At 36.4% G+C, this 144179-nt stretch overlaps 2 protein-coding genes across 12 annotated transcripts; both read left to right on the top strand.

Annotated features, from left to right (window-relative positions):
- The first annotated feature begins 30658 nt into the window (after positions 1-30658).
- Positions 30659-34812, top strand: LOC113510053 (uncharacterized). Its single transcript, XM_026893471.3, has 2 exons — positions 30659-31119; positions 33215-34812. The coding sequence occupies exons 1-2, from the start codon at positions 30700-30702 to the stop codon at positions 33566-33568; spliced, it is 774 nt and encodes a 257-aa protein (XP_026749272.2). The 5' UTR covers positions 30659-30699; the 3' UTR covers positions 33569-34812.
- Positions 34813-75916: 41104 nt separating this feature from the next.
- LOC113510054 (protein jim lovell) lies at positions 75917-143370 on the top strand. Of its 11 annotated transcripts, none has more exons than XM_052901380.1 (19): positions 75917-76044; positions 76504-76535; positions 76624-76783; positions 122792-123171; positions 127879-127990; positions 128608-128761; positions 129383-129485; positions 130636-130854; positions 131774-131846; positions 132625-132702; positions 133690-133732; positions 135023-135179; positions 136851-136958; positions 137609-137727; positions 138368-138492; positions 139698-139852; positions 141431-141576; positions 141990-142113; positions 142910-143369. In XM_052901380.1, the coding sequence occupies exons 4-19, from the start codon at positions 123084-123086 to the stop codon at positions 143095-143097; spliced, it is 1992 nt and encodes a 663-aa protein (XP_052757340.1). In that variant the 5' UTR covers positions 75917-76044; positions 76504-76535; positions 76624-76783; positions 122792-123083; the 3' UTR covers positions 143098-143369. The 11 variants fall into 11 exon arrangements, with proteins under 11 accessions (XP_052757340.1, XP_052757338.1, XP_052757339.1 ...); XM_052901379.1 differs by having other exon boundaries at positions 75924-76044; positions 76448-76535; XM_052901378.1 differs by having other exon boundaries at positions 76504-76783.
- The last annotated feature ends 809 nt before the right edge of the window (positions 143371-144179 follow it).

The following is a 144179-nucleotide window of genomic DNA, read 5'->3' as shown; positions in this document are numbered from 1 at the left end:
AAAGAAAATTAATGTTATACATAATTTTGGTTAGTACATACGAGTATATGTGATTTTTTTGGTGTTTACAGGTATTTTAGTAAATAGAGTGTATTTTTTATAAGTACATAAAATAATTTTGACCACTATAATCTGGGTATACATCTATAAACGTTGGGACACTTGATACGACACGAAAATCTTATGAATATTATAATAGAAGGTAAGATAGAAGGATGGAGGGGAAGAGAGTGACCAAGGCATAGTTACATCAGGCAGATCAAGGAAGGAGTTGGTGTCGTGTCGTATCAAGAGGTGAAGAGGCTCGCTGAAAATCGTAGTGAGTGGCAAGAGCTCCACCGGCAAGAGCGAAGCTCTTAAATAGGATAGATAATGTGTGACAATTAAATGGTAATCCCGCCTGCGCTTTCAGTATACGCTGGCAGGGGACCATTGAAGGATGATAGGTGATGATGAAAAGGCAGGTCAGTAAGTCCATCGTGACGAATACCACTAGAATGACAACGGTTTCCAGGCTTATGTCCAACAGTGGACAGTTAAGGGCTAAAATAATATTATAATATCACGCATTTAAAAAAAAGATAGGTAGATAGATAGATACACTTTATTGTTTCCTCCAAAAGATTACAATAGTAAACTTATTATAAATACAAACAATTACAAGAAATAATCACAGTGAGAAACAATGGGCGACATTATCGCTAAGAGCGATCTCTTCCAGCCAACCTTTGGATGGAGAGGAGTAATTATAAACAATTTAGTAGGAGGCACGATGAAAAGTTTTGTCAGTTCTAAATATGGGAGATGTGATACATATAATAATATAAATATTATCCCTACTCATTATTATATATATATATATATATATATATATATATATATATATATATATATATATATATATATATATATATATATATATATATATATATATATATATATATATATATATATATACACACACGCAATCCTTTTAGAAACCATTGTGATTGATTCTTGTACCTACAACTTGTACCAACTGAGCTGCTTCGTCCTCGCCTATCATCTTTCACTGGTGTCTCGCCAGCCTATACCGATAGCGCGGGCGGGGAAACATTCCATTTGTTAACTATTAAATGTATCTAATGATATTTTGGAATGTTAATAAATAAATAAATTTGTCACATAGACTACTGACAAGTTATAAATATTTATTGTAATGTCACATTTATTTAAATTAACATATACTTAACGCACGTGTGGGTAAAACCGTATGAATAGTGTTTATCACAAATTTGGTCACGCCCATAGCAACACGATAACTTACAAGTTTAATTTACAAAGTTCAATGAACCGCAGTGTAAATGATAGATTAAAAACTCTCGAAATTATTTTTTATTTAATTCGTTTACTAATTACATACAATTAAATAAGGGAGGGTGACTTTGTACAAAAGTCGTTTGCTTCAGCACCTCTGTCCCATTCGTGTTTCTACCGTGAAGCAGTTGTGTTTGCATGGCTGTGTTTCAGTTTGAAGGGTGGGATATGGCAGTGAATTTACTGGGTACAGAGGAATAACACCCGAGTCCTCAGGAATGGCAACGCATAGGGGGTATCATGGGCGAAACAGTACACTCTGTTATGTCCATGTTACTGCTCATGTCTATAAGCGACGGTTACCACTTTCCATCAGGTGGGCCGTCAGTTTGTTTGCCATTCTAAGTTGTATTAAAAAAAAAACATAAGAGTACATAAACATAAATAGATTAAGATAAATCATAAACATCAAGGCAAATTAGAGAGATAGGTAATGAGATTTTACCTGCGTTCTTGAACGAGGCAAGAGATTGCGCTGATCTAATGGAAAAAGCTTTACGCTTCTCCTGCTGGTTACCCTCTACGAGTCATAGATTACTAATTGCTCTTCTATTGCAGTTGTTTTATTTGATTGTTTTATATAGAAATATTTTATGTATTTATTTATATACTAGCGGCCCGTCCCGGCGTCGCACGGATGGACATTTTTAACATTTCCCTTCACTGCTCTGCTCCTATTGATCGTAGCGTGATGAAAAGTATACTATAACCTGCCCAGGAGTATGAAGAATAATTGTACCAAGATTCGTTAAAATCCGTCGTATAGTTTTTGTTTCTATAACGAACATACAGACAGACAGACAGACAAAAATTTTACTGATTGCATTTTTGTCATCAGTATCGATCACTAATCACCCGCTGATAGTTATTTTGGAAATATATTTCATGTACAGAATTGACCTCTTTACAGATTTATTATAAGTATAGATGTACGTATTTATTGTATTTATTTATTAAATATATTATGTGTATGTTTATATTATATGAATTTATCAAATATTACTTTATTTTTTTCTCTATTCAATAATGCACCGGCTACGTATTTCTCTACGTATTTCTCTGTTCGCCCAATGGTCGACTGGTAGAGAACACCGTCCGGTGTTAAGTCCGCCAAATGTACACAGAATTTTACTGTGCGTTAAAGTTTAAATAAAATAAATAAATAAAAAGGTAAGGAGTTCCAGAGACGGGTAGTTTGGATAGTGAAAGAATAGGAATAGAAATTAGAAGAATGAATAGGCGTTACTAAACGAAGGGATCTCGCGCTGCGCTATGTACGACTCTGAGAAACGACATGAAACTCTAAGCACATTTTGAGGTAATCGAGTTTTTTTTTTGATAGTTGATAATCGAATGGTAACCCTGCCCGCGCTATCAATATACACTGGCGGGCCAGTCAATGATAAATGATCTCCATTACTAACAATCCCTTCTTCCCCCCGGTAATCGGGAGTTAAAGGATGGAAAAGAATAGTGTAAGGAAGAGATAGGATGTGCCAGTTCCTGCGAAGGCGAGTTTGTTTTTTTACTTCACTAAGTATATGTATAGTAAATTTCATAGTGATATTAGTCAAGCCGTTAAGGCTCTAAGATGTAATAAACAAACAAACATATATAATACTATTAATGACTAACAGTAAGGACTGATAAGAACTTTAATATCCTTTTTTTTATACAACTTAGAATGGCAAACAAGCTGACGGCCCACCTGATGGAAAGTGGTAACCGTCGCCTTTAGACATGAGCAGTACCATGCACATAACAGAGTATACTGTTTCGCCCATGATACCTCCCATGCGTTGCCATTCCTGAGGACTCAGGTGTTATTCCTCTGTACCCTGTAAATTCACGCCATATCCCACCCTTCAAACGGAAACAGTCATGCAAACACAATTGCTTCACGGTAGAAACACGAATGGGACAGAGGTACCCAAGAAATCGACTTTTGTACAAAGTCTCCCTCTAGATAGAGTGTCTCCATACAAGTTTCATACAATTTTACGTGATAAATAGTTATGAGTGATTCCTTTGTAAATTCTATATTTATTTTGTCTTATAATTTCTGCATCTTTTTAATGCGTAAACACTCATTTTATTTATTAAACAATACGTCAAGATACATTTTATACGTAAGTATATAGAACACTGATAAAAAAAAACGCGTCAGCTAACTTGACAATTAGCTGACAAAAACTTGACTCCGTTTTTGAGGCTCGATGCTCTATCTATATAATTTAGAGAGTCTTTATTAAGAACAAAAGAAGTGAAAACGACAATTATTAGAAATTTTGTCCATCTATCTGAACGTTTGTTCTGGTATTACGCAAAAATTACTGTACCATTTCTTATAATAACTCCCATGTGGGGGGAAAAGGGATTGTTAGTAATGGAGACTGAGAATCCCATTGCTAGCAATATATCCAACCAGGTCGACCTCCTCGCAGTTCCGCTTGGAAACTATCATGATTAATTCCTGATGAATTCATCATGATGGGCTAACTGGCCTGTTTTCATCCTCATCGATCACCCTTCACTGGTGCTCCGCCAGCGTATCCCGTTAGCGCAGGCAGGGTTACCACTCCATTTTCATACAATAAAAAAAAAACTCCCATGTATATATCGTCAATGTACAATTTTATCATCCATCCAAAAGCTATTCTATTTTCATAGTGGTAACCCTAATTATTTTGATTTTAAAACTAAACTACTGAGGGCGGATTCGACCAAACGAGAATAAATTTTATTCTTAGATTAAAATGCTATTTATGCGAGAATAAATTAATTTTACGTTTTACCATTTACAATTCTAAGATCAATAACGATCTTATTCGGGAATAGCTACTATACTACTTTTTTTGCGCGGTATAACAGAGATATTTCAAGAATAGTAAAATAAAATGGCGTCCCAGGACTATATCATCACCTCTATGGTAAACTTACGAAACTGAAAAAGATGCATTTTACAGGGGAACGTTTTGAAACATTAGAATGCAAATAACTTTTGATAGAAGACTACTGTAAAAGATCATGCTAACATTTTAGTTTTAAAATCCTCTTTTTTATTGACTGCGCTTAATTAATTATTATAATATTACAAGTATCAGAAATAAATGCATATTCGTTACTTTGCACCTTCATACATGAGAGCTCCTAGGTATTGAGTTATACAAGTTCCTAGGTATTGAGCAAATCTACGAAAGTGGCAGTTTCGTAAGTTGCCAAAGAAAATAATTTATTTTAATATCTGGCAAACTAACGAAAGTGCCACTTTCGTAAATATACCAAGGTATAAAGCACGTGTTTTGGAGAGAACTTCAGTTTAAATAACAACGTTATAGCTATCATTCATGTAAAATAACTAAATTAGGATTGAAAAATTGACAAAATAATTATTGTAATTTTCAAATTGAAGTGTTTATTATAGAAAATACTATAAAAATATGCTAATTAAGTTTACTTTGGGTATATCACAAAAATATGGAGATTCGAGCTACTCGATTTCTTTAACCGTTAGAGATAGAAATTTGAAAATAAGCCACAATAAGTAGTATGATGCAAAATGTAGATTTTTAAAGAAATGTCAAATTTGAAAAAACTGCAGATTCGTAAATTTGTCATAGAGGTGACGATATGATCTAAGATTCATAAGCTGTCAAATGCGTATGGTAATTTGTATACGTAGGTACAATTAAGTACTGGTAATCTTATATTATAGTGGGCCTCCACTAAACTTAACAGTAACTCTCTATCCGATTGTAACCAATTTGGACCACGTTTCCGTTTATCTTCAGCCATTTTCTTGCAAAATAAGTAGAAAAAACAAACACTACACTAAAATAACTAATAAAATGCAACAAATGTACATATATCACGTGGTTGTCAGTTGACATTGACAAAGTGACAGCATTTTTTTTTTCATTCGCTACAACACAACAAAAGTAAGTTGATATAACATAAGCTTTTATGTCGTCTCCTTGTAGAACAACGTTAATTTGTCGGATATCATTTTCGATCACCGTTTACTTTACTAGTCACGAGTAGTTATTCCAAGTATAGTTATACGTTAGATTGTATGGATAAATGACTTTTGATTTATTCTAGATTAAGATCATGGAATAGTCATTCGAGTATAAATTAAAGTTTGGTCGAATCCACCTTGAGTTGATTTCGATAACAATTCTATGTTACCAAGCTGTAAATATTGTAGATTGGAAATTTGCTTTGCAGAATGCTCTTACTTTTAAAAATCTATGAAAATGTATTTGTGGATATGGTGCAAATGATTTTCGGATAAAGAAAAAGTATTTCTAAATACGATTTCTAACTGGCAGTGTTATGACATAAAAAAAAACGAAAAAGTAATTCAACCGAATCAAGAACTTTATTCTTTTTGAAGTCATTTAAAAATGAGTTCGTCGACCTTACATTTATAGCCTCATATTAAAGTGATTAACATTTGAATTTTTAATTTTTCTAATATGAACCATAACTTATTTCAAAATGCATCAGCAGCGTAATAAAGAGGAAATGTTACTCAAAAATGTTTCGAATTAAAAAGTAGATCTATTAAAATGTAACTGTTAAATATTAAAAAATCACATAAATATTGCTTTATTGTTAATATAAGTATGGAATTATGACTCATTTACATACATTATGTATGCATAGTGAATTTAGAAACCGATTTGTAACGCGGTATTTGTCTAATTCTTTTTTTTTTTTAATTGAGTGACGGACAGATCATGTACCTAATTTAAAATAGTGGAGGGGAAGGGATTGTTAGTAATGCGGACTACCAGTCCCATTGCTAGCAATATACCCTATTGGGTCGACCTTCACGCGCTCCCCTCCCCCCATTGTGTTGAATTCCAGATGTATTCATCACGATGGGCTAACTGACCTGCTTTTCCATCCCATTGCTGTCAGGTCGACCTCCATGCGGTTTCCCCTGGAAACCATCGTGCTGAATTCCAGGTGTATTCATTACAATGGGCTAACTGATCTGCCTTTTCACTCTCACCTATCATCCCTCACTGGTGCCCCGCCAGCGTATACCGTTAGCGCAGGCGGGGTTACCATACCATTATCATTCATAAAAAAACGTAAAATAGTAATACAAAGGTTACGGAAGTGTACTTAGGTTTAATCTAAGAACACAAAAATGTTTGTTTTTTTTTAAATGATGCTTGCGCTATCGGTTTACGCTGGTGGGGCACCAGTGAGGGATGACAAGTGAGGATGAAAAGCGGGTCAGCTAGCCCATCGTGATGGATACACCTGGGATTCAGCACGATGGTTTCCAGGGTGGCCACGTGGAGGTCTATCTGACAGGGTATGAGACTGGTAGTCCGCATTACCAAGAATCCCTTTCCCCCCACACCTCGTGTGTAGCCATCCCTGAGGATTATGGTGTGCAAGGCAAAAGAAAGAGTGAGACAGAGGTACCCACCTCTAATTTTATTAGCTATTTGTTTTTCTACACTGTCATTTTGATTAAAAGAGATGCCAAGATTGTTTACAGATTGTGCCAAATACGTATGAGAAAAATCCCACAAACATAAACTAAATATATATATATATATATATATATATATATATATATATATATATATATATATATAATAAATCTGTAGAGAGGTCAATTCTGTACATGAAATATATTTCCAAAATAACTATCAGGGGGTGATTAGTGATCGATACTGATGCCAAAAATGCAATCAGTAAAATTTTTATCTGTCTGTCTGTATGTTCGTTATAGAAACAAAAACTACTCGACGGATTTTAACGAAACTTGATACAGTTATTTTTCATACTCCTGAGCAAGTTACAGTATACTTTTCATCACGCTACGATCAATAGGAGCAGAGCAATGAGGGGAAATGTTAAAAATGTCCACCCGTGCGACGCCGGGACGGGCTGCTAGTAATAAATAAATAATAACAAAGTATACAAGTTAATCATAAATTGTTATAATTCTTTACAAGAAACAAATTTAGAAACAAATCATAAAACATCATCTGTATACACACACACACACACTTAAAAGTAATAAAACTATGCAAATTAAATTTAATTTATTAATACGATAAAACAATTGGAAACAACGAAATATCCACCAATGTGCGATGTATCCCGCAAGGAACGCACATTAGGCTCCGACCTTTGAGTTTCCTTTAAAAAAAAAACGCTATCTTTTCCAAATTCGCGTAAGATAGGTATTTTTGTTATTACTTTTTTGTTTTTGGCAAAATATTCTAATAGTAATTTATTCTACTCAGGGAAAGGCAAAGGTACTAAGTCATACAGCCTAAAAATATCCTAATATCAGGGTGAATGCCATTAAAGAAGAAGAAAAAACAAACATTACGTTATTTAAGAATTGGCACTGCCTTTATATTAATGAAACTAGAAAATTAATCTATGCAACCACTAAGACATATCAACATAATGGATTGTAAATAAATTAATGAATATTCATAGTGCGGTACAATTTATAATATACGTCTGTCCAAAATATCGATCGATTAGGTATCATAAAATTTATAGCTATTTTTTGTGTGCAAATTTCAATTTCAATGAACTAGTTGTATAGATTTCATACAAAAGTTTTTTGTTACTGACTTGTTAGTACATGGATAAATATTCGAGAAAAAAAAAATAGAATTACTTTTTATTTTAAATGTTATTGGATAGGTTAAGAGAAGAAGCGAGTGACTGAATTAAAAGATTTATTTGTTATTTATGTAAAACCATATTGGTTTAATCTTTGGCTATAACTTGTTTTTTATTTGTATTTTATGCATAACTATTAATTGACTCTTCAAAAGACTTGTACAAATAAAAATGTATAATAATAATAATATTTTATTGTTTCGTAAGTTCCGGGTCATCATTGAATTTTTTTTTCTTAGAAATAGTTAATTTTATATACTTTTCACATTATTGTAGATACGTATATAAATCTCTATATGTACCTATTTAAAAACGTACAGTTTCGTGTATCCAGCCAATTTTTTTATACAACTTACAATGGTAAACAAGCTGACGGCCCACCTGATGGAAAGTGGTAACCGTTGCCTATAGACATGAGCAGCACCATGGACATAACAGAGTATACTGTTTCGTCAATGATACCCCCCATGCGTTGCCATTCCTAAGGTCTCACATGTTATTCCTCTGTACCCTGTCGTTTGTTTGGCTGCCTCTGTCCTATTCGTGTTTCTATCGTGAAGCAATTGTATTTGCATGGCTGTGTTTCGATTTGAAGAGTGGGATATGGCAGTGAATTTACAGGGTACAGAGGAATAACTGCTGAGTCCTCAGGAATGACAACGCGGTGGGTATCATGGGCGAAACAGTACACTCTGTTATGTCCATGTTACTTCTCATGTCTATAGGCGACGGTTACCACTTTCCATCAGGTGGGTTATCGGCTTGTTTGCCACTCTAAGCAAAAAAAGTCATAAAAACACAGATTATATTGTGTCACAGATACTATAGATAGTACACAGATATAATCTGCGAAACAAGTATTTATCTAGGAGGCATAGTTTTGGCATATTCTTGGAAAAACATGCGTAAGGTCGTTCAACCGCCAAAATATTTCATTCTGTTCATAAAACGTCCATGTTAAACCTGTTTTGTTAATGTTAAGAAAAAATCGCCCAAGAGAATATCGCTATCCACTGGAAGGGTTCTGTATCAGAAATTAATACAAGATTGTATTCCTAAAAATATCGAATTAAATTATGGCAAAAACAAATTATTTTGAATGTAATACTAAATTGTCGAACCGATTTTGATAAAATTTCCATGTAACTAATGTATAAGTTTATTATTTTAGATAAAAAAGAATTTTTCAAATCGATTTATAATCGAATTGAGAACCATCTTAACTTTGAAGTCGATTGAAAATTAATTTCTGTTATCTGGTTATTTGATTAGAATAATTTTGTTTAATTGCACTACCATTAGTATGCCACTATTATTATTACAAGAAGGTCCACAACCTTTCATATCAGCCAACAAGCTCCGACTGCTATTTTGTTCACGCACGTTTTGCAACACGTGATTCACCTCTAAACAAGGCATCTTTAGGCCTAATAATTATTTTAGGCATATTTTTCTGTTCAGTGGCGAGTGCCAAAACGCATGGAAATTAATGCGTTAAGAATAAAATAGGGCTTGGGCACCACACCACGTTTTAGTACGGATGATTCAAAATTAGATGCCTTTTTTTTCAACCCACATTCCTTCGATGAAAATGTACAAATACTGTTGACGGTTTTCATTTCGGTATGTATGTTATTATTACGCCGTATGGTATTGGCATAGAATGAGTTACACTTTCTTTACCTGTAAATGTCGTAAGATGCGAATAAGGGAACTTAGTGGTCTAGGAATGGGCAACAGCGTCTCTCTTAAAATATCATCATAGCGTAGCTGTTGCGAACTCGCCTGCCAAGCGTGCCAATTACTGGCAAAACTTCCTTTATGCGAAAGGCTTACTATCATCAGTGGCCACTTAAGAGCCGATACAAATCGTCATAGTCGTAGAATACTGACGGTTCTGACAAAGATTACATAAAAAGATCCGTCAGTATTCTACGACTATGACGAAATTATTATTACATGCTAGACGATTTACTCAATTTGGTGTCACCAACGATGCGATCTACTAAAAGTAATCTAAAGTGGCGACTCTCATACATAATTGCTTACTTTAATTTTTAAGCAGTTGTGTTTGAATGGCTGTGTTTCGGTTTGAAGGGTGGGATATGGCAGCGAATTTACAAGGTACAGAGGAATAACACCCGAGTCATCAGGAATGGCAACGCAAAGCAGTATACTCTGTTATGTCCATGGTACTGCTCATGTTTATAAGTGACGGTTACCGCTTTTCATCACGTGAACCGTGCTTGTTTGCCACCTCAGTGGTATAAAAAAAAATTAAACCCGTGTTTCGTATTGACGTACGGACCTCTAAAACATTTGTTATTCATAACATCTCTCGTAGCTAATAGTTAAATATCAATTGCAAATGAGTTCCAAAGATTTTTTGTTTGTTAAAAAAAATAAAGTCTATTTATGTATATTTTCTACTAAAATAATATTTATTGGCCTAATATTATACAGTTTTTTTTTAATGGACGATAATGGATTGGTAACCCCGTCTGCGCTATCGGTATACGCTGGCGGGGCACCAGTGAGGGATGATAGGTGACGATGAAAGCAGGTCAGTTAGCCCATCGTGGCGAATTCCACTAGAATTAACCACGATGGTTTCCAGGGGGAACCGCGTGGAGGTCGACCTGATAGGGTGTATTGCTAGCAATGGGTTCATTAGACCCCCATTATTAACAATCCCTTTCCCCCCAATATTATTCAGTTAAGTCATTACTTAATAAATACACTGCTAGATAAAGGTCTGCTTCATAAGGAGAGTTTTGCCAGTAGTCGCCATGCTTGGCAAGTGAAATGGCAATCACAGTTATGCTTTTGGTAATATTTTAAGTGAGACACTGCTGTTTCCCTCGACCCTCGATAATTAAGTTCCCTAGGGGGAAAGGGTTCGTTAGTAATGCGGACTACCAATCCCATTGCTAGCAATATACCCCGTCAGGTCGACCTCCACGTAGTCCTCCCTGGAAACCATAGTTTTTTTTTTATATAACTTAGAATGGCAAACAAGCTGACGGCCCACCTGATGGAAAGTGGTAACCGTCGCCTATAGACATGAGCAGTACCATGGACATAACAGAATATACTGTTTCGTTTTAAGTCGACTAATTTTATGTTTCAACTATATGTTAAAGTCCGAGGAAGGTTTCCTTAAAAGAAAAAATTGGAAAAATTACTCGAAATAATGAACCCGCTTTTCATTTTTCCATACTGAGAACTAGTTTTGTTCCTGGCTGCCAATTGAAACGTTTCGACAGAATGACACATCTATTGAGTCAAAATACATAAATAAATAAAGAAATAGACACTTTTTTTTTATTTCTTTCATAAGATTACAATAACAAACTTATTATAAATACAAACAATTGCAAAAAACTGTATAACGATATTGTAAAAACCAAGCCTGAACTTGATATTCACAACGATAGTCACTCTGTGTTCATGGCTAAATTAAAATGTTGATGTACCTCGCCATTGCATTATATTTATTTATAAATTAAACTAATTTAATTACAATTTCCATTATTTATATTATGTTATAATTCATATTGTTAATATTCTTACTTATTTAATGACATTTAATAATTTAATTCTATTTTAATGTTTATCAAACTCAAGGCATGCTGTGGTCGCCTATAAATGTAAGAACAGTTAGATCTAATCTACCAGTGTGTTGTATTGAAATGTTTCGCTGTATCTTATGTTGGTAATCCTATAAATAAATAAATAAATAAAATATTACATTGAGAAAACTATAGGCAACCTTATCGCTAAGAGCGGTCTCTTCCAGGCGACCTCTGGATGAAGAAGATTAGTAAATAAACAGATAAAAAAATACAGGAGAATTGGGAATTACCACCTTTTCTTTGCCGTACCGTAATCAATCATTAAAAAAAAAAAAAAACTCCTATTTCATACAGTCGTTTTAAAATTAGATTAAGAAAAAAAAAATACGACGTCTATTTGAGACGAGGTCACACAAATTGAAGGTCGAATATGTTTTTTGACGTTGCTTTTTTCAAATCTAGTATCTAATGTGTTTTTTATGTAGTTTTCGAAACGGATACAGACAAGTCAAGAAATCGTTATTGGATTATTGGAATGCACATTTTTTTTTTCTCTCTGTTTGTTCTATTAGCATAGTTTTAAATAAGTTGTCGTGTCTAGACATAAACTAGGTATAAAAACTTTTTTATTCTGAACAGAAATAGTACAATATGGTGGCTTTTAAACAAAAAAAAAAAACTTTAAAGTACAATATACGGGCATATTTATTATGTGACAGATATGTATGTATGTGTGTATGTATTTATTAATGAAATTGCTTTTTTTTTTAATAATTATACACATATTTACTTTTAAATCAAAACCTAATTAAATAAAAAAAAATATTAAAATGGCGCCCATTTTTAATGATTTTAAAATGAGAACATATTTGACGTTTATACTTGGATATGAATGAAAGTAATCAGTAAATATAAGCATAATCACAAATAATAATAAATAATAGTAATTATTCAAGTAAATTTAAACTATTTCCCAAAGAGGGTTGACGTCAGGCAGGTGGCAGGTCGTAAAACTATGTTAAAAACCAAATCTTTTTGTAATATGGATAAAATCATATTACGCCGACCCCAAATGATTGGGATAAGGGTAGGAGGATGATGATGATTCAAGTAAACTTAATAATAAGCATTTTTAAATAGTCATTTTTTTAATCTACCGCCCAGTTTTGGATGGCAATTTCAGCTGAGAAGAACGATAAATAAATAGTAGAAACTACGGTAAAAACAATACTAACGGATTTTCGTTAATTTAACAAGTTCATCAATAGTAATATAGCATAGAAATTAGATCCGTTATTATATGAACAAGTAAATTAATTAATTGGATAATTAATTAATTTAATGAATTAATTTTTAATTAATGCACCACAAACATAAAAATGCACAATGTCAACCAGACATCACAAGGGGGGAAAGGGATTATTAGTAATGCGGATTATCAGTCCCATTGCTAACAATATACCCTTACAGGTCGACCTCCCCATGGTCTCCCCTGGAGGCCATCATGCTGAATTCTAAGTGTATTTATCACGGTGGGCTGACTGGCCTGTCTTTTCATCCTCACCTGTCATCCCTCATTGGTGCCCCGCCAGCGTGTACCGTTAGCGCCGGCGGGGTTACCATTTCATTATTATTCATAAAAAATCATCATTATCAGACATCACAAGTGAGATACAGCTGGATAAAGTACAGTTTACAATTTTTACAATTTATATTGAAAGAGAAAAAATCTGCATTACCGTCGTTCCCCAAAGAAGGCCAGACCTGTATATAGGAGAGAACGGGCAAGAAACACAGCTGTTGCTTTTTTAAAATATTTTTTTTTATTTTTTATTTAATTTACCAATAAATTCATTTACGCATTGTTTATCTTGTTCTTTCAAATATATTCTTAATAAGTTTTCGTCGTTTTATTTTTTAATTTAACCTTAAAATGTTATTTCTCCCATATATTGAGTGATAAATGTACATTATGGCAACCCTATTCACGCACACATGGATAAATCGTGTTTTTACTCTGTTAGGGATTTTATGTCGGATTGATAGGGTGGAGATTTGTACGTATTATCGTTATATTTGTGACATATTCTACTTCTTGACTTCTTTATTTTTATTAGTACGTCTCATTTTTATTGCTGACCATCTGATATCCAATTGTTATTTATTTTTACTATTTAAACTAGTCGGCTGAATAAATTAAATTGTATTGTATTCCTTAATATTTTAATTATAGTTATTTTATTATTATACTAGCTGACCCCGTAAACGTTGTTTTACCACTTATTGCGAAATATAAAAATCGCGATTAAATAATAATAATAATAATAATAAATTTATTTGCTTTAAATAGGGTAGGTATCGGTGGTCTTACATTACATAAAGTTTCGTGCCTATTTAGCCATTACAGAATAGCGTGCAAATGTCACATTTTGACAGAAATTGATTAATTTAATTTATGCATCGACAACTATATTAGATATTTATCTATTCTTTCTTGAAAAATTCGTCAACAGAGTAAAAACTTTTGTTAAGTAACCATTTACGTAACACAATTTTAAATTTATTTAATGGAAGTTCCTTTATATCCGTAGGTATATTATTAAAGATTTTCAAACACATCATATAGGAATTTCTTAATAAACGACTAGTTTTAGGAATTGTATTGGTTACTAGTTTTTTAGGGTATCTTGCGCTTCTTTGTATTTGCTCTTTTGCTTCTGTAAACATGTGCTTATTCAATTTAACAAATATACCTGCTTCAAGTATATACAGACTGGGAACAGGTAATATATTTAGAGACTTAAAATAAGGCCTACAAGAAACATCAGGTGCAATATTACATATAGCACGTATACAACTTTTTTGCGCGACTAGAATTTTCCCAACATCAACGCCATTACCCCAAAGTAGCAATCCATATCTAATCATGGATTCAACATATGAAAAATATGCTGTAATAGCAGTATTTTTATTGGCTATCTTGGTTAATTTGTAGAGTGCAAAAGGGAATCTTTTAATCTTTGCACATACCTTTTCTATTTGTTCTTTCCATGTCAATTTAGAATTTATTGTTAATCCTAGAAATGTCACACAATTTGCATTATTTATAATTTGTTCATTTATATGTATATTAATTGAAGTATTTTTAAAGTTATTAAAATTCATCATTTTTGTCTTTCCTACATTTATTAGAAAATTGTTTTCTTGTGTCCATTTTATAATAAATGTCAATGTATTTGTAATGTCCATTTTATGTTGCAATATTGAACATTCTTTATCTGTAGAGACAATAACTGAAATGTCATCTGCGAAAAGTATTGTTTTATTATTTATTATGTCAGCAAGATCATTTATATATACTAGAAATAATAGCGGTCCAAGTACGCTTCCTTGAGGGACTCCGTAACTATTGTGTTCATATTCAGATTTAAACATTTGTACCGTTGATTTAGAGTCTAGTTGTTGTATTTCCACACATTGTTTTCTGTTTTCCAGGTAAGATTGTAACCAACTTTTTGCAAGTCCTCTAATACCATTAGATTCCAATTTTAACAATAATTTATCATGGGACACAAGGTCACATGCTTTAGACATATCAATAAATAACACAGTTGTATAATTTCCTTTATTAACATTTTGTAAAGCCTCATTTACAAGTTTGAAAGCTGCAAGAGTTGTGGAGCCATTTTTCCGAAAGCCATGTTGATTAGGTTTAATAATATTAAATTTGTTAAAAAATTCATTTAATTGATCATGCATCACCTTTTCAAATATTTTTGCAAATATTGTTATTAATGTGATAGGTCGATAATTTCCCAAATCAGTACTATCTCCTTTCTTGAATATTGGTTTGACAACTGATATTTTTAGCTTTTCTGGGAATATTCCACACTCTAAAGAGAGATTAATTAAATGTGTTAGTATTTTAACTAGCTCTTCCTTGCATCTTTTTATTACGTTAGTGCAAACACAGTCATATCCTTCCGATTTTGTATTTTTTAAGGACATAATTTTTTTACTAATATATGATTCGTTTACTGGTTTTAAGTAGATAGTATTTGATAAATTATTCTTGACGCTTGTAAGTGATTTTCTTAAGGTATTGTTGGTACTAAGGTTTGTAAAGTATTTGTTGAATGTAGTAGCGATATCTATGGGATTAGTCTTATATTCATCTTTGTTTATAATTTTGCTGATATATTTTTTTGTCTGTGCATTATTTGTTTCTTTTTTAATTATATTCCATGTGGCCTTACACATATTTTTACTATTTGCTATATGTTTTATATTCGTTATTCTCTTAGAACAATTTGTACATTTTTTTAAAAGTCTATCATAGTTTAAGTATTTTCTACGATTTATTTCAGTTTTGTCTTTGTAATATTTATAACGAAGTGTTCTTTTAGTTATATAGCTTTTTCTAAGACCTTTGGATACCCAAGGAAGTTTACCTGTAGAGTTAATTTTTATTCTAATCTTAGGAAGACATAGGTTGTACAGGAGACAAAATAGATCATGAAATTCATTGAAAGCATCATTTACATCTGTTTTTTGGTATGCCTCTGAAAATGATACACTCTTTAAATGTTGTCTAAATCTTTCAATATTTTCATCCGAATAGCATCTCTTGTGTATATAAATAAACTTAGGGATTTCTTTTTTAATGTTACTATTAAATTTGAGTATCTGTGCTGTATTGTGGTCTGATAGACAAAGGGGAAGTACATATCCTGATGCCTTGTTTATATTACTTATTATTAAGTCTAAGCAAGAGTTTTGTCTTGTAGGATCATTTATATTTAAAGACATGTTATATTTATTAAGAATATCAAATAATTTGATGGTATTTTTATTAGTTTTTTCAATCATATTGATATTAAAATCATCAGTTATAATAATTTTCTTTTTCGAGTACTTTTTAATGCATATGTGTAATAATAAGTCAATCCTTTCAAAAAAATAGTTAATATGTCGTTGCGTCCTAGATGGTATTCTGTATATGCAAATGATGATCATATTATTTGAAACTAAGCTTGTCGCACAACATTCGAAATGATATATTGTTTTAAGGTCATCAAAACAAGTTATGGTTTTATATTCTAATCCTTTCCTAATTAATATACAAGAACCACCCCTTTTATTTGGCCTAGTATAAGTTGCACTGAGTTCATAATTATTTATGTTTATGTTGGCTTCCTCACCAGTTTTTATAAATGTTTCTGTAAAGCACAGGATATCAGGATTCACATCTCTGTTTATATTTAAAAGAGTAATTTCTATTAATTCCTTTTTCGTGCGAAGTCCATGTATGTTTTGGTGTAAAATTGTGAAATGTCTGTCAGTTTTGGGATCGAAAAAATGATATATTATTCTCTTTTAGTGATGTCTCTAAGGTATTTAATGACGTATTTGGTTTATTATTATTTCGAGTTGTAATATCCTTAGAATTCTTATCACATATTTTCTTAAAATAATATGGTATTGTTCCTCGTTTTTGGACAGAATTTATTTTTTGAATGATATTTTTATGACATGTTTTCTTAAAATAACATGGTATTGTTCCTCGTTTTTGAACAGAATTTAGTTTTTTAATGGTATTTTTAGAAGTGTCGTATCTATTTATAAACTCTTTAATGCTATTTGGTGATAAAAATTGTAATTTATAATCAATGTAATCGATGCATAAATTAATCTTCCAACACATATAATTAATATAATTTCTATTTTCATTGCAATATACATCCGTGTCAATAATAGTACAATTTTTAAAATGTCTAGTCCATAGTTTTAAATTATAATTTAATGTATTTTTATTTAAGTAAGAATTATTATTTACTGGGATAATCAATATAGAAGCCTTATTTAATTTATTTATAGCTATGCATATGTTTGAGTGTAATTTATATATATCTTTATCATTATTTCCAATTCCTAGTATTACTGTATCTTCACTAGACAACCTGTTCGAAATATAGTCACAATGGGTCAGCAATTCTGTACTAGTGGCTCCAGATATTATAAACGAACAGGGCTTGTACACGTCGTTCCATTTCCCATGTCTCGACTTCAAAAGTGCGGTCGATAGTCCTCGAACATATTCATCACCAAGAATGTAAATATTTTTCTTCGATCTATGACTAGTAGCACCATCTATATTTGTATTGAGAGTACAATCTTTGTTTCGGTTAGTGTGTAGATTTTCATTATTTAAACTAGTTTCCATAACGCGTAATGTTAATGTGCTTATGGCTTCTCTATTATGGGGTTTGCATTGGGGTTCACTTTCCTTTATTTTACAGTCATTTTTTGATAAGTCAAGCTGGGTACTCAAAATGCTATTACGTTTCTTATTGATCGTTTTTTTAGGAGTAGACTTACATATCAGGGACAGTTGTTTAACTTTTAATTGGTATTCAGAAACTTTTTTCTTTAGGGTGAAATTTTCTGATGATAGATTTTCAATCTCATTTTCCGCAATTTCAAGTTTTCCTTCTAATTCAATAATTTTTTCTTGTAGCTCCTCCAAATTCACTAAGTTAGGTCGTAATTCTGAGAAACTTCTATTTTTGTTGCCCATTGGAGTTGATGTCAGCGAGGAATATTCATCATCAGATAATCCTTCAAATGAATTTTCAGTCGATATGTTGATCTTGTGTCTATTTCGGTGATTAACATAATTTTGCTCCTGATATGAACCATTGCTTGGTGTCGACATATTTATGATTGAGGTGCAGGTTTCCGTTTTGGATGAACAAGTAAGGCATTTAAAAGCTTTTTTATCGTCTTCTGTCATTATGCGGAAGCGTTTAAAAGTAATCTTTGTGCAATTCAAGTTATTATCACATACATTGCATATTATTATCACATACATTGCATACTAAGAACTGTTTATTAGAGATGATTTTTGTACAGTGTTTACAAATGAAAGTCATTTTGTAGCTGTATTCTGTACTAATTCATACAACAATGTCCAAAGAAATCAACTACAGTAGGAATCGGTCAAGCAAATTTCTTTTTATATATAGATCACGATAAGTAGTATATTGTTATATTGAGCTCATAAATAATTTTATCGTCACAAAAAGTCCACAGCTAGGATTAGATCGTACGACCACTCAGAATCAATCCCAATCTACTTTGAATATGCTAATAGATAGTTCAATAAATGTGCGAATTTTTGAATCTTTATCATATCATGTAAAACGGTTCTTAATGTAAACGTTAAAATCTATGAATCATCAACTTTTGTAATTTGTATACTTTATTAATGTACCCTCATTGTTAACATAATATGAACTTTAAACTTGTATTATATGAAATCCAGTATTAATTATTTGATATTACTATCTAACAGTTTTTATTTTCACCATACTAATAGGTACACGTACTAATGCTAATATTAATTTATATTATTTTCTCTTGTAATCATCAGATATCGTTGTTGCTTATAGTTTAGAGATATGGTATTGTACATTACCACATATTTCTGTAGTGGTCCAGTTTATAAAGATCCAGTTAATAAAAACTCCCACAAACACTCACACATAATATTCACAGTTTCCTTTTTCAATTGAAATATATTTCAGAACTATTTCTTGTAAAATACTATTTTATTGAAATTAAAAGTACAGAGCCAATGTTTACGTTATGTTGACGTCTGTCAATAGTATAGAAATACAGGGGTTGATCATAAATAACATGTTATAACATAATAAATAACATAAACATACAGGGGTTGATCGTAAAACGACGAAAATTTAAAGTTGTGTGTATTTTTCAATGCTAAATCATAATAGAATATAAATGGAAAAGTTTGTCAAAAAAATTAAAAAAAAATTTTTTGGGGAGGGCCACCCGTATCATTGAGGGGTATGAAAAATAGATGTTGGCCGATTCTCAGACCTACCCAATATGCACAAAAAATTTCATAAAAATCGGTTATGTCGTTTCAGAGGAGTTTGGTAACTAACACCGCGACACGAGAATTTTATATATTAGATAATTTCGTAGTGTTTAAATGTTACAAATTTTTTTAAAATTAAATCATTTTAATTTTTGTTTTCAATATTTGCACGCTTGAGCCTAAGTAGATTTTAATTTACTTAGGTACTTAAAGGTACTTTTAATTTATAGAATCAAATGTTTTATACCCAAAATCATTGCAAATAAAGTTATTATTATTATTATTATTAAAAAAGTTGACCAGATTTTGGTGAAGATATGTAAGTCTAAGTCCTTCACCACGACAATGCTTCGTCGCACACCGCAACACCGCCAGGCAAACGATCGATTATTTGGCGACCTCGGACGTAGAACTACTGGGTCATCCGCCTTATAGCCCCGACCTCGTACCTTGCGATTTTTATTTATTCCGAAAAATAAAAAAAAAAAACTTCCAGGAAAACGTTTTATGGACGCCGAGGAAGCTGTGGCTACGTTTCAGAAGGCCGTCGAAGAGATCCCTAAGGACGAGTGGGCAAGGTGCTTTTCTCAGTTCTATCGGATACAGCGATGTATTGACGTGAATGGACACTATTTTGAAAAGATAAAATAAAAGTAAAAACTTGCTAATTTAATCGGTTTTTGATTTTCTAACGACCATCAGTTTGACCTTCGTATGTTTTGTTGTCTTATGCTCTTGAGTAGAGCATTTTTAGTTCTAAATGCTGAGCATCTCATCAGATATAAATACATGTTTATTTTTTATATGCTTTATATATTTAAATAAAGATTTACTCATATTTTCTATGATTTTTATTGCTAGAAATGTCTAAGTATAAATTTATTACACTAACTCCTCGATCTAGAATAAAAAGCTCTTTAAAGTTCCGAAACAGTATCGTCGATAAATTGAGCGATTATTATGTAGCTTCCATTTTGAAATGTCGAATCATTAACGTACAGAGTTTCCTATTTGTGACAATTTCCTATTTGTCTTTTAGTCTCTCTAATCTGTAATTTTTAATTAAGGAATTTTTTAATCGTCTAATTGTTTTTTGTGGCTATCTCACACGATTACCTCGCCAACGATTGAAGATGTCATTTTTTTGGAACAAAAAACTGTTTATTTCGAAACAAATAATTCCGCGTTCTGAATTCAAATATTTTCAATGTAATGTTTCTACGAAAGACATCGTTAGTATTTTTATTTGTGTGTGCGTATGAGTGTGTGCGAGTGTGTGTTTGTGTGCGTGCGCTTGTGTATGTGTATGCTCTAACATTAATTTAAGTGATTTATACCGTCAGTTCCTATTTTCCTATTGCACAATGCAAAGAATAAAAGGAACATTTTCAATAAGTGCGGCCTTATCGTTAAAAGCGATCTCTAACAGACTATCAAATAAGTAAATTTTTTTTATGACTACAGTTACAAAGGAATAACTACACACGCTGCACAATTAAAGCCCCAACCTGTCCCAAAAAGTGGAAAGGGACTGTTAGTAATGGGGAAATTAGTAAGTATCTATTGCTAGCAATGCACCCCGTCAGGTCAAACTCCATGCGATTTCCCTGGAAACCATCGTGGTTAATTCTTGTTGAATTCATCACTATGGGCCAACTGACCGGCTTTCATCGTCACCTATCATCCTTCACTGGTGCCACGCCAGTGTAAACCGATAGCGCAGATAGGGTTACCATTTCATTGTCACTTTAAAAAAAAAACCTTATCTTGAAAATAATAATAACTAATAATTAAATCATCCAAAGGTTGTTTGAAAGAGATCGCTTTTAGCGATAAGGTCGCCAATTGTTTTCTCTTTGTGATTATTTGTTGTCATTGTTTATATTTATAATAAGTTTACTATTGTAATCTTTTGGAGGAAACAATAAAGAGTATCTATCTATCTATATCTATCTATCGCACTAAACGGCAAAAAACAGTTATATGTGCACACTTAAACGACATATCGGAAATAATGCTCCAAAGAAATTGCCCCGAGCGATCTCATTAACGATGTTACGTTGCCGTCCGACCACATGATAATGAACTCAATCTAAAAATAGCACCAAAATATGTAATCGGCTATTTTTAGACGCGGTAGTGGCCAACGGTACTAAACGGACGGTATGTTGGTGTCTCACAAAAAGTGAGCCAGTCGTGTTTTTTACCAGCGAATACATTTGATTCTAATGTAGGTGGGCATTAGTGAGGCTTTACACTGTAATATGTACAGATAATACTATTGTGTCGGTTTGTTTTTAAATATATTTTTTACAACAACAAATATATATATATATATAATAAGGATATCTATGGCAATCCAACGCGGAAATGCCGCACAGACAGACAGATTATTAATTTTTCTTTTGTAAATTAAAACTATTGTATTTCAAAAGAATCTACATTTTATATAAGTATATAATAACATTATAAAATATATATTTCATATAATATACATATCTTAATTAAAGTAATTTATTAGTACAATAAAAAAGAAAATTATAACAAATCGATTGGCCGTTATGGTAAAAGTAGGTAGTAGGTAGTAACCTACGCCCAGTAGAGGGACGTTCACGGGTTGTCTAATGATGGTCATGACATGAAATACGTTAAAAATAACCATAGCTGGTATCAGTATTAGTCCAAAATCTATATATTGGGTTCTTCTGGACATTGATGGCGAAAATAGTACATTACTGCAGTGGCCAGCAACTGAGGCATTGATGGACGAACGTGCAAATGTGGGCCGAGGCGCAACCGAGGCACACATACGTGAGTCCATCAATGCCTAGTTGTGGCCAAGGCTTGTATAGTACTTTTCTCAAACAATGCGCGGAAATAAAAAACACAAATTTACTTTTTAAGTTCAATGTCGAATAACGAACAATAATATTTTTTCACGCGCCATAATGTTCCTTTGTTTTTTTTTCAATAAACAGCTTTCTATTTGCAAACCAGTTCGAAATTTAAATAAAACCTTTTATTAGTTACCTCCTTGGTAGCCATGTTTCGAAGTAAAAGGTCATTCCATTTTTAAATTACAGGACAGATATGAGTTTACATAGTAATTTATCTGACCGCAAAACACGATAGATATGGATTTTTATACAGCTTTGGCCAGATACTTTTCGCATGTATCTGGACAGTACGGCAATTTTGATTTATCACGAAGAAGACTGTGAAAATAATGCTCACATGTCCAAGTATGTTTGAGAAAAGGTCATTATCCATTTTGATATCTCCCATACCAGTGAAATCTTTATATTCATTTCAATCTGGTTGTTCATTATGGCATTACATATTGGTTTACCGACATTAACCGATATATCTGTTATTGGGCTAATATATAGATATTGTATCTACGATATATAGATATTGCTACATATTAAGTATTCCTAATTAAAAGAATTTATTTATTTATAGGATTACCAACATAAGATACAGCGAAACATTTCAATACAACACACTGGTAGATTAGATCTAACTGTTCTTACATTTATAGGCAACCACAGCATGCCTTGTGTTTGATAAACATTAAAATATAATTAAATTATTAAATGTCATTAAATGAGTAAAAATATTTACAATATGAATAATAACATAATATAAATAATGGAAATTGTAATTAAATTAGTTTAATTTATAAATAAATATAAAACAATGGCGAGGTACATCAACATTTTAATTTAGCCATAAACACAGAACAAAGACATTTCATCACACAATTGTGAGATGAGATGTCTAACTGCACTGGTGATTTGTAACACAGGCTCTTCAAAACCTACTGCAAGCACCAGTCTCTCACAAATTTGGTCTTCGCATCAAATTGTACCTCAAGTTGTCATTTTATACTACCTTTTGTGAAGAGAAAATAAACCATTCATTCATTCATTCTTACTTGCCTTAAAATATTGCAAAGCTAACGACACATTTAATGGGGGGAAAGGGATTGTTAGTAATAAAGACTGAGAATCCCATTGCTAGCAATATACCCAACCAGGTCGATCTGCCCGCGGTTCTTCCTGGAAACTATCATGGTTAATTCCTGATGAATTCATCATGATGGGCTAACTGGCCTGTTTTCATTCTCATCTACAACCCTTCACTAGTGCTCCGCACTCAGCCCGTTAGCTCAGGCGGGGTTACCATACCATTTTCACCCATAAAAAAAAACACACACATTTAATTAACAAATCAAAACTAATGTCCATCCCGCGGTACCGGTCCTGCTTAATTCCTGGTACGTTAATCATAACGGATCAACTTTCATCCTCACCTTTCATTTCTCACTAACTCCCCGCCAGCATATTTCGATAGCGTAGACGAGGCTATAATTTTTTTTAGTACGTTTGTTCCGTTATGAAACAGGCTAAGGTCGGAGACCATGCTGCCTAGTTTTCAGTATGATAATTTGTCTGGAATCAAGGCTATCCTTAACACTCACATAAAAAAATTAAGGTGACGTTATTTTTTTTTATACTACGAAGGTGGCAAACAGGACGGTACTGTAGTCTATAGACACCTGAGATACTACGGGTGTCACGTGCGCTTTATTTTTTTAATGGATGATAATGGAATGGCAACCCCACCCGCGCTATCGGTATACACCGGCAGGGCACTAGTGAAGGATGATAGGTGAGGATGAAGTAGGTCAGTTAGCCTATCGTGACGAATTCAACAAGAATTGTTCACGATGGTTTCCAGGGGAACCACGTGGAGGTCGACCTAATAAGGCATATTACTAGCAATGGGGTTATCAAACTCCATTACTAACAATCCCTTTCCCCCCGTCACGTGCGCGTTGCCGACCCTAAAGAAATCTTAATATACCTTTTTTGAAAAACCCCATATTGTAATCTCTAGGTAAAACCTCGGTAGGGAACTCAAAAATACTACAAACACGAATCGTCATCGACAGATCATATTTGAGACATGTAATAATATAAAAAAATGAAGTTAACTGCCCGTAGATAGACTTGTTCAATTCGAAACACTTTTTCATTGCCTAATTATATACAGGCTTAATTTTACATCAAACAACATTTGAATAAATCAATTTGGATTTTTTTTATGGCCTTCACATATTTTTGGAATGCGTGTAACATCCAAAATTATTTAAATTATCTGTACCTAAATAATTAAGACGTTAATTGGGTATTGGCTTGTGGCTTTGACGCGCAGTAATGTGTGGGAAACACTTTAATGCATAATTTGAAAAAATGCCTTCTCAGTGGATGCTTTTCTTTTGTACAACACAGGGGGCAAACGAGCATGCGTCTCACCTGATGGTAAGTGACTACCGCCGCCTATGATCACCCACAACACCAGCGGCATTGCAGGTGTTCTGCCGGCCTTTTAAAAAGGAATATACACTTTTCTTGAAGGTTATGTTGTGATGATGCTTACGTTATAATAAATATATGTTTCTTCTATATTACATTGACATCAGTCAGGGAGTACAAACGATATTTACGCACGCATCCACGCACGCACGCACGCACGCACGCACGCACGCATGCACGCACGCAAAACTAAAGTGACCCATAGTTCGAGCAAACATTAGCAACCTATAGGGAAGAAAAGTTCTAGAGTTTTTTTTAATGGGTGATAACGGAATGGTAACTCCGCCTGTGCTACCGGTATACGCTGGCGGGGCACCAGTGAGAGGTGATAGGTGACGATGAAAGCAGGACAGTTAGCCCATCATGACAAATTCCACTAGAATTAATCACGATGGTTTCCAGAAGTATGGGGGTCCATCTGATAGGGTATATTGCTAGCAATGAGTTCATTAGACCCATTACTAACAACCCCTTTTCCCCGAGTTTTTTTTTTATACAACTTAGAATGGCAAACAAGCTGACGGTTCACCTGATGGAAAGTGATAACTGTCGCCTATAGACATGAGCAGTACCATGGACATAACAGAGTATACTGTTTCGCCCATGATACCCCCCATGCGTTGCCATTCCAGAGGACTCAGGTATTATTCCTCTGTACCCAGTAAATTCACGCCATATCCCACCTTTCAAACTGAAACACAGCCATGCAAACACAACTTCTTCACGGTTGAAACACGAATGAGACAGAGGTACCCAAGCACTTTACCAAACAGTTTTTTACTGGGTATTATTTAGTTTATCTTTAATTGTATGGTTATTACCCTTATACATTCTACAGTTTTCTTTCAGCTTCTCAAAGGTTGACTGTAAGAGATCCCTTTATAGGACAAGTCCTCCATTGTATTGTTAAATCATTTATAAGTATTCAATTTGAATTATGTACAATAAAGATTTTACAGTATAATATTTATTGAAAATAAATAACAAACCATAGAAGAAACAAAAAAAACAAATAATTTTATCTATGACTCTAATATAAGACTATTTGTTGATGTATTGGAATATCAGTATATCCAGTAAAAAAAAAGTAGATACGTACGTGAAGTTAAATAAATAAATAATGTTATCAAAACTATGTTACCTTTTCATTTAATTCTATTGATTATTCTACAGTGTATGAGGAAAACGAGTGTACATACCGCTTAAAATATAATCGCATAACTTTTTTTTTTTAATGTATCTGTAACACTTAGCTTTGAGAGCGGGTTATCCCGTCTGTAAATTCTAGTTGTAAAAATTAAAAAATATTCCACTAATACTTGTTTTAATTTATTGTGAGCTCAATAACTAGATTAGTACGCGCTGCTTAGCATGATCAAATTTGTCAAATTGACTATGTTTTTAAAGATTTATACGTTACGAGGTAAAAATTCTTTAAAATACTGTATTGAGGCAGCAATTTTGCGAATATAAAATTCTTTTTTTTTTTATACAACTTAGAATGGTAAACAAGCTGACGGCCCACCTGATGGAAAGTGGTAACCGTCGCCTATAGACATGAGCAGTACCATGGACATAACAGAGTATACTGTTTTACGTTGCCATTCCTGACGACTCAGGTGTTATTCCTCTGTACCCAGTAAATTTGGAAAACATTGACGCTTACAAAATTAGATGCTTACACCCTGTTTGCAGGCATCCATAGACTATAGGTAGTGACCGTTTACCGCCAATCGGGCTGAATGCTTGATTGCCACTTTCGCGGCATAAAAAAAAAATTATTACACGCACTTTTCTTGTTTTTATCAAAAATATTTTCTGTTTATCGCGTATTCTTAATAAATAGTATTATTATATAAAAATACTATTATATCTTAGTTTTTTACTTATTTATTTAAATAACTTTATTGATCAAGAGAATATACGAATGGTACAAAAGGTGGACTTAATGTTAGTAGCAATCTCTACACTCAAATAACAATACTATTTTTTTTATAATTTACTAATAATCACAACAATATATTAATCTCGTGGTGAATTTCTCTACATTCTTGCAATTTAAAAAAAAAACTGCAATTTATATCAGCGGGTCTTTTTAAAAATTATCGTACAAACCTGTCAGGTACATAGATCAACAGATTTTTTTTTAATTTAGAATGGTTTAACTAGATGTCCTTAAGGTAAGGGCATAGATAAAACTATAATTGTCTTGTTGACGTTCTATTTTTTTTATATATATATATATCTCGACCTTATTAATGAACGATAGTGACTACGCCATCGGTATATGGTGTTTTTTAAAAGACTATCTCTGGTATTTTCTATTTTGTACCATTGAAATAGTGATCATCAATCATAATAACAAGATTGAAGGTAATTGATAAAAAAAATCATTTAATTTAAGCCCATTGACAGATCCATTGATAATGTCAATTGATCGTTTCGTTTTAATATTGACAATCACTTCGGTCATTGCACTGTGAGACCAAAGGTAATATGATTGATTCATAGACTATAGAAATCATAGAAAGATTATGAATTGTGCTTTTTTTGTATTTATTTATTCTTTATTGACTATATTACAGAAACAAAATGTCTGGTAAAAAAGAAGGACTAATGCTATATAGCATTCTCTTTCAATAAACCTTTGACAAAACAGAAATGCAATTTTCAAATTCTAAGAACTGTTAAAAATATGAACTAAATGCATAGATTTATACAAAATTTTTTTGCACGAAGTGACACGGGTCTGGTGCTGTCCATAATTTACAATAATCGTTTTGTCTATGGACAAATAATTTCACCTAATAAATACTGGCCATCAATAACATTGACTGTCATTGACGGCCAGTACGCGCGTCAATGTTTTCGCGAGAGCGAGACATAACTTAGGAAGTCTGTACACGATCGATTTATGAGTTAATTAGTTTTCACTCGCGACTTCTTTCACGTGACTAGGATTTGATTGACAGGATATAAAGTAGCCTATACCCATTTTTATCTCAAATAACACTCCATACATAATATTAATACTTCAATATTAATAACAATTTGTAAAGTAGTTAATACGCCGAAGAATGAATAAATAAACTCAATTTAATATAATAATAATATTTAATAGGATAATTCCCACGATGCAAAATTTTTTTTATCACGTAGTTTATAAATAAGATTTATTGTACATAATTAAACAAATGTTTATGTAAGTACCATATATGAATTTTAATTAATAGACAAAATGAGTATTTTTTACAGTCACATATTTCATAATTACAATGTGGAGCTCTAAAATAATGTAATACTTTTAAATGTAATTTTTACCTAATGTTTAAATGGCAACAACATGTGACACTACAGACAGTAATGAAATTGAAACCCGGCCAAACATAGTTTTATTTATTTGGACAGTTTTATTTAGGTGGACATTTTTACATTTTAAAAAGTGGCCTTAATGGCCTAGTAAATTAGATGAGAATGGAAACAGGCCAGTTAGCCCATCATGATGAATTCATCAGGAATTAACCATGATAGTTTCCAGGGGGAACCGCGAGGAGGTCGACCCGATTGGGTATATTGCTAGCAATGGGATTCTCAGTCTCCATTACTAATAATCCCTTTCCCCCCTATGACTATTTGCTTATTATATACTAGCGGCCCGTCCCGGCGTCGCACGGGTGGACATTTTTACATTTTAAAAAGTGGCCATTAAGGCTGCACACGCGACGGAAGCTTAAAAATGGAGTAACTTCTCCCGTTTTCCCAAAATTTCCGTTCACTGCTCTGCTCCTATTGATCGTAGCGTGATGAAAAGTATACTACAACCTGCCTAGGAGTATAAACAATAATTGTACCAAGTTTCGTTAAAATCCGTCGAGTAGTTTTTGTTACTATAACGAACATACAGACAGACAAAAATTTTACTGATTGTATTTTGGTCATCAGTATCGATCACTATTCACCCGCTGATAGTTATTTTGCAAATATATTTCATGTACAGAATTGACCTCTCTACAGATTTATTATAAGTATAGATTACAAGCGAACAGCCCCGGCTTCACACGGGCAGATTGATAGGCAAAAAGCTTTAATTAGCAAATGAATAATACTTGGGATTAGGTTATTGTAATTTTCATAACAACATAATTTTCATTTCATTTCAGCCGTTAACTGTCTGTTTCTGAACATAACTTTTCCTCATAAGGGGAGTTTCGCCAGTAAGTGCCACACTTGGCAAGCGGGTTGGCAGTGTTGAGGGATGGGATAAACTCATCTACAGCGGTGGCAGACAACAGGCAAGACTCATTATGGGTGCCCTAACTGGACATATGCCAATAAGGCATATACTACACAAGATGGGTCTATCTTCAGACACACTGTGCAGACTGTGCGGGGAGAAGTCGGAATCCATGGAACACTTGATGTGCAACTGCGATTCGTATGGGTCTATTGGGAACGGCTTATCCAGAGCCAGGGGACTACAGATATCTTAAACCGCGGGATATCGTTAAGGTAACACATAGGATCTATGAAATGATGGTATAAGGCAGGGGGAAGCACAAAAGATCCCGATGGGTCGACGTGCAACAGCTTGGCTGACCCCATATTCAAATATAAGATAAGATAAGCGGGTTGGCAACCGCAGTTAGGCTTTTAGAGATGTTTTAAGAGGGATTCTACTGCCCATCCCTTTACCATTAAGTTTCTTTTGTCGCCTCTTATGATACTTACAGGAATGGAAGGGATGGCCTATCCTATGCTGGAATCACACGGCGTAGAATAGGCCACCACATCTTTATAATTATTATTTCAGTTCTTAACTGTCCACTGCTGGACATAAGCCTTCCCCATTAGGGGAGTTTTGCCAGTAGTTGCCACGCTTGGCAGCCGGGTTGACAATCGCAGTTAGATAGATAGATAGATAGATAATTTATTTGCATTACTTACAGTACACAAATTACAACATACATATACAAAAAAATAGCAATACAAAATGGCCACAACTCAGTTTAATGCTTCGCCCTCAAAAGAGCAAAGCACTAATATTAGACTTTTAGAGATGTTTTAAGAGGGACGCTGCGGCCCATCCCTCGCGCTCCCTTAGTCGCCTCTTACGTCACCCACGGAAAAAAAGGGGTGGCCAATTCTATGTCGGGGCATACACATCTTTATAATATTAAGTACAAATATATTTAATATTTTTTTGTTATAATAGCACGACATATGATTACAACATCCTGGGCGAACACAAGCATAATACGGTCCAAGAATGAGACCATTTTATTTAATTGCATTTAATATTAAATAAATACGTACATTAAATTCATTAGAAAGCTGAAATAGAATGCCATAAATCCAGATGCCTTTTTTTTATACAACTTAGAATGGCAAACAAGCTGACGGCCCACCTGATGGAAAGTGGTAACCGTCGCCTATACACATGAGCAGTACCATGGACATAACAGAGTATACTGTTTCGCCCATGATACCCCCCATGCGTTGCCATTCCTGAGGACTCGGGTGTTATTCCTCTGTACCCAGTAAATTCACACCATATCCCACCCTTCAAACCGAAACACAGCCGTGCAAACACAACTGCTTCACGGTTGAAACACGGACAGAGGTACCCAAGCAATCGACTTTTGTGCAAAGTCTCCCTCTGGTTCTTTGGACATTGCGCAATTTTAAACTTTTATTGAGCAATGTGAACGTGTATTGTCCGCCTATTGTGGCGGCTGGAGCGTTGATTGCGCAATATTTTTAGTCGACTTCTCGAAGCAGTGCTGTACACGTGTCGCTCGCTCACCTACTTACAATGGAAAAGATAGTGGATGATAAAAACGCTCTTAGGAGCAAAGAAAGAGAGTTCATTGTTGACTGTATCCATTTATACCGCGAATTACCGGCATTGTGGAATGTAAAAAGTAAAATATACCACGATCGTTTACAAAAAACTAAAGCTTACGATTTGCTTTTAGCGAAATACAAAGAAATGTATCCCGACGCGAAGAAAGAGGACGTGAAAAGGAAATTTAATATTCTGAGAACGAATTATAGGAAGGAATTAAAAAAATACATTCATTCTATGAAACATGGTGGTTCTACATACAAACCATCGCTGTGGTACTTCGATGAAATGAATTTCTTGCACAATCAAGACGTTTCGTTGGACTCGGCACCTAAGAATGTAGAAGAAAAGTCGAGAACAAATGGCCTGGACGAAGAACCGAAAGTTGTAAGTTTTCAATTTGGTTTTCAACGATATTATACTAAAAGGAAACCTGGATTCTATTTCTGCCTACCCCAATGGGAGATAGACGTGACAGATATAAAAAAAAAATCTGGGCATGAGACAGAATTAGTGCCAATATAAAATTTGCGTACATTTCTGTGCAAATTACGAGCACTAGTCATCTTTATGCTTATTTTTTATACCACTAAGGTGACAAACAAGCATACGGCCCACCTGATGGTAAACAATGACCGTAGCATATGAACGCCTGCAATACCAGGGACATAATATAATGCGCGCGTCGCCGACCCTAAAGAAACCTCTTTACCTCTTTTTTGAAGAACCCCATGCTGTAGTCTCTTGGTAAAATTTCGAAAAATATAATATCAGCGAGAGACCAACTGAGTAAGCAATTTTTTCATTCATAGCCTGTTTGAATACGTATTGTATGGATGTAGAAGGCCACATTTTAATTAAATATTTACATTTAATTTTCATTTTGTATTTCATTCAATAATTATAATTTTTTCTTCCTATTTCCTTTTATTTGTTTATATATTTTTTTTTGTTAATTCCTGTTTTTAATTTTTTTTTTATTTATAAATTACTCACCACACTTGCAGTATTCCAAAACGTGTAATGAGCCATGGATTTATTTTACAAACTTATTTATTTTTATTTTATTACTTTGTGTATAGTACTTCAAATATGAATCCGGCTCGAAGGACCACTTATTATGTTTATAAAATATGTGCTGGTTCTAGTATATAAATATATAATAATATAATTAAATACTAGATCCAGCACATATAGTCTTTCTCATGTGACTCATCGTTGGATCTATTTCTAATGTACATCTCTTATCTTTATTCCCGTGTTTATCTTATATATTTATCACTGTTTTATATATTATTCTTAATATATTTATACATTACATCTTTTGCACACGTGTGTCCGTGAGTTACATATTAATCAGGGCCTACTGAAAATCAGTGTCGTAGCTTCAGATTTGAAACTGCGACATATGACGAGTTAGGTCCTTTGCACAAACACTGCTACGTTCGTTTTGTTTTTTATATGTTTTTCTTTTTATTCTAAATTCAAAGTAAAATAGTAATGTCATTATATAATTGTGTGATCTTCATTATTATGTTGTTTTGTCAGATGTAACATGTATAATTTATATTATTTTTCTTAAGAACAATTGTATTTAACTAATGACATTATATTATATTATATATAGAGTCTTCTATTTGTACTGTTGCTATTTACCAGAGGGAGACTTTGTACAAAAGTCGATTGCTTGGGTACCTCTGTCCCATTCGTGTTTCAACCGTGAAGCAGTTGTGTTTGCATGGCTGTGTTTCGGTTTGAAGAGTGGGATATGGCGTGAATTTACTGGGTACAGAGGAATAACACCTGAGTCCTCAGGAATGGCAACGCATGGGAGGTATCATGGGCGAAACAGTCCTGTCCTGTCTCTGTTATGTCCATGGTTACAGCTCATGTCTATAGGCGACGGTTACCACTTTCCATCAGGTGGGCCGTCAGATTGTTTGCCATTCTAAGTTGTATAAAATATATATATATATATATATATATATATATATATATATATATATATATATATATATATATATATATATATATATATATATATATATATATATTTGTGGAGACCTATTAGTGACCTGAGTGCCTATCATGAAATGTTTTCCGAAATTTCGGAGCCAAACGAAACAGAAATTTGATGTTAAAATTACATAATAATGCCGTTTGGAAATATTAAAAATGTTAAAATATTGTTTCTTTGCACTTTTACGATAGGATGTATGACGAACGAAATGTTAAACTCCATTTATTGGTCCGATTTTGGTATAAACAAAAACACGAAATTGTGTCCGAAATTTCGGAATTTCATTTCATGGTAGACCCGTTGGTTTGTGATTCTAAACTATATCTATTTGCTCTGATGTAGTCCTTGTTTTCCTGTATATAAATAAATAAATAAACGCTATTTACAACTTACCTGATCGATATTATAATATTAAAAATAATAAAACAAAAAAAAAAGATTTAATTTCTTTTTCATTTACAGAAACAGTGTCTTACCGTCATAAATCAAAATGAGAGTCGGGACACGACTCATACAGCTATGTGTGCACAGAGTAAAAAAGCAAGGCAAGATGATCGTATGAATTTAACATACGAGAGATTAAACGAAGATAAGGACGAATACTACCATTGGGCCATGGCGTGTGCTGCCGACCTTCGGAAGATGGAGAACACCCAGCGGCTGTATGCAAAGAGGGCGATTGCTGAAGTAATAATGGAGGGCCAGTTAGGGTTGCTACACCGTCACTCTGTAAAAGTGAACGCAGCCACCCCTAGCACTGTTTCTGAACCATTAAAGTCTGTTTATAGATTAGACAATAATGTATCGAATGAATGAAACCTTATTGTTGTAAATTGAAGGTAGATATAAATATAAGGCAAAATCTGTACATATAAGATACATAAAAAAATCAGGTAGCAATAATTCGTCATATTGACGTCATTTTCAGTCACTGACCCCATATAGATTAAAAACTGACGTCTCATTTGAGTCGTAGACCTCTCCTTGCTATCTGGGTATAAGGGGTTTTAGTAGGAGTTATAGAGGGGAAGGGATTGTTAGTAATGGGGAGGCTAGTCCCTATTGCTATCAATACACCCTATCAGGCCGACCTCCACGCGGTTCCCCCTGGAAACTGTCGCGACTAATTTACCGTTGAATTAGTCACGATGGGCTAACTGACCTGTCTTTTCGTCCTCACCAATCATCCCTCACTGGTGCCCCGCCAGTGTGTACTGATAGCGCAGGCGGAGTTACTATTTCGTTTTCATCCATTAAAAAAAAAATAGGAGTTATTGAAAGCGGGGATGCCGACTCCGTAGGTGATCAGGGGCTCCAGCACCCACAAGAGGTAAATAGTGAGTGCAGAGGGGGGAAAGGGATTGTTAGTAATGGAGACTGAGAATCCCATTGCTAGCAATATATCCAACCAGGTCGACCTCCATGCGGTTCCCCCTGGAAACTATCATGGTTAATTCCTGATGAATTCATCATGATGGGCTAACTGGCCTGTTTTCATTCTCATCTATCACCCTTCACTGGTGCTCCACCAGCGTATCCCGTTAGCGCAGGCGGGGTTACCATACTACTTTCACCTATCAAAAAAAAAAATAGTGAGTGCAGAGTACCTTTGATGCTAGACATCATAATTAAAATAATCTTCATGTCAGTATGTGTGTTGAACTATTGAGGACAGAAGGGGAAAAATGTTAGGACACTTGATACGACACGACAAACTTATGAACATTATAATAGAAGGAAGGAGGGGGAGAGGGAGACCGAGACATAGTTACATCAGGCAGATCAAGGAAGGAGTTGGTGTCGTGTCGTATCAAGAGGTGAAGAGACTCGCTGAAAATCGTAGTGAGTGGCAAGAGCTCCACCGACAAGAGCGCAGCTCTTAAATAGGATAGAGATAGAGTCAGTATGTGTTATTTAGGTCGCGTGTGCTTATCCAGCAAGTAATGGTATACTTAGTAAGGTAATGTACCTAGTTATCAATAGAGCATGAGAACTCACAAGGTTTTCTAGAAACCGGCACCCCAATATACAATTAAAAAAATAAATGTTTTGTTATTTTTTTTAAATCAGTTTTATTTATTTATTCATTAGTATATGTACATGGCGGACTTAATGCTAAAAGCATTCTCTCCCAGTCAACCGTAGGGAAATGTCAGAATACTCGAATGCGGTACTAGTAATTATTGATATACATACATACTAAAATTACATATATATATGTATATAACAAATATACTTACACATATATAAAATATATTATACAAGAAATTAAGAATAATATGTGGGTGGTACTTAGTGTTTGGATAAAGTAAAAAAGTGAGCATGAATGTTTTTTTTTAAAGACGGTTTATACGGTAGTCTCTCAATGGTATCAGGAAGCGCGTTCCAGAGTCGTGAAGAATGTAAGAGAAAAGAATTTTCACAGCTTTATTCCTGAATTTAAAAATTCATCTTGTTACGCCGTTTACAAGTGAACAATTTCACTTGCTTTCCTACTTGTGAAATCCACGCGAAGAAGCTAATAACAAGGAATTACATAGAAGAAATGATAAAATAAAAACTGTAAATCATATGGTCGCCTCCTTTCTTCTTATGCAAATATAATTAGTAAAAAGAGGACGAAAGATACACCATCAGTTGCTATTTTTTTTTTCTTAATTCATAGCAGGCTAGTGTATGAAAATGTTTGATATGTCAATTATTTGTCAAAGACAAATTTTACATTACTAAATTATATATTCAACACAGTTTATGTAGAAAGTATGCGAGCAGGTTGTATCTGAATTTGGTAGGGTTATACGGCCGTGTAACATTTTATATACACTAGCCTGCTATGAAGTTTTTATTTTATCATTCCTTTTATGTAATTCCTTGTTCTTAGCGTAGAAATAGCGGTCAAAAACTAACAAAGGCAGATAGGTAAAGACCTATTTTATTTTTAATTAAATTAAGTACTCAAATGTAATTCTTCAAATGATTATTTTTTTTAATTATTCAAAGAGACAAAAGATATGTAATTTTAGTTATTAAAGTGTATAAAAAATACATTAAAAATATACAATATTTTTATTAAATAAGAATGTTTTTTTTTGTGTTCGTTCCCACGCCGTATTTTCTATAGGTATGTATTTTTTATAATTTATTAATGCTTTGCCAACAGCTTTAATGCTTTAACAGAAAGCCATCAGTTTAAAAACAAATGGTTACAAAGAAAAAAGTATTAAAAAGTAAACAATTACAAGATACCATAGATGAAACAATAATATTTTTATTCCTTTTTTTTTCACAACAATATCGTCGACGTGCATGGATATTAAAGAGCGCGGATGGTGCGTTTCTTTTTTCAAATGTTCATAGGCTACAACAAATGTAGAACAAAAGCGTGAGGAAATCTTATATTTACAAAAAGATTTACCTGCACTGGCAAGTCTATCGTAAAATAAAGTACAAGATGAAAAAGTAAAGGCGAATTGAAAAGGTATCCTTAGCTTTGATAACAGAAAGTTTTTGTTATTTATCCTTAACATTATAAAGTACTAAGTCTATGATTTAAACCATAGACATAGTATAATGGTACTGTGTTTTTTAAACTTTTTCATGGCGCGAACTTCTTAGTACGTTAAAAATATTTTGCCAACCCGTGCCCTTCGCGGTTCCAGTTATTTTTTATAGTTAGGTATCGGTTAGATACAATAAAATAAATAAATAATACATAATCAAGTACCTAAAACAGAACGTGAATATTACGTTTGAAATTTTAATTGTTTTCCGCGACTCCTTATGGGGTACACCGCGGTATCAGACGGCCCAAAGTAATCCGCAAAAAGACAAATAATATAAAAGGAAATGAATGTAATGTAAACAAAAAATGGTGTTTCAAGTACTGAATATTTCTTTTTTTCGATCCGTTTTTGCTGTTGGCCGCAGATGATCTTTGCAGCTTCACTGAGCGCGTGTGCAGAGGCGAGTGCAGAAGGCACTCCAAGCCCGCGACCGAAGCGTCAATTCTTGCTGAAGGATTGCGGTGTGTGCCCGATTGAGCCCTAGTGGCTCGGACCTCAATTCAGGCCACCTGACATTCTCCTTGTGGGTTGTACGAGCCCGCTTTTACAATGAGCGGGTTTGGATATGATTTGGCTGTGGCGAAGTAGCGTCTAGACGCTTCCTTAAATAAACTGCCTTGTCGAGGGGATTTTGAGATCTCGATGGAGATCCACGTTGCCTACGAACCAGGGACCCCGTGACTCGTCGCAGGAATTTGTTTTGCACCACTTGAAGGGGACCAGATATGTGTGTGTGTGGGAGGGGGGGGGGAGGAGTGGGTGCGTTAATGAATATTTCAAATCTGGAATGCTAGATATTAACTATATTGAAATATCGCTTTGATTTTTTTACTATTTTTCCCCATTAGTACAACACAGTAAAGGGTATACTTATATATATTATTAATTTAATTTAAAAAATCAGGTTTTTTAAGGGTTAAACCTATTTTTTTTTTCAATGGACGATAATGGAATGGTAACCCCGCCTGCGCTAACGGTGTACGCTGATGGGGCATCAGTGGGGGTGATAGGTGAGAATGAAAGAGCAGGTCAGTCAGCCCATCGTGATGAATACACCTGGAATGGGGGAAAAGGGATTGTTAGCAATGGAGTTTGGCAGCCCCATTGATAGCAATATGGGTATCCCCGTTGATAGTAATAAAATACGGGCTATCAATCCAATTGCTAGCAATATACCCTATCAGGTAGACCTCCACGTGATTCCTCCTGAAAACCATCTTGAACAATTCTTGTTGAATTCGTCACGATGGGCTAACTGACCTGTTTCATCCTCACCTATCATCTTTCACTGGTGCCCCGCCGGTGTAAACTGATAGCGCGGGTGGGGTTACTATTTCATTATCACCCATAAAAAAAATACACCTGGAATTCAGCACGATGGTTTTTAGGGGGGACCACGGGGAGGTCGACCTGATAGGGTATATTGCTAGTAATTGGACTGATAGCCCGTATTACTAACAATCCCTTCCCCCCAATTAAACCTATTGTAATGTACAAATATACAGAATTAATCTATAAATGCGATAGTAGTGCTCTCAACAACTCCCTTGTAGAGGCTTAGAGGCCTTCAGGAGATCGTGACCCACACTTTGAAAAACACTGATTTACACTATACATACACATTGCTGGCAGAGACGCGTCAAAATATTATGCAATAGCCATATACTTTTTTTTTTATTCTATATTTTATTACTTAACTAGCGGTCCGGTACGTGCTTCGCTACGTATAAAGTAAAATAATAAAAAAATAGCTTTAACATAAATATAACTGACAATTTGCTTTAATCGAAGCAAGACCAAAATGAAATGACCGCATCAATGACATAACAACACGCTTGTATTGTCAACACTGAAAAAAGTTTCAATTTGACAGCACAATCCTCATCTTAAAAAAAAGTTTGTATTTGACACAAAAATCCCCATTAACAAAATGATCCGCCATTTATTGAATTCATATGTTACAAAATAATGTGATAAATGAAGAACCGCTCGAGCGATTTTGTGCAAACTTCACATAAACCTTCTACTAAATAGTGCGAACAAAGCCTAAACATTTGGTTTGGATAGGTGAGCCCGTTCTTGAGTTATAGAATTACAACGAAAAGTGGCATTAATTTTTATATATACAGATAAGTTAGTTTATATATAGTCAGTTTAAATTAGATTGTTTTAAATAAAAAAAAGTGACTCTTATCATTAATAATAGCAATTTTGCTTCTTTTAATTATTTTTTTATTTAAATGGTTAATAGAATAATATTACGTGTAAGTAATAAATATTAATAAATTACTCACAGAAATACTGATTGACCTTTACATCTTTAAAAATGGAAGAAAACCATTTGCTTATTTTAAAAATAGAATATAGTTTTTTTAGAATAATAAATGGCTATAAGAAAATATTATGACATTTTTGTTGTGTGCCAATAATAAAAACCGTTTAAAAAAAAAACCTACTCAATGAAGCCATAGATTAAGTTATTAGCATGTGTTTTTTAATTTTTTTTTTTAAATAACTGCTACATAGTCGCGTTCGTACTTAAACTGGGACACCGTATAACTTGTAAGTAGTTTGTAAGTAGTTGTGGCAACTGTCAATTTTTAACCGATTTCAAAATTAAGGAGATTTTCAATTCGGTTATGTCTTTTTTATGTTTGTTACCTTATAACTATCATACCACATAAACCGATTAGGATTTTTTTCTCTAAAAAGATATATTTACAGATCCCATAGAAACTATATTAAAATCGGTTCAATAGTTTAGTTTTTATTTCAAAATAATTGGTTTTTCTACAATTAAAGTTGGTTTTTTAGTGGAATCCAATCATCATATCATCATATCAGCCGTTCATTGTCCACTGCTGGTGCTGATTTTCACCACCGTACAACCCGCCATAAACTAAAGTTTCATCCTAACCATCTGGAGGGAAGTGGCGGTCCTCCACCGTGCGTTTTCAAGGCACTTTCTCCCATGCACAACCCCTCTTTGAAATCAACTTCCAGCAGCAGTATTTCCGAACCGATACGACAACATAACCTTCATGAAAAGAGCATATTCCTTTTTAAAAGGCCGGCAGCACACCTGCAATGCCGTAGGTGTTGTGGGTGATCATGGGCGGCGGTAGTCACTTACCATCAGGTGAGCCGCATGCTCGTTTGCCCCCTGTGTTGTAAAAAAAAAAGATGTGAGCTTGACAAGCGGGTTGACACTCAGTTAAGCTTTTAAAGAATTTTTAAGAACAACGCACCTGCCTATCTCTCGACCTCCTTCAGTCGCCTCTTACGACAACCACGGGAAAGGAAGGGATGGTCCTTTCTATGCCGGGACCACACAGGTATTTATCCATTACAAATAAATACTCAAAAATAAAATTAATTATTTCCTATATGTAATATTATTATCTATAAATGAAGATACCAGAGACCTTGTACAAAAGTCGATTGCTTGGGTACCTCCGTCCCATTCGTGTTTCTACCGTGAAGCAGTTGTGTTTGCATGGCTGTGTTTCGGTTTGAAGGGTGGGATATGACGTCAATTTACAGGATACAGAGGAATAACACCTGAGTCCTCAGGAATGGCAACGCATGGGGGGTATCATGGGCGAAACAGTATACTCTGTTATGTCCATGGTACTGCTAATGTCTATAGGCGACGGTTACCACTTTCCATCAGGTGGACCGTCAGCTTGTTTGCCATTCTAAGTTGTATAAAAAAAAAATGATACCTAAGTTACAAAAATCATAATAAGTTCATTCATGTCGAATTACTTATTTAAATTGCCTACCGAGGGTGGATTACTCGATTCTGTTTAGTCACGAACATTTATTTCCAAATCAAATTTCCCCCGAGATGATGTCTGCTAGATTTATTTGCCATCCCTACCCACTTCACCTTCCACCCCCCCCCCCCCAAACTCCTATACATAATATACAAATGCAGTAACCGTATGTCGGAAACGTGTCAACGATTAAACAGTTAATTTGTCATTTGCTTAATTAATAATTAATAATTTTATAATGACAGTTTTTAATTACTAATACGCTGATATTTGTGTTCAAATAATTTTACTAATTATTAATTCGATTACAAATTTTTTTTTAATTTAAACAAAATGTACTTTTCCTATACCTGCCATTTTTTTTTATTCGGTGATAATGGAATGGTAACCCCGCCTGCGCTACCGGCGGGGCACCAGTGAAAGATGATAGGTGAAGATGAAAGCAGGTCAGTTGGCCCATCGTGACGAATTAAAGAAGAATTGTTCACTATGGTTTCAAGGGGGAACCATGTGGAGGTCGACTTAATAGGGCATATTGCTAGCAATGGGGCTGTCAAACTCCATTTCTATAGTATGGTATCAAACTGTAGAAAGCACGGCGATAGGCGTATTTAAGAAGAGGTCGGCTGAGCCATGCCCACCTTAGAATTGTCTAGTGCACACCCAAAATTCCATGGTGTCCATGCCAGGATTAAAAGCAGAACTTTTAACTCTGGTAAAAGATATGTCTGTTAATGTAATAATAAAAAGCCATATTTAAGAGCGCGTATACTCTCTTTATAAAAGCCCAGCCCCTCCCCTCCTCCTAGAGAATAATCTTAAGTATACCAACGAGCATGCCGCATTAGAGTTTCGGTTATATCTACTCACATATAAACAACTAAAAAAAATTACACTCCTTTCATTAAAGAGAAAGTAAAAAACAATATCTCTATTGTCTTTGCATCATTCGTGTAATCTGTGCTTGAGCGACTGCTTTCCCGCCAATTTTTTAGAAGCAATAACAGATTAAATATATAATATTAACTTTCAGACTTTTTGCCTGTTTGTCTTTCTGCCTTTATATTTCTTCCAGCGTTAAGTAAAAACTACTACATTTAATTGGATATGGTTTCCATAGGTGTATTCTGGAAGATTAAAATCTAGTGTACATCTATATTTTATCTTATATGCCATAAATAATAGAGATCTATTTAATTAATTGTCCTATTTCCGCAATACACGCGTACCGAATCACAAACAAAGCTAGTTCGTAAACATAATAGGAAAAAAAAAACTTTATTCGCTTACTTTGGTAATTGAATAAAAAAACAATAGATACCTAACAATCTCTGAATTATTTGTATGATCTATATTTGTACCACGAATTTCCCGCCAATGTTTTGACACGTGTCAACCTGTTATGTCATAGATAATTTATTTTTCCAAAGTTAGGTTATGACGCCGCGTTGTTCTAGAAATTTATCATCCAAGATACACGTGGATGCCTATAAAATGTTCCCATCCCAGACCTAATATCGATTCAAAAAATTTTTCTCCCATTTCCACGCAGACGCGGTGATATAAAAATTTTTATAACCCCCCGTGGCCCCGCGCCCTGGGCGTTTCACCCAAAAATACGTCTGCAAGGAAAATCGAAGGACGCCATGTACAAAAAGAAAAAATTGCTAGAAGTACAGTCGTCAAAACAAGATACATATTTTTTTTAATTACTTATTTTAATATAATTATTTTATTAGTAAATATCTACAGGAAATATTTATTTACATAAGTATGTGTACTTTTACTATGGAATCAATCTGTAAGTATATCCTTTCAGATAAAAAAAAAAACCCAAACTGGTTTAGATGCGACGCAGAACAATAAAATAATAAAATATTTATAAAAATCGTTCAAGATACCTAACTTATAACCGACACACATAAAAAGTAACGAAAAATTGCGTACTTTCCATTTTCAAATCGCTTAAAAATACAAAGTGAAATGAGGTTAATAATATGCGACACAAAATATTAATATTAAACGCATTCCCCTATCAAATCTCATCGAATTTGATAAATTACATATGGCGTCTCGCCGTGCCATAGGTTATAATGACGTCACCCTAAATCCAATATGGCGTAATCATTTCCATAATTTAATAAACTGATAAAGTTATATTGATATATTAATGCATCGTGTGTAGACGAAGAAAGAATACTATATATTCTTATATATTTTATTTATTTATATGCTTTTGTACATTCACTTATAATATGAGGAAGAAAACAGGCCAGTTAGCCCATCGTGATGAATTCATCTGGAATTAATCATGATAGTTTCCAGGGGGAACCGCGAGGAGGTCGACCTGGTTGGGTATATTGCTAGCAATGGGATTCTCAGTCTCCGTTACTAACAATCCCTTTCCCCCCTTTGTGACATAGATATTAGGTTATAACAAAAATGTACACAGGTGGACTTATCCCTTAAAGGGATTTCTTGCAGTCAAACTTGAGAAACCGAAAGGAGAAACTGTCTATAGGGTTTGTATATAAAGCATAATATATTTATATGGTATATATAACCCGTCTCATCAGACAACCCGTCTGTATGCTTGTTTTTCACGTAAACGGTTACTGTAACCTATGAATGCCTGCAATACTAGGGGTGTCACGTGCAATAGAGTCGGGGCTCGCGAGCCGGAGCGGGCCAACGCCGTTGGAGATCTCGGTAGACGTCGAAAGGGAATCCGGGGACCTCAACACTAAGGTATGGCGAGGAATACCGTGGTGGGTTTTAGCCGGTAGTCCGGCAGTACCTATACATCTCCCCCGGGGCGTATGGGTCTGCACGAAGCATTTCCCCCACGATAAAAAAAGGGGTGTCACGTGAGAGTTACCAACCCTTTTTAGCCTCCCCTGGAAACCATCATGGTTAATTCTTAACGAATTCATCATGGTAGGCTAACTGACCTGCTTTCATCGTCACCTATTATCTCTCACTGGTGCCCCGCCAGCGTATATCGATAGCGCAGGCGGAGTTACCATTCCATTATCGTCCATTAAAAAAAAAGACTCTTTTTAGCTAAAGATAAAACACTTTAATAGTAAAAATAGATTCTTAAACCGTTATAGTTTTTATAAATGAGGGAGATTAGTATGTTACCATTCATTTTGAACCGACTTCACAGGAGGAAAGTCTCGATTTTTTTTTTGTTATCGATAACGCCGTCGTTTATAAATCGATCTCGTTTTTTTTTTTCATCCGAAAGGATATACTAGCAGATTGGTCCCATTATAATTTTATAAAAATCGATTCAATAATTTTGTTTTTAAATCTTATTAACTAATTTTACTGCGATTGAAGTCGGAGTTTTTTTTTTTTTGGTGGAAAAAAATCTTAATATGTACATTGAAACAAGATAATTTACAACAAAATAAATATAAATATCTACTCTATGGTAAACTTAAATTAGTAGTAAGTAGATAGTTTTATATTATCAAATGTTTTTTACCGTAATAAAAAAAATCGTGTAAAAGAAAAAAACAAATTATAGATTTATTGTTTTTTGGAAAATTTATTTCGCCAACCGTACAGCGTCACAATACATTGCTGTATATCTTTTGATCAGTGTAGGTACCTATCGTTTCTTAATCAAGTAAAACATCTATAAAAGTCTTAACCATAGACTAAACATTTTATCTTGTATTTTTTTTTTTTACTAAAACTTTTTTTTTTTTATTTAGCTTCCTCTTAAGTGTAATTGCAGTCTATTGAGATTCTCGTCTCACAAGAAAACTTGCTTTTTTTTTTTAACCTGAAAGTATTTGAGATTGGCTCCATAGAAATTTTAACAAAATCAGTCTAGTATTTTAGTTTTTAAATTATAACCACTAGTTTTGCCGCAACTAAATGGCATGAATTTACTGGGTACAGAGGAATAACACCTGAGTCCTCAGGAATGGCAACGCATGGGGGGTATCATGGGCGAAACAGTATACTCTGTTATGTCCATGGTACTGCTCATGTTTATAGGCGACGGTTACCACTTTCCATCAGGTGGGCCGTCAGCTTATTTGCCATTCTAAATTGTATAAAAAAAAAAAAAACTAAAATCGGAAATAGCTCAATCAATTTGACTAATATCTTTTTGCTCCAATTTTTTTTAATTCAGTGAACAAACGAGCATGCGGCTCACCTGATGGTAAGTGATTACCGCCGCACATGATCACCCACAACACCAGCGGCATTGCAGGTGTGCTGCCGGCCTTTTAAAAAGGAATATGCTCTTTTCTTGAAGGTTATGTTGTCGTATCGGTTCGGAAATACTGCTGCTGGAAGTTGATTCCAAAGAGTGGTTGTGCGTGGGAGAAAGTGCCTTGAAAAACGCACGGTGGAAGAGTGTTATTCTGGTAATATAGTTCTAAAAAGGTTCTTATGAAGAGAAAAAGCCCGGAAAAATGTAAACGTATTGTTAGTAATGGAGGTCTAGTGGTCCCGTCGCTAGCAATATATTCTGTCAGGTTGACCTCCACGCGGTCCCCTGTCAATGTCTGTGTCACGTCAGCGTATACCGTTAGCGTGGGCGTGGTTACTATTCCATTATCACCCATTAAAAAAAACATTCACTATGAAATTTGGTATACATATATAATATATGGGATGGAGAAGTATCCCGTATCATCTTCTCCATCCCTTTTTATCCCGTTTAATGAACATATTTCGAATACGCGAACATAGTCGCGGGAAAAGCTAGTGTTTATACTGTATTGTATTAGTATTAACTGGGGGAGAAGGGATTGTTAATAATGGGATTTAGTAGCCCCATTGCTAGCAATACACCCTGTCAGGTCGACCTCCTCGCGGTTCCCCCTGGAAATCATCGTGTTCTATTACAAGTGAAATCATCACGATAGGCTAACCGACCTGCCTTTTCATTCTCACCTATCATCCCTCACTGGTGCCCCGCCAGCGTCTACCGATAGCGCAGGCGGGGTTACCATTCCATTATCATCCATTAAAAAAAAAGTCTCCACAGCTGAACATAGGCCTCCCCATAATGGGAGGTTTACCAATAGTTGCCACGCTTAGTAGGTGAATTAGCAACTACAGTTAGGCTTTAGAGATGTTTTAAGAGGGACGCTGCTGCCCATCCCTCGCCGTCCCTTAGTCGTCTCTTACGACACCCACGGGATAGGAACGGGTGGCCTATTCTATGCCGGGACCACACTGAGAAATAATATAAATATATACGTATTTTCTATCTTCTATACTTATAATAAATCTGTAGAGAGGTCAATTCTGGACATGAAATATATTTACAAAATAACTATCAGCGGGTGATTAGTGATCGATACTGATGACAAAGATGCAATCAGTAAAATTTTTGTCCGTCAGTCTGTTTGTTCGTTATAGAAACAAAAACTACTCGACGGATTTTAACGAAACTTGGTACAATTATTCTTCATACTCCTGGGCAGGTTATAGTATACTTTTCATCACGCTATGATCAATAGGAGCAGAGCAGTGAAGGGAAATGTTGGGAAAACGGGAGAAATTACTCCATTTTTAAGCTTCCGTCGCGTGTGCAGCCTTAATGGCCACTTTTTTAAATGGTCCACCTCCTCGCGGTTCCCCCTAGAAACTATCATGGTTAATTCCTGATGAATTCATCATGATGGGCTAACTGGCCTGTTTTCATTCTCATCTATCATCCTTCACTGGTGCTCCGCCAGCGTATCCCGTTAGCGTAGGCGGGGTTACCATTCCATTAGCACCCATTTAAAAAATAAAAAAAATGGCTAATCCGGCCCTGTACAGTGCAAGCCACAGGATACCTATTATGGTCATTTTACTACATTTAATTTACTTTAAATTTACCAGAAGGAAACTTATTCACTACACAAACATCTGTTTGGGTACCTCTGTCCCACTCATATTTTTTTATATGGGTGATAATATAATGATAACTGGCGGAATACCAGTGGGAGATGATAAATAAGGATGAAACGGATCAGTTGCCCCAAAAGTGAGGAATTCATAAAGAATTTTCCAGGGAGAACCGCGTGGAGGTCGGCTTGATAATGTATATTAATAGTAAATTGAAATTTAATATGTTCTGTTACGTGGGCGTACTAATGTTTAAAAGTGATGGTTATCGCTTTCCATCAGTCGGGACGGCAGCTTGTTTGCCATTCTAAGTGTCGCAGAAAAAAGTACCAAATTGGCGACTTCACTCAAAAAAATGTAAAAGATGTAGGTACTTAAAGTATTTAAATGACTTCAAAATTACAGATCACGGAAGCATAACACCATAGCCACGTGGGGGCACCATGGGTGTCAGAGTGTATTCTGTAATCAATCATCCACAGTACTGTTCATGTCTATAGGCGACGGTCACCACTTTCCATCAGGTGGGCCGTCAGCTTGTTTATGTTTCTAAGGCGACCGCAAAGAGTTTGATCTGTTCCGACCTTTCAGGGTCACCACTTACCGGAGAAAGGATTGTTAGTAATGCGGATTATCAGTTCCATTGCTAATAATATACTATCAGGTCGACCTCCCCGTGGTCTCCCCTGGAAACCATCGTGCTGAATTCCAAATATATTCATCACGATGGGCTAACTGACCTGCCTTTTCATCCCCACCTATCATCTATCACTGGTGCCCCGCCAGCGTATACTGTTAGCGCAGGCGGGGTTACCATTCCATTATCATACATTAAAAAAAAAATACAAATATTCTTGGACATAGTGGGCACGAGTCTCTTCCCATAAGAGGAACAGATAAAAAAAACTTTAGTTGGATTTTGCTTCATTTATGAAGAGTAAGTTTTTTTTTTATACAACTTAGAATGGCAAACAAGCTGACGGCCCACCTGATGGAAAGTGGTAACCGTCGCCTATAGACATGAGCAGTGCCATGGACATGACAGAGTATACTATTTCGCCCATGATACCTCCCATGCGTTGCCAAGTAAGTACTTATCTGTGATATTCTGTATGCAAACAGAGTACGCCAAGTTTTTAAGAAAATTTAAAATACAAAGATACCTTTTCAACGATTTTATTTTATGTAAACATCCAACAATAATATAAAACTTTTATTAAAAAAAAAAAAACAAGAATATTTTATCATATTATGTGAAAAAAAGTGATAAAAAAGTTCGGATATCTCCAACGGCGGCGCGGCTGTAAAACGGCGAAGCCATCGCCTTGATTCGGGGAATAAAAAAGAAAAAATAAAAATGCCGTAAAATTCCATTGGAGGGGTAATAGAAGCGCGTGGCGCGCCGGGGGAGGCGTACTCCCTGAACTTCCAAGCCAGCGTTTCGAAAATCGATCACGCGGCGCGTGTGTGGACCGTTTTGAATTTGGAACTCACAATATTTTATAAACTTTTCATTCAAAGCAAAATCAACTTTACAGCCGAGTACAGACGTCGATTTTAGCTTGCGCTTCAAATAGCGATGTCCGTGTGTGCGTAACGCACACACAAAAAGCAGTTACCAAAATATTAATGGCGACCTCGTGCCGCCAAAATAGATTTTTTGTACAGCCCGTATTTCGACGAGGCGGAATTTGGGTTAGATCGTAAAATAACCTTTTTTGGAATATTCTCGTATGTACAAGGGGTAAAAACCCAGTAAATGGAATGGGGAGTCGGAGGTTTTTTACAAGTTATATTAAAGAAAACGAGGCACTGAAAGTAGAAGTTTATTACTTTTTATACAAATATGATGTACGATGTATATGTTTTATTAATGCAATAAAAAAGTAGTCACTTATGTTTTTTTTTTCTTTAATTTAAGGCGTCCATCTCAGTTATATCACATATAGAAGTAGCAGGAGTAACATGGACAAAGTGGCTCTAGAAAGACGAGAATAATTACCAGAGGGAGACTTTGTACAAAAGTCGTTTGCTTGAACACCTCTGTCCCATTCGTGTTTCTACCGTGAAGCAGTTGTATTTGCATGGCTGTGTTTCGGTTTGAAGGGTGGGATATGACATGAATTTACAGGATACAGAGGTATAACACCTGAGTCCTCAGGAATGGCAACGCATGGAGAGTATCATGGGCGAAACAGTATACTCTGTTATGTCCATGGTACTGCTCATATCTATAGGCGACGGTTACCACTTTCCATCAGGTGGGCCGTCAGCTGCATTTCCATTCTAATTTGCATAAAAAAAGAGATCTCTCTTAGCTTATAAGGCCGCCCATTGTTTTCTTAGTCTAATATTTTCTTGTAATTGTTTGTATCTATAATAAGGTTACTATTGCAATCTTTTGGAGGAAACAATAAACAGTGTCTATCTACACTATTATTATAAAGAGGAAAAATTTGTATTTTTGTGTGTATGTTTGTAATGAATAAACTCAAAAACTACTTTGCCGATTTCAAAAATTCTTTCACCATTAGAAAGCTACATTCACCCTGAGTAAGATAGACTATATTTATTGCTAGAAAAGATTAGGGACCCTTACTAAAACTTTAGTAATGTAACTCAAGGTGTAAAAAAAAAAGCTATAAAATATCTTTGGTCGCGTGCGCTGCGGAAACTATTGGTGATAGAACAAAAGTATGTTCTACAATATTGAAGAAAATATCAATAACTACAAAAAACTCCGCAAAACTATACGTCTAACTATTATCGTTATGTCACAATAACCATTTTTTAAAATGTTGTAAAAATGTCAACCCGTGCGAAGCCGGCACGGGCCGCTAGTCCATTATAAAGAGGAAAGATTTGATTTGATGATCATCATCATGTCGGCCGTTGACTGTCCACTGCTGAATCTAGACCTCACAAGAGAGTGTTGCCAGTGGTTGCCAGGGCCTTGGCAAACGGATTGGCAACCGTAGTTAGGCTTAAGCGATGTTTTAAGAAGAAAGCTGCTATCCATCCCTCGACTATTTAGTTCTAGTTTGTTTGTTTGTATAAACTCTAAAACTGATTTTAAAAATTCTTTCACTTATAGAAAGCTACATTATCAGGAGGCCTACCATGAAATGAAATTCTAAAGTTTCGGACTCAATTTCGTGTTTTCGTTTATACATAAAGCGGCCCAGTAAATGGAGTTCAACATTTCGTTCGTCATAAATCTGACCATAAAAGTCAAAAGGAATAATATTTTAATATTTTTTAATGTTTTTAAACGGTAAGTATTATGTAATTTTAACATCAAATTTGTGTTTCGTTCGGCACCGAAATTTCGGAAAACATTTCATGGTAGGCCCTCAGGATGTAACGTAGGTTTTATATTATTTTCTATCTACCCATGCGAAGCCAGGGCGGATCGCTAGTCATCGTAGCTATAAAAAAATATATAAATAATCCCACGACCATCATTTTAAAGAGGATAGATAAATCAGAAATACCAACATTGGCCGTGTGGTCCCGGCATAGGATAGGGTGGTACTATGGGTGTCGTAATGCCTAAGGCAGCATATTGGGAGAGGAATAGGCTGCAGCGCCGTTTTAAAACATCTCCAAAAGCCTAACTGCGGTTGCCAACTCGACTGCCAAACGTGACAACTACTGTCAAAACTCCCCTTTTGGGGAAGCTTTCAGCAGTAGTAAGTCAACGGCTGAAATGATGATTACATAATAACTAATATTTCACAGTTAACACTATAGTCAGGGGGGAAGGGATTGTTAATAATGGGAGGTTAGTCCCCATTGCTAACAATATACCCTATCAGGTCGACCTCCACGCGCTTCCCCCTGGAAACCATCTTGACTAATTTATCGTTGAATTCATCACGATGGGCTAACTGACCTGCTTCATCCTCACCTATCATCCCTCACTGATGCCCTGCCGGTGTATACCGATAGCGCAGGCGGGGTTACCATTTCATTATCATCCATTAAAAAAAAAACTAACTAAAAACTGTTTCATTACCACGAAGAGTCTACCGCAATCTTTCGGATTAATTAAGTTTGCTCGACCACAAACATAATTAGCAACTCTTCGGTTAAACTTTAATTGATTGATTAGTTTATCATCAGCAAAGAGATAACGGAAATTTACGAGTATAGTAACATAAGAACATAACTCTATATTATGTACATGAATGCATTATAATAATAAATAAATAAATAATAAATAAAATTGTTGGTGGCATGTCGGCGAGATGGAATCGATCATTCGATGCAAGAAACATTATGTATAGATTGGGGCAGATTCTGTGTTACCATATATCTAAAATAAAATTTTCAATTTTTAAATTTTATATCACATTAACAATGTTAGAAATTTATTTGATTAAAATAAAGATTTTGCTATAATATAAAATTAATATATAAATTTTAGAGATAGGCTTACACAGAATCGATCCCATTGACATCGTTAATGTGGCACGCATTTCCAACTTTTTACTTCAATGTGTGTGACCACACACAGACGTGACGCTCTGTTTGTGTTTGTAAGGAAACGTCTTCAGTAGCGGTCCGGCTAGAGTATTATATTACTCGGTTGAAACCTTGTAAATATTTTTACTCACACATTTTTAATTCTTTGGTTTTTGGAGGGGTGTGCCATGTTATCGTACACAATCTATACTTATTAATTTACTTAATAATACGTAGTAATAGATCAATAAAAGAATATTTGAATCAATTACTTGATCGAATGATTCTGCGTGTTAAATATATCATCGTCATCATATCAGCCTTTAACTGTCCACTGCTGACCATAAACATCTCTCTTTGGGAATTTTGCCAATAGTACATTCATTCATACTTAGCAGGCGAATTGGCAACCGCAATTAGGCTTTAGAGACGTTTTAAGAGGGACACTGCTGTCCATCCCTTGCCTTTTCTTAGTCGCCTCTTACGACACCCACGGGAATGGAAGGGGTGGCCCATTCTATGCCGGGACCACACGGCCATGTTACGGCAACGTGTTAAACATAATTTTTTTTTTATTAAATAACTCTGATATTAAATTGAATCTAATTTATTTTATATATATATATATATATTCTTAATTGCACTTGTAAGTTACATATAAAATAATGTATTTATAAATGTTGCGAGCAAAGGTGGACTTATCTCTGACAGAGATCTCTTCCAGTCAACCTGTCTGTACAGTAAGAAAGCATTTCGTTAGCGGCCAGCTGAAGTGCTACAACTATTAATACATAAACAAATATACAGTTAAATAAAATATTAAAATATATAATAAAATATTACATAAATACATACACTATAATAACATATAATATCTACCTACTAGTTTGACAGCCCCATTGCTAGCAATATACCTTATTAGGTCGACCTCCACGTGGTTCCCCCTGGAAACCATCGTGAACAATTCTTGTTGAATTCGTCACGATGGGCTAACTGACCTACTTCATCCTCACCTATCATCCTTCATTGGTGCCCCGCCGGTGTATACCGATAGCGCGGGTAGGGTTACCATTCCATTATCATCCATTTAAAAAAAAATATCTACCTACTTATATAATAAATGTTAAAATAAATGAATATACTACTTACATTAGAAATTTCGTTTAATGATTTTAAGATTTGACAGTTCAATTAGAAAAATGCAAAAAAAAAAATATTACTCAAAGGAAAGAAAATATGATTTCAACCTCTATATAGGTATATTGTATAAATATTTTAACTTTCTTTCTCCTCACCTCTTCCCGTTATGCGGGGTCGGCTGTCGTAATCGCGCATTACCATTTGTTCTTGGTAAACCTCTCTATTACTATAAAGAATTGGCTATCAATTTTTACGGTCGGTTGCCGCCTAACACAGAGGTCTTAATCTTCTTGGGAGACTTGTGAGTCGCCGTTGACCTGAAATGAACTCTCTGATCTAAGAGTTCATCACAAACGAGGAGAAATTTACTCTCTGGCCTTTGTGGTCGGTGGGAGGTTTTTTAATGAATGCAATGATAACCTCGTTGGCGCTATCGGTATACACTGAGTGGACCCCAGTGAAAGATGATAGGTAAGAATGAAAAGGCAGGTCAGTTAGTCCATCGTGATGGTTTTTGAAATTTAACACGATGGTTTCCCCATGGAAGTTGACCTGACAGGGCATATTGTTAACAATGGGACTAGTAGTCCACATTACTAACAAACTTTTGACTCCTTATAATTTGGCTGAACACAGCAATGGTTGGCTTATTCATCATACTCGTGAACGGATAAAGGCTTGTCTGTTCAAGAATACTGTGATTCATTGCAGCTTGTTAGCTTTTTATGTTCTTTCTTCCTATTAATACGATATTTGTGATATTCTTTTTATCTAAACACATTTTTACTGTAAACTTTTGTTTGAAGAAAAAAAAGCAAAGTGTTTCTTGCCCGTTTTTCACAGCTAAAATTGCATTCCGATCTGGGCGGTAGATTAAAAAAAAGGACTATTCAAAATTTTTCATAATTAAGTTCACTTGGATAAAAATATTAATATTATTGATTAAGTCGTTAAGGTATTAAGAGATAAAAGTCAAACAAACAAACTCATTATAAAAAGGATTATTTTTAATCCAAATCAATCACCAATGATAGGTAAGGACGAAGTCAGCTCAGTTCATCCACTGAAATGAATTCACTAAAAGTAAACTACTATGGTTTTCAAAATAACCTGACAGAGTGTAATAGGGCTAGTCTCCTTTACACTTAGTATACCTACTAAGAGGTCGATTCTGAGGCGCCATTTCTATAAACCTATCTTTTAAACTAATATTTATATTTCATAATTTGCGAAACTACTACTTTATGGATCGTCAGAAACTAAAATTATAATAAATTTGACTTTAATCTATTAGAAAATTAATTACTGTGGACATTTGCATTCAATTTGGTAGAGTACTTATACGGGATGCTGGTAAAACACACAGACAGACGGACAGACTCTTATTAGGACCCCTCTCATTACAATTTTTCTTAAAATTCTTTAATGTATAGACATAGTATAGTTATAATTTTATAAGTAAAATTTTACTAATATTTAATCCAATTAAAATCTTTAGGGAAAGAAAAAGAACTGGTATTTGGATAGGACAACATTTGTCATGTCAAACTAATAGGCAAAGATGAAAGTTTAAAGGTCTAGAATTCGACATAGACAGAGAAAGTTTAAAAAATTCCACCGTTACAACCCGAGATAACAGAATATAAAGTTATACAGCCATAATAAATGAACATAGATATGAATTTTATAAGCCAATGAATAATATTATGAATTACATCGTTTCTCAACCATTTTAGTGTCGCGACCCACTAAACAGTCAAAAAGTTGAGAAAAATACTGCGATCACGGAGCAAGTGTTTACTAAGTTTTAAATCGCTTTACGAAACCACTTTTACGTATCAATACAATAAAACAAATTAATATTCATAGTTTTGTACAACTATATATTTATAACATGCCTAATTTGCTTGTTTAGAATATCGGTATCTAATGGTATCGTAAAAAAAAATATATTTTATAGTATTTTTTTTTTATTTTAGGATTAAATTGGTTGCACAGATTTAATACAAATACTTTTTATGTTAGAAGTGAGAAGGCCTTGCTTTTAGCTACTGCTAAATTCTTTTTTTTTTTCTTTTTATTTCGGAGCTTGGGTACTATTTTTAGAGATCCAAAGAAGAAATTTCTATGGCTAATCCTTTGGATATTTTACTTAACGAGGGCGATTTACAAATTATTATTTGATTTAATAAAAATATTCGAGTTATTAAAATTTAGAAATATTTTATATTTTATTTATATATCGTTACTGTGTTTAATTAACAAATAAAATAATTATAAATGTGTTTTTTTTTCTACAGAAACAATAAACTATTCATGCAGTAAACTATAGACAAAGATGTAAAATTGTCAATGGTAATTTCTTTAGTTCCCGTCAATTGCTTAATTTTTGTTTACGTAACAATCACCCACCGTGCGTATTTATGGCATTTAAAGATGCATGTGAACGTAGTACTACGTCTGTGCGAGTAAATAACTTTTCTATATAGCTCAAAACTTAAATTATATACATAGTCTCTATAGAAATGCTTCGAGAGAAATGACTCAACTTTTTCATACAATTTTGCGTGATAAATAGTTATGAGTGATTCCTTTATAATTTCTATATTTATTTTGTCTTATTAATTCTGCATTTTTTGTAATGCGTAAACACTCATTTTATTTATTAAATAATACGTCAAGTTACGTTGTGTGCGTATACAGAATGCTAATAAAAAAACGAGTCAGCTAATTTGACAATTAGCTGACAAAGAGTTGACCCGTTTTTGAGGCTCGATGCGTTATCTATATATAGTTATATAGATTATAGTAATTTACGCTCCAAAATTAATTTTGTATATCTATCCTACTATGTTATTTTTATTTTATTTTATAATTTATACATTTTTAATTTAAGAAACTAAACTGCTTAAAATACGAAAGTTGGAACAAGCACCTTATTTATTTATTTATTCATTAGTACATGTATGTGTACATGGCGGACTTAATGCTAAAAGCATTCTCTCCCAGTCAACCGTAGGGAAGTGTCAGAATACTCGAATGCGGTACTAGTAATTATTGATATACATACATACTAAAATTACATATATAAACGAATAAATACATATAAATAACAAATATACTTACATATATATAAGATATACTCAGGCCCGTCGCTAGACCCATGTTTAAGGTAGCTTAACTTCGAAAAAGAAAATCTAATTTTGGGGGGGGAGGGGGAAAGGAATTGTTAATAATAGGGTCTAACTGACCCATTGCCAGCAATACACTTTATCAGGTCAACACCCACGTGGTTTCCCCTGGAAACCATCGTGGTTAATTCTAATGGAATTCGTCACGATGGGCTGACTAACCTGCTGACATCCTTATTTATCACCTTTCACTGGTGCCCTGTCAGCGTATACCGATAGCGCGGGCGGGGGTTTTTTTTGATGGGTGAAAATGGAATAGTAACCCCGTTGCGCTAACGGGATACGCTGGCGGAGCACCAGTGAAGGGTGATGGATGAGAATGAAAACAGGCCAGTCAGTCCATCATGATGAATTCATCAGGAATTAACCATGATAGTTTCCAGGGGGAATCGCGAGGAGGTCGACCTGGTTGGGTATATTGCTAGCAATAGGATTCTCAGTCTCCATTACTAACAATCCCTTTCCCACCATATATTTTGGGTTTGACTAATTTTCGTCACTATTAGCTGACCCCGCTAGAAAGTTTTTTTTTTTAATATTATTTTAAGGGCTTTTACCTTCTTCAGGTATATCAGTCCTATCGTACCCTGAACTGATTTCTCAAACAAAACTTTATCTACTTTCCCTAGAGACGGAAAGAAAAGAATTAATGGGCATCAATAATTTACAGAGATGTTCAAAAATTTCTGGTAGAAAGATGGGGAAGCGATTGTTAGTAATGCGGATTATCAGTCCCAGTTTTTTTAATGGGTGATAATGGTATGGTACTCCCGCCTGTGGGGGGAAAGGGATTGTTAGTAATGGAGACTGAGAATCCCATTGCTAGCAATATACCCAATCAGGTCGTCCTCCTCGCGGTTCTCCCTGGAAACTATCATGGTGAATTCCTGATGAATTCATCATGATTGGCTAACTAGTCTGTTTTCATTCTCATCTATCACCCTTCACTGGTGCTCCGCCAGCGTATCCCGCTAGCGCAGGCGGGGTTACCATGCCATTTTCACCCATTTAAAAAAAAAACCAAAATATATTAATTCAACATGATTCTATTTATAAATTAATAATGAATTTAAATTTCCTATTATAATCTGTTGGTTAAATAAACAATGACATATTTTAATATAAAGAAATATCACAGTTAGACCGCAAACTGTGAGTTGATTAATTTAAATTAATGACCTACAGAGGAGGCCGCGACCTCTGCATGTAGGTATGTAGGAAGAAGGCGTATATATACAGGGCAACGTCGAAATAATTACCATCCTTTAATGGTAATGTTTTAACAGTAAGTAAACAGTTTCAGACTTTGTACAAAAGTCGATTGCTTGTGTACCTCTGTCCTGTTCGTGGTTCAACCGTGAAGCAGCTGTGTTTGCATGGCTGTGTTTCGGTTTGAAGGGTGGGATATGGCGTGAATTTACTGGGTACAGAGGAATAACACCTAAATCCTCAGGAATGGCAATGCATGGGGGGTATCATGGGCGAAACAGTATACTCTGTTATGTCCATGGTACTGCTCATGTCTATAGGCGACTGTTACCACTTTCCATCAGGTGGGCCGTCAGTTTGTTTGCTATTTTAAGTTGTATAAAAAAAAAAGACATTTTAGAATTGAAATAAATTAATAATCATCACTACATAGTATAAAATAAAGTGGCTTCCCGTCTGTCTGTCCTTATGTTTGCTTAAATCTTTAAAACTACGCAACAGATTTTGATGTGTTTTTTTTTTAATAGATAGAGTGATTCAAGAGGAAGGTTTATATGTATAATACATGCATAATATTGTAGAGAAACAATGATAAATTTAGAGGTTTCTAATTGGATGTGACGTAATGTGCATCCGTGCAAAGCCGGGGCAGGTCGCTAGTAATAACAATAATTTAGCACAACGGCATTACGATAGACATAAAATAGATAGAGAATAAATAGATGTTGTCATCGCAGCAAGCAATTTTTTGCCCCACAATGGAACACGTCAGTTGCAATCGTCGCAAAATCAATATAAAACGAGCACCGGAGTAATCCCTATGGATTGAAAAATAATTGTCAAAATAAATTCGGAATTGGAGACGCAACTGTATGACGTAGCGAAAAAAAATTAATAACTTCTTTTATCGTTTTAGAAAAAAAAACATTATGTCTATTCTTATACACCATAGACTTTTAAACCACTTCAAAAAAAGAAGAAATCTCCTAATTCGGTGTTTTTATATGTTTATTATGAAATAACTCTGTCGATGTTTTTTTTTAACTGAAAGGCCATAGTTTCAGATTATTTACAGATATACGGAAATTTTATCAAAATCGGTTAATTTCAGTATGTTTATATTACATATAAATCAAAATAACTGGATTTGACGATTGAAATCGTGTTTTTTTTTTGTGGGAACAAAATTCATTATTCTTTTTTTTCTTTTTTCATAACTTGTTACTTAATTTATGCTTTCTTCTCTGCAGTTAGTAGGAGGGTTTTCAAATTTTTATTTCGACATATCTTTTTGGAAATAAGTATTTCTGTATGGCTTCACTGGTAGATAGATTTTTTTTTAGATTAAGAAGAAATCTGATGATCTCCCTGATGGAAAGTGGTAACCGTCGCCTATACACATGAGCAGTACCGTGGACATAACAGAGTATACTGTTTCGACCATGATACCCCCCCATGCGTTGCCATTCTTGAAGTTTAAAGTGTTATACCTCTGTTCCCTGTAATTCCACCACCTTTAAACTAGGGTGGATTGTTAGAAAAAAATGGAATTGTTAGACCGCGTGGTGGACGACCTGGAATGGTTTCCAGGTCGACCACCACGCGGTTCTCCCTGGAAACCATCGTGGTTAATTTTCGTGGAATTCTTCACAGTGGGCTAACTGACCTGCTTTCATCGTCACCTATCATCTTCCACTGGTGCCCCACCAGCGTATACCGATAGCGCAGGCAGGGTTACCATTCCATTATCATACATTAAAATAAAACCCTTTAAACTAAAATACAAACATAACTGTTACTGCTTTACGGCAGAAAGATGGTAATGAAATAAAAATTTCTATTTCGGCCATAGCATACTTTGTCTACGTTAACGTGGCACGCGCCTCCATCTTTTTCCTTCAATTTGTGTGTCCATATACAGACGCGGTGCTCTGTTTGTGTTTGTGAGGAGACGTCTACAGTAGCGGTCCGGACGGAGTAGTATCATATCCCTCGGTCGGAACCTTGGAAATATTTTTACTCATTTATTTCCAATTTTTTGTATTTTGAACCGTCCCATGTTATCGTAGACAAACTTTTTTTTATACCACTGAGGTGGTAATCTAACCAAAGTATTGAGTTTTTTTTCCTTTAAATTTACCAAGTCTGTGTATCAATAAATTATTGTAAAATCGCCTTACCGAGCGGAGGTTGTCAGTAATGCGGACTATCAGTCCCATTGCTAGCAATATACCCTGTCAGGTCGACCTCCACGTGATCTCCCCTGGAGACCATCGTGCTAAATTCCATGTGTATTCATCACAATGGGCTAACTGACCTGTCTTGTCAAGGGGGAAAGGAACAATTAGTAATGGTATCTAACCCTATTGCTGGGGGGGGAAGGGATTGTTAGTAATGGAGACTGAGAATCCCATTGCTAGCAATATACCCAACCAGGTCGACCTCCTCGCGGTTCTCCCTGGAAACTATCATGGTTAATTCCTGATGAATTCATCATGATGGGCTAACTGGCCTGTTTTCATTCTCATCTATCACCCTTCACTGGTGCTTCGCCAGCGTATCCCGATAGCGCAGGCGTAGTGACCATACCATTTTCACCCATCAAAAAAGAAAAACTCTATTACTGACAATCTATACAGTATAATAATACTATATCTGGTCTACCTCCACGCAGTTCCCCCTGGAAACTATCCTGGTTAATTCTCTTGGAATTCTTCACAATGGGCCAACGGATTTTGCTTTCATCCTCACCTTCACTGGTGCTTCGCTAGCGTATACCGATAGCTTAGGTGGAGTTACTATTCCATTATCACCCATTATAAAAAATAAACATTCTATAGACTTACGTACACAACGGACTTTTAGTCCACTTTTTGTCTGCGGACTAAATGTCCGCCGCCTGTTCAAAACAGAAACTAGACCTTGGTGTAGCGAGTCAATAATACAATACGTACTAATACAATGCGACGAATCTATTTTGACAATTATTTTTTCAATCCATAGGGATTACTCCGGTGCTCGTTTTATATTGATTTTGCGACGATTGCAACTGACGTGTTCCATTGTGGGGCAAAAAATTGCTTGCTGCGATGACAACATCTATTTATTCTCTATCTATTTTATGTCTATCGTAATGCCGTTGTGCTAAATTATTGTTATTACTAGCGACCTGCCCCGGCTTTGCACGGATGCACATTACGTCACATCCAATTAGAAACCTCTAAATTTATCATTGTTTCTCTACAATACGAGGTTTGTCCGGAAAGTACGTATAAAAGTTTTTTAAAAATTTTATTTTACAATTATTCAGGTAAATCAATTTTATCCCCTTCAAAGTACTCCCCCTGTGACATAATGCACTTGTGCCAACGCCGTTTCCACTGTGAGAAGGCTCCTTGAAAGTCCTCTGGTTGTAGGTTTCTCAGCTGCCCCGTCGTAGCTTTTTTTATCTCATTTATGTCCCCCAAATGCCGCCCCCGAAGTACCAATTTGGTTTTTGGGAACAAGAAGAAGTCACACGGGGCCAAATCCGGCGAATAGGGGGGGTGTTCGGTCACCGTAATGGAATTTTTACTCAAAAACTCACGGACAACAAGAGAGGTGTGGGCAGGGGCATTGTCGTGGTGAAGAATCCAACGCCCCTCTCGCGCCAATTCTGGACGAACTCGTGCCACACGAGCTTTGAGGCGTCTGAGCACATCGACGTAGAATTTTCCATCAACTGTCTGGCCTGGAGGGACGAATTCTTGATGGACAATCCCCCGAACATCGAAAAAAACAATCAACATTGTCTTGACATTTGAGCGGGATTTTCTTGATTTTTTTGTTCGTGGTTCCCCGGATGTCTTCCACTCTTTGCTTTCACGGCCATTCTTGCCGAGTTTCGAGAGAAACTTGATTACGACGCGCTGCTCTTCAACGGAAGCGGGCTCCATGCCGACGGGGTTTCGTTAAGAGGTAACTTCACAGATGGCGTGACAAGCCAGTTCGCACCGCACGGCGGTCAGACCAGAACTGAAGCATTGTTAGGGACATAAGGAAGGGGTCCTGCGCTTACCTGGCCTCCCCACTCCTCTTTCTCGCATTCCAGAACACTTTTATACGAACTTTCCGGACAGACCTCGTATTATGCATGTATTATACATATAAACCTTTCTCTTGAATCACTCTATCTATTAAAAAAAAAAAACACATCAAAATCTGTTGCGTAGTTTTAAAGATTTAAGCAAACATAAGGACAGACAGACGGGAAGCCACTTTATTTTATACTATGTAGTGATGATTATTAATTTATTTCAATTCTAAAATGTCTTTTTTTTTATACAACTTAAAATAGCAAACAAACTGACGGCCCACCTGATGGAAAGTGGTAACAGTCGCCTATAGACATGAGCAGTACCATGCACATAACAGAGTATACTGTTTCGCCCATGATACCCCGCACGCGTTGCCATTCCTGAGGACTCAGGTGTTATTCCTCTGTACCCAGTAAATTCAGCCTTTAACTATCCACTGCTGAATGTAAGCCTTCCCCATAAGGGATGTTTTGCTAATAAAAGTCACGCTGGGCAGGCGGATTGCGACCGCAGTTAGGTTTTTAGACATTTTTAAATCAAATTTTTCCAAAAAAAATATTGAAAGTAAAAGTGTTAAGGTTTACGAAACAATATATTTTCTTCTTTTGCTTTTTTAAATGGATGGTAATGAAATGGTAACACCGCTTGCGGTATCAATATACGCTGGCGGGGCGTCAGTGAAGGATGATTGGTGGGGATGAAAACAGGTCAGGTGACCCATCTAGACGAATTCTTACCAGAAGCTCCACAACCTTCCATATTAGCCATCAATCTCCGACTGTCATTTCGTCCACGCACATTTTGCGACATACGTTTCACCTTTAAACGAGACATATTCAGGCAAGTCATTAGATCGCTGTTCGGAGCCTAGAAAAAAAAATAAACAAGGTTAAATGTTAGTCAAATAATCAGTGATATGGACTTCCGCAAGATAGCACCTAGTTAAATGAAATAAATAATAAATAAACATGTAATTAACATTATTTGAAGATGTGCGTAGCGATAATCGTACGGCTTGATGGGTTTATTTAAATAACTGGTCCGGTTCAAGGGCCCCCGGCCCAGCGACTAGTGTTGCCTTGTAATCGTTGAGAATCGATTATTAATCGGTAGTACGATTGATGTAACAAGCTATGTTTTTATCGTTTGATCTCTATCGTTAATTTATTGGTTAATTTATTACTATATAGTATCATGTATGTATGTATGTTTATATTCGCATGAATGTTATTACATATATTTGTTTTTGTATGCTTTTGTACATTCACTTATAGTATAGATTTTTTTTATGGCCGAAAATGGTATGGTAACCCCGCCTGCGCTAACGGGATACACTGGCGGAGCACCAGTGAAGGGTGATAGATGAGAATGAAAACAGGCCAGTCAGCCCATCATGATGAATTCATCAGGAATAAACCATGATAGTTTCCAGGGAGAACCGCGAGGAGGTCGACCTGGTTGGATATATTGCTACCAATGGGATTCTCAGTCTCCATTACTAACAATCCCTTTTCCCCCAAATATATAGTATAGATATTAGGTTATAGCATAAATGTACACAGGCGGACTTATCCTTTAAAGGGATTTCTTCCAGTCGATCTTGAGAACCCAAAAGGAGAAACTGTCTATAGGGTTTGTATATAAAGCATAACATATATGGTGAAAAAATAATATGATAAAAAAATAATTAATAATATATACATGTACACAAATACATATACAAATATAGATAAATATAGAATAACTGATATATATATAAATAACTCAATTGTCAATTGTATTGTAAAATCTTTTTGTTTGAACTTTGAAGGCATGGACAGTCTACGCCATTCTGATACCATTTGGGAGGGAATTCCAGAGTCCAGCAGCTTGCACTGTAAAGGATTTGGTGTAGGAGTGGGGGTTGCGGATGGGTGATTCCAATGTATGATGTTTAAAACAACGCACATATATATTTGTATAATATATTTATATGACCATAATGTACAGTATTTCTACATAGTATATGTTATATAATTTGTGATTCAATATAGTTATGACTATCTATTTACCAAAAAAATTTTTCAATATTTATCACCGCATAATTTACAGTTCTGTTTTTCTAAAGGTCGACTTGGGGAGAATGCAGTATTAATTCCGCCTTTCGCACCAAAAATTTTTTTCTAACGTGATCAATATAGAATATATATATATATATATATATATATATATATATATATATATATATATATATATACAAAAGTCGATTGTGCTTGCGATATATATATATATATATATATATATATATATATATATATATATATATATATATATATATATATATATATATATATATATATATATATATATATATATATATCGCAAGCAATCGACTTTTGTACAAAGTTTCCCTGTGGTAAGTAAGAAGCCGTTAACAGCCCACTGTTGAATATAGGCCTTCACCTATGGGAGGTTTTAGATAGATAGATAGATAGATAGATAGATAGATAGAACTACTATATAATACTAAGAAATTAAAACAACAAAAAGAAAAAAAAAACAATTAATGTTGCTGGTTGCTGGAGCCGCCTCAGCTGTTGCTATATATGTACAGCTCCAGCGAGATGTACCTACATATATAGCGCTGATTTACAGGCGGCCCCTTAACTCCTTTACCTTTAGCATGCGTGCGGGTCGCCAACATCTATTTCTCGGATGGGAGACTCAACACGCTTACCAACAAATACATAATACATTACAACACATACACAAAACACTACAATAAATACATAAAACATTACAACAAATACACAAAAAATTACAACCAAAACCGAAAAAAATAAACTCTGAATAAATTATCGCACTTCACAATGACAGCATCATAAAAAAAAATAAAAAAAAGAACGTGAAGCGTCAGTTTCTCAACTGTTTAGAATTTGTTTCTCCAATAAGACGTGTCGTATTAACACGAAGGAAAGAGAAGAATTCATGCGCCACTTTAACTTAAATAAATTGAATGTTGGTCTTATTCAAACTATGTTAGCTGAACTTAAACCAGAAATTTTTGAACATCTGTGTAAATTATTGAAGCCCATTAATTCTTCTCTTTCCGCGTCTAGGGAAGGTAGATAAAGTTTTGTTGGAGAAATCAGTTCAGGGTACAATAGGACTGATATACCTGAAGAAGGTAAAAGCCCTTAAAATATTAAAAAAAAAAAAAAAGTTTATTTTTTAAAGTAATTTAGGACATATTAACATGCAAAGGAGGTGGTAGATCATTCCAGATTTTTGCTGCAGAAAACCTGAAACTTCCGCTAAAGAAAACAGTTTTATGTGCAGGAAGCTTAATTCTGTCTGTAAATTTACTTCTAGTATTTCGACTATGTATATCTTTCGTCCAAAAAATTTTTTCATATAGATACTTAGGTTTTTTATTATGTGCAATTTTATGAATGAAACTGGCCAAATGGAGTTCTCTTCGATATGACATATTCAAGATACCCTTATCATTAAGTATTGGAGTAATTCGACCGCGTTTTGGAACATTACAACAGTAACGTACACATGCGATTTGAACTCGTTGTATGGCATGAGCAGTTTTTGCTAGTAACCTGGGGCCGTAAACCACGTCACAGTAATTAAAATGTGATAGAACTAATGATTCTACTAGAGTGAACCTGACCTTTTCGGAAAGATATTTCCTAACACCATACAATACCTTTAATCTGTAGAATACGTTTCTAATCTTTGTATTAATGTGATCTATATATCGTAAGTTACTATCTAATAACAGGCCGAGATTTTTTGCTGTGGAAACTTTCTCGATTCCTTGATTATTTATTATGATGTTCATGTTACTACCTTTCAGCTTTTCACATTGATATGTCGAACCCAACACCATGAATTTAGATTTATTGGAGTTTAAAATAAGGTTATTCTGATTAGCCCAATTATAGACAATATCCAAATCTTGGTTAATTCGCTCCACAGCCTTTTGAACGTCACTAGCAGGGAAGGAGTAATATAGCTGTGTGTCATCGGCATAGAGATGCATTTTACAGTGTTTTATATTTCGACATAAATCAGCGGTGTACAGTATGAATAGTAAAGGACTTAAGATAGAGCCCTGCGGCGTACCTCTATTTATATATTTTGTTTCTGACCGTATTTCTTTCTGTTCCCCTTCTATTACAACATACTGCTGACGATCTATTAGAAAAGATGCAAACCATTTTCTTGTTTCAACTGATATGCCATAATACGCCATTTTTGCCAATAAAAGATCAAGGTTTATAGAATCAAATGCTCTTGAGAAATCGAGCAAAATCAATAATGTGTTCTCTCCTACATCAGACGCGGCTATTTTATCATCTGTTACCTGAGCCAAAGCAGTTGCCGTACCGTAACCACGCCGAAAACCAGACTGAATAATAGGCAAGATTCTCTCTTTCTCCATATAATCGGTTAATTGTCCACAAACAACTTTTTCAATCAATTTTGACAAAATGGGAAGAATACTAATGGGCCGCAAATCCTTATATGACTCTATTTTATTACTTTTAGGTAATGGCATAACCTTAGCAAGCTTCCACAAATCAGGATATACTTTAGTTCGTATTGGCAGTCATTATCACGTTTAGGAGGCGGATTCGTAACCGTAGCTAAACTTCGGTAATATTTTAAGAGGGACGCTGCTGTCCATCTCTCGACCATTGTGTAAATGGGTGATAATGGAATGGTAACCCCACCCGCGCTACCGGTATACACCGGCGGGGCACCAGTGAAGAATGATAGGTGAGGATGAAGTAGGTCAGTTAGCCCATTGTGACGAACTCAACAAGAATTGTTCACGATGGTTTCCAGGGGGAACCACGTGGAGGTCGACCTAATAAGGTATATTGCTAGCAATGGGGCTGTCAAACTCCATTGCTAACAATCCTTTTTCCCCTTCTCTCGTCCATTAAATTCTGTTACTCGTCTTTTACTTACGACACCCAAAGGGGAAGGAAAGGGTGGTCCATTTTATACTAGGACTATACGGCAAAGATTAAATTGATGTTGTCTTTGCTTCATTTTTGTTTTTATCTATTTACTTTTAATTTATTACTGTTTTTGAAGTTGAGGAGACTTTGTACAAAAGACGATTGCTTGGCCACCTCTGTCCCATTCGTGTTTCTACCGTGAAGCAGTTGTGTTTGCATGGCTGTGTTTCCGTTTGAAGGGTGGGGATATGGCGTGAATTTACAGGGTACAGAGGAATCTGAGGCCTCAAGAATGGCAACGCATGGAAGGTATCATGGGCGAAACAGTACACTCTGTTATGTCCATGGTACTGCTCATGTCTATAGGCGACGGTTACCACTTTCCAACAGGTGGGTCATCAGCTTGTTTGCCATTCTAAGTTGTATAAAAAAAAAAACTACTATTTTACTGTAAGCAAAATAAGCGAAATATTTTCTCTTTATGTTAGTTATCTTTAAAAAAAAAATACGTAAACCTTCATGTTTTACATAATTTGTGTATCGATTCTATAGATTTAGTATAGGCCAATCGATTTTTAATTTAGTATCGATGTTTATTTTAAGTACTATCCAATACAATCGATTATTTTGATAATCAATTCTTGAACAGCACTACCAGAGTCTAATTGGACAGAGATTGAAACGCGAAGCGCGCTAAATTTTCCAGTTTTCGCATTGGCCATAAATCGAGGTTAATACCGCAAGAGAAAGGAGTGGGGATTGTTAGTAACGGGAGTTAGTTGCGCCATTGTTTGCAGTATATCCTGTCAAGTGGACTTCTTTTTATTTTTTATATCGCGTAGGTAACAAACAAGCATACAGACCGTCTGATGGTAAACGGTCACTGTAGCCTATGGATATTCACTTTCACATAGTTCCCTTGGAAAGTACCATGGTTAATTCCTGATAAATTCGTCACGATGCTATGGCTAACTGACCTGATATGGGGGAAGGGGATTGTTAGTAATGCGGACTGCCAGTCCCATGTCAGCAATATACCCTCTCAGGTCGACCTCCACGCGATTCCCCCTGGAAACTATCATGGTTAATTCCTGATGAATTCATCATGATGGACTAACTGGCCTGTTTTCATTCTCATCTATCATCCTTCACTGGTGCTCCGCCAGCGTATCCCGTTAGCGCAGGCGGGGTTACCATACCATTTTCACCCATCAAAAAAAAAACCATCGCGGTAAAACCTTGTGGATATCGTCACGGTGGGCCAGCTGACCTGCAGTCATCCTCACCTATCCCTCACTGGTGCCCCGCCAGCGTATACCGAGAGCGAAGAAGCGGGGTTACTATTCCATTAGAACCCATTATAGCAACCATTCTTTGTGAAGACCGCCAGAATAATGAAATAATGCAAGAATTATGTAGTCCTCAAGAAAGACAACGTATGAGAAGTAGCTTGGTTACCACAGAGTATTTTATGACGTTAATGGTGTTTTTTTTTTATTGAATGAAAATAGAATGGTAACCCCACCTGCGCTAACGCTGGCGGGGCACCAGTGAAACATGATCGATGAGGATGAAAACAGGCCAGTTAGCCCATCATGATGAATTCATCTGGAATTAACCATGATAGTTTCCAGGGGGGACCGCGAGGAGGTCGACCTGGTTGGGTATATTGCTAGCAATGGGATTCTCAGTCTCCATTACTAACAATCCCTTTCCCCCACGTCAATGATGCTGTTTGTCTACAGGTGACAGTTAAGCTTTCCATCAGGACCCTTGTTTACCATCCTAAGTTTCATAAAAAACCGGGATTACCATTCCATTTTCATTTGTAAAAAAATATCATATAGGTCTTTTAAAATTGTAGACAAATTAAAAAAAAAAAAAATAAGATACCTCAATAAATATTATAATATTTATTTCAAAAGAAATAAATGAAATAAGTTGTTTCGTGCCACTTCTCGGATGAATCAGTTTGCTGATCTTACCTTAACTTTATTACCAGAGGGAGACTTTGTACAAAAGTCGATTGCTTGTGTACCTCTATCCCATTCGTGTTTCTACCGTAAATCAATTGTATTTGCATGGTTGTGTTTCGGTTTGAAGGGTGGGATATGGCGTAAATTTACAGGGTACAGAGGAATAACACCTGAGTCCTCAGGAATGGCAACGCATGGGGGGTATCATGGGCGAAACAGTACACTCTGTTATGTCCACGGTACTGCTCATGTCTATAGGCGACGGTTACCACTTTCCATCAGGTGGGCCGTCAGCTTGTTTGCCATTCTAAGTTGTATAAAAAAAAAATGCTTATCTGGACTACAAAGGTTAAATTGAGGTACTTATTCAGTATGTACCTATAAATCAAAATAAATGACTTCAAATTCTGACTTTTTCAATAGAAAGTATCAGCTTTATGAATTCAAATTATTGGATTAACATCGACTTAATAAAATTAACACTAAAAAAGAAAAGAATTTTGAAAAATATTTTAAATTAATAATATTATGTTAGATATTAATAATATTTTTTTGTTCTGTTACCATCATTGGAAAAAGCAAAAGGACTCGGCCTGTACACTTCAATATTATCCATTATAAAAAAATAACCTCTTTCTACCATTCAAAGCTATGTAACTAATAAATGATTTTATTTTAGACGTCACTATAAAGAAAGACCGCATATATTATCCTTTATCTATGGAACAAGTAATCATAATTTTAGAGTTGTCACAATCCTAATAACTTTGAAATTGGAAAATAAATTTATGCAACCATTTCAAACTTAATAAAAAAATATATATTCCGAGTGTTATACAAGTATGCATCTATCTAAAATCTTTATATCAATAGATATCATAAAAGCTATATCATTGCGATAAATTATAAATTTAACATACATGGAGCAAATTTCCTATAACAGCAATATGAACTCAATAATTAAAATTTAAACTATGATAAAACCGCACAAGTAGTATCGTTAATCTATGAAGGATACATAGAATTTATAGCATTCCGAATATTCCGATACGTACGTACACTACTACTTACGGTGTATTTTTTTTTACCAATATCGTGTCAATATTGTGAATATATACATAAGTAACGGGAAATTAATGAATTCACTGTGTTTTTGTCATTTCCGACAAATGTTTCAACTTCATCCGGAAGCCTTCTTCAGGGGGTGTTTGGCGCTTTGCGTCGCAGAGTCTCGCTTCGCAGTGCAGGCCGCAGCTCGCACAGGCCATGATGAACACAATGACTTCATTAATTTGACGTTACATATGTATATAGACATCGAATAAAAAAAGAACATAAATTTTATATACAAAAATACAATTATGAATTAATTCGTAGCATCTCTAATAAAATTATTTTAACCGTTATTCTTGTCTCTGCCATGAATAGGGTTACCATCTATCCTAATTTATTTGGATTTTCTCGTCACTCTTTTGGTTTACTTTACATTGTAAATAATTTAATAATTATTTGAATTTATTACATGATTATTTTTTAATGAGTTCCTATTTTTTTTCGTTAAAATGGTAAATAAGCACGAATCGTAACCCATATATATTAATGCAACTAGAATGACAAACAAGCTGACATCTCACCTGATGGAAAGTGGTAACCGTTGTCTATAGACATGAGCAGTACTATAGACAAAACACTTAAAGATATTCGTACCTTGAACCTTGTTCCTTGAACAGTAAGGGAACTCATCAAGGATTGGTAGTAAAAATTAGCAGAATTGTCAGTAGATTTCACTTATACAGTTTATAAGGTCCAAACAAATAACACAATATATATATATATATATATATATATATATATATATAAACGAACACACAATATCACTTGATGTTTAAATAAAATAATATTTAAATCACCTACTAATTTTCTATTTTTGTAATAAACGACAGTCAACAATTGCTAGGCAACACATGCAATAGGTGTCACACCGCATTTAAATTTTGGACAAACCAAAAAGTATTAACAAAAACAGTGTATACTGTTTCCCCCATGTTACTTCCTATGCGTTCCCATTCTTGAGGATTCAGGTGTTATTCTTCTGTACCCTGTAAATTCACTGTCATATCCCACTCTTCAAACCGAAACACAGCCATGCAAACACAACTCCTTTTTAATTTTTACTGCTGTGTGTAGATGGAATAAGATTATATCAACGAGTCTTCTTTTACCGAGACTGCATGTAGATCGAACTGAATTATATGTAACTTGTAATGTAGACTGTTTACAGACTTCCAGTATGAAAGTAAGTCAAATAAAATCTTTTAATTCTGCTATGCTAAATTGTGCATTGATCTGTTTGAACAAAACTTGATTATATTTTTATTTATGTTCTATTGAAACTAATTTTTATGCGCTCTACAATAGCAAACAAGCTGACGGCTCACCTGATGGAAAGTGATTATACTTACACTTTATGAAGTAATTAAAAAAGAACGTTAATTAATTAAAGTTCTCACTGTTTCTCTTTCATATCCCGTCCGTTTTATGTTTGTTAGTGGCATAATGGACAACACTAGCCCTTTGCTAATATTAATAAAAAAAAAAAAAGTCAATTTATGAAGTTTGACTGAGCTATTAAAATGTCAATTGATACCAAAAAAATATCCGAAGTCACTTTCTTATATTTCATATTTAGTATTAAAAAGAACAGTTTGTTATTTTCTCTCGGTATAAATATATGTATAATTCGAAATAAAATGAAGTTACGTATGTAATAAATATGTTTTATAGAACGTTTCCCATTTTACACAGATGAATTGCTGAGCCTGCAACTTCTTACGTTCCACGTAAGTTCCTTGAACTCGCGGACGGTCAACAACGAAATACAAATTATCTGTTGCCAACCTGATAATCTATTACATGCGATTAGATTTTTATGATCAGGAAGTTGGTGAATGAATACCTAAGTATTTAACTACCTATTTAGATATGCTATCTCTCTAGCTATCTTAGTAGATAGTGAACGAATTTTCGATTTGTGAATACAGAGTAGGCAGTGACAGGCAAGGTTCTGACTGGGTTGTGAGGGAACACTTTCCTTGTGATTTTCCATGAAACAAGTCAGTATGGCTAGATTAGATTGTTTATTTTTTTTTTATTTCGTAAAAAAAATTATTTAAACTAAGAATAGAATTACGTAACGACTATATCAGCCATTATATGTCCACCGCTGAAAATAAGTCCTCTCCTTTAGGGTTGGGTTGCTAATTGTTGCCACTCTTGGCAACAGGTTGGCAACTACAGTTAGACTTTTGGAGACGTTTTAAGAGGACTGCTGGTCATCCCTGGACTATTGAATTCCCTTAGTAGCCTCTTACGACACACATTGGAAAGGAAGGGGTGACCCATTCTGTGCCGAGGCGACAAGGCATATTATAATGGAAACTAAACATTATATAGGGAGGGGGGAGAGGAATTGTTAGTAATGAAGACTAAAAATCCCATTGCTAGCAACACACCCAATCAGGTCGACCTCCTCGTGGTTCCCCCTGGAAACTATCATGGTTAATTCCTGATGAATTTATCATAATGGACTAACTGGCCTGTTCTCATTCTCATCGATCACCCTTCACCGGTGCTCCGCCAGCGTATCCCGTTAGCGCAGGCGGGGTTACCATACCATTTTCATCTACCAAAAAAAAAACATTATATAGGATAAAATCTAAATCATTAACTACGTGTTTTAAAAGTAAATATGATTTTTTTCTTCAAGGACAATGAATTGATAGACGAAAAAGTAAAAAATCAGCCGCCCATATTAACACGACGCGTTCGGTTGTTTGGTTAGTAATTATGAAACGTTCAGTATTTACATATCCTTCATTGCACTAAAACATATAGTAATAAAGACAATTGCAAACAATGTAAGCAAAGGTGAACTTATATTTTAAAAGAGATTTCTTCTAGTCAACTTTACATTGCGGCATAGGCAGTAGTGAGTGGATAGCAATAGTATTTCTAGTCGTTTTAAAGTTTTTGATTCAGGATGTTTTATCATGGGTACTTTCTTAATTTTATATAAAGCAAACAATTTCAACTTCACCGAGTACAATCTGTCAGCCTTAAAACTTATGCCGATGCCTAATAGGATGCAATAAGAAAGAAATGGCTGAAGAATGTAGAATAAAAACCGCCTAAGTACCAGTAAGTATTACTTAATAGCTTATGACGGGGAGAAAGGGATTGTTAGTAATGGGCTCTAACTACCCCATATACCCTAACAAGTCGGTCCCAATGGGGTTTCCCTTGGAAGCCATTGTAATTATTGTTTAATTAATTCATCACGATGGGCCAACTAATTTGCTTAACACCTTACATATCATCCTTTACTGGTATCTCGCCAGCGTTAACTGATAGCGCAGGTGGGGTTACCATCAATTTTCATCGATTAAAAAAAAACATAGGACGCAACAGCGTAGCGTCGATATCGGTGAAGCGGCAGAATACCATGGAAGCCTGAAGCCAATAGGAATCCGGCAGTAACCATCCAGACGAAATCTGGAAATCATCCAGACGATGATTTCCATGAAGTTGTACAAATTAGAATTAAGTCTAATCTATTTGTAGATTTTCCATCGTTAAAAATGGTTGATCCAGTTTTTTATATATATATTTTTATATATATATATATATATATATATATATATATATATATATATATATATATATATATATATATATTATTATTATTAAGATATTTACAATGGCAAACAAGTAAATTTACTGGGTACAGAGGAGCAACGCATGGGGGATATCATGGGCGAAACAGTATACTCTGTTATGTCCATGGTACTGCTCATGTCTATAGGCGACGGATACCACTTTCCATCAGGTGGGCCGTCAGCTTGTTTGCCATTCTAAGTTGTATAAAAAAAAAACAAGCTGACAGCCTATGTAGTGGAGAGTGGTAGTCGTCACCTATGGTCATGAACAATATACGAGAATAATTTGAGATTTTGTTTAACAAAAATAGCAATTTTAATAGAAAAATAAGGCAAAATAAGTTAATTTTAATTAAAAACTTTAGCTTTACTTCTGAATCAATTTTAATTATTAATTCTGTACGACCAATATGGAAGTAACTGTATCCTTTCAGATAAAAAATGTTTTTTTTTTATCAATTTACAAATAACAGTTTTGAGGTAAAAACAAACAAACTTAAAAAACACGTTCAAACTGAGAATCTCCTCCTTTTCTGAAGTCGGTTGGAAAAATGATCTAAAAAGGTTAAATTTTATTAGTTAATGAGCAATGAAAGGTGAACTCCAAATCGGAATGTCTGTCCGTTTCTTTCATAATCACAAGAGAATTGCAGAATCGATTTTAACTAAATTTTATATTGTACTTGATATTAACCTAACTTAAAAACTGGTTAGTAGTATTACATTAGAATCAGTCGTGCGAATCATGCAGCACAGCTTGAACCCTTTCTTCTATGAAGCTACGTAGTAGTCTTTGCTATCTGGATTACCACATTTACCAAAAAGTCTCAAAGATGGTACCGGCTCAGTGATACAAGAATTACTATCTATTAAATAACCACATTGCTTTCAAAAGAGCCTTTTTTTTAGTCGAATACAGGTTGATGAAGATGGATAAACATCTCTCATCGTCGTCATCTCAGTTATTATTTTAATTTATTTATTTATTCTTTATTGCAGTATAAAACTTTGTACAAGTGGCGAGCTTGATGCTATATGGAATTCTCTACCAGCTAACTATTATCCATTTATTGAACATAGGCCTCCCCCTACTGGGGATATAAACTCAGTAATCATACAAACACAGAATTATCTTGTAAATAATTGAGTTGAAAAGAGGAAATATTCTTTTTCAGTTTCTTACGGTTTCTTCTCAGCAAATAACGAGATTCCGAACCCGCTAGAGAATCTAAAAAAAAAAATACAATTTAAAAGAGCTGGTAAACAAGTCTATTTGAATAATAGTACATTACTGCAGCGTCCAGCAATTGAGGCATTGATGGACGAACGTGCAAATGTGGGCCGAAGCGTAGCCGAGGCACACATATGTGAGTCCATCAATGCCTAGTTGTGGCCAAGGCTTGTATAGTACTTTTCTCAAACAATGCGCGGAAATCAAAAACATAATTTTACTTTTTAAGTTCAATGACGAATAATGAACAATAATAATTTTTCGCGCACCATAATGTTCCTTTGTTTTTTTTTTTTTACTAAACAGCTTTCTATTTGTTATCCAGTTCGAAATTTAAATAAAACCTACTAGTTAAAAAAAATTAAAAACAAAATTTATGTGCGAGGTTTTTGTAGGAATAATCGAAGTCAAAACAATATTTTTTTTATGCAACTAAGAATGGCAAACTAGCTGATGGCCCACCTGATGGAAAGTGGCAACCATCGCCAATAGACATGCAGTACCATGAACATAACAGAGTATACTGTTTCGCCCATGATAACCCCCATGCGTTGCCATTCCTGAGGACTCAGGTGTTATTCCTCCGTACCCAGTAAATTCACGCCATATCCCACCCTTCAAACCGAAACAGCTATGCACACACAACTGCTTTACGGCTGAAACACAAATGAGACAGAGGTACCCAAGCAATCGACTTTTGTACAAAGTCTCCCTCTGGTAAATTATATATGTATATGCCAGCATTACACAAAAACTACTACACCAAATTGAATGCGGTTTTCACTGTTGTATTCCTGAAGCTTTACCTTAAAGATTAATATATGTTTTATTTTGATACGCCATTTAAATGTGCTCTATATAATTGATTTTTCTACTTTTCAAAACCAGTGCAAAGCTAGTGATAGAATTAGTAACAGTACTAGCAGCAGCGAGATGACCTCATATGATAGTCGATTATTTGGCATTTCATTCGACTCAGTGGGTATAATAAGAATTACCTGTCTGTGGGCTGAATAAATATGAGGTTCACCTGATGATAAGTCTTGACCATTCTATTCCTTAATAAATAGGTACAGCGTCAGTATAGCTATCATCATTATAATAAAATTAACTGACCGGGGGAAAGGGATTGTTAGTAATGGAGACTGAGAATCCGACTGCTAGCAATATACCCAACCAGGTCGACCTCCTCGCGGTTCCCCCTGGAAACTATCATGGTTAATTCCCGATGAATTGATCATGATGGGCTAACTGGCCTGTTTTCATTCTCATCTATCACCCTTCACTGGTGCTCCGCCAGCGTATCCCGTTAGCGCAGGCGGGGTTACCATACCATTTTCACCCATCAAAAAAAGAAAAGACCTCCTCTGTATCTGGTTTTGCCAGTAGTTGCCACGTTTGGCAGGCGCGTTGGCAATCACAGTTAAGCTTTGGAAATGTTTAAAGATCGACGCTGCTGCTCATCCCTCGACCATTAAGTTTCCTTAGTCGCCTCCTATAATACCCACGGGAAAAGAAGCGGTGGTCTATCTATGTTGGGACCACACGGTTAGGCACACGGCAGCGTAGGCATACCACACTAATTTAATCCTACAAAAAAAAATATTGATTATTTCTTTCACTCTTTGTAGGTCATTTGACACCTGACTATTGTTTTTTTCGGACAGTCAATGATTACAATAAAAGTTGGTCACACTACATTGAGTCGATTCTGAGGCGCTATTTCTCTAAATCTATTTAAAAAATTAAAATTTTAATTTGATATCATAGAGAAATCTTCATTATAAGGAGCAATATGAACTAATATTCTAATAGATTTACGTCAAAATTATTATAAATTTAGTTTAAGATAAGTCCATAAAACAGTAATTTCGAGAACTGATCAAATTATAATATTATAGGTTAAGAAACTAGTTTAGAGAAATCGCAACTTAGAATTAGCACCACTGTCTGTTGCTGGAACACCAGTTTAATAGTAAAATATCATTGTTTAATTCCCTCTACACTCTCCTTTTTTAAAAAAAAAACTGTCATTTTAAACGTTATTACAATTTCCGAACAGAAAAAAGTTAAAAAAAAAAACATGAAAGTGCGCCTTCTTTTGTCAGTTGTCTTGTATATATATCGCTGTCTCCTGCTCAAACTAATTTAAGCTTGTTAATGATGTTTACCATCATCTGAAAGTTAGTTAAATTTCTAAGAAAATAAACTACAGAACAGAAAAACCTATCTGTTCTATGTAAGTAATTAAACGATAAATACCTACATAGGCACCTAGATACCTACATGCTTAACTAAATAGGTACAGAGCTCTCTAATTAGTGTACTAAATGGTCATGTCGTAATATAGACCAAGAACATATATATCTACATCATTACAACTTATTTAGGTAATCACATGTCAACAAATTACTGCTTACAATTACAAAGAAAACTAAACAAAAACTTGTTCATGCATTCCATTTCTTCCAGTAGTTCACAAACAGATAGGAAGTAAGTAGTTAAGTAGGTAAGTATTAACGTTAAGTTCTTCACTCCACGTTAAATTATGAACAGACGTTGGTACCTACTATAATCATAGCAGTGACTTGCTCAAAAATATAAAATGAATTTTTAGATTATTGATTCCGTAAGGCCAGCCCAACCAACCACCTATACATTTTTTATATAACTCAGCAGTAATACAAAAACGCACACTACAGTAATAAAATTTATCCACACGATAACTACACATACGGGAAGTCGCGCACACAAACACATTTTTACATAGAAAAACAGCCGTTCTCCTCTCTAGCCTATCTATACTTATAGAAAAAAACTTCAAAATAGTACGGCTTCACACACTTTGAAATAACATTAAACGATTATTCAACGAAAATGTATGAAACACTGTGCAATAAAGTCCAATATCCTTCGTACTGAACAAACATCCGTCTCGTTCGCGCAACCGAACGCTTTCGAGTTTTCCCGTTCACGATCCAACTCAAAATACGCCAAAAATGACGTCGAGCCAATGTTGTTTCGAAAACAGTGTCTCGCGTTTCTTTCTACGGACACCGCGCGCTCGCTCGCTACTTATTATTTGGAATTTTCCAATCGACTGATTACTGGCCGTAGTAAGTTTTACAAACAAATTCGTATCCGTTTCGTATTTTTCGCGATTAGCGCCAAATAGGAAAGTCGTAAGTGGTCACGTCTCTAGGGTCGAGTCTTGCTTAGCAACCGATGCTATCCGGCCGAGTTAAAAGGTCATACTGCAATGGCATTCGCGTATCGCACCGAGCAGTTTTCCAAACAGGTCGGTTAGTGCATAGAAAATTCTGACAGCTCGAAACCGTCACAAGAAATAATGTCGTTTTTATTACATTTTTTGATAAATTATTATTCTACTTTCGATACGGCGACGATCCAAAGACCTTATCGATTTTCCTATTTAGCGCGCGATTGTATTTTGTACTTTTTCGAAAGGTCCACGGCGGGGCGTCTAGGCGCTTTCGAAAAACATAAAAATTTTCACAGCGGGCGAACGTACGTGGAGCGCGGTGCCGTAAATTGCTAATAATTCCGTTCATTAGACAGTAATACAGTACCCGAATATGGGTTAGCGGTAAGGAATTGTGAGATCTTGCGACCATTGACTTCTGTGATATTTAAATTGTTTGTTTGTGAGTGTTTTCTATTTGTTTGTTTCGTAGTTGTGTTAAGTGCATTCCGCTCGTGAAAGTGTACGATAGAATTGTGTTTTAGTGAAACGGATGTCATGGGAATGTTTTTTTACTGGTTGGAAACAAAACGGCTAGCGCCTGGATACTGGCAGTGGAGCCGCGAGTCCGCACGAGCTGAGCACACACAGTTGTAAGTAGAAGCGTTCAAATGCCTTTCTAGAACGACCCCACGGGTCACGATCAAATTTTAACTGCAAACTAGGTTATCCAAATTTAACCTGGTAAAGGGCATTCGTCTATTACACATTAGAATGGTATTCATCTAACAAAACAATTTTATAACCTTGAAACAAATCAAAAACGGCATTACGTATCTATTAGATTAGTTTACAAAAGACCTTGTATTTAGTAATGTATTTGTCCCTTTCCATGGAAGTAGGCTAAGGCATGCCCTCTATACAGGCTAATAAAAATACCTGTGATGCATTACAGTACACATTTAATTCATTTATATTCTTACTTATTTTACATGAAATATGAGATAAACAACACACCATCATATTTCCTGTATGGCAGAATCTGAAGCTACTCAAGCTCTTTTATGGTTATGATGTGAAAAAATATATAGTTCTCTATGACAAATACAATACCCAGCTACCTGCCAGTCCATGTGCCATTAAGTTTACTTTTTCTGATTCTTTATTTAAATATATATAATTGTTCTCTCTGCTGCTTTCAACACATATTTTTATTTTGATATTTATTCATATCTGTTTGTGTGTCTAAAAAAATATAGTTTTCAGTGATATTTAAAAATAAAAATATACAATATTAATAATTAACTTCCTGAATTCTAGATTATGATTTATAAAGTCAGTAATTGTATAATTTAGAATATAAGAAAATAAAAAGTGCAAACCAAGTTTTATAATAGCATAACAACTTTATTAGTAGTAACTATAGAGATCTTGGGCATTTTGTTCTTTCTGCCCACCATGCAACAAACATGGGCTGAGCTTGAGTGACTAAATAAAAAATCTATTGTTCCTGTCAAGAGAAAAAATAAAAAAAACTTATAATATGTAATAGATGAGGATGGATAGTTTTAAGTGATTTTTTTTACTTTTTTTTTTTAAATAAAATAGAAGTACTGGGTACAAATAAAAACAGATATCCTAATGTCCTAATCTATAACATAAATAAATTATTGATTGTATGATTGATTGATTAAAAAAGAAGATGATACAATAAAATTCCCTAGAAATTCAGAATTAAGAGAAAAATCTATGCTAAGTTGCCATAAAAATCCCATGCTATAGCCAGCATGGTCATCATAGACAAATATTTCAAGCCATCATTGAGGTATTAATGACTTTTTTTATGAATAATAATGGAGTGATAACTGGCATATACTTAGCTTAGGCAAGACCCCACTGAGACTATATATACGACTGAAGTCAGGTCAATTAGTCTATCTTGATGAATTCACCAGGATCCCCATGGAAATTGACCTTACAGGGCAGGTGATGAACCATGATAGTTTACAGAGGGGCTGACATACCGTATTGCTAGAAATGGGACCACCATTTCTGACAATATAACTAAATAAATAAATAAAAATGATTGTTAGGGAACTTAGCTGAATTTATATCTCATATACCCTTTCAGACCCTTTGTAAACTATCACGGTTAATTTCTAATTTCAGTATACACTTCCAGGTTAATTAATCTAGTACCTGTTAGTAACAATCCCCTCCCCCTGTGTTGATAGGTTGGTGAGATGGTGAAACATATATAAAAGTATAAAAGAAATAAATAAATGTGATCAACTTGGTATTAAAGATCTTTCTATAATTAAAAAAAAAAAAAACTATTTAAAAAAATAATACTAGGATGATGTGAGGATTCCAATCATACCCCATACATCCATATCTGTTCAGACATTTCATATTGAAATTATAAAATTATGCACATTTTTGGGAATATTGTATAAATAAGTACTTATATCATACTACATATAACATATAAATATTGCTTGTCTGTACGTGCATAGTCCCAATTGATAGATAACAAAGTTGAATTTGGTTTAATGATGTTGTTGTATGGATAGATTTGAAATGTCAATGAAATTGTGTCAACAATGAAAATGGAACTTTTGCTTCAATATCCTAGGGTTGTTTTTAATAGCTTAGTTATATGGGATAATGGAAAATTCTTATGACAAAGTTTTATTTTTTTTAAATTCAACATTGTAACATCTGTGTCCTGTAGGGATGTTGATAATGTGATAATAATTTCATTAAACTTGTTTCTCTCTTGTAACTGATGATGTTGATACTGAAGCATCATTACTCTAAATCGTGGCTGTAGCTAGGGGTGAGGGCATTGTGGAACAATGGCCTATCATAAAAGGCCCGGAGAAAATTAGACAGATTAATTTTTTCGAAGTCATGCTTAATTATGGCTTCTGTTCTACCAAAAAGTTGTTTTGCCCTCTTGAAAACTTGGGTCTAGGTGCTGCCCTGCTCTAAATGTATCTCAAAAATTTAAATTTAATATCACAAGGAAATTTTTATTTTAAGGACTAATATCAACAAAATTTCTGTATGTGTATATATATATATATATATATATATATATATATATATATATATATATATATATATATATATATATATATATATATATATATATATATATAATAAAAAAAAATAGAGTCTAAAACATACAATAATAACAATTACTAGCAATGTAAGCAAAAGTGAACTTATCTCTAAAAAAGATCTCCTCCAGTCAACCTAACACAGTGGCATAGGAAGTAGAGAGTGGGCAGCAATAGTGCAAAAGAGAAATCTAAAAAACAATATTAAATATTTACATAATTTAGTTTATGGTGGCATATAAAACAGTACTCAAATTAAAATATTAATTTTAATGATAGGGTTAAGGAATGGTGCCCAAGTGTCAATCAATCAAGAGTAAAACAAATTCACTGTCTAGTGATGATCTGGAAGTTGATCACTAGATAGATAAAGAATTTTATGTACTCCAGGTATATTACAAATAAGAGATCCACCATGACTTCCCATACAGGATTTTTGAAAATAAAGCTACTACCAATCGATAAAACTGTTAAAAACTGATGATGTAGTTTTTTGTAGGTGAAAGTTTTTTTTAATTGGTTGAGTATTTTTTTCAAATTTATTTAATCCAAACAAAAGTAATTCTTTGTAATATTTATTTATTTATATATTTGCTCAATTGAGTGAGCTTTACAGTCTTCCAATAGGCTCACCCAGCAAAGCATCAGTATAATAATAATAATAAAAAAAACTATATAATTAAAACAACTAATATTAATATAAATACATAACAATAAAAGAAATAACATTCATATGGTAAATATTTAAATATAAACATTGTGGTCATCTGACAAAACTCCAGCAAGTTAGATTAGATAACTTCAGAAATGTGAATAAACAATTTGTAACCCTAAAATATATTTATTTTTCTTTTATGGATGATGATAGGTAAGAATGAAAAGGCAGATCAGTTAGCTCATCATGATGAATACACCTGAAATTTAGCACGATGGTTTCCAGGGGGGTCCACATGGAGGTTGACCTGACAGAATATATTGCTAGCGATGGGACTAGTAGGCGGCTTTACTAACGAGTCCTTCCCCGTTAATGTTGGGTTTAAAGGGCATGACAACTGCTACTATAGCGACTGGTAGTATGTACCCATTACTGGCAATCCTCTCCCCTCTCCCCCCCCCCACAGAGTTTGTTTGGTTTCTCTTAAAAAATATATCTATTGAACTATAGCATTAGGGCCACCCCTTTCTTTCCTCTAGATTACATAAGAGTCGAGTATGGGAACTTAATGATCATGGAATGGGGCAACCACATCCCTCTGGGGGGAAAGGGATTGTTAGTAATGAAGACTAAGAATCCCATTGCCAACAATATATTCAACTAGGTCGACCTCCTCTCGGTTCCCCCTGGAAACTATCATGGTTAATTCCTGATGAATTCATCATGATGGGCTAACTGGCCTGTTTTCATTCTCATCTATCACCCTTCACCGGTGCTCCGCCAGCGTATCCCGTTAGCGCAGCGGGGTTACCATACCATTTTCATCCACCAAAAAAAAAAAAACCACAACCCTCTTAAAACATCACCAAGGCCTGATTGCGGTTGCTAACACACCTGATAAGCGTAGTGTCTATTGACAAAACCCCGTCAAGGGAGAGGCCTATCTTCAGTAGTGGACACTTAACGGTTAATATCATCATCATCATTAGGTCTTAATTATGTTAAATAATTTGAAACAGATTATAATCAAGTTAGTGATATCTAATTAGACAGTTTCAGTTATAAACTGTGACATAGTTTGTTGATTGGTGGCAGGAGAAATAGAGGTATCGGGACTTGATACAATTTAAAAGGCCGGCAGCACACCTGCAATGCCGTTGGTGTTGTGGGTGATCATGGGCGGCGGTAGTCACTTACCATCAGGTGAGCCGCATGCTCGTTTGTCCCGTGTTGTAAAGAAAAATGTTTTTTGGTAAATGATGGTGTAGGAGTAAATCAGTTTAAAAAATGGGCTAGACTAGTCTAAAATTTTGAAAATTGAGCCAAAATGATAACTAGCTATGTTTTAGTTGAATGATTAAGTAAATTCCAGAATCGAGGATAGGTTTTCATGAATAAATTTTACAAGGACATTGATAAGCTCTTATTCTGTATGAGGGAAGAGTCAAGATTCTTCAGAATATGAATAGAACTAGTTAGGAAGGTACAGGAGTCATAACATGTATTGTACGGATAGACGCCTTTGGCAGTCTGTTTTCTCTGTCTACCCCGCGAAGTATTTGGCGTGAAGACAGATAAGACATCGTTTCTGTTTAACGGCCTTAAACTTAACCAAACAATTTTTTTTTTTATTTCTAGCAATTTGAGTAATTTAAGTCATTTTTCAGATTTTAAGGCTAGATTTGGGTTTATTGGCTAATTTACCAAGGACAAGGCGAGAAGAAAAGGGCTAGATTTAGCCGTGAAAGGGCTAAGTTGGCAACACTGTGTATAGTTGCAACAAAAAGGTTTATAATAAATAATTCTTCTAATTAATAAAATTGTAATTAATAAATAATAAAATTATGTACACCACGAAAAAAAAGAAAACCACTTGAATTGTGACAAAACCGGTTAATTAGGTCTAAAATCTAAATTACTAAGTCGATTTTGATATAATTTCTATAAGACCAATCTGTAAGTATATTTTTTATAGATAAAAAAAAAGAATTTTCTTAATCTATTTCGAAATAACAGAGTTGTGACGTAATGAACATAAAAAAAATACAATCGAATTTAGAACTTCCTTTTCGAAGTCGGTTGACGACTATCAACTGTAGTTAACTTCGTTCAAACTAAACTGTTTATGTACATAATTGTATGTAACCTTCGAGCCGTTTGTAATTTTTTTTGTCTCACATCTTGTTAAACTATTTATATCTCAAGTGCTTGAAAAATGAATGTGGGCGAGTGTGTCAAAAAATTGTTGTAAGTGGCCGTTTGTCTGCGCAGTCATTTTTTTTTTATGCAACTTATAATGGCAAACGAGCTGACGGCCCACCTGATGGAAAGTGGTAACCGTCGCCTATAGACATGAGCAGTACCATGGACATAACAGAGTATACTGTTTCGCCCATGATACCACCCATGCGTTGCCATTCCTGAGGACTCAGGTGTTATTCCTCTGTACCCTGTAAATTCACGCCATATCCCATCCTTCAAACCGAAACACAGCCATACAAACACAACTGCTTCACGGTAGAAACACGAATGGGACAGAGGTACCCAAGCAATCGACTCTTGTACAAAGTCTCCCTCTGGTGTTTTCTAAACTGCGAACCGCGACTCTCAGCGGTTAGGAGGGGCTCGTGGTCGCTAAACAGTGAAAATTGAAAAGTCGAAGTCTTTCCAAGAGATTACAGCATGAGATTATTCAAAGAAGGACTAAGAAGGTTTCCTCAGAGGCGGTAACGCGCGCGTAATGCCCCTAGGTATTGCAGGCGTTCATAGACTATTGTAACCGTTTACCATCAATTGGGCCGTATGCCACCTCAGTGGTATAAAAAAAAAGTTTTATTGGTCTTACCAGATAGTAAAATCCGACAAATTTCATATTAAGTTGTTTATTTTTATCCAATCTTTGTATAGAAGAATGTATTTTTCGAATGCATGTTCTAATCCTTGATGCAGCATACAGTATTGGATTGGCTCACCCAGCAAAGCATCAGTATAATAATAATAATAAAAAAAACTATATAATTAAAACAACTAATATTAATATAAATACATAACAATAAAAGAAATAACATTCATATGGTAAATATTTAAATATAAACATTGTGGTCATCTGACAAAACTCCAGCAAGTTAGATTAGATAACTTCAGAAATGTGAATAAACAATTTGTAACCCTAAAATATATTTATTTTTCTTTTATGGATGATGATAGGTAAGAATGAAAAGGCAGATCAGTTAGCTCATCATGATGAATACACCTGAAATTTAGCACGATGGTTTCCAGGGGGGTCCACATGGAGGTTGACCTGACAGAATATATTGCTAGCGATGGGACTAGTAGGCGGCTTTACTAACGAGTCCTTCCCCGTTAATGTTGGGTTTAAAGGGCATGACAACTGCTACTATAGCGACTGGTAGTATGTACCCATTACTGGCAATCCTCTCCCCTCTCCCCCCCCCCCCACAGAGTTTGTTTGGTTTCTCTTAAAAAATATATCTATTGAACTATAGCATTAGGGCCACCCCTTTCTTTCCTCTAGATTACATAAGAGTCGAGTATGGGAACTTAATGATCATGGAATGGGGCAACCACATCCCTCTGGGGGGAAAGGGATTGTTAGTAATGAAGACTAAGAATCCCATTGCCAACAATATATTCAACTAGGTCGACCTCCTCTCGGTTCCCCCTGGAAACTATCATGGTTAATTCCTGATGAATTCATCATGATGGGCTAACTGGCCTGTTTTCATTCTCATCTATCACCCTTCACCGGTGCTCCGCCAGCGTATCCCGTTAGCGCAGCGGGGTTACCATACCATTTTCATCCACCAAAAAAAAAAAACCACAACCCTCTTAAAACATCACCAAGGCCTGATTGCGGTTGCTAACACACCTGATAAGCGTAGTGTCTATTGACAAAACCCCGTCAAGGGAGAGGCCTATCTTCAGTAGTGGACACTTAACGGTTAATATCATCATCATCATTAGGTCTTAATTATGTTAAATAATTTGAAACAGATTATAATCAAGTTAGTGATATCTAATTAGACAGTTTCAGTTATAAACTGTGACATAGTTTGTTGATTGGTGGCAGGAGAAATAGAGGTATCGGGACTTGATACAATTTAAAAGGCCGGCAGCACACCTGCAATGCCGTTGGTGTTGTGGGTGATCATGGGCGGCGGTAGTCACTTACCATCAGGTGAGCCGCATGCTCGTTTGTCCCGTGTTGTAAAGAAAAATGTTTTTTGGTAAATGATGGTGTAGGAGTAAATCAGTTTAAAAAATGGGCTAGACTAGTCTAAAATTTTGAAAATTGAGCCAAAATGATAACTAGCTATGTTTTAGTTGAATGATTAAGTAAATTCCAGAATCGAGGATAGGTTTTCATGAATAAATTTTACAAGGACATTGATAAGCTCTTATTCTGTATGAGGGAAGAGTCAAGATTCTTCAGAATATGAATAGAACTAGTTAGGAAGGTACAGGAGTCATAACATGTATTGTACGGATAGACGCCTTTGGCAGTCTGTTTTCTCTGTCTACCCCGCGAAGTATTTGGCGTGAAGACAGATAAGACATCGTTTCTGTTTAACGGCCTTAAACTTAACCAAACAATTTTTTTTTTATTTCTAGCAATTTGAGTAATTTAAGTCATTTTTCAGATTTTAAGGCTAGATTTGGGTTTATTGGCTAATTTACCAAGGACAAGGCGAGAAGAAAAGGGCTAGATTTAGCCGTGAAAGGGCTAAGTTGGCAACACTGTGTATAGTTGCAACAAAAAGGTTTATAATAAATAATTCTTCTAATTAATAAAATTGTAATTAATAAATAATAAAATTATGTACACCACGAAAAAAAAGAAAACCACTTGAATTGTGACAAAACCGGTTAATTAGGTCTAAAATCTAAATTACTAAGTCGATTTTGATATAATTTCTATAAGACCAATCTGTAAGTATATTTTTTATAGATAAAAAAAAAGAATTTTCTTAATCTATTTCGAAATAACAGAGTTGTGACGTAATGAACATAAAAAAAATACAATCGAATTTAGAACTTCCTTTTCGAAGTCGGTTGACGACTATCAACTGTAGTTAACTTCGTTCAAACTAAACTGTTTATGTACATAATTGTATGTAACCTTCGAGCCGTTTGTAATTTTTTTTGTCTCACATCTTGTTAAACTATTTATATCTCAAGTGCTTGAAAAATGAATGTGGGCGAGTGTGTCAAAAAATTGTTGTAAGTGGCCGTTTGTCTGCGCAGTCATTTTTTTTTTTATGCAACTTATAATGGCAAACGAGCTGACGGCCCACCTGATGGAAAGTGGTAACCGTCGCCTATAGACATGAGCAGTACCATGGACATAACAGAGTATACTGTTTCGCCCATGATACCACCCATGCGTTGCCATTCCTGAGGACTCAGGTGTTATTCCTCTGTACCCTGTAAATTCACGCCATATCCCATCCTTCAAACCGAAACACAGCCATACAAACACAACTGCTTCACGGTAGAAACACGAATGGGACAGAGGTACCCAAGCAATCGACTCTTGTACAAAGTCTCCCTCTGGTGTTTTCTAAACTGCGAACCGCGACTCTCAGCGGTTAGGAGGGGCTCGTGGTCGCTAAACAGTGAAAATTGAAAAGTCGAAGTCTTTCCAAGAGATTACAGCATGAGATTATTCAAAGAAGGACTAAGAAGGTTTCCTCAGAGGCGGTAACGCGCGCGTAATGCCCCTAGGTATTGCAGGCGTTCATAGACTATTGTAACCGTTTACCATCAATTGGGCCGTATGCCACCTCAGTGGTATAAAAAAAAAAAGTTTTATTGGTCTTACCAGATAGTAAAATCCGACAAATTTCATATTAAGTTGTTTATTTTTATCCAATCTTTGTATAGAAGAATGTATTTTTCGAATGCATGTTCTAATCCTTGATGCAGCATACAGTATTGGATTGGCTCACCCAGCAAAGCATCAGTATAATAATAATAATAAAAAAAACTATATAATTAAAACAACTAATATTAATATAAATACATAACAATAAAAGAAATAACATTCATATGGTAAATATTTAAATATAAACATTGTGGTCATCTGACAAAACTCCAGCAAGTTAGATTAGATAACTTCAGAAATGTGAATAAACAATTTGTAACCCTAAAATATATTTATTTTTCTTTTATGGATGATGATAGGTAAGAATGAAAAGGCAGATCAGTTAGCTCATCATGATGAATACACCTGAAATTTAGCACGATGGTTTCCAGGGGGGTCCACATGGAGGTTGACCTGACAGAATATATTGCTAGCGATGGGACTAGTAGGCGGCTTTACTAACGAGTCCTTCCCCGTTAATGTTGGGTTTAAAGGGCATGACAACTGCTACTATAGCGACTGGTAGTATGTACCCATTACTGGCAATCCTCTCCCCTCTCCCCCCCCCCCACAGAGTTTGTTTGGTTTCTCTTAAAAAATATATCTATTGAACTATAGCATTAGGGCCACCCCTTTCTTTCCTCTAGATTACATAAGAGTCGAGTATGGGAACTTAATGATCATGGAATGGGGCAACCACATCCCTCTGGGGGGAAAGGGATTGTTAGTAATGAAGACTAAGAATCCCATTGCCAACAATATATTCAACTAGGTCGACCTCCTCTCGGTTCCCCCTGGAAACTATCATGGTTAATTCCTGATGAATTCATCATGATGGGCTAACTGGCCTGTTTTCATTCTCATCTATCACCCTTCACCGGTGCTCCGCCAGCGTATCCCGTTAGCGCAGCGGGGTTACCATACCATTTTCATCCACCAAAAAAAAAAAACCACAACCCTCTTAAAACATCACCAAGGCCTGATTGCGGTTGCTAACACACCTGATAAGCGTAGTGTCTATTGACAAAACCCCGTCAAGGGAGAGGCCTATCTTCAGTAGTGGACACTTAACGGTTAATATCATCATCATCATTAGGTCTTAATTATGTTAAATAATTTGAAACAGATTATAATCAAGTTAGTGATATCTAATTAGACAGTTTCAGTTATAAACTGTGACATAGTTTGTTGATTGGTGGCAGGAGAAATAGAGGTATCGGGACTTGATACAATTTAAAAGGCCGGCAGCACACCTGCAATGCCGTTGGTGTTGTGGGTGATCATGGGCGGCGGTAGTCACTTACCATCAGGTGAGCCGCATGCTCGTTTGTCCCGTGTTGTAAAGAAAAATGTTTTTTGGTAAATGATGGTGTAGGAGTAAATCAGTTTAAAAAATGGGCTAGACTAGTCTAAAATTTTGAAAATTGAGCCAAAATGATAACTAGCTATGTTTTAGTTGAATGATTAAGTAAATTCCAGAATCGAGGATAGGTTTTCATGAATAAATTTTACAAGGACATTGATAAGCTCTTATTCTGTATGAGGGAAGAGTCAAGATTCTTCAGAATATGAATAGAACTAGTTAGGAAGGTACAGGAGTCATAACATGTATTGTACGGATAGACGCCTTTGGCAGTCTGTTTTCTCTGTCTACCCCGCGAAGTATTTGGCGTGAAGACAGATAAGACATCGTTTCTGTTTAACGGCCTTAAACTTAACCAAACAATTTTTTTTTTTTTTATTTCTAGCAATTTGAGTAATTTAAGTCATTTTTCAGATTTTAAGGCTAGATTTGGGTTTATTGGCTAATTTACCAAGGACAAGGCGAGAAGAAAAGGGCTAGATTTAGCCGTGAAAGGGCTAAGTTGGCAACACTGTGTATAGTTGCAACAAAAAGGTTTATAATAAATAATTCTTCTAATTAATAAAATTGTAATTAATAAATAATAAAATTATGTACACCACGAAAAAAAAGAAAACCACTTGAATTGTGACAAAACCGGTTAATTAGGTCTAAAATCTAAATTACTAAGTCGATTTTGATATAATTTCTATAAGACCAATCTGTAAGTATATTTTTTATAGATAAAAAAAAAGAATTTTCTTAATCTATTTCGAAATAACAGAGTTGTGACGTAATGAACATAAAAAAAATACAATCGAATTTAGAACTTCCTTTTCGAAGTCGGTTGACGACTATCAACTGTAGTTAACTTCGTTCAAACTAAACTGTTTATGTACATAATTGTATGTAACCTTCGAGCCGTTTGTAATTTTTTTTGTCTCACATCTTGTTAAACTATTTATATCTCAAGTGCTTGAAAAATGAATGTGGGCGAGTGTGTCAAAAAATTGTTGTAAGTGGCCGTTTGTCTGCGCAGTCATTTTTTTTTTTATGCAACTTATAATGGCAAACGAGCTGACGGCCCACCTGATGGAAAGTGGTAACCGTCGCCTATAGACATGAGCAGTACCATGGACATAACAGAGTATACTGTTTCGCCCATGATACCACCCATGCGTTGCCATTCCTGAGGACTCAGGTGTTATTCCTCTGTACCCTGTAAATTCACGCCATATCCCATCCTTCAAACCGAAACACAGCCATACAAACACAACTGCTTCACGGTAGAAACACGAATGGGACAGAGGTACCCAAGCAATCGACTCTTGTACAAAGTCTCCCTCTGGTGTTTTCTAAACTGCGAACCGCGACTCTCAGCGGTTAGGAGGGGCTCGTGGTCGCTAAACAGTGAAAATTGAAAAGTCGAAGTCTTTCCAAGAGATTACAGCATGAGATTATTCAAAGAAGGACTAAGAAGGTTTCCTCAGAGGCGGTAACGCGCGCGTAATGCCCCTAGGTATTGCAGGCGTTCATAGACTATTGTAACCGTTTACCATCAATTGGGCCGTATGCCACCTCAGTGGTATAAAAAAAAAGTTTTATTGGTCTTACCAGATAGTAAAATCCGACAAATTTCATATTAAGTTGTTTATTTTTATCCAATCTTTGTATAGAAGAATGTATTTTTCGAATGCATGTTCTAATCCTTGATGCAGCATACAGTATGAAAGTTTTTTTTTTATGCAACTTAAAATGACGAACAAGCTGACGACCCACCCAATGGAAAGTACAGATTTAATATATTTTTAATAAATAGGGTATCGTTAGATTTGTATGAATCCTATAAGTGCTAGAGGATGCACGATAACAGAATAAATATGTACCTAAACTCCAAGGAACTTGATTTATAATCGTTTTTGTTTGTGACATCGTCTGCTCCACTTTTTAATTTTCCAATTAAAAAAAAATCCAATTCAATTATGACAAAAATATTGGCTGTTAACAACGCGATTCTTATTTTAAAACTAATTAAACGCGTCTAGAAACGACTAAATGCTATATAGACAAATATTTAAAAATTTGAATTTAGAACGCGCTATCGTTTGTCTACAAGAAGAATTTGTTGCACAACTCATAAATTTAATAGTAACAACAACACGGGGGTAAAGTCTATTGATTGTATGGAAAATTATTAGAATTGGTCGAGAGATTACGCGTAACAAATAAAACAATGCAACCGTGTTAAGAATCTCTTCCTTTTCGAAGTCGCGTAAAGCGTGAAAGTTTTTTTTTTTGACACGAACAATCATTTTGTAATTGTAATCTATTTCTCTATTTTCTATTATAGTTTTTGTCGCCGTCTGCACAGCGCTCGCGGCTTCCTTTTCCCCAGCGTATTCGATTTTTCGACAATCTCACAGTGCAAAGAACATAAAATGCTTCATCTTTGAAATCGTTCACGTAATTTTATTATTTATTCATTTATTTATTTAACTCTTTATTATGGGTCCCGTAGTTTTTTAGCTAAAGATCGCGTAGTCAAGGTTTTTTTTTTTTAATAGATGATAATGGAATGGTAACTCCGCCTGCGCTATTGGTATACGCTGGCGAGGTACCAGTGAAGGGTGATAGGTGAGAATGAAAGCAGGCCAGTTGGCCCATCGTGCCAAATCATCAAGTATTAACCGCTATGGTTTCCAGAGAGGACCACGTACAGGTCGAGCTGACAGAGTATCTTGCTAACAATGGGGTTGCTACTCCCCGTTACCAGCGATCATTAAAGTCACTCTCCCTCCCCCATTTACAGAGGAATAACATCCGAGTCCTCAGGAATGTGATGGAAAGTGGTAACCGTCGCCTATAGACATGAGCAGTACCATGGACATACCAGAGCATACTGTTTCGCCCATGATACCCCCCATGCGTTGCCATTCCTGAGGACTCGGGTGTTATTCCTCTGTACCCAGTAAATTCACGTCATATCCCACCCTTCAAACCGAAACACAGCCATGCAAACACAACTGCTTCACGGTAGAAACACGAATGGGACAGAGGTACCCAAGCAATCGACTTTTGTACAAAGTCTCCCTCTGGTATCGTGCTTACTTCCTAGTTAAATCTTCACGATGGGCTAACTTACCTGCCTTTTCATTCTCACCTATCATCCCTCACTGGTGCCCCGCCAGCGTATACCGTTAGCGCAGGCGGGGGGTTACCATTTTATTATTATTCATAAAAAAATATATATGAACTTATATTAATATATAAATAAATAAAATATTTTTCTATAATTAAATAATAAATAAATTTGAATATGCAAATTGATATTTAATATACATTTTAAATTTTCCGTAATCTACTTAATTTGGTTATTACTATCTACATTTTATCGTTATTAGAGGGAGATAGCAAATCAATGGTAAACGCAAGTTCAAGATTAGCTGTCTAACGATTGTTGTATACAAATTTGAACTTTAAAGCTATAGTAATAAACATCAATTTCGTTATTAGTTTAATTGTCGGATTTAGTTTTATAATTATTTTATAGACTGAAAATATTTTTACTAGCTTTTAGCAATCGTATTGATAGTCCGCATCACTCCTCCACTGATACCTGTTGATAAGCGCCCACCGTGGCCCATTAACGCTTGCAACAGCAGGAGCATCAGTCGCGCGTTGCCGACCCTTGTGATCTCGAGTCATAGTACCTACGCAGTAATCTATTCTTATTTTAAAACAAATAAAACGCACCAACCAACGGCGGTCGGTGCCGGTGCGTTTTATTCTTTTTAAAATATTTGAATTTAGAACGCGGAATTGTGCGTCGACATTATGCTTAGCAACAGACGGAATTTTTCTTCGTAAAGAGAAAAGGGACGCTCCAGTTGTAACGAAATTAATATGGGACCGATACGGGAGTAAATCCTATTAATTGTAGTCCAGAAAATAGGGTTTTTGATGAGTGAAAGTAGTATGGTAACCCCGCCTGTGCTAACGGGATACGCTGGCTGAGCACCAGTGAAGGGTGATAGGTGAGAATGAAAACAGGCCAGTTAGCACATCATGATGAATTCATCAGGAATTAACCATGATAGTTTCCAGGGGGAACCGCGAGGAGGTCGACCTGGTTGGGTATATTCCTAGCAATGGGATTCTCAGTCTCCATTACTAACAATCCCTTTCCCCCCAGAAAATAGGGTTGTGATATATAATATATAAGACAATATCTATATATCGGCCTAATAACAGATATATATCGATTATCTTATACACATACGAGTAATATCGAAATGAAGGACTCGATCGAAATGAATATTGATATCCGACCGGTATGGGCAATGACCTTTCCTTCCGCCATTAATGTCCAGAGAAACCCAATATGTTGATATCGGAGCGGTACCTATATCATCCACGCTTAGTAAAGTAACTGCCGAAAATACCGATGTATTAAAAAAAAACACTTTTTTTTAAACCGCTTAAAAATCTTTTTATTGTCTCTCCTTGTAAAATCCTTTCTTGCTATCGATCGTACGTAATATTTTATTATATACATGGCGTATGGTCCCGGCGTAGAACGGACCACCCTTTCCTTTCCGTGGGTGTTGTAAGAGGCGACTAAGGTGGTTTAATGGTCGTGGCATGAGCAGGACCGTTCTTCTTAAAATATTACCATAGCCTGACTGCGGTTGTCAGGGAGGAAAGGGAGTGTTAGTAATAGGGTCTGACTGACCCATTAGCAAGCCTATAAACCTATATCAGGTCGACCTCCACGTGGTTTCCCCTGGAAATCATCGTGGTTAATTCTAGTGGAATTTGTCACGATGGCATGATTGACCTGCTTTCATCCTCACCTATCACCTCTCACTGGTGCCCCGCCAGCGTATACCGATAGCGCAGGCGGGGTACCATTTCATTATTATCCATTAAAAAAAACTATGGTTGTCAACTCGCTTACCAATCGTGGCAACAGTAGTTGTCAGTAGGGAAACCCTTCAGGGGAAGGCCTATGTTCAGCAGTGGACAGTCAACGGCTTATGTGATATTATATGCAATACAAATAAGTGTAACATGTTCAGAGTGGGGGGGGGGGGGGGTTGTTAGTAATGCGGCCTACCACTTCCATTTCTAGCAATATACCCTGCTTTTTTTTAAAAAAAAAAAGTTTTTATCAGGTCGACCACTATGCGGTTTCTCCTGGAAATCATCGTGGTTAATTCATCATGATAGGCCAACGGACCTGCTTTCATCCTCACCTATCATCCTTCACTGGTAACCGGCCAGCGTTTACCGTCAGCGCAGGCTAGGCTACCATTCTATATTCACACATTTAAAAAAAGAAACCCATAAAAAAGTCTCTAAGAATGGCAACGCATATGAAATACCATAGCTGTAAGAACATATTCTAATATGGTCATACCTATAAGAGATTGTTACCACTTTCCGAAAACTTGTTTGATGCTATAATTAAGTTGCAAAAAAAAAAGAGATTTATTATTGGAATTTTTTGGAAGACAAAATGGATTTCCAAAACTCGGCAAATATTTTTTTTTTTTTAACTATAAAATTAAACTTAATGTCCTCGTCCGTCCTTGACGCTACTCAAATAGTATAGCGTTTTCAAAGGTCAGTTAACTTATTTTAATCTACATAAGTAATTATGCCGCTTTTAGGGTTCCGTACGGGATAGTTTTTTTTTTATATATATATATAGGTGATAATGAAATAAATAATATCAGTGTATTGCTCTTTTAATGACAAAGCAATGAACTGAGTTGTGGCCATTTTGTGTTACTATGGCACACGCATGAAGGAAGGGAAAGAATTGAGAGATTGTTAGTTTATATATTTTGTTTTTTTTTTTTTTATTTGTGCTTTTTTATTTTCATTCTTTTATCTCTTTTGCTGTGTATTATGTGTGTTTGTGTGTGTGTGTGTTTTTTTTTTTTTATTGTAATTTGTGTGCTGTAAGTAATGTAAATAAATTATCTATCTATCTATCAAATAGTGACCCTACCCGCGCTATCGGTTTACCCTGATAGGGCACCAGTGAAGGATGAGAGATGAGGATGAAACAGGTCAGTTAGCCCATCGTGATGAATTGAACGAGAATTGTTCACGATGGTTTCCAGGGGGAACTACGCGGAGGTTGACCTGATAGGGCATATCGCTAGCAATAGGGCTGTCAAACTCTATTGCTAACAATCCCTTCACCCCCGTACGGGATAGTTTACGGGAGACTTTGTACAAAAGTCGTTTACCTGACCACCTCTGTCCCATTCGATGTTTCTGCCGTGAAGCAAATGTGTTTGCATGGTTGTGTTTCGGTTTGAAGGGTGGGATATGGCAGTGAATTTATAGGGTACAGAGGAATAACACCTGAGTGAGCAGGAATGGCAACGCATGGGGGAAATCATGAGCGAAACAGTATACTCTGTTATGTCCATTGTACTGCTCGTGTCTATAGGCGACGGTTACCTACCACTTTCCATCAGGTGGGCCGTCAGCTTGTTTGCCATTCTAAGTTGCATATTTTTTTTTTTTATTAAAAATTGTTCTCCTCAAGAAATCCGATTTCAATTATGACAAAACCAGCGTTAGTTTGATTTAAAAACTAAAGTACTTAACCGATTTTGATAAATATTATTTTTAAATAGTGACTTCATTAATTTATCGTAATTTATGTATAAAGACATCGGTTTTGATAATATTTCTATAGAACCAAGCTGTAAGTAAATCCTTTCAGATAAAAAAAGTATTTTTCTTTCCTCAGTGTCCTCTACCCGAAGGTTGTGTGGAAGAGATTGCTTAGCGATAAGGCCGCCTTTTGTATCATTTCTCATTACAACTAAATGTATTTACTATTTTATAAATGGTGCAATAAAGTGTAAAATAAATAAATAATTCCAAATAGGTTAAAAACGGAAGGGGTTATGAGGCAATAAATATAAAAAAAAATACATTCGAATTGAGAACCTCCTTATTTTAAGTCGGTTGAAAAATAATTTTGATTTCTTTGCAAAATAGGTACCTATTCAAAATTGACCGACTAGTTCAAGGGAAAAAAAGGGGTGGCCTGTTCTATATTGGGACCAAACGATTTAATCATGCGGGCTAGTTTTTAACCACAATTAGATATAGGTCAAAATAAATGCGTACTTACTTTTAATATTAGGTATAATAATGTGATTTCGTATGAGATATGCAATAATAGTACCGATACGACAACATAACCTTCAAGAAAAGAGCATATTCCTTTTTAAAAGGCCGGCAGCACACCTGCAATGCCGTAGGTGTTGTGGGTGACCATGGGCGGCGGTTGTCACTTACCATCAGGTGAGCCGCATGCTCGTTTGCCCCCTGTGTTGTAAAAAAAAAAAAACATTACTGCAGCGGCCAGCAACTGAGGCATTGATGGACGAACGTGCAAATACACATGCGTGAGTCCATCAATGCCTAGTTGTGGCCAAGGCTTGTACAGTACTTTTCTCAAACAATGCGCGGAAATCAAAAACACAATTTTACTTTTTAAGTTCAATGACGAATAACGAACAATAATAATTTTTCACGCGCCATAATGTTCCTTTGTTTTTTTTTTTTTTTTCAATAAACAGCTTTCTGTTTGCAAGCCAGTTCGAAATTTAAATAAAACCTTTTATTTAGTTACCTACTTGGTAGCCATGTTTCGAAGTAAAAGGTCATTCCATTTTTAAATTACAGGACAGATAAGAGTTCACATAGTAATTTATCTGGCGGCAAAACACGACACATATGGATTTTCATACAACTTTTGTCGGCCGCTGCCCGTATGTATTTGGCCAGTACGGCAATTTTGATTTATCTCGAAGAAAATTGTCAAAATAATGCTCACATTTCCAAGCATGTTTGAGAAAAGGTAATTTTATCTCACATATTTGTACTTGTGTTCGTATGGTCTCGGCATAGAAAAGACCACCCCTTCCTTTCTTATGGGTGCCATAAGACGCGATTATAGGACCTGGTAGAGGGATGGGCAGCAGCGTCCTTAAAACATCTCTAGAAACCTGAGGTTACTAACTCATCTGCCAAGCGTAACAACTATTGGCAAAACTCCTTATGGGAAAGACTTATCTTCAGCAGTGGACAGTTAACGCCTAAAGTGATAATGATAAAATATTCGTATACGGGACCCTCGACGTGTGAGTTCAACTCGAGCCTGACCGGCTTTTTAAAGTCTAGAATTTAGTATAAATTTGAATAAGAATTTGTTTACAAACGATACCTTGTAGAAACTGACTAATGGAGGAGTTTGAAATTTTAATAGCTTTAATTTATCATTGAATAGTAAAAAATAAAAATGTTGCCAGCATCTGTTATTCCGTTACTCGTAAAATTGTATGGTTTGTATGTACAATAGGTATATATCGTATTGTACATACAAATTAGGCTTAGGTAATATTGATATTGATTCGATATATATATATATATATATATATATATATATATATATATATATATATATATATATATATATATATTTTTTTTTTTTTTTTTTTTTTTTGGATGAAAATGGACTGGTAACTCCGCCTGCGCTAACGGGATACGCTGGCGTAGCAACAGTGAAGGGTGATCGATGAGAATGAAAACAGGCCAGTTAGCGCATCATGATGAATTCATCGGGAATTAACCATGATAGTTTCCAGTGGGAACCGCGTGGAGGTCGACCTGGTTAGGTATAGCCAGCAATGGGATTTTTAGTCTCCATTACTAATAATCCCTTTCCCCCCATATATATATATATTTAATGGGTGATAATGAAACGGTAACCTCGCCTGCGCTGGTGGGGCACCAGTGAGAGGTGATAAATAAGGATGAAAGCAAGTCAGTTAGCTTTCTGAGAATTAACCACGATGGTTTTCAGGCGGAACCGCGTGAAGGTCGACCTGATAGGGCACATTGCTAGCAATGGAGCTGTTAGACCCCATTACTAACAATCCCTTTCCTTCCGATATCTATATATTGGGACCCTTTGGACGTTGATGGCGGGAATAATGTTATCACTCATGGTACTGCTCATGTCTATAGCCGACAGTTATCACTTTCCATCAGGTGGGCCGTCAGTTTGTTTGCCATTCTAAGTTGTATAAAAAACAACTAGTAATTTTTTTTTGTCCGGGTGTTTTCTGTAATATGTACGAATAAAAAAATCTGTATTAAATTATGTCCCCACCACTGTTATGGGTGTCAGAAGTTTTAAAGCAACAAATGGTTTATCATCGGAAATGGCAACGCGAATGACGGAAGTGATTGCCAGCGAGTATTGACCGCTTTTAATTTTTTTATGGAGTGAAAATGGAATGGTAGCCCCTTCTGTGTTATCGGTATACGCTGATGGGGCACCAGACAGGTCAGTTGGCCCATTATGACCATCGATGTTTGACTGTCTGGCTATATTAGCTTGTCTTTTTTTAATAGGTGATACGCTAACGGTATACTCTGCACCAGCGAGGCATATAGACGAGGATGACAGCAGCTCTGTTTTTTTATACAACTTAGAATGGCAAACAAGCTGACGGCCCACCTGATGGAAAGTGGTTACCGTCGCCTATAAACACGATACCGTACATGTACCATGGACATAACAGAGTATACTGTTGCGCCCATGATACCCCCTATGCGTTGCCATTCCTGAGGACTCCGGTGTTATTCCTCTGTACTCTGTAAATTTACGCCATATCCCACCTTTCAAACCGAAACACAGCCATGCAAACACAGCTGCTTCACGGTTGAAACACGAATGGGACAGAGGTACCCAAACAATCGACTTTTGTACAAAGTCTCCCTCTGGTAAAATTTGGCCCCTCGTTACCAATTTAGTAAAATTAACCACGGAGGTTTCCACGTGGAGTTCGACTATCAGGTCTACTCTTGAATCTGATACCAATATCAATCCAATGTATTGCCAATGACAATTCTATACTGCACTCGTGTAACAACAGTTAGGAAATAGATTATAACTGGGATCGGTTTACAATAGTTTGCATCGACAAGTTGCACTAATATGCATCTATCAGGACATTATGGAACCATTATGTCGCTGGTGTTGCAATTCGAGAGTGCAAAACGTCTCAATTTCAATATCGGTAACCCCACTGACAAGAGTATATTGCTAGCAATCAGGCAGTTAGAACCCATTACTAACTATCCCTTTTCTCCCCATCAACTTGACATTCGAGTATCAGTAAAAAAAGGTTATAATATATATAATACATATGGAGAAATTAAGGAAATTTCCACCGCGTTGAAAGCGGTTGAAATAACATCCGATTTGTTCTTTTATAACGCTACAAGTGTTATAACTGTCATCGAATCGTGCGGCTGGCTAATAGCGAAAATGGTTGCGCAATGCGCCTGCGCAGCATTCACACTGCAACGAGCACTGCCTACGTAAAGAAAATATGATCCCGTTAAGGTGTAGTGTACACGTCCATACGATTGTTTATCTCTGTGTGCGTGCGTGTTAATAAAAAACTGAAATTGTTGAAGCTTGTGTGGTTTTGTACATTTCGTTTGTTTCTGTGTGTGTGTGTGTGTGTGTGTATGTGTGGATAGCGACGTTTCATATTTCTGCTGTCCATTAATATTGAAACAAGTACATATTACACTGTAAAAAAAAATATTTCAATTATGAACACACACTTGGATGCATATGGCTATGTGTAGGTGTATTGCTTGGAAAACGTTTGGATTTGGGTGGAAAGGGATTGTTAGTCATAGGGAACACTCCAACCTCAACAAATAAACCACCAATCTAATAATGTTGACGGTTTGTTATCATGGTGAATATGGAATGGTGTACCCACCTATGCTAACGGAATACAATAGCTGGCGGAGCTATCGGGAGGAAGGGATTGTTAGTAATGCGGACTACCAGCAGTCCCATATCCATGGGGACACACGGCACATAATCTACCCACGTACCATATTTAATTCGAATCCGTTCAGTTCCATGATTCAGTGATGAACATACAAACTTTAAAACGTCTATACACACTTTCACATGAATAATTTTTTTTAATGGATTATAATGGAATCGTATCCCCACTCGAGCTATCGGTATACACCGACGGGGCACCAGTGAAGGATGATAGGTAAGGATGAAGCAGGTCAGTTAGCCCATCGTGACAAATTCAACAAGAATTGTTCACGATGATTTCCAGGGGGAACCACGTGGAGGCCGACCTAATAAGGCATATTGCTAGCAATGGGGCTGTCAAACTCCATTGCTAACAATCCTTTTCCCCCCACATTAATAATTTTAATAATAAAATTTTCCAAAATTTAGTTCATAATTCAGTATTCATTATTGTATAATAATTTACATTAGGCACAATATAAGCTTTAATATACAGCGGCGGACTTACCCCATAGAGTAGGGATGGCCAACTTGACTAGACCCAAGATCTGCTGTTCACCGACGAAATCCTGTGCGATCTACCAATTACATACTTCTTGAAATGTCAAATGTAACAACATAGTTCAGTACACAATTATGTATTATAGTAGTATTTTGTCTTTTTGTCAATGTCCTCTACCCAAAGGTTGTCTAGAAGAGATTGCTTAGCGCGATAAGGCCGCCTTTTGTATCACTTCTCATTAATATTTACTGTATTTGTTATTTCTCTTTTTGGTGCAATAAAGTGTAAATAAATAAATAAATACTTTTTATTTTATTAAAAAAGAAAATATAAAAATGAAAATTGTTTTTAGTAACTACTTATTTATATTAGTGTGAGCATTGTGTCTGAGTATCTTTACCTACATATATAGAAGGATCTCTTACAGTCAACCTTTGAGAAACTGAAAAAAAATTACAATGATCAATATTAGACATACAATTTTATTATTTTTATTGATATTTTTACATTTTATTATTATTATTGACATTGTTTTTATTGTTATATAGTACATTATTGCAGCGGCCAACAAGTGAGGCATTGATGGACGAACATGCAAATGTGGGCCAAGGCGTAGCCGAGGCACACATCCGTGAGTCACCAATTTAAAAACCATACAGATAAAGATATGACTCAACAATACCTAGTTAAAATTAAATATCATCATATTAACTCTTAACTGTCCACTGTTGGACATAAGCCTTCCCTATAAGGGGAGTTTTGTCAGTAGTTGCCACGATTTACAGGCGGTTTGGTGACCGCAGTTAGGCTTTTAGTGATGTTTAAAGAGGGACGCTGCTGTCCATCCCTCAACCATAAAGTTCTCCTAATCGCCTCTTACCACACCCACTGGAAAGGAAGGTGTGGCTATTCCATGCAATATTACAATAAAAAGTAACTGTATACATATATATAAATAATAACAATATATTAATAAAAAAATAACATTAAGTAATACATACATTTAAAATATATATATTATGAAATACGTCGTAATATCGCTGAGTAATAGATCTTTATTATTTTAAGGTAATCCCTCGGGGGAGCACGCCCTAAAAAATTCAAATTTTATGTCTCGGTGATTTTAAGCTGTTCGTGGCGAAGGTTTTCGCTCGCGCTTTTTTTTTTAAAGGGATTTTTCCCGCCTTTTTATTGATTGCCTTGAACATGAGTTCTTATCCAAGTTATGAAAAGGTAACCAAATGTTATATTTAAATGTAATAACTACCGGTTTAACTTACTTGTAATTGGATCGAGAAAGATCAGACTAGTTTCGGTATCAATTCGTGATCCTTAATAATGAGCGGCTGAAGAGAACAAGTTTTTTGAGCAATACGATATTTCTTTTTTTTAATGAAGCTTTTTTTTTATACTGCTTAGAATGGCAAACAAGCTGACGATCCACCTGATGAAAAGTGGTAACCGTCGACTATAGACATGAGCAGTACCATGGACATAACAGAGTATACTGTTTCGCTCATGATACTCCCAATGCGTTGCCATTTCTGAGGACTCAGGTGTTATTTCTCTGTACCCAGTAAATTCACGCCATATCCCACCATTCAAACAGAAACACAGCCATGCAAACACAACTGCTTCACGATTGAAACACGAATGGGACAGAGGTCCCCAAGCAATCGACTTTTGTACAAAGTCTCCCTCTGGTGTATATTATATATTGTATGGAGATACTCTATCTATATAATCTAAGTCAATGATATATACCTATCGTGAATATACATATGAATATCTGCTAGTTATGAGGTAATTTAGCTTCACTCGATTTATTTTTATCATTTTCAAGGACAGTTTTTATTAAAATATGTTCACGTATCACATTTGTGATCCACTGAATGATTTGTGGCTGTCTTTTTAAAGTGATGTTTTAAAAACAGGCCAAGAGTGAATCGGACGCGCGTTGTTTTTTTTTTTTAATTAATGAAAATGAAATACGATTAGTGACCCCGCCAAAGCAGGCCAGTTAGGCCATCGTGACGAATTCCACAAGAATTAATCAAGATTGTTTCCAGGAGGAACTGCGTGGAGGTCGACCTAATAGAGTCTTTTTTTTTTATACAACTTAGAATGGCAAACAAGCTGACGGCCCACCTGATGGAAAGTGGTAACCGTCGCCTATCTGTTTTTGATAAATAAAAAGTTGGTGGCTTATATTTATATTAAAAAAAAGTCTTCGTCAATTCCAAACCGATTTTTGTATTTCTTTCTATAATCAACAGGGTTTCTTTCAGTTAAAAATTTACAAACAAAATTTTGCTCCACAAAGATATAGGCATCAAAAATATTTCCCTAAAGCATAGATATCATTTATACACGCGTCGGGGGGGAAAGGGACCGCGCCGTCCCCCTAATATTAACCCCCCTCGAATAAAAAGTTTCACTCCGTCCCCCTTTTTTGATAACGACTAATCCCTTCTGAACCATTCCGAAAGGAATTTAATGAAAAATCAAATATTTACTCAATATCTATTTTTACAGTCTATATCTGAATCACAGATACGGATTCAGGGTCGGCCCTGAGGGGCGCTAGTGCAATTGTCCAAAACGAAGAAATAAGTGTATTGCTGGTATATCCATTTTAAGGGCATTTTTCATTACATTATTCATTTTTGCCCCTTGCGGTAAAATAGATCGGGCATACAGATAAGGATTCAGGGTCGACGATAAGGCAAAATGAGTGCACAGTGTGTAAACAATGTCATTCATTATAATGGTCGCAATTATAATTTTTGCCCCAAGCGGCAAAGTAGATCGGGCATACAGATATAGATTTAGGGTCGGCGATGAGGCAAAATGAATGGATTGCGTGTAAACAGTGTTATTTATTATAAGGATCGCAATTATAATTTTTGCCCCAAGCGGCAAAATAGAACAGGCATAGAGATATGGATTCAGGGTCGGCAGGGATTCATTTTTGCCCGACACGGCAAAATGGAGCAGGCTCAGATACTAATTAGATGCCGCAAATGCATGTACATATACTCTGCGTTATATTTTTTTTTATGAAAACTGAGAATAGCCAACAAGCTGACAACCGCCGCCTATAGACATGAGCAGTACCATGGACATAACAGAGTATACTGTTTCGCCCATGACACCACCCATGTGTTGCCATTCCTGAGGACTCGGGTGTTATTCCGCTGTACCCTGTAAATTCACTGCCATATCCCACCCTTCAAACCGAAACACAGCACGAGTGAAACACGAATGGGACAGAGGTAACCAAGCAAACTACTTTTGTACAAGGTTTCCCTCTGGTAAATGTAGTAGACCCGTTTGCGCTATCGGTAAACGCTGCAGGGCACCAGTAAGAGACAATAGATGAGGATGAAAGTAGGTCAGTTGGTCCAAAGTGACGAATTCATCAAGAATCAACTACGATGGTTTTCAGGGGGGACCGCGTGAAGGTCGAACTGACAAGCTATATATATATTTTTTAATAGATGATAATGGAATGGTAACCCCGCCTGCGCTACCGGTGTACACTGGCAGGACACTAGTGAGGGATGATAGATGAGCATGAAAGCAGGTCAGTTAGTCCGTCGTGGCAATGCGACAAGTATTGATCACAATGGTTTCCAGGGGGAACCGCGTGGAGGTCGACCTGACAGGGCTTGCTAGCAATGGGGCCCATTACTAACAATCCCTTTACCCCCGACAGGCTATATTGTTAACAGTGGGACATCTAATCCCCGTTACTAGCAATCAGTCGTCGTCATCACGCGGCACTATGGTGCTTGATCAAGCAGCTTGACCGTGTACGAAGCGCATTATAATAATAGATAAATGCACTAGAGATCAAGCCAAGTGAATGGCGAGGCACGCCACGCACACATGGTTACGATGCAACGACTTTTTATATTTCATTGTATATGTAACGGTAGGGTGGCCATGCTGCAGTTATCAGGCGGAAATTACCAGCCAGCATTATTATTTTCAAGAAGCTACGGCATTTTTTACTCCCCTGTATATTCGTTGTGGATATAGCTATATATATATATATATATATATATATATATACGTATTGTAATTAAAAATATGTACTTATATATTTTTAACCGACTTCAAAAAAGGAGCAGGTTCTCAATTCGATTGTATTTTTTTTACGTTTCATCATCATGATGATTATATCTCAGCTATTATCCGTCCACTGCTGAACATAGGCTTTTTTATGTTGTTTCTTTATAACTTAATTTATGAAACGATTTGGAAAATTCACAGCCCACCCGGTCTCCCCTTTCAATACGCCTGTGATTACCAACTTGCTATATTCCACGTCCTCGCCCGCGTGAAGAAACAATAAAGAGTCCTATGTGTTAAATGAGCATATAACCTACCCAAGTACTAAGTTTTGTTCAAATTTGTTCAGTAATAGTCGTTTTATTTGGAATCAACTTCCAGTAGCTGTATTTTCGAACCGATACGACATCATAACCTTCAAAAAAAGAGTATATTTCTTTTTAAAAGGCCAGTAGTACACCTGCAATGCCGTAGGTGTTGTGGGTGATCATGGGCGGCGGTAGTCACTTACCATCAGGTGAGCCGCATGCTCGTTTGCCCCCTGTGTTGTAAAAAAAAAAAATAAATCAAACAACATAGTTCAGTACACAATTATGTATTATATAAGTATTTTCTATTTTATTAAGAGGGAAAACATAGTACTGAATGTTATTCTTAGTAGGTAACTACTTATTTATATTAGTGTACCATTAGGTGAGCCGTTCGTTTGTCCTTTGCGTTACAAAAAAAAAGTAGCTTTCGCGTCTTATTCTCACAAAATATCGAAATTATAATAATAATAGGATTTTTTTAAAAGGATGCTAATTGAATTATAACCCCGCCCGAGCTGACGGTATACGCTGGTGGAGCACCAGTGCAGGATAATAGGTGGTAATGAAAAAAGATTAGCCCATCATAATGAGTTTACCTCGAGTTAATCACGATGATTTCTAGGGAGCACTAGTATTAATACTAAATACTACTAGAAATATACTCTTATCAGGTCGACTTCCTTGTGGTATCTCCAGGAAACTATCGTGCTTTATTTCCAGTTGAATTCGTCACGGTAGGCTAACTAACCTATTTCATCCTCATCTGTCATCCCTCACTGGTGCCCCGTCAGCGTATACCGATAGCGCAGGCGGGGTTACCATTCCATTATCATCTATAAAAAATCCCCATTACTAATAATTATATCTCCCACTAGCACGGTGTCATGTCACTATCCGGACTTGGATATATTTACTTGTAAACTTGTTGAGTTTCGCAGAATGGCTATAAATTATTAAAAAAATATCCAATAATTCATTGTTATTATGTTTGTATATATTGTGATTGCTAATCTCCCTTCTTTTTCTTCCTACTCTTATCCCAATTATTATATGGGGTCGACCTAATATGTTTTTTATCCATATTACAAAAAGATTTGGCTTAATTTTACGACCGGCCGCCTGCCTGATGTCAATCCTCTTAATTGGTTAATATAAATAAATATAAATAAATAAATAATAGAATGTGTACCAAAATACCTTACAAATTGTCCTACCTTTAACAGTTCCAATGCACACCCTACATATAAAAAAGGCCTATGCAGCGAGGTTGCAACAAGACTGCAGCCGCGCCCTCTGCACTGTTTCTACTCCAATTACCGTGCTAGCTGTTAGCTCAAGTTAGCAGTGCAGCTGTTTAGCTTAGATCCGTCCGTGTGAACACGGTAACTCCAGTTATAATATGTATATCCTAGAGATTTGTGTAACATAAAGATTTCATAGAAAAATGCTAACTTTAATTGTGACAAATCCAATTATTTTAATTTAAAAACTAAACCACTGGGTCGATTATGATAAAATTTCTACGGGACCAACCTGTACGTATATTCTTTTATATAAGAAAAAAAATTTCCAAATCGGTTGATAACTAAGGGAGTTTTTGATGGGTGAAAATGGTATGGTAACCCCGCCTGCGCTAAAGGGATACGCTGGCGGAGCACCAGTGAAGGGTGATAGATGAGAATGAAAACAGGCCAGTTAGCCCATCATGATGAATTCATCAGGAATTAACCATGATAGTTTCCAGGGGGAACCGTGAGGAGGTCGACCTGGTTGGGTATATTGCTAGCAATAGGATTCTCAGTTTCCATTACTAGCAATCCCTTTCTCCCCTAACTAACGGAGTTATATATAGTTAGGATACTTACAATCATTTTTTATGCAACTTAGAATAGCAAACAAGCTGACGGCCCACCTAAAGAAAAGTGGTAACCGTCGCCTATAGACATGAGCAGTACCATGCACATAACAGTGTACTGTTTCGCCCATGATACCCCCCATGCGATGCCATTTATTTATTTATTGATTAGTACAAATATGTGTACATGGCGGACTTAATGCTAAAAGCATTCTCTCCCAGTCGACCATAGGCAAGTGTCAGAATACTCGAATGCGGTACTAGTAATTATTGATATACATACATACTAAAATTACATATATAAACGAATAAATATATATTAGTAACAAATATACTTACACATATATAACATATGCCATTCCTGAGGACTCAGATGTTATTCCTCTGAGCCCTGTTAATTCACGCCATTAATTTAGAATAATTTCGCCCTCAAAGTATGTCCAAGCGGACGGGGTCGCAAGCGCAGCTGTTTATATCAAATAATTTAGTACTAAACAAAAAGTTGTGGTGTGAAACTGCTAAATTAGCAAATACCAAACGTAAAGTCCGATTAGGTCAGCTCGGACATTTTAAGTGCCATTTGCGAAAATATCGATTTGGAAATGGCGGCGAGCGTAACGAAAAAAATATGCAATCGATACAAAATGCTTGGGTATTCATGCAAAACGCATAAGCGGCTCTCCCCCTCGTTACGACTGGGCTGTCGCTGGCGCATTTCTTGCGTTCGTGTTGTCTCTTATTTATTTATTTATTATTATTTTTTTTTATGTAATTTAGAATGGCAAACAAGCTGACGGTCCACCTGATGCAAAGTGGTAACCGTCGCCTATAGACGTGAGTAGTACCATGGACATAACAGAGTATACTGTTTTGCCCATGATACCCCCCATGCGTTGCCATTCCTGAGGATTATTTAGTTTAGAAGCATACAGTCATAATTAATGAACAAATATATGTAAAAAAATTACAATGCAGTCCCGTAAAATAAAATACCGTAAAGTAAAATACCTTGTGTTCCCCATAATGGGCCTATTTTCGACAGTGGACAGTTAACGCTTGATATGATGATATTCCGTGTGGTCCCAGCATAGAATGGGCCACCCCTTCCTTTCCCGTGGGTGTCGTAAGAGACGATTAAGGGAATTTAATGGGCAAATAATGAACAGCAGCGTTCCTCTTCAAACATCAACAAAGCCTAACTAAGCGGTTGCCAACCCGCCTGCCAAGCGTGGCAACTACTGGCAAGTATAATCCGATTTGGAAGATTCTTTCTTTTTTGTCTGAAAGGTACTCACAGATTGGTCCCTTAGAAATTTTATCAAAATAGGTTCAATAATTTAGTTATTGAATAAAAAAAATGTTTTTGTCGCGAATGAAGGCGGTGTTTTTTTTTATTTTCATGGAACCAAATTTTAAATTACTTTTAATGTTTACAAGAGGGCGACTGTACAAAAGTTGTTTGCTTGGACACCTTTGTCCCATTCGTGTTTCTATCGTGAAGCAGTTGTGTTTGCATGACTGTGTTTCGGTTTGAAGGGTGAGATATGGCGTGAATTTACTGGGTACAGAGGAATAACACCTGAGTCCTCAGGAATGGCAACGCATGGAGGGTATCATGGGCGAAACAGTATACTCTGTTGTGTCCATGTACTCATGTCTATAGGCGACGGTTACTACTTTCCATCAGGTGGGCCGTCAGCTTTTGTTACCATTTTAAGTTGCATAAAAAAGTCATTTAATAAAATGAATTGGTTATAATGCCGTCTGTCACCGTCAATATTAATACATACGGACAGACAAACAGACGTACGAAATTTTATTCGTTTTAGACATTTGTCTATGGTGTCTAAAAATAGGTATCTACACGAAATAGGTGGAGTTGCGGCATCTATATTATACATGTCTGCGTGCGGTAAACCTGAGCTATTTTAGATCATTGATAAGGGCTTTTTTTTTTCATTTAATTAACTAGTCCTTACTAATATTATAAATGTGAAAGTGAGTTTGTAACCTTACAGCTTACGATGCTGTAAGGCTTAACCGGTCATTATGAAATTTGCTATACACGTAATATATAGGGTGGAGAATAAGGGCTGCTTTTTATTCCAGTCAGTAAACATATCCCAGTCACGCAGACAAAGTCGTAGGTAAAAGCTAGTTTTTTTTTTTTTTAAAAAATTCAGTTATGGCAAAACCTGTTATTTTGATTAAAAAAATCAACTTTTTAAAAAAAAGTACTGAACCGATATTGAGAATATTTCTATTGAACTGATCTATAAGTACTCGTATATCTTTTTAGATAATTTTTTTTCAAATCGATTTTAAATAACTAACGTAGTTATAAGGTGTTCTTTTTAGTTTTGGTTGTAATGTTTTATGTATGTATGCGTATTGAGTCTCCCATCCGAGAAATGGGTATTGGCGACCCGCACGCATGCTAAAGTTAAAGGAGTTAAGGGACCGCCTGAAAATCAGCGTTATATAGGTACATCTCGCTGGAGATGTACATAGACAGCAACAGCTGAGGCGACTCTAGCGATCAGCAAAATGAATAGATTTTTTTTCTTTTTATTATTAATTTTTTTTTAATATTATCACTGGTAATATAGATTATTTATCTATCTATCTATCTATCAAACATAAAAATACAATTGAATTGAAGGGTCTCCTTCTTTTTGAAGTCGGTTAAGAAAGATATCTCTAATCACAAAAATTATGCGTAGGTACCCCATCATAAACGAGATTAAAACCGTTCAGTTATGTTTTAATATTCAAAAATTAAGGCAGAAATAATTTAATATATTGGCCAGTTTGCGACGTCGAGTTGGCTTAATTGGCCGGGTTTTTTGTGCAGTGGGCTCCCTGTTACGGTGTGGGTCGATTCACACCATATGCGATTCGGACCGCGGGGTGAGTCGCCCATGTTTAAATGGAGCTTTTCGTATCAGGATTTAAATTGTATAAAGAGTTGAGTCTGCGCATTGCGGATAGGAGCCATGATCGCCGTTCTGGTTCGTATCTGGCTCAAAGGATATCTCTGGCAATCCAACGCGAAAACACCGCAAGTGTCATGGGGACCTTTGGGTCGGGTACGGATCATGGATGGGACTGATCATTAAATTTTTTTTTGTGATACTGTGAAATGTATTAGTTTTAACCAAATATATTTATTCAATAAAATTATTACTTGAATTATATGTGTATATGTGTGTATATTTGTATATAGATATTTCTATACTGTGGTTATTCGCACTGCGGTGTAAAACGGTACCTTTTTTTCAATGGTTAAAAACGGAATGACCACTAGCGAGGTATGAAAGGCAGGGTTACCAGATTGTGATTATTAATTTTTACCATAATATCATCATCATCATCACATCAGCCGTTTTTTTTTTAATGGTTGATAATGGAATGGTAACCCCGCCTGCGCCAACAGTATAAACTGGCGAGACACCAGTGAAAGATGACAAGTGAGGATGTAACAGGTCAGTTAGTCCATTGTGATGGATTCAACTAGATTTAAACAACGATGGTTTTCTGAAGAAATTACATGGAGGTCAACCTGATAGTATATTTCTAATAGTATTTAGTTTTAGTACTAGTCCTTCCTAGAAACGTTCATGTTTAATTCGAGATGAATTCATTATGATGGGCTAACTGACCTGCCTTATCTAAGGCAGGTCAATTAGCCCATCGATGAATACGCCTGGGATTCATCGCAATGATTTCCAGGGGGCACGTAGAGGTCGACCTGACCTTTGCTAGCAAAGGGACTGATAGTCCACTTTACTAACAATCCCTTCCCGCCCACTCCTCATATCAGCCGTTATCTGTCCACTATTGAACATAGGTCTACCCTATAGACTGCCATGAGGAACGAGATCATTCCTTATGTCAATTAACCATTAGGGGGATTTTGTCACGCTCGGCAAGCGGGTTAGCAACCGCAGATTGACTTTTGGTAATGTTTCAAAACGGAAGCTGCTGCCCATACCCCGATCATTAACCCGAACATTAATCATTAGTCGTCAACTGGCTTGTCAAGCGTGGCAACTACTGGCAAAACCCCCCCTAATAGGGGGAGGCTTTAGTTCAGCAGTGGACACAACAGTTCATGTGATGATTATATCCTTTTAAATTTAACTTTACGCGGTGTCCCTGAAAACTGTCATTGCTAATTCTTAATGAATTCTTCACGATGGATCAACTGACCTGATATCATTCTCACCTACCATCACTCACTGGTGTTCCACCGTCGTATACCCATAGTGCAGGCGATGTATGTTTTTTTTATTTAACTTAGACTGGCAAACAAGCTGATGACCCACCTGATGGCAAGTGGTAACCGTCGCCTATAGACATGAGCAGTATCATGGACATAACAGAGTATACTGTTTCACCCATGATAGTCCCCATGCTTTACCATTCGTGAGAACTGAGGTGTTATTCCTCTGTACCCTGTAAATTCGCTGCCATATCCCACCCTTCAAACCGAAACACAGCCATGCGAACACAACTGCTTCACTGTAAAAATACGAATGGGACAGAGGTATTCAAGCAAACGACCTTTGTATAAAGTCTCCCTCTGGTAAGTGTCTGGTGGAATGTTAACATTTCGTTTTCGTCTAACAAAAAAACTACGTTGGGACCAAAAAAAAAGTTATAATGTTATTCTGCATATGATAACTTGAAATTCATTAACAAAAAACAAAGCTATAACATTTTTATTAAGAGTTTATTAGATACAAACCCTCAAATGTAACTTGCGAAAGTTTCTTAAAAAGAAATTGTTTGGGGGTCCTTAGTTTATGGGGTGTGGGAGACGGAGTGCCTAGTCACTTGCTTACACTGTCTGACACATAATCCAGTCCTGCCAGGGTTACCATTATATTTTTTTTATTAAAAACAACCGTACATGGGTCGAAACACCCATATTACCACCAGAATTCGGTAGCCCAGTTAGTATTAAACGGCTGATGCAAGAGTTTCTCCGATCGCATCAGATTTATTTGTCAAAAGCAAAAGTGTACAGCATTGGAAACGAGGGCGTTGACTCAATAGGTGATTGTTGATTTCGTCAACGTCATCTTTAATGATCTTAGGTTTACCAGAGGGAGACTGTACTAAAGTCGATTGCTTGGGTACCTCTGTCCTATTCGTGTTTCTACCGTGAAGCAGTTGCGTTTGCATGGCTGTGTTTCGGTTTGAAGGGTGGGATATGGCGTGAATTTACAGGGTACAGAGGAATAACATCTGAGTCCTCAGGAATGGCAACGAATGACGAGTATCATGGGCAAAACAGTATACTCTGTTATGTCCATGTTACTGCTCATGTCTATAGGCGACGGTTACCACTTTCCATCAGGTGGACCGTCAGCTTGTTTGCCGTTCTAAGTTGCATAAAAAAAAATTGTTTATTCCATAAAACATCGATTAGAATTCGTGAACCCGCGAGCCCCATCTTAGAGCACATTATCACTTTTGAATATTAGGTGGGATTGTGATCAACCGCAAAACCCTTTCAACAGTAAACAAGAAACTAGGTGTTATCTTGCGGGAGTCATCATACGGCTAAATGCTGATTTGCCACATTCGTGTAAAAAAAAAATTGTAGATCAACACGATAGTTGTCGTTGGATTGCTTAAATATTGGCAACACAATGGTGTAACGTTTTTCGAAAAAAAATAATTTTCATTCATAAAAATATTGCGCCTTCAAAAGAATAATTTGTAAAGTCATAGCCACAACTTATACGATATGTGGGGTGTAATGGGCGACACATTATACTCTGTTATGTCCACGGTACTGTTCATGTCACTATAGGCCACCGTTACCAAATTCCATCAGGTGGGTTGTTTGCCGTTTTAAGTATCATAAAAAATATATATAATTGGCCGTTTATACAAACATATAACAGAAATAAAATAAAGGTCGACAACTTCTTTTTTTAAATCTATTAAAAAGCGGCGATTGCCATAGAGTGAACCTCCGTATTTTCTAATGCCTGACCTAACTGTTAACTGTTTGTTCCACCACGATTGGCCAATAATGTTTTAGTTGCGCCTCCGGTCCGCGGATTCGTCGTCACAACAAAATTTTATCTTCCATTTATTAATGTATTCATTATACAAACATGCAAATGACTGGCCATTTGCATATTCGATATTCGAAAATATTCTATTTCTATGTTTTTTTTTTTTTTTTGTTGTAAATTGCCTATTTGGCATAATCTCGACTGTGGGGTTTCCCTAATGGTTCTTGTTTTTTTTTTTTTTTTCTTAATATGAAGTGGACTGGTCCACGCCTTGAGCTATCGATGTAATGCTGGCGGGATATCGGTGATTTATCAAGAATAACCACTATGGCTAATTAATGGTGAGTCTGTTTGTGAGGATTTAGAGGGGGCCGCGTGATTATTTGGAAATTTGGCTGGTAGGCTCTACGAGTATTATTTATAATAACCCTTCATTTAGTTTAGTTAATACTAAAACAATAAAAGCTTTTGAATTTCACATACTAACTCCTATCTCATAGGGGAATGGGATTGTTAATAATGCGGACTACCAGTCCCATTGCTAGCAATATACCCTGTCAGGTCGACCTTCACGTGGTCCCCTCTAAAAACCATCGTGCTAAATTCTAGGTGTATTCATCACTATGAGCGAACTGACCTGCCTTTTCATCTTAACCTGCCATCTCTCACTGGTACCCAGCCAGTGTATACCGATAACTTTTTTTTATTTTTTATACAACTTAGAATGGTAAACAAGCTGACGACTCACCTGATGAAAGTGGTAACCATCGCCTATAGACATGAGCCATACCATGGACATAACAGAGTATACTGTTTCGCCCATGATACCCCACATGCATTGCCATTCCTGTGGACTCAGGTGTTATTCCTCCGTACCCAGTAAATTAACGCCATATCCCACCCTTCAAACCGAAATACAGCCATACAAACACAACTGCTTTACGGTTGAAACACGAATGAGACAGAGCAATCGACTTTTGTACTTTTGCAGGCGAGGTTACCATTCCATTATCATCTATTAAAAATCCCTTATTCATTAAAGCGTCAAATCTCTTATAAACTTCCTTTAGCCATTTAAGTGTTTTTTTCTCTCTTTTTTTACACTAATTTCTCAATTTGAAAGACAGTGACAAAATATTCTAATTTATACTTATAATAAGTCTGTAGAGAGTTCAATTCTGTACATGAAATATATTTGCAAAATAACTATCAGCGGGTGATTAGTGATCGATACTGATGCCAAAAATGCAATCAGTAAAATTTTTGTCTGTCTGTCTGTATGTTCGTTATAGAAACAAAAACTACTCGACGGATTTTAACGAAACTTGGTACAATTATTCTTCATACTCCTGGGCAGGTTATAGTATACTTTTCATCACGCTACGATCAATAGGAGCAGAGCAGTGATGGGAAATGTGTATGTTACATCAAAACCACTGAACCGTGAAGAAGGACATAGGCTACTTATTTCATGAAAAACGACGTAAACGCGGACGAAGTGTTGGCACCAGCTAGTAATTAAAATAAGTATGTAAAATATTTTAGTTTTTATCAATTTACTTCAAAAAATAGGTTCTCGATTTGGTTGTATTTTTTTTTATGTTTGTTACCTCATAATTCCGTCAGTTGTAAATCGATTTGAAAAATTATTATTTTTTATCTGAAAGGATATGCTCGCTGATTGGTCCCATTTATCCCGTAAAATTTTATCAAAATCGTTTTAATAATTTAGCTTTTCTCATAATTGGAGTTGGTTTTATTATGTGAAACGCAATTTACACGTTTTGTCAAGTTAATACAAAAGGTTCAAAAACTTTTTGTCTTTTTATGCCATACTAGCTGCATTCTGCGATCTTGCGTGAATTAGCACATAAAACATCCTTTATGCTAAGTTATAATCTATCTTATATACATACATATTTGTCACGCCTGTCTGTCTCCCATTAGGGTAGGCAGAAACAATGGAACTGCAAATGCCTCGATTCAAACAAACCTCTTTCGCTTCCTCCACATTCATCAATCTCTTCACACACACAGCATGTCGTCTATGTACTAAATTTCATTAAAATCCGTTTCGTAATTTTTGCGTGAAAAAGTAACAAACTTCCATCTGTGCTGATAGATTGTCGCATTTACATTTAATAGTGATGTTACCAGAGGGAGACTTTGTAAAAAAGTCGATTGCTTGGGTACCTCTGTCCTATTCGTGTTTCTACCGTGAAGTAGTTGTGTTTGCATGGCTGTGTTTCGGTTTGAAGGGTGGGATATGGCGTGAATTTACTGGGTACAGAGGAATAACACCTGAGTCCTCAGGAATGGCAACGCATGAGGGGTATCATGGGCGAAACAGTATACTCTGTTATGTCCATAGTACTGCTCATGTTTATAGGCGACGGTTATTACTTTCCATTAGGTGGACCGTCAGCTTGTTTGCCATTCTAAGTTGTATAAAAAAAAAAAGATCAGTTTGCCCATCCTGACGAATTCAACTAGAATTAAACACGATGATTTCCAGGGGGAAACATGTGGAGGTAGATCTGATAGGGTATATTGCTAGTAATGGGGCTATTTGATCCCATTATTAACAATCCCTTTCCCTTTTTAGGCTATATATTGTTTTTAAAATTCTATCTACCCATGCGAAGCTGGGCCGTATCACTAGTATTAATATATTTTGGGCTTACGATACATCAGTGCGTACCCGGAGATTGAACATTCGAATACTCAGTATGAAAAAGGTTCCGTCAGCCTGTACCCGGCTGACCTTTTTGGCACATTTATGGACAAACAACGCTCCATTTAGAAGTATAAAGGAAAAAAATATTTATTCGAAAATTTTAAATTTAGAATTTTCAATTTCTTCTTAAATCAGTTGGAGAAACTGTTCAAAGGATCTCAAGTTTTATTCTTAATCTATGGTTCCAATAATGTAATGATATAATACATTCGAAAATTTAAAAATCGAACTTTCGATTTTTTTTCTTTAATCAGCCAGTAAAATCGTTACAATATAGAAGAATAGCTGTCATATCCTATTGTACTCGTATTTGTTCGACAAACACATACATGCCTACTGTCCTCAAATGAATCTACCAGTTAATTATCTAACGTCCACACTCATTATACAAACATTTTAAAACTGTTTTCGAGTCGAAACGTGATAACAGTATCGGCTTACGTAATTTTGGAAACCGAGATAGTGCGGTGTCAGAGGTACAGCCCTTATCGGCCCCACTCAAAATATAGTCGCAGTTGCTGTCCACGAAATCGGTATTTGCCGGAAATGTCCGGATTTTTGATTAACCATTGTACATTGTTGGAATATTCGTAAATTACAGTCTATGGTTGTTTTTTTTTTATCTTACAATTAGTCCTTACTAACATTGATTATCCTCTGGGTGTAGTAAGAGGCGACTAAGATAATTTAATTGTCGAGGTGTGGGCAGCAGCGTTCTTCTTAAAACATCACCAAAGCCTAACTGCGGTCAACACGCCCCCCAGGGGGGAAAGGGATTGTTAGTAATGGAGACTGAGAATCCTATTGCTAGCAATATACCCAACCAGGTCAAACTCCTCGCGGTTCTCCCTGGAGTTAATTCCTGATGAATTCGTCATGATGGGCTAACTGGCCTGTTTTTATTCTCATCTATCACCCTTCACTGGTGCTCCACTAGCGTATCCCGTTAGCGCAGGCGGGATTACCATTCCATTTTCACCCAAAAAAAAAACCCCGCCTCCCAAGCGTGGTAAATTACATGGTTCAGCAGTGGATAGTTAACGTGGGATATGATGATGATGATGATGATGGATATTTATTATCATCATATCAGCTGTTAACTGTCCACTGCTGAACATAAACCCCTCCCATAACCAGAGTTTTGCCAGTAGTTGCCACGTTTAGTAAGCGGATTGGTAACCGCAATTAAGCTTTTAGTGACGTTTTAAGAGGGACGCTGCTGTCCACCCCTCGTGCATTAAGTTCCTTGGTCGCCTCTTACGACATGCACGGGAAAGGAAGGGGTGGGCCATTCTATGCCGGGATCACACGGCACAGTAATATTCCTTGCTATTTCCTATTAATATATACCTAAATGTAAGAATGCGTTTGTACTATATAAGGCAAAAAAGAATTTAGACTACTTTTTATCCCGGATAATGTACATATCCCGGTCACGTGGACGAAGTCGCGGGTAAAAGCTGCCAATATCATAAATGGGTATGGGAGTTTATTACCTCTTAGCACTTTAACGGCTTAATGAGTTATTGTGAAATTTGGTACATTCATGCTGTTTAGTACTGGAGAAGAACATAGGCTTTTTTTATACCACTAAGGTGGCATACGAACATACGGCCCACCTAATGATAAGCGGTTATTGTAGCCTGTGAACGCCCGCAATAACAGAGACATTACGCGTTGCCAACCCCGAAGAAATCTCTTTACCTCTTTTTTTAAAGAACTCCATACTGTAGTCTTTTGGAAAAACCTGATAGGCAGCTCATTCCAGAACCTGAGCATTCGTAGGAGGAGATATCTTTGAAACAGCATTGTACGCGACCATCTAGGCCAGGGATGGCTGACCGGTCGATCGCGACTATTTATCCAGTCGATCATGGCAAGGCAAAAAATATAATATTTTGCTAATCTAACGAAAGATGCTCAGACGCAATGCTCACACTAATATAAATAGTTACCAAGAATAACTTTTAGTTTTCTCTCTTAATAAAATAAAAAAATAAAAAAAAACTGCACTTATTGTGTACTGAACTATGTTGTTTCATTTGTGATTTCAAGAAGTATGTAATTGGTAGATCGTACAGGGTTTCGTGAGTAAACAATAGATGTTAGGTTTTTTATGCAACTTGGCATATATTATGGCAAACAAGCTAACGGTCCACCTGATGAAAAGTGGTAACCGTCACTTATAGATATGAGCAGCACCATAGACATAACAGAGTATACTGTTTCGCCCATGATAACCCCCTCTGCGTTGCCATTCTTGAGAACTCACGTTTTATTTCTCTGTATCCTGTAAATTCGCTGCCATATCCCACCCTTCAAACCGAAACACAGCCATGCAAATACAATTGCTTCACGGTAGAAACATGAATGAGACAGGTGTCCAAGCCAATGACTTCTGTACAGTCTCCCTCTGGGTCTACTCAAGTCGACCACTCCTAATCTAGGCTACTTAGGGTTACAAAACAAAGCCTATTATAATTCGCGTACAGTAGTATTTATACGCGCCCTGGTGAATTTTTAGCTTATGCGTCAAACTCATTAATTTTGCATTATTTAAAAATGGCGCTCTTTAAATTGATTAATAAAATTGATTGAATCGTAAACGTAACGTAATTAAATCTTCATTTATATTGATTTAATTAATTGCTCATTTAAATCCAACATGTGTTTTGGTATTTCATTTAATTTCATTTATACTAACCGGATTATAAATCATAAATTTTTTAAATATTTTTATGTGAAAGTTTGTAAATGTGTTTTGATGTTTCTCTTTATTTAAAACGTCCAATGGACTGTCTATTTTTTTTTTTTGCAAATTTGTTCCGTGTACCAGTTTTTTTTAATGAATGATAATGGAATAGTGTCCCCGCCCGCGCTATCGGTATACGCTGGTGAGGCACCAGTAAGTGATGATAGATGAGGATGAAAGCAGGTCAGCTGGCCCATAGTGATAAATTCATAAAAAAACAACCAAGATGGTTTCCATCCGACAGTTTCCAGCAATGGGGCCTCACCCCTCCGTGAACCAGTTGTGTTTGCATGGCTATATTTCGGTTCAAAGGGTGCGATACGGTAGCTAAATTACAGGGTATAAAGGTACAACATTAGTCTGGGGGAAAAGGGATTGTTAGTAATAGGGATTACCAGATCTTATTGTTAGCAGTATATCCTGTAAAGTCGAACCTTCCCGCGATCCTCCCTGAAAACCATCGTGTTTAATTCGTCACGATGGGCTAATTGACCTGCCTTTTCATTCTCGCCTATCAACTCTGACTAGTGCCTCGCCAGCGTATACCAATAGCGCAGGCGGGGTTACCATTCCACTTGGTTTATTCCCTTTTGGCCACAACGGAATATCAGTGTTTTGCTCTTTTGAGGGCAAAGCAATAAACTCGAGTTGTAATCATTTTGTATTACTGTGGCACACGCACTAAACCGAAATTATGTTATTTCTTTCATGTATTTTCCTTTTGTGTATGTATTTTATTTCTTTTTTATTTTGTATGTCTATTTGTTTGTTGTTATTTGGTGCTGTAAGTAATAAATTATAAATTATATATCTATCTATCTATATCTGACTATAGATAGTCAGCTTGTTTGCCATTCTAAGTATTATAAAAAAAAAATCAGTACATATGTGTGTGTGTGTGTCTGTGTGTGCGTGCGTGCGTGTGTGTGAGCGAGTGAGCGAGCGTGCGTGCGTGCGTGTGTGTGAGCGAGCGAACGTACGTGCGTGCGTGCGTTCGTGCGAGCGTGCGTGCGTGTGTGCGCGCTCGTTTCGCACCTTTTACAGTTACCATAAAAGTGCTTCGGACGTAAAATAACTGGCGGTGATTTGGCCGCACGCATTTTGTCGAACGATGACTTAAATGCTAATAATTCCTTTAGCAAGCATAAGAAAATCAGCGACTAGTAAATATTAATTATGCCACGCTACAATTAACAAGAAAAGTTTTTTTTTTTGACACGAATGAGACACCGAACTATAACATGTTTCACATGTACAATTTGAAATTTTGCATTCAGAAAGTGGAATCGTTCAATCGATTGATGATTAAATTGCTAGCAATTTCTCTATTTAAAAAATTTATAGATTTTGCCCGACAATAGAATAAAAATAATATGGACTAATATGGATGCCCGTACGGGCAAACGCACTGTAGGACAATTGCCGACTAGTTGGAGTAACGTCTTCAAATGCATTGCAGGGAATCAGTGGATGCAGGTGGTTTAGGATCGTTCCTTATGACAGTCGGTTTTAGATATGTTTTCTCCCACGAACGCTCACGTTATGGAATGAGCTCCCTGTCGAGGTTTTTCTAAGAGATTACAGAATGGGGTTCTTCAAAAAAGGCAAAGAGTTTTCTTCAAGGTCGGCAACGGACATGTAATGCAGGTGTTCCTAGGCTACGGTAACCGCTTACCGTCAGGTGGGCCGTATCCTTGTTTATCACCTCAGTGGTATAATAAAAAGCTGGGCAGCTTTCGGGAAACTCCGTCAGGTCTTTTTGAATTTAAAATATTTGAATTTAGAACATTAGAATCATTCAATTGAATGATGATTTCTAGAAGTTTCATAATTAGATTAATTATTAAACGTGATGTAAGGTCAGACACAAGACAATTCCGTTTTGGGCATGTGGCTATTCGAGTGGAACCCTAAAAATCGCTCACTGAGCCCATTTTACGATTTGGGCCGTAAAATGGACGTTAAAAATAGATACGTTCCATATCTGCAATATGACGGCGTTTCTTCGTCCATTTTGTAGATTTAACCGGTGACCCACTTTCTGTCTGTACATATTGATGTTCTAATTAATTTTATTAGTATACTAGCTACTCGGCCTGGCTTCGCACGTATACGATTTACATACATTCTCATTCATATAAACCATGCCCTGTCAAATGCAACAAAAAAAGTATAAGTTAAATAAATGTAACGGTTCTGAAACAATGTCTTTACATTTTTTTTTATACAACTTACAATGGCAAAGAAGCTGACGGCCCACCTGATGGAAAGTGGTAACCGTCGCCTATAGACATGAGCAGTGCCATGGACATATGTTATCCATTCTAAGTTGTATAAAAAAAGGCTCGTTTTCAACAAAAAAAAACTGCGGTTGCCAATCGGTCTTCCAAGCGTGGCAACTACTGGCAAAACCCCCCAGGGGTAGGCTTATGTTCAACAGTGGACGGTTAGAGGCTGATGTGATGATACAAATCTGTCACGCCTGTCCCCCATTAGGGTAGGCAGAAACAATGCAACGTCAAATGCTACGATTCAAACGGACCAACCAACTTCTATATTTATAATATTATTAATAATCATTACATCACCACTGACCTAGTTCGCTTTATATCTTTTGGGCTTATATCAAAAAAGAATGCCGTGTTTAATTTATCAGAATCCAAGGTAATTCTTCCTGCAGACTTGATTGGGGAGAAAGATTGATAGTAATGAGATTTAGCAATCCTATTGCTAGCAATATACTTTTTTTTTATTGGATGAAAATGGTATGGTAACCCCGCCTGCGCTAACGGGATACGCTGGGGGGAAAGGGATTGTTAGTAATGGAGACTGAGAATCCCATTGCTAGCAATATACCCAACCAGGTCGACCCCCTCGCGGTTCCCCCTGGAAACTCATGATCAATTCCTGATGAATTCATCGTGATGGGCTAACTGGCCTGTTTTCATTCTCATCTATCACCCTTCACTGGTGCTCCGCGAGCGTATCCCGTTAGCGCAGGCGGTGTTACCATACCATTTTCACCCATCAAAAAAAAAACTTCATTAACCATGAAGCAGTTGTGTTTGCATGGCTGTGTTTCAGTTTGAAGGGTGGGATATGGCAGTGAATTTACAGGGTACAGAGGAATAACACCTGAGTCCTCAGGAATGGCAACGCATGCGGGGTGTCATGGGCGAAACTGTTACGTCCATGGTACTTCTCATGTCTGTAGGCGACGGTTACCACTTTCTATCAGGTGGGCCGTCAGCTTGTTTGCCATTCAAAGTTATCATAAAAAAGAGAATATCTTTTGTTATTTACAGTCGGTTAAAAGTTAGACATTTGCCCAAAATGCCGATATTGTCGAGCGCCCGCCACATAGCTATTTGTTTGTATGCGAGAGGAAATTTTTTTTTGTTTGTCATAGAAATATTTGTACGATTGTAAAAATACGCGATAACACTGCTTGTTCAGAATATTTTGAGGTCGCTCGGTACGTATTTCATTTTATTTTCCTCTATTTTTTTTTATTGCCGATGTCTATGAAGATTTTTGTTAGTTGTCTCTGTTCCGCGGCTACGCCCGTGATGTTACATAGCCTGTAACATTCAAGGAATGGACAGTGAAATGCAGAGGAAGTTTGAAATTCGAAAACGACGCGTTCGACAGAGATTAACGCGTCCAAACAAATAGACTTTTCCGTTTATATTTTTTTCTTTTTTTTTTTTTTTAATGGATGATAATGGTATGGTAACCCCGCCTGCGCTAACGGTATACGCTGGCGGTGCACCAGTGGGAGATGATAGGTAATTATATATATATATATATATATATATATATATATATATATATATATATATATATATATATATATATATATATATATATATATATAATTGTTTTCTCAGTGTAATATTTTCATGTAATTGTTTGTATTTATAATAAGTTTTCTTATGTATATTTTTGGAGGAAACAATAAAGGGTATCTATCTATCTATATATATATATATATGCATATATATATAAAATTAAGTTGGAATTTTGTCAAATGTTTTACATTTTGACGCCATACAGTTGTATTATTGAATGTTTATTTTTAAATGGCAACGCATGAGGAGTGCAATGGGTGTCACAGTGTATCCTGTGACGTCCACGGTGCTGTTCGTACCGCACCGATTAGCTTTGTTTACCATTTCATTTGCATGGAAAAATTAAATGCACAGCGTGTAGGTCGACCTGACATATAATACTGTTAGCAATGAAGCTGTTAGTTTCACATATAAACATGACCAGAACCGTGGACTACACAAAGGTGCTCATACAGGGGGAAAGGGATTGTTATTATATAATGGTGATTAACACCACTATTGCTAGCAATACACCCTACCCTTTTTCTCTTGGGTGAAAGGAATTGTTAGAAATAAGGATCTAATAGTTCCATTGCTAGCAGTATACTCTATCAGGTCGACCTCCACGCGGTTCCTCCTGGAAACCGTCGTGACTAATTTATATGGAACTCATTTCACTGATCTGTCTTTTTATCCTCACCAATATTCCCTCACTAGTGCCTAGGTCATTGTATACCGATAGCGCAGGCGGAGATACCATTCCATTATCACGCATAAAAGAAAAGAATATCATGGTTTAGAGCGGTGTTTCCCAACGTGGGGCCCACGTCCCACAGGGGGGCAGTTTGATAGTTAGGGGGGGGGGGCAATTAAAAAATTAACTCGAAGCGATTTTAACCCTTTTGGTGCCATTGATTTTTACTCGTATCTACTTAAAAATGCCAAAGAAATCTTTGTCGTGTTGATGTCATTTACCCTTGTCTCGAAAAAACTGTATCTCCTCCAAAAAATATCCAATTTTAATATTATTTTTTTATACAGCAAGCTAAACAGCGACTGATTTCACAAGCGCTATGATGCTCGTGGCACTTTTAGTTGCAATGCGCAAATGCAATGCTACGAGTATATATCGGTGTCAAAGGGTTTATCCGGATAAATATGTCGAATCTGCCCCCAAATGGGAACCTATATCGAAACTTATGTTTTAATATCTACTTGGTGTACCAGCACGATTGATTTATTTCTACCAGAGGGAGACTTTGTACAAAAGTCGATTGCTTGGGTACTTCTGTCCCGTTCGTGTTTCTACCGTGAAGCAGTTGTGTTTGCATGGCTGTGTTTCGGTTTGAAGGGTAGGATATGGCGTGAATTTACTGGGTACAGAGGAATAACACCTTAGTCCTCAGGAATGGCAACGCATGGGTATTATCATGGGCGAAACAGTATACTCTGTTATGTCCATGGTACTGCTCATGTCTATAAGCGACGGTTACCACTTTTCATCTGGTGGGCCGTCAGCTTGTTTGCCATTTTAAGGTGTATAAAATAAAATAAATGTATATTCCGCGACCAACTTTCACCTTGACCTTGAGATATGAGAAAAAATAGCCGTACGCCGGACTATTATTCAAAGTAATATATCTCAAAAACTTTTTAAGCTAAAGAAGCGAGACCAATGCGAGGTTGTAGGTTACATTACAGAGTATATCGTATATTTTTTTTAGAATTTTTACAAGATCTTTTTATATAATAAAATTAAAAAAAAAATTTGTTTTTCGTATTGTTTGAGACTTACAATCACGAAAATAATATATGTCATGCTACTTTATATGCTCTGTTACACATAAAAATTGTTTGAGAAAAAAGTTGGTGCAACACTTCGAAAAAAAAATTAAAAGTGATTCGCGCCTTATATGGATCTGAACATGATTTTACCTAACACGCGGACAAAATTGTAAACAAACATATTTGGACTTGTTATCACGTTAACAGACAAATTATTAGAACTATTGTGGACAGAAGGCGAAAAATGTTAGGACACTTGATACGACACGACGAACTTATGAACATTATAATAGAAGGTAAGATAGAAGGAAGAAGGGGGAGAGGGAGACCGAGACATAGTTACATCAGGCAGATCAAGGAAGGAGTTGGTGTCGTGTCGTGTCAAGAGGTGAAGAGGCTCGCTGAAAATCGTAGTGAGTGGCAAGAGCTCCACCGACAAGAGCGCAGCTCTTAAATAGGATAGATAGATAGATAGATCACGTTATTTATTGTATGGTTTACTAACTTCGCATTATTGGTGTTGCTCTAGAAGATAGCTTATGACTTTGACAGCGAAGCTTCTAGTTCTAAATGTGGTTGGTTGGGTATATTGCTAGCAATGGGATTCTTAGTCTCCATTACTAACAGTCCCTTTCCCCCCAATCCATACGGGGTTACCATACTATTTTCATCCATTAGAAAATTCTTCGTACATTGCTATTCCTGAGGATTGATATTGTTAAGTTTTTGCCCAGCGGCAAAAAAGAATGGGACAGAGGTACCCGTGCAGACGAGGTACAAAGTCTGCCTCTAGTTAAACATATGTAATTAGTAATTTGATACAAGTATTAATGTATTTACAATAACAAATATAGATAAACAATGTTCATTGTTGCAGGTAACAATCGACCGTAATCCAACCACCGAGAGTCTACATTCCAAGAACCAGAGAGTACCTAATATTATAAAGACATTATAGAAAAATACACATACATACATTGTTTCGACCAAAATTTTCTACCAAAATATACAAAATTGTATAGTGAACCTGCCTTCATACCAAAGCCTTCTAGATTACTTATTCGGGGTGAATGACCCGTGTACAGTCAGACTTAGTTATCGGGTGATAGTACAGTTGGAGTCGTGAAGAGACGACTCACTTGAACACATTGGAACTGCACAGCTGTTCAATGAAAATGATGCCTCAACAGTATTGCCTCAGGTGGAAGCACCATCATTCCAACGTGCAGAATATGTTCGCACAGCTTCTGGAGAAAGGTCAGTAACCTATCTTAGTAATTACCTTAGCAATATCTATATATCGTAGTTACAATATCTATACATATATTGGCCCAGTAACAGATATATTAGCTATCGACTATTCAATATGTAACATCGAAAAGAAGAGCTCGTAATGTATAATATGGTAGATATTCGACTGGTATGGGCGATATCGAAATGGCTGGTCATCAATATGCAGAAGAACTCGATACATAGATATCGGATAATACCTATCTCTGTATTTAATATTATTAAATTATAGACAAAGGGAGAGAGGGAGACTTTATACAAAAGTCGATTGCTTGGGTACCTCTGTCCGTAACCGTGTGTCGTGGTAACCGTCGCCTATAGACATGAGCAGTACCATGAACGTAACAGAGTATACTGTTTCGCCCATGATACCCCCATACGTTGCCATTCCTGAGGATTCAGGTGTTATTCCTCTGTACCCAGTAAATTCACGCCATATCCCACCCTTCAAACCGAAACACAGCCATGCAAACACAGCTGCTTCACGGTTGAAACACGAATGGGAATTTTTAGAAGTTGCAACAAATAAGGTCCTTACCGTTCTTGTTTAACATAACAGAGTATACAGTTTCATTCCATATTCGATTAAATATGGCAGTAAATTTACAGGGTATAGAGGTATAACACCTGAGTCCTCAGGAATGGCAACGCATGGGGGGCATCATGGACGAAACAGTAGTACACTCTGTTATGTCCATGGTATTGCTCATGTGTATAGATGACAGTTACTACTTTCCATCAGGTGGGCCGTCAGCTTGTTTGACATTCTAAGTTGCATTAAAAAAACTTCAAAAATGGAGGCTTTTAATACGATTGTATTTTTTCTTTAAAAAGCAGTAAGTTCTCAGTTTTTTTTTGTTAAGTTTGCTACCACAGAACTCCGTTATTTATGAACCGATTTGGAAATTATTTTTTTTATTCGAAAGTTTGTACTTTCAGATTCGTCCCATGCATTTTATCAAAATCGGTCTAGTAGATTGATGGATACTTTATTTATATGCTAGCGGCCCGTCCCGGCTTCGCACGGGTGGACATTTTTACATTTTAAAAAGTGGCCATTAAGGCTGCACACGCGATGGAAGCTTAAAAATGGAGTAACTTTTCCCGTTTTCCCAACATTTCCCTTCACTGCTCTGCTCCTATTGATCGTAGCGTGATGAAAAGTATACTGTAACCTGCCCAGGAGTATGAGGAATAATTGTACCAAGTTTCGTTAAAATCCGTCGACTAGTTTTTGTTTCTATAACGAACATACAGACAGACAGACAAAAATTTTACTGATTGCATTTTTGGCATCCGTATCGATCACTTATCACCCGCTGATAGTTATTTTGGAAATATATCTATAGATCGACCTGGTTGGGTATGCCAGCAACAGGGTCCTTAGTCTCCATTACTAACAAATATATATATATATATATATATATTTGCTTAGCAATAAGACCGCCTTTTGTACTACACTATGCTTTTTGAAAATCCTTCAAGAAGTCCTGTAATATTGGTGCAGTAAAGTGTTAAATAAATAAATAAAATAATATATTATCATAAAGGAATAATTAACCTGCGTATAGATTATTAGAAAAACAGATTTTTAATTGTTAATTATTTAAATAGCACTTATTTTTTATCACCTACGTAATAATATAACCATAAAGCATGGCGCGGTCGATGTCAAAATCCTTTCAAGTAGGTAGTTTGGTCTGGTCAAATAAAAAACTAGACGCTGACACTGTAAACCTTTCGAAGCGAGTTTTCCGTTTGATTTTTGACCAAATGTCAATAAGTTATACTTAAAATAGAAATTGTTTTCATCGCAAACTGTTGGAAGTTTCATTTGATAACCGGGGGGGGGGGGGGGGGTATTCTTAGTAGTGCGGTCACCCACCGTAGTTTTTTTTTTATTATTTCAGCCATTTTTATTTAGCCATATCTATTTTTTTAACGCGCCACGTACCTGTTTATTCTTTAATTCCTTCTACCCAAAGGTTGTCTGGAAGAGATTGCTTAGCAATAAGATCTCTTTTTGTACTACACTGTACGTATTGAAAATTGTTTAACAAATCATGTTATGTTGGTGCAATAAAGTGTTAAATAAATAAAAATAAATAAATACGTTTGGCAGGCGGGGTTTTTTTTTAATGGGTGATAATGGAATGGTAACCCCACTCGCGCTATCGGTATATACCGGCGGAGCACCAGTGGGAGATGATAGGTGAGGATGAAGCAGGTCAGTTAGCCCATCGTGACGAACTCAACAAGAATTGTTCACGATGGTTTCCAGGGGGAACCACGTCGAGGTCGACCTGATAGGGCATATTGCTAGCAATGTCGAACTCCATTGCTAACAATCTCTTTCTCCCCTAGCGGCGGGGACGCTGCTGTCCATCCCTCAACTGTTAAGTTCCCTTAGTCGCTCTTATGCCATCCACGGGAAAGGATAGGGTAGCCTATTGTATGCCAGGACTTCACGGCATTGCTACGTGCATGCATACCCCCCAATGCATTGCCATTCCTGAGGACTCGGGTGTTATTCCTCTGTACCCTGTAAATTCACGCCATATCCCACCCTTCAAACCGAAACACAGCCATGCAAACACAACTGCTTCACGGTTGAAACACGAATGGGACAGAGGTACCCAAGCAATCGACTTTTGTACAAAGTCTGCCTCTGGTAGAAATTTACCCCAATTTTTCCATGTCCATTAGATTTTTCTCCAAAACTCTTCCCCACCACATTTCTTCAAAATTTCACGAACGCAAAAGTGTTTATTGGAAATTGCGAAAATAAATATGTACTTAATTTGGCAACGCTTCGAAGCCTCAAATTTAAAAATAAACCCAAAGTCCAAAGATCCGGCTCGAAATATCCGAAGAACCAGTTTTTGCTATCTAAATATCTAGTTCATATTATATAAAAGAAGGACGAATAGTCAAGTATCTAAAAACGATACGTGCTATTTGATGTTTTTTTTTTTTGTAATAGGCGAAAATGGAAGGAGAAGGAATGGTTTTTTTTGTGATGGGTGAAAATAGTTTGGACACCCCGCCTGCGCTAACGGGATACGCTTGCGGAGCACCAGTGAAGGGTGATAGATGAGAATGAAAACAGGCCAGTTAGCCCATCATGATGTATTCATCAGGAATTAATCATGATAGTTTCCAGGGGGAACCGCGAGGAGGTGGACCTGGATGGGTATATTGCTAGCAATGGCATTCTCAGTCTCCATTACTAACAATCCCTTTCCCCCCGAGAAGGAATGGTTAGTAATGAACATTAGTAGTCCCATTGCAAGTAATAAATAAATCCTGTCAGGTTGACTTCGCGGTTCCCCCTGGAAACTATCGTGTTCTATTCCAAGTGAATTAATCACGATGGGCTAACTGACCCGCCTTTTCATCCTCACCTATCATCCGTCACTGGTGCCCCGCCAGCATATACTATTAGCGCGGACGGGGTTACCATTCCATTAACATTAAAAAAAAATCACGGTCCTTAAACCTTAGGAATGGCAATGCATGGGGCGTCTCATGAGTGAAGCAGTATACTCTGTTATGTCCATGTTACTGCTCATGTCTGTGACGACATGTCTGGCGACGGTTGCCACTTTCCATCAGGTGGGCTGTCAGCTTGTTTGCCATTCTAAGTTGCATAAAAAAAAATACATTATTTCGTTATATTTCAGCAATTTCGATAAGAGCTCTTCTCAGTCGACGTGATTTCTTCCGACGTCTTGAACAATTATCGTCATATTTCAACAAATTAACACAAAATAATATTAAACTATACGCGTAAACCTTCCTCATGAATCATTCTATCTACTATTAAAACTGCATTAAAATCAGTTGCGTAGTTTAAAAGATCTAAACGTACAGACGACGGGAAACGACTTTGTTTTGACTATTTAAAGATTAAACTGTAGTTTATGCAAATTTCACCACTGATTGGAATATAAATAAAATGCGTATTAGTTTTTTTTTTAACTCGTCTGTCTATTAGCGTTTGTTTTATCTGATAATTTAAATGTTTTATACTAATTTGACAGCACATGTACTTATATTTATTATTATTGACTATTTTAGGAAAGGTGGTTTGCTTTATATTGCTTTTGTTTTGTTATTATATATCAAGCTAAAAGATGTCTCATCAAAATTTATAACTTTTTAATTATTATAGATGTGTGTATGTATGCGTGTGTATGTGTATGTATGTGTATATGTGTATGTGTGTATGTATGTATGTGTATGTATGTATTTTGCATATATAAAAACCGATCATTGTCATTAAGCAAATGTGAAAACTATTCATGGCTTAACATAGATATAAATTTGATTATGTATTGACTGTAATTCAGCTGTACGTTTTCCAAAAAATAAATAAATATGTTTATTAACTGATTTTTTCTTTTTTTTTCTCTTCTACTATTATTTATATATACATATTTTGGTGAGCTTTACAAATTTACCAATGCACTTGAGACGAGACACAATGTCTCGTGGTGTTGACTGTTTCTAGGACGCCTCCCTTGCATTTCTCTTCTTCGTCGACTTTATATTTACCAAAATACGAAATAAATGACAGTTATTTAAAAAGGGTTTGGAAAAATTCGGAGATTTAGGCTAGCGGTGTTATGGTAGACGAATTGAGAATAAAGTGCGTATTGTGTTTGATTGCAGAGAGGTTCTGCGACGTGACCCTGTACTGCTCGCCGAGCTTCGCCACACAAGTGCCCAACAAAGACACTGTCGACCCGCAGAACATAAGAGGGGTGTCCCTCAGGGCGCACAGGTGGGACCATCACTGTTTTGTATATAATATAGGATATATTGTCATTGACAATAGGTGGTATATGGCAGTGAATTAAAGGGTACAGAGGTATAACACCCGAGTCCTCAGGAATGGCAACGCATGGGGGGGAAGGGGTATCATGGGCAAAACAGTACACTCTGTTATGTCCATGGTACTGCTCATGTCTATAGGCGACGGTTACCACTTTCCATCAGGTGGGCTGTCAGCATGTTTGCCATTCTAAGTTGTATAAAAAAAATTATTGCACTTGAACGAAAGATAAGAAAGAGAGAAAATAATTTGTGGTTAATCAAGTGCAGGAAAGGTACAGGTAAAAATGTAGACAAGGTAAATAGAATACAAATAATATATATATATAAAATAAATGCATAGTATTATTAGTTAAAAGTGAGATTTCAATCATTTCACACCGTGTCTATCGTATGACAAGTAAGAAAATAGCCCAAAATCTGAGAGAGAGAATCTTGACCAATTCTATAAGTATTGGGGTATGCTTTGATCAACTTTCGTAGACCTGTGTCCGGTAGCGAAACGTGATAAACTATATATTGTATATATAAACGAATAAATATGTTATTACTATATTCTGTTTCCAGAGTGGTGCTAGCGGCATGTTCGGAGTTGCTCGGCGCGTTACTAGGCGCGCATGAAGCTCAAGGCGAGCCTGTACTAGTGATAGACGGAGCGGAGCCCAAACACCTGAAGGCACTGCTCGACTATATGTATACCGGCGAGATGAACGTCCATCACGTGAGTGCAACTAAGGCCTTTTAATGTGAAATATATAGTCAGTTATGCGGGTGATACTAGGCGCGCATAATGTCAAAGGTGAGGGAGGACTCAGGTGTTATTCCTCTGTACCCAGTATATTTACGCCATATCCCACCCTTCAAACCGAAACACAGCCATGCAAACACAACTGCTTCACGGTAGAAACACGAATGGGACAGAGGTACCCAAGCAATCAACTTTTGTACAAAGTCTCCCTCTGGTTATATATATTCATTTTAATCAAGCTATAATTTCAATGTTATATACTGGATTACTGGCTGTGTAGTCCCAGCATCGAATAGACCACCACCTCCTATCCCGAGGACGTCGTAAGAGCCGACTAAGGGAAGGCGAGGGATGTGCAGCAGCATCCCTCTCAAAACATCTCTAAAGCTTGACTGCGGTTGCCAGTCCGCCTGCCAAGCGTGGTAACTACTAGCAAAGCCCTCCAAAAGGGAGGCTTATGGAGTTATGATGATATCTGATAACCGATATTTCATATATACGATCACCATCATCATCATGATGATGATTCTAGTCCGCGTTACCAACGATCCCTTCCCTGTAAATATTTATTGTTGATACAATGCGTGTGAACAGTCTCAGCTGGCGAGCCTGCTGAAGACGGCCGAGGAGCTGAGGATCAAAGGTCTGACGGACATCCGGTGGAACAACAAGGATGAACCGCCCGACTGTGATACCGGTGAGCGTTTAATAATAATCCTTAAACCTTAGATTATATACATAGAGTATCTCCATAGATAACCGACATAGCCCGAAGGATAAGCAAGCTTGCCACTTGGCAATGGGCTGGTCACATAGCTCGAAGAACCGATAACCGAAGGAGAAGAAAGGTTCTTGAGTGGCGACCGCGTACGGGTAGACGCAGTGTAGGACGACCCCCTACTAGATGGAGTGACGACCTGAAATGCGTTGCTGGGAGTCAGTGGATGCAGGTGGCTCAGGACCGTTCTTTATGGCCGTCTTTGGCTTATGTCCAGCAGTGGACGGATAATGGCTGAGTGATGATGATGATGAAAGATTCCTTTACAACTTATATATATATTTATATATATTTATATTTTATATTTTGTCTCATAATTTCTGTATCTTTTTAATGCGTAAACATTAATTTTATTTATTAAACAATAAGTCGAGATACATTATATGCATAAGTATATAGAACGAGTCAGCTAACTTGACAGGTAGCTGACAAAAAGTTGACCCGTTTTTGAGGTTCGATGCTCTATCTATATAATCTAAAGCTTAAATATAATAAAATCATGGATAATATATAAGAAAAACTATTATAGGGGGGAGGGGGGGTTTATGAATGCAATAGAACCCAAAACAACGATTTTTAGAATTTTTGTCTGTTTGTCTGTACGTTTGTGCGCGCTAATCTCAGAAAGAGCTTAACCCATTTGAATGCGGTTTTCACTAATGCGTTTCGGTTTGCACCATTTGACATTTAGTGTTTCTTTTATTTCAACCAGTTCTTAAATAAAAAATAAATATATCCTCTATCGGTATACGCTGGCGGGGCACCAGTGAGGGATAGTAGGTGAGGATGAAAAGGCAGGTCAGTTAGCCCATCGTGATGAATAAATCTGGAATTCAGCACGATGGTTTCTAAGGACGAGCACGTGGAGGTCGAGATCTGAGGGTATATTGCTAGCAACAGGACTAGTAATTCGCTTTACTAACAATCCCTTCTCCCCTCCCTCCCCCCGTATTTAATATATGCTTACTAGGGGATGTACTTTTTAATCCGGTCAATGAAAACATCCTGATTACGCGGACAAAGTCACGAGTAAAAGCTAGTAAATAAATAAATATTAATTATGACACAGGCGTGGTGACAGCTGTGGCTACACATGAAAAGAAAAGCACGGAGAAGGTAGAGAAGCAATTGTCACCGAAGCACGCGGCGCCGAAGCAGTCGTCACCGAAGCAAACGTCGCCGAAGCACACACCGCCGAAGTCCGACTCGGTGGCGGAACTGCGCCCGTGCGTGGAGAAGGAAGATAGTGAGAAAGAGACCAAGTCGGGGGAGAAGTTTAGTGTGAACGGTATGTTTTGCGGAGTAATTTTATTTTATTTGACAGTTTCCGTTAAATTTATCATTGGGGTCAATTTTGAGAGTAAACCTTAGATCTTACCAGAGGGAGACTTTGTACAAAAGTCGTTTGCATGGGTACCTCTATCCCATTCGTGTTTCTACCGTGAAGCAGTTGTGTTTGCATGGCTGTGTTTCGGTTTGAAGGGTGGGATATGGCGTGAATTTACTGGGTACAGAGGAATAACACCCGAGTCCTCAGGAATAGCAACGCATGGAGGGGTATCATGGGCGAAACAGTATACTCTGTTATGTCCATGGTACTGCTCATGTCTATAGGCGACGGTTACCACTTTCCATCAGGTGGCTTTTCATAAATTTACTATAGGACTAATCGACGGTTTACAACTGACGGAGTTATGAGGTAATTAATATAAAAAAAATACTACCGAAAGGAGAACTTTTTTTTTTGAAGTAAATGTAAAAGTGCCTATAAACATAGATGCTAGCTTCGTCGTAGGTGTACGTCGTGGACCGTCATTAGCATCACAGATTTAATTTTATTACCCGTAAAAACAATAAATTAGGCAATAAAAATTAGTGTTTTATTACTTTTTTATGTAAATATATAATCTGTTACAAGATAGTGATGTTTGTTTATATATATGTATGTATATATATAAATATATTTACATTATTGCATGTAATACATATCCATATGTAAAATTGAATCGAATTCTCGTCGTGTTTCCTGTCAAACTGTTTTAAACTCTTCACTTATAATAATAAATAATCATAATTTATATTATATATATATATATATATATATATATATATATATATATATATATATATATATATATATATTATTGTATCTAATTCAATTTTTATTATTGATAATTGAATGTTAAATGTTTAAAATGAACAAACAGGTGGGCCACCGCCGTTAATAAAGCTGCCCATGAAGGAGAAAACGAGCCCCGTGAAACGAGATCGCTCAGATTCGTAAGTTTATTTATTTATTTAAACTTTAACGCACAGTAAAATTCTGTGTACATTTAGCGGACTTAACACCGGACGGTGTTCTCTACCAGTCGACCATTGGGCGAACAGAGAAATACGTAGCCGGTGCATTATTGAATAGAGAAAAAAATAAAGTAATATTTGATAAATTCATATAATATAAACATACACATAATATATTTAATAAATAAATATATATATATATATACAATCCAAATTCCCAGAGGGTTTTTTTTTAATAGATAAAAATGGAATGGTAACCCCGCCCGCGCTATCGGTATACACCGACGAGACACCAGTGTAAGACGATAGGTGAGAATGAATGCAGGTCAGTTGGCCCACCGTGATGAATTCGACAAGAATTCGCCATGATGGTTTCCAGGGGGAACCGCGTGGAGGTCGACCTGAGAGGGTATATTGCTAGCAATGGGACTATTAGACCTCATTATTAACAATCCCTTTTCCCCCTCCCAAAGAGGGTTGACGTTGAATTAATCATGATAATTTCCAGGGGAAACCGCGAGGAGGTCGACCTGGTTTGGTTATATTGCTAGCAATGAGATTCTCAGTATCCATTACTAACAATCCTTTTCCCCCTATTCCATAGTATTTTACTATAAAATATTTTTATTTTTAATTCAACAATTTACAAAAACTGCGTTACGTATTACTCGAATGCCCCTTTATAGTCATTTATTCATTCATTTATATTATAACTTAAGTATATGGACACAGTATATAATTAACGCCATTGTTGCAGCGAGTCGCCGAGCCCGAAGCGACGTCGCGCGACAAGTGCCACGGAACACACCGACGACGACTCTGTGTCGCATAAGTCGTGAGTAAAACTATTTGTGTGTTTATCTTTAACACATGTTTCTTAATGGGTGATAATGGAATCGTAACCCCGCCTTCGCTATCGGTATACACCGGCGGGGCACCAGTGAGGGATGATAGGTGAGGATGAAAGCAGGTCAGTTAGCCCATTGTGACGAATTCCACTAGAAATAACCACGACGGTTTCCAGGGGGAACCGCATGGAGGTCGCCCTGATAGCCCATTGCTAGCAATACACCCTGTATTGCTAGCAATGGGTCAATTAGACCCCATCGCTAACAATCCCTTTCACCCCTCTTTAATACATTTAGGAAACGTTGCTAGTAACGGAACTGATAAATTCCCATTACTAACAATCCCCTGTCCCCCCCAATCACTATGAAGTTTGGTATAGACGTACTATATACGGGATAGCGAAAGATATCTGAATAGAAGAGAATAGAATAGAAACATTTATTCCCATACAATTACAATATAACATCAGTACAGAGGTATAACACCTGAGTCCTCAGGAATGGCAACGCATAGGGGGTATCATGGGCGAAACAGTATACTCTGTTATGTCCATGGTACTGCTCATGTGTATAGGCGACGGTTACCACTTTCCATCAGGTGGGCCGACAGCTTGTTTGCCATTCAGAGTTATATAAAAATATATATATATATATATATATATATATATATATATATATATATATATATATATATATATATATATATATATATATATATACAAAACATATACAAAAAGTGTCCCATATTAAGCAAAAGGAACCGACTCAGCTGATGTAGCTTTTTTTTTATATATTAAACAAGTCGTCATAGTCGTAGAATACTGACGGATATATATATATATATATATATATATATATATATATATATATATATATACGTAATCTTTGTCAGATTCGTCAGTCCGTCCGTCCCACACTAACAGTTCGTAAAAAAAAAAGTCTAAAAGTTGCCAATGTTAAACATATTGTTTCAGTGATCGAGATCAAGAATGGCAACACGGTAATTTGGTGAGTAAGGTATTACAATATTTCAAATATATTTCCTTAGTAAAGTAACGCCACATTGGCAAAATGAGGTTTAGTTCATTTTAAACTTACGCATTGTTGACACAATGGCATGTATGAATAGTTGACACATGGAATGGCAACGCATGGGGGGGTATCATGGGCGAAACAGTATACTCTGTTATGTCCATGCTACTGCTCGTGTCTATAGTTAACGGTTACCACTTTCCATCAGGTGGGCCGTCAGCTTGTTTGCCATCCTAAGTTGCGTAAATAAAGATATTTTAAATACACCATTGGGATATACCTGCTTTTTTATTGCCGATGTTTTAACTTGGATTGCTCTACGTCTAATGGCCGACGCCGAATGCCAAGCGTGGCAACTACTAGAAAAGCTCCCCTTAAGGGGAGGCCTATTTTTGTATACAATTTAGAATGGCAAACAAGCTGACGGCCCACCTGATGGAAAGTGGTAACCGTCGCCTATAGACATGAGCAGTGGCAGTGCCATGGACATAACAGAGAGAATACGCGACGGATTTTGATGAGTTTTTTAAATAGAAAGAGTGATTCAAGAGGAAGGTTTCTATGTATAATACATGCATAATATTGTAGAGAAACAATGATAAATTTAGAGGTTTCTAATGTGATGCCGTAATGCAATGGGGGGGGGGGGGGGTAGCGCTAATTAGTATCAGCATTGCACCCGGGCGAAGCCGGGATCGGGTCGCTGGTTTTTTTTTTTAATCTACGTTTTAATTCGGGATGTTTATTTTTTAACATGTCAATCCCATAAAATCTAAACAAGTTATCTGCTATTATAATTATGACTAAACAATACTACTTACTAATTCACTTAAGCACAAAGCAATTTTGTTAGTAGGAGCATGCATTATGCTCTGAACAATCCCCACATCAAATTTATTTATATTAAATATTTTTAAAAATGTCCCCTTTCCCTTCGGCTCCTATCACATTCCATCAATAAGTGCTGTACATCTTCAACTTTACCACAGACAATGCAATTTGGTGGATTTTCTTTTTTTTTTCATTAAATATGCAAACTTTCTTGATGGATAGTGACCGGATCTGATACTTGAAATTAACTTAATTTTATTTCTATTTAATTCACTATCTAAAAACCAAGGTATCAATCAGAAGAGGCTCACATTGAATTGTCTTATGTCGCTGGTTATTGTAATAATTCTTGTATTATCCTCGATTATTTGATACTGCACATTCATTGGGCCCAGCTTAATTTTTTTTTTTTTAATTTAAATTTAATCTAAAACCTAATCTTAGGACATATCTGCGGAGCGCGTTGTCGCGTGGGGCATGGGATCGGAACAAGCGGGCGAGTGGTCGCGCGACGGCTCCGACGACGAGTGGGCGGACGCACCCGCCGATATTGGTTCCTTCCTGCACACGCGGTTACGCGTCGACGGCGACAACAGCGCCGGTATGTACTCTGTAGATTTATAAGTGTACAGTTCACATGAACTACACATTTTTTTTTGATGGGTGAAAATGGTATGGTAAGACCCCTGCGCTAACGGGATACGCTGACGGAGCACCAGTGAAGGGTGATAGATGAGAATGAAAACTGGCCAGTTAGCTCATCATGATGAATTCGTCAGGAATTAACCATGATAGTTTCCAGGGAGAACCGCGAGAAGGTCGACCTGGTTGGGTGGGTATATTGCTAGCAATAGGATTCTCAGTCTCCATTACTAACAATCCCTTTTCCCCCATGAACTACACATTCTAAATTTAATTTTACAATAACAAGAAGAATGGAAGAGAAAACAAAAAAAAAAATACGCCGACCCCAAATAATAATTGGAATAAGGGTACGAAAATGATGATGATGATGAATGACTCTTTTTAGTTTTTTATTTATCAAAAAAAAAAGCATAAATTATGAAACAGCAAGAGAGAAGTACTGTATCTTCCCTATTACCCAAGCCCAAGCCAATCCGAACAAGACAGCGATTTCTGTTTTAATGAGTGATAATGAAATGGTAGTGAATGAATGAAATGGAAAGGTCGAGAGATGGTCAGTAGCGTCCCTCTTAATACATCTCTAAGGCCTAACTGCAGTTGCCAAAACGCCTGCCAAGCGTGGCAATTACGGGCAAAACACTCTAAGGGGGAGGCTTATGCTCAGCAGTGAACAGTTAAGGCTGATGTGACGGGTGGTATGGTATCCCCGCCTGCGCTGTCGGTATACACTGGCGGGGCACCAGTGAGGAACGATAGGCGAGGATGAGACCTTACTCCATCGTGATGAATTCCACAAGAACTAACCACGATGGTTTCTAGAAGTAACTGCATTGAGGCCGATCTGATAAAATATATTGCTAACAATGGGGCTGTTAGATTCCCATTACTAACGATTCCTTTCCCCTTAGCGATTCCAGTGACCAGGGGTAGTCACTCCCGGAGATGATGTTAGGATAAAGAGACTCGTCTGGAGGCTTCCACCTGTTTCTTAGCGAAGACTCATCGTCTTCATGTGAAAAATATAATACTAACTTTAAGCCGTGACTTTGTCAGTGTAACTGTAATAAAAAGTAGCTTATATCCGTCTTCATATGGAAAGAGAAATTTTCATGAAACAAAAGTCGATTGCTTTGGTACCTCTGTCCCATTCGTGTTTCAACCGTGAAGCAGTTGTGTTTGCATGGCTGCGTTTCGGTTTGAAGGGTGGGATATGGCGTGAATTTACTGGGCACAGAGAAATAACACCTGAGTCCTCAGGAATGGCAACGCATGGGGGGTATCATGGGCGAAACAGTATACTCTGTTATGTCCATGGTACTGCTCTTGTCTATAAGCGACGGTTACCACTTTCCATCAGGTGGGCCGTCAGCTTGTTTGCCATTCTAAGTTGTATAAAAAGAAAAAACTTTACATACATATGGCATGTATACCAAATTTTATGATGATTTGTCGAGCCGTTAAAGAGGTTAAGTGGTGACAAACATAATTTCCCATTTATAATACACTAGTTTTTACCCGTTTTTCATCCGTTTTGCCCAATCTGTCCCTTCCACACTGTATGTTTTAGTGCCGGGGGAATGGTCAAGTCAATCGACTTTTAGAATCTCTAAAATGTGACCGTTTACAGACGAAGAGTCTAACGAGAGTGGTGCGGCGGCGGCGCCCCCCTCCGCGCCGTCGTCTTCCTCCTCGGCGGCGGCCTCAGACCTCAAGCTGGACTTCATCATCAGCAAACGTTAGTGACATACCAGTTTATTTCTTTTATATTCGTGTATTTTAGTACACGTTCAAGAAATAATCAAATTCTGATACAAGTCCGGGGACTCGGACAAGTTCTTCAAGAACTTGTTTGTATCTAGATCACTTTATGATACTAATGCTTCAAATTATTTCTGAAGCTAACTTTTTAATGAATATTCAGCCATTTAATAATTTTTCGTGTAGTGTCTTCATCCTTACCTATTATTCCTCACTGGTGCCCCGCCAGTGTATACCGATAGCGCAAGCAGGGTTATTATTTCATTATCACTCGTAAGAAATAAAGAATTGGTACTGGCTCTCTCTCTTTTTCTCTCGTCCTCTCCTCGCTCTCTCGTCCTCCCTCTTGCTCTCTCCCATCTTCTCCCTCGCTCTCTCTCGTCATCTCCCTTGCCCTCTCTCGTCATCTCCCTTGCCCTCTCTCGTCATCTCCCTTGCTCTCTCGTCATCTCCCTGGATTTCTCTCGTCAACTCCCTGGATTTCTCTCGTCATCTCTCTCTCTCTCTCTATCTCTCTCTCTCGACTTCCACTTGTACTCTCTCTCTCTCTCTCTCTCTCTCTCTCTCTCTCTCTCTCTCTCTCTCTTGCTCCGTCACACTAACGTGGTGCCGCCCATATGGTTGCAGCGACGATAGGTCCCAAATCTGGCCCGACGGACCCGCGGTTCACGGACGTGGTGAAGCTGAGCGACTACCTGCAGCACGGCCGCCGCCCGCAGTTCTGGGAGGAGAACTACGTCAAGAGGGTGAGCATCTGGTGGAAATGTATTATCTAGTATGGACAACAGCGTCCTTCTTAAAACATCTCCAAAGCCTAACTGCGGTTGTCGATCCGCTTGCCAAGCGTGGCGACCATTGGCGTAATACTATATATTGGTCCAATAAACAATATGTAAAAAGTCTGTTATCCAAAAAACTTTTTACATATTCTTTATTGTACTCGCGACTAGTGATAAGCCATTAAGGCGCTAAGAGGGAACAAACTCATTTTGAGATTTTTTTTTTATACAACTTAGAATGGCAAACAAGCTGACGGCCCACCTGATGGAAAGTGGTAACCGTCGCCTATACACATGAGCAGTACCATGGACATAACAGAGTATACTGTTTCGCCCATGATTCCTGAGGACTCGGGTGTTATTCCTCTGTACCCAGTAAATTCACGCTAATTCAAATATATAATATTAAGTTGGTTTGAGATTTTATTTCTTAAAAAAACATAACTGTAGTTCTTTAACTATTTAACTAATATCATTATTACAGTTTTATGAGGGTTTAGGAGTTCTAGGCTCCTAAATATGTTAATAAACATACAGTGTAATAACCTGTGTTAAGGGGCCACAGCCCCAACCCCCCTTTAAAAGTGATGATTATTTTATCACCCAGGTGATGGAGGCGGTTCGTGTGAAAGAGCTGGAGATGAAGCAAGCGGCGGAGATCCTGGGCGTCAGCTACGGGACGCTGTACGGACGCTACAGGGACGTGTACGGGTGCATCAATAGGCCCTACCGGTGAGTGCTACATACACGACTCGCGTAAGATGTTCATTTCTAATTTGGTACATGGAATAGCAAACAATATGCCGCCTGTAGGCATGGATAATATAGAGTAATATCTAGCAGTATCTATATATTGCAGTTACAAAAACCTATATATTGGTCCAATAATGGAAACGTTAACTCTGTCCCATTCGTGTTTCTACCGTGATGCAGTTGTGTTTGCATGGCTGTGTTTCGGTTTGAAGGGTGGGATATGGCGTGAATTTACTGGGTACAGAGGTATAACACCTAAGTCCTTAGGAATGGCAATGCATGGGGGTGTCATGGATGAAACAGTATACTCTGTTATGTGCACGGTACTGCTCATGTCTATAGATGACGGTTATCACTTTCCATCAGGTGGGTCGTCAACTTGTTTGCCATTCTAAGTTGTATAACAAAAATGAATATAGTTGTAGAGGAAAGGATTGAGCAGAAATGATGGAGCGTCATTTTATCCGTGTAAGGGAGCATTACTTGTCACTATGTTGACGTATTATGTATATGTGTATGTATATTTATATATGTTTATATGTGTATATATATATGTATGTGTATATATGTGTATATTTACAGGGTTTATGTATTTTATAATGTGTAGTTTGTATTATTCTTTGTGTATACATGTCTTATGTGTTTATACAATGTACGCAGATCAAATGACGGCCTGTTTTTATTTTATAAAATAACACACAATTTACATGAAAAGGTTTTGCTGGAAGAAATCTCTTATTAGAGATAAGCTCGCCTCTGTACATTATGTTTATAATGAATTGTGATTAACAGTATGTTTTGTGTACAATAAAGAATAAAGAAGGAGTGGATAAAGGATGTTATTAAAAAGGGAGTAAAGAGAATAAATTTACTGTTATGTATATAATAAAATTGTAACTTGTGTAATGTCTCACCGTGGACAGATATTAAGGAATATGATGATCATATCAGCTGTCAACTGTCCACTGTTGGACATAGGCGTCCCACTATTAGGGGTTTTGCCAGTGGTTGTCACGCTAAGTTGGCGGGTTGGCAACCGAGGGACACTGCTACCAATCTCTCGGTACTTAGTTGTTCCATATAATAATCACGTAAAGGGATGTTCAGCTGATTGTTGACCCATTCTATGCCAGGACCACATGGCTGCAGTTAATAAGTAAATAAAATTTCCCTGTCTCGTGCAGCACGGCGCGCGACTTCTGGCAGGCGAAGGGTCCGGCGGATGTACTGGACAAGCTGCAGCGCGGCGAGCTGTCGCTGGACGCGGCTGCGCTCGCGCTCGGCGTTAGCATCAACAACCTCTCTGCCTACATGTCCGAGTGCCCGCCCGTCGAGAAAGGTAAGCGGTGTGGGGGCTTTTACATAGTTAAATAGTTGATGAACATCTCAGAGAATGCCTTATGTAATGTGTGAATGTTTATTACACTATTAGGTGTTTGTCTGTAGGTCTATGTTTATATAATTGTTGTCAGAAATAAAAAAAAAATTGTTTTCTACAAAAAAAAAAACTTCAACTGTGACAAAGTCAGTTGTTATTTGTAACTAAAAATTAAAATACTGAACTAATTTTGGTCAAATTGTACTGAATTTCTAAAAGAATTAAGTCAAAATTATGATAAATTTAGTTTATAATAACAATAATATTTTTTAAGAGCATAGTAGAAGGAAAGATAGAGGGCAAAAGAGGAAGAGGAAGACCGAGGAATAACTACATGGGACAGATAAAGGAAACACTAGGCGTCATGTCGTATAGGGAGATAAAGGATATGGCCTGGGATAGAGCTGGCTGGAGGAAGATGCATGAATTAGTTGCACCGACAAGAGGAGACTCTTAAATGAATAGAAGAATAATAATAATGATATACTTTATTACTGAGACTACAATTTGGTCCATTTTGTTAGTAACAGTTTTTTTTTTATATACAACTTAGAATGGCAAACATGCTGACAGCCCACCTGATGGAAAGTGGTAACCGTCGCCTATAGACATGAGCAGTGCCATGGACATAACAGAGTATACTGTTTCGCCCACGATACCCCCCATGCGTTGCCATTCCTGAGGACTCAGGTGTTATTCCTCTGTACCCAGTAAATTCACGCCATATCCCACCCTTCAAACCGAAACACAACCATGCAAACACAACTGCTTCACGGTAGAAACACGAGTGGGACAGAGGTGGTCAAGCAATTGACTTTTGTTTTCTTACAAACTGTGTTAGTAAAAAAAGAAAAGCAAATTAATTCAAGCAGCTCACTCAGATGTGAGCCAGAATGTCTCTAAAACAGTAATTTCCCAATATTATCAAATTTATTTATTTAATTATTTCATCAACTGGGCGAGTTTTACAGTCACCCAATATGCTCACCCAGGAAAACTACAGTACAATCACATATATAAAAAATAATAATTAACATTAATAAGAGGAATAATAATATTAAAAAGATTTTTTTTTTATGGGTGAAAATGGTATGGTAACCCCACCCCGCCTGCGCTAACGGGATACGCTGGCGGGGCACCAGTGAAGGGTGATAGATGAGAATGAAAACAGGCCAGTTATAGCCCATCATGATGTATTCATCAGGAATTAACCATGATAGTTTCCAGGGGGAACCGCGAGGAGGTCGACCAGGTTGGGTATATTGCTAGCAATGGGATTCTCAGTCTCCATTACTAACAATCCCTTTTCCCCCGTTATTAAAAAGATTTCAATCTAATAAAAACAACATTAGATATGAAATCTCTGAACGCAAACACTCTGTGGTCATCTGACGAAACTCCAGCAACATGGAGGCAAATACGTCCAATTGCGGATACCGGCTATTTACCTAATTAAAATATTAGGTAAAGAAGTAAGTTTAAAAAAAAAGACTCCTCGAAATCGATCCCAGTATCAAAAATAAGTAACACGGTCCACAGAATTCGAGCCGATTCCTATAGAGATCGACCCGTCTTTGAAGCTGCGCGCGCGCACGTACAACAACACTAAGGCGTCGATGCGGAATAAACAGCCCGCGCCCGCGCCCGCCTCCGCTACTGTACCCGCGCCCGCGGCCACAGACAAGGTGACGTTCATATTTTTTTTATTTTATTAACCTACGTTAAATTATTTGTTAATAATAGTTTGAATGTGGCATGGCCTACGTTAACAGTGTACGCTAGTGGGGTACCAGTGAGCTATGGTAGGTGAGGATGAAATTTATCAGTCGGTCCATCGTGATGAATTTAGCCACGATGGTTTCCGGGAAGAATCGCGTGGGAGTCGACCTGATGAGGTATATTGCTAGTAATGGATCTGTTTTTTTTTTTGATGTGTGAAAATGGTATGGTAACCCCGCCTGCGCCAACGGAATACGCTGGCGGAGCACCAGTGAAGGGTGATAGATGATTCTGGCAATTTGGATTTAATAAAAAAAATGACTCTCGTTTATAATATAAGGATTATAGTCTCTGGTTAACGTAAAATATAAATTTACAGCCCAAGAAAGTGCTAATAGGCAGTCTAACGGACGAGGACCCGATACCGGCGACGGTGATCACGACGCACGAGGGGAAGAACGCGTTCGTAGCCAACACGAGTCCCGCCACCGCCACCGCTACAAGTAAGTGGCAATAACTACAAATTTTTAACGTTACAAGCAAATTTTAAGGCGGAGAACACTGAGATCGCCTTGCTACAAGTATCAGCAGTTACATTTTTAAGGCAGGATCATTGTCACGCCAAGATGCTGCAAGTATAATTTTTAAAGCGGGAACAATATCAGGCTACCGAATGTCAACAACTATAAATTTTAAAGCTGGGAACATTGTCAGGCCAGTACGTTACAAGTATCTTTTTTTTTTGTTTAGTGGATGATAATGGAGTGGTAACCCTGCCTGCGCTAACGGGATACGCTGGCGGAGCACCAGTGAAGGGTGATTGATGAGAATGAAAACAGGCCAGTTAGCCCATCGTGATGAATTCATCAAGAATTAATCATTATAGTTTCCAGGGAGAACCGCGAGGAGGTAGACCTGGTTGGGTATATTGCTAGCAATGGGATTCTCAGTCTCCATTACTAACAATTCCTTTCCTCCCTCTATTGGGGGTTTTGACATTAGTTTACACGCTTGGCTGGCAGATTAGCCGCCATAGCTTTGATGATGTTTTAAGGGTGAGGCTGCTGTCCATCCCATAACCTTTAAGTTTCCATAGTCACTTGACAGATCGCTGCTTGACATAAGACATTGGATCCAAAGAGGCAGAAAACAAATAAAACGAAAAAATAATAATTTAAGGCCTTTATTAATTATAATTTCTAGAAATTTCGTATATTATATAGGTTTTTTTTTTTATTTTAACTTTACCTTTACCCAATTTATGGGTCCGTTGAAATATTTTTTTATTGTTTTACTCAGGCGGCAAATGGCCATCGATTCGCGTGGCGAGCCTGGACAGCTTAAGAGCTAGTGGCGGCGGCAGCACCGGCGGCAGCAGCACGGAGTCGTTGCCCGCGTCGCCCTCGCAACTTATGCGGTCCCGGCCCGACCTCACCATAGTGGCCGCGCGGAGGCCCGACACGAAACGCGAGGACAACGGTACGTGATCCCCGCAATAACACTCACCGACGAGCGTATGAATTCAAAATGGCGGATTTTGTCCGCTAAATGGTGTACTATACAAAATGGCGGACCTGATTGCGAAATGGCGGACCTCAAATCAGTTGTGACATTCATCCGCCATTTGGCAATGTAGCTCGGATAAAATCTACATTGTTGAATTCCTTTGTCTTAGACCATTTATCATTTATTATAAAATATTGTCTGATCGAGTCAGTTATTTATACAAAGTGTATAAATATATATATATATATATATATATATATATATATATATATATATATATATATATATATAATAATTAATTTCAATTAAACACTTCCTTGAGAGTATATATCCCATTTTTATATTTATAAAAGTGACAATGGGATTACTGGCTGATTTTAAAACGTCATTCTTCCGCCAATAATGAAATATTAGAATATGAACCTTTTTCCAACGTCGTTAAATTGATTTTTCTTTATCTAGAATAGAGTGTAGAGTGATATAAAAAGATGTGACCGTAAAACATGAATGAGAATTTGTTATAACAATTTTAATATTATGTTATGTTATGTTATATCGAGTGAGCCGATGTGAGATTCTAGATGTTTGTAAATAAATCGATTCTCTTTAAAGTGATGATGGAAATCATGTATGAATTTGTTACAAATTGTATATTTAAATGTAATGACACAACTTGGAACCACTAAATTTAGACCAAAGAATCTCCGTGGCGTTTTTCTTAATATAAAAATGTATAGAATACATCAACATCATTCAATCAGCCGTTACTGTCCACTGCTAAATATATATCTCCCCCTATTGAAGGAGAGGGGCGGTTCCAATAGTCGCCACGCTTGGCAGGCGGATTGGCAACCGCAGTTAGGCTTTAGAGATGTTTTAAGAGGGACGCTGCTGATGTTTTAAGGGAGAACCCTTAGTCGCTTCTTACAACACCCACGGGAAAGGAAGGGGTGGCTTATTCTATGCCAGGACTGCACGTCTTTTATATTATATATATATATATATATCTATATATATATATATATATATATATATATATATATATATATATTTTATATTATAT

The sequence above is a fragment of the Galleria mellonella genome, unplaced genomic scaffold, assembly GCF_026898425.1.
Source record: "Galleria mellonella isolate WM207_F2 unplaced genomic scaffold, CSIRO_AGI_GalMel_v1 utg778, whole genome shotgun sequence".
Lineage (NCBI taxonomy): Eukaryota > Metazoa > Arthropoda > Insecta > Lepidoptera > Pyralidae > Galleria > Galleria mellonella.
The sequence above is the reverse complement of the archived record's forward strand: the minus strand, read 5'-3'. Positions and strand labels throughout refer to the sequence as shown.

Coding starts and splice junctions, on each gene's coding strand:
- LOC113510053 (XM_026893471.3), top strand. CDS start 30,700: ATGGAAAAGATAGTGGATGATAAAAACGCTCTTAGGAGCAAAGAAAGA. Junction 31,120..33,214: donor TGGACGAAGAACCGAAAGTT/GTAAGTTTTCAA, acceptor TTTCATTTACAG/AAACAGTGTCTTACCGTCAT.
- LOC113510054 (XM_052901380.1), top strand. CDS start 123,084: ATGAAAATGATGCCTCAACAGTATTGCCTCAGGTGGAAGCACCATCAT. Junction 129,486..130,635: donor ACCGCCCGACTGTGATACCG/GTGAGCGTTTAA, acceptor ATTATGACACAG/GCGTGGTGACAGCTGTGGCT. Junction 131,847..132,624: donor AAACGAGATCGCTCAGATTC/GTAAGTTTATTT, acceptor CCATTGTTGCAG/CGAGTCGCCGAGCCCGAAGC.